Raw genomic sequence first — 102,500 nt, forward strand, 5'->3', positions numbered from 1 at the left:
CGTTGCACAGATTTCCGAGCCCCTCTGTTGACAATAATGCAACTTCAATCATTTTCAACGAGGCGATTGTGTCGAGCAATGGATGTCTCAACTTAATTTCAATTATGCCTTTGAAGAGAGTGGTATGTTGTATCCTCTGGACCCAATTAAAGCTGTTTTTAACCTGTGAGATAGACTTCAAGAATAACCAAAAAAAGCTGATCTTCACACACAGGGCTATAAAAAATGCATCCGCTGGTACTCGTGGGTGTATCTGGCGTCAAATTTGATTTTGGAGGAGTGTGCTTATTTTTTTCCTCCACTCTTTTTGCAGTTCCCCCATGGTCAGTCACTTCAGTTCTTGATTGAATTGGATTTAAATTTGAAATGAAACCTAAAATGAGTCTTTCACTTCACAGTCTTGATTTAGTGACTGTCCCACCCCATTTTTTAGGAAGATAACATGTAGATGTGGTGATTACTTCTCCAGTTCACTTCTGGATCTTCCATCCCACCGTCCACCCCTCTCTCTGTTCTCCGTGAGCGGTAGGGTCGGCAGAGCGAAGTCTCGCTCCACCTACTGTGGCCTGTGTTGTGTGTGTGTCTCATTACCTCTCTGCACATCTGCCAAAACACGCACGTATGTAGGCCTCTCCTGCGCGTCAGCTGCGTTTACCATGGCTTTGAACACCTGGCCCTGCATGTTTTATTGATTGCTTTGTTGGTTGATGCTGGATTCCCCTACAATGTCCAGAGATGGGCTTATGTATTAGGAATGCGGCATGCAATAGGTCAGGCAGGATGAAAGGAGATCCGAGATGGGGCTTTTTTTATGTTACCCTGAAGAACTGGAGGCTGGATCCTCCATCAGATACCTACATTTATGAGCTGTTTTCACGACTGTCTGTGTGTAATGTGTTGATGCAGGATTAGCTTTAACGATGTACCCAAAATCCTCACTTACAGGATTAGTTCACTCAAGAATGACAGTAGTCATAATTGAATCACCCTTATGCTGTTTAAAACACATTTTACATAGTTTCATCTGTGGAACTCAAAATGAGAAGTTTAGCAGCATGTTCATGCTGCTCTTTTCCATATAATGAAAACATATTGTGACCAGGGGCTGCTCTAAAAACGACGAAAAAGCACCATAAGAAATAGTCCACACTGTATAATTTGTTCTCCATAATCCAGGGCTTCTAAAGCAATGATTCCCAACCTTTTTGACTCCAAGGCCCTCATTGTACACAACAATATTTGAAGGAACCATGACCTTTCCAGTTGTTCATTATTTACTTAATATTAAATTACCCATGGATGTTTATCTTTTAAATAAATTAAAGGGTTAGTTCACCCAAAAATAAAAATTCTGTCATCATTTATTCAACCTTATGAGTTTCTCTATTCTGCATTTTTGGAAATTGAATGCCCATGAAATGGAAAAGGGGAGCATCAACATTATGCTAAACATTCCCTTTTGTGTTCCAACGAAGATAGAAAGTAATGCGAGTTTGCAACAGTATGATTTTGGGTTTCTTAAGTGTTTTCTGAGTACTCACTTGTCCTTTGTGACTCGGTATTAGTTGTGCGTATGCATTAGCTTCAACAGTTATGGTTCCACATCACATAAAGAAACAACCTAAAGTCCCTCGAATGCTGTTAATTACACCACTGATTCGCCCAAGAGAAAGCAAGACAGCAGACTGGCCAAAAACAGTCAGAGAATGTCACATTAATTAGAGGAAGAAGGAGAGTGGGGAAGAATGTATCACTGTGAAGTCATTAATTACATGCTTAGTTTAACCTCTTGACTTGGTTTCTATTTGTTCTAGAGGGGGTAAGACAGAAACATGCAGATGTGTCAGGACCTGCATTAACGCTCCATATTTTAGAGCCTTCGCAAGCTGCAAACAGTCATCAGATGAAGGGACGCCGCCTTGTTGTCAGACAGTCGCTCCACGTCGACTTTTTGTTAGCGTGTGCATCGGCTCGTCTCCCTGCGGTACGGCTGTTTTGTTCATTCTCGAAATGTGTTGACTTGCAATTCTCATTGTTTCCCAGCTCTCTCGCGACGGCTTTTGTTTGTTTAAATTCTTGTAATTGTTACAACAATGTTTAAGAAAGGGATCAGTGCATAGCAGATGGTCATAGTGACTGTTGGCAATTATACATGTTGGAATATAAAAAGGCTACTATTTATTTGAATGAAAACGGTCGCAGCGCCGGCCGCACATCAGATTTGAGGCCGTTCTGCTGATACGAGCGTTACTTTTCAGTCCGAGATGAATAATCTTTCCTCATGTAGACTAAACACTAAATTAAAAAGCTCTTTTTGATCTACGTCTTTCGCTGTAATAAGACGATGGTGGAAGTGCGCACCGGTGACTTTGAGAGATAAAAAGAGGCGGCGGTAGCCGTGGCGTGGGATAAGGGGAAATACATTTCCCGCATATGTAACGGGGCTTGATTAACAGCCTTCCCAAGCAAAAAGCTAATTATTTTATTGAGTCAGGAGACGGAATCTCACCCGGGGGATTTGGCATTAGCTTTCGAATAGAGAAGAACTGTGTCTTTTCCCCCGCCTCTCGGACGACCAGCAGTCTGACAGAGGGATGAGCCCCAGGTATGGGTGGTCTCAGCACATGTGTATCAATAAGGAGCTTACCGGCAGAACTGCAAAAAGGAGGGAGTACAATACCGGAGCAATTTGATTCTAAGCCCCTTAGGTCAATCCGTTGAACCCTTTTTTCCCCCCACAAGAGCTTTTTTATCAGGACTCTTCCCATTTTTTCATAACTCAAGTTCTGAGTTGGCGAGAATAATGTTTGCTGTCTTTCAGCTAGTCCTTGATTCATCTATACAGTTGCACGGTTTTCAGGAATCACAGCAACGTTTTCTCTCTGGACTGTGGTTAAAAAAAAGCACCATACATTTTCGTGCCCGAACAATCCATATCTGAAGCGGTGGCACTCCGACAACAAATCGCCCTCTGTGCGGGTCGGTGTCTCCAAATGCTAAGGTTAGAATTTAATTGTGACGCAAGGGGGAGAGCGTGGCGGTTATGGACAAAATAGCAATGTACATGTCACAGGACGTGTTGCGAATAGTTCACTTAATACCACTGTATACACAGCGGACAGAGAGCGGCCACCTTTGCTCCCCGCTCTGCAAATCCCTGAATAAGAATGTGACATAAATTCTGCACATATAAAATTAGTAAATGCCACTGTAGCCATAGTTAAATATCACACAATTCCCCAAGGAGGGCCCTTGCAAGTTACTTTGCCCTATTTTGCAATAAAAAAGGGGGGGAGAAATGGATGACAAAAAAGAGAAAGGGGGGGGGGGTGTAGGCAAAGAAAAGACCGCGCGCGAAGAAGTGGTGTTGGCTACAGCTGTGTGTAGTTATGATACAGAAAGAAAGAGAGAGAGAAGGGTTACGGTCCAGGAATAGCCAGGGTGGCTTTTGCATTTAGCGAGACCTCCCCTCCTGCCGACTCATATTGAAACGATCAAATAAAACGCGGCATCGAGAAGGCTTTCTCATATGGCTCATTAGGGGTTAAGTGCAGCCTAATCTTTTCTCTAATAAAGTTACTTTGAAGTGAGGAAAGTGGGCGGTACGGGGGCTGTTGAAAATTTTGTAAATGAGCTCAGCTAAAAGCCTCGAGTGTGTGAGTGTGTGTGGACTTCTCAATGCAATCTGTCACTTTGAACACTTTTAGAAATATACTCTCCTGTAAAGTCCCACATATTTGCTATACTCTCCTGCAAAGTCTCTGTCCTCTCCGGTTAGGGTTTCCTCAGCTTCGCTTTGCATCATGGGAGATTTTCCTTTTCTGTTCCGCCGCCTGTTGCTGCGCTGGCGCTGTGCCATGTGCGCGGGGGGAAGCCCCTCATTAATTTAGCCACAGATTGCTGTTAGCTCCTCGCGCTCTGGTGAGAGGTGTTTACAACAGTTTAGCGGCAAACTGTCACAGACTGAAGCCTTAATGTAGTACAGAGTCACACCGCCTGGACGGGGCTTGTTTGTTTTTTTGCGTATGTTGGCATGTTCTGTTAATAGGCAACATTGGGCCGCCGCCAGCAGCTCAGGCAGAACGCAACAGGTCCTCTGTGAATGCCTGCAGGGTGCCAAGCGCTGTATCTAACACGTTGCAATAAGGTTGTGATTCCTAATGTAAATGTTATTGTACTTGTGTGTGCGCATATGCTCCATCGTGTGTTTTCTATCCATCCCACGTTTTTTTAATCTTCCTGCTCCAATAGAACTGGAGGAGGGTGAGATTCTTTCTTCGAACAGATCATGTTAAATTACCCAAAGCCATTTAGCGTCCAGCACTGAAATGGCATTTTTAACATATGGAACTCTTTATTTAATGTTTTCCTTGTTGATATACAGAATCTATAACAAATGGTAATGATTCGCAGCTGCTGAAGGGATGTCAGATGTTTGGTCGAGACTGGAATGATGAAGAGGTGCCTCGTTCCTGCAATAATGCACATTTACTGCTGATTGGACACTTGGGTCAATTGACTCAATACTCACAGGGACAATAAAAGATAAATCGATTTTCAAGATGTGCAGCCACATACTATAAATGTCAATCAGTACACACTTTTTTTTTTTAACTGTATTTATTATTTAATATAATTTAAGTATTTTGCATTCCAACCTTCTTGAACTTGAATACATACATTTATGGACTTTTTTCTATATTAACTTTTCCCATATGAAGTTGACTCTATAAAATAAATGAGATGGCTGTACTGAAATCAAACACGCAAGTACATATGCAATGATACTATTTGACCTCTGTTGCATTTATTTATGTATATCCTGGAGAAATGTATGTTTCTTATTCACCACCTCTGTGATTGCCATGTTCACCGAAACTCCAGACCATCACAGGCCTACTTAACACACCATGCCGTGTTTCAGCCTGTCATCAAATTGACTTGATGTAGCATAGCATGGCAGCGAGAATGTTGATTTTCTGAAACCCCAGGCCTTGATTATACCTAGCCGACTGTGACCAAAGCAAATCATAACAATAATCGCACATTCGGCTGCCTCCAGGGGGGTCCATATATTAATGTGCTGTCAGTAATGTAATAACGGATGTATGGAACTTTGTTTCAAACAACAGATCTGCTGTGATTGTTATGGACAGATGACTCAATCTCCACGTTGGTACCAGTTCTCTAGGTAAGTTAACATTCTTGGAAAATGAGGACAGACAGTTCTGATGACTTTGCTGTCTTTTGAAACTTTTATAAATTAATTGTAATGGAATATTTCTATAATAATGTTAATATTTTAAATATCTATTCACTGTGTTGTACCCTTGCCCCATAGACATGTGCATTACTGTATATAACCTGGAATTGTCCTTCAAAAGTCAACATGCAATACTGTTGAAACCCATTTTACTTCTGTAATGTAGTGTTGTAGTTAAGACCAGCTAAACCGAGACCAAGTCGAGACCAAGACCAGGCCAGCACTCATCTAAAAGATCCATACAATTAGAATAATAAGACACTATATAGAGCTCGGCCATGGATTCAATGCCGAAATAGCAAAAACATGTCTAAAAAAATGTGTCTAAAATGTAAGTCACTTAATATTCACTTCTTGCTTTTTGAACATTTGTACAAAATCAGTATCACGTTTGTATTCATGCTCATATTCGTGAAAACAGCTCTCGATATTGTTTAGTTATATCCTATGTTATAATATAAAAAACAAGATCTCATACAAGTACTTCCTTGCAATCATATCTTGAATTTGTGGGCATTTGTATTAAATTTGGGCATTTGACTATTTTGAGATAATCCTGCATTGATTTCGAACCTGGCACAACAGTAGCCTAATAGTAACAGTAAGAAAAATCACATTAGAAAGAAGTTATTGATTGCATTTTAAGCGGTAAATTTTTCATAAAATCGCATTAAAGGGCCATTGCCATTGTGACGATGACTCAGGTTGATTGGGATCCATAAGCGGTTTATTAGAAAATAGCAAGCTCACAGTACAGGCAGGCGTGGGTCTAATCACCATTGCAAACAACAGTGTCGGAGACAGTCCAATAATCATGGCCATAACCGGGCAAGAGATCGGGGCAGGCAGCAAACAATCAAAGAAGCAGTCCAGGCAAACAACAGGGTAACAGGCAGGCGACAAATAATCCAAAGTCAGTAATCCAAACAAGGTCGATAAACAGGCAGTCAGAAAAACAGGAAATAAACGCTTAGAAATTGTTGCAGGGAAAACAGTACTTCGCAAGGAGTGTGTGTGGCTTAAATAGCTGGCTGACATGAAACGGGTGCGCAGTAATCAGGCCAGGTATGTGGGTGCTTGGGATTTGTAGTCCAGTTAATACTCGGGAGAATGAGACCTCCGGTGGCCGATCGAGAGAACTTTGTTGGCATTCGTGACAGCCATCCTAGGTGTATATGACTATCTCAGACTAACACAATCAGAGATATATTTAAAAATATCCTTTGTCCTCCAGGGTTTATAATGGTTGTGAATGGGGGGGGGGGGGGGGGGCTACGTTTTGAAGTAAAAAATAATGCATCCATCCATAAAAAGTGGGTTAATGGCTGTCCCAGATGAAAGATTGCCATTGTGAAACAATTGTGGCAATTTCTGTGATCGTGTCTTGCTATCAAAGATAGCCTACGATCAATTTCTGACAGTGTCAGAAATTCAGCATGATCATCGCACAGTGTTTTTGCTGCTACGACCTACGTCTACTTGCCAGCCAATGAAAATGCGACATGAAATCAACTCGACATGGCGCTAAAACTTAAAACTGCTTACCTCAAGCTCTTTTCCCTTCTTCTTTCGCCGCTTCCTTTTTTTTCAGCATACATAAAAACTACAACTGCCAAAGTGTGATTCAACATGGTCTTTTGTTTACCACTAGCGCATGCTGATGACGTTGTATTCTTCTTATTCGTATCCTATGAGTCAACAGGTGTCATCATCGTACAGTCTGCATGCATGTCGTTCTTCTATAGAAATTTGCATCGTATCCTACGAGTCAACAGGTGTCATCATCGTACAGTCTGCATGCATGTCGTACCCAAGTTTAATAGATCCATGTCGCACAGTGTGATAAAGTAATGATCTTATTGGATTGCAAAAATCATGCAGTGTATCCCGGGCTTTAGTCTGAGACCGAGGCCAAGACAAGACCAAGACTTTCTAAAAATGGTGTTATGACCAGTCTCAAGAGCAAGACAACACTACTGTAATGTAATGGATTTCTGAGTATAAAAGGATATTCAGTGAGAAAAAAAAATGCACATTAGACCATTATGCATGTTATGGAAGTAAATAGATTTACTTTTGAATTCATGTTGGCTTCAAGACCTGTCAGAAGACTAGTGCAAAGCTTTTCAAAAAGCCACATACTTGAATCTAGCCAAGTTGTTGTTGTAACAGCAAATAAGTCATGCTACAAGGCACTGCTTTTAGAAAATACCCAATTCATTACTGCATATCTATCTTCTGACATAGCATGAAACAGAAACATTGCAGAAGTGATTTTTTTATTTTTTTTATTTGATTTGAATGACAGTCTTTGGCGTTAAGGTTTTGGCCCTTTGGAAACCCAGCAGATACTGGTTTGGCTTTGAGAGGGAGGTGGATCATTTTGCTGGATTTGGCCTCAGTCCTTTGCAAAGCTGTGTGTTCTTTTTTTTTTTTTGTGCCCTTTAGCAAAATGGCTTTATTGCATTTTTGAGCAACCAGCATAAAGCTCAAGGCTGTCAGTGACTATCCTACTATTACCTGCACGTGTTTTGTTTGACAGCCTCTATCGATAAAGATAATCTTTGATCAAACAGCGCGTATTGAACTACACGCAACTCCAAACCGATGCCTAGATAAACAACAAGCTCAATCACTGTGCTGTCAGAGGAGTGTCTTCCGCTCGCTTAACCATCCGGGCCTGTTTTCCTGACAGCTTCATAAGAGCTTTTTTCCTCTTCTAAGGCATCGTGGAATGATCCATTCTGACAGCGCTGGAGAATAGCATGTTTGGAGTCCACAATGGGCTTGTCACGTCTTTGTGTATTCAGATATTTACTTTGTGTTCATCTCATTTGGGCCCGTGGCACTGAATTCTCTTTCATATTGAGATAAATGTCAGAACACAATGTTATTTATTTTTTTCCCAGCTTGTTGTGCTAAATAAATATTTAGGCTCGGGTGTCACGCCTAATCCTTCTGTGTTGTTTTTTTTTGTTTTTTTTCTCGCTTTTATGCATATCTGTTTATCACCCTGCTGAGATAAGAAGCGACCGGGGAGATCGTTTGAATAATACAACAAATTAGCAAACACAACAAGTGCTTTCTATCCTTTGGCAAGCGGTGGCAAATTAAATATCTATTATTTACAGTTACATCTTGTTGCCAGAAGAGAAACAGTTTGTTTACTAAACATGCAGATGCTGAGATGAAAGCATCGCAGTTGCATAATTCATGCACCACATGTTTGCGCGTGTAAGTCAGGCATTCTAAACTCTTCCCCGTGCATTAAAAATACACCACTGTAACACAGCAAAGCTCCCAGTATTGTTATCATTTATTCAGTCACAGTGGCATTAATATTGCACACGCGCCTCTGCCCTCCCGGTCTGTTTTTCCGAGCTACCGGGGCGCCGTTCGGGAAACCCGTCGCGGCAGCGGCTAGGCCGACCTGGGTTCTGCTCTCTACCGAAAATGAATCCTTATTATAATGACACCTAGATTAGCCCAGGTGAGACAGCCCGCCGCCCTTCGGGGCATCTCGGCACGCCGTTTAATCCAAATGCCAATTTGGCGTGGGTTTGTTTGGCGCGAGGGAGGGTTGCATGGAGAGGGGAAGGCGCTCCTCCCAGCTTGGTGCGTCTCTAATTGGAGTGCAGGGAGCGGGTGGAACTGCCTGGCGTCAGTCAGTGTTTAGGATGCCCGGGGGCAGCGCTCTCCTGTGGGTATCAAAGTACTCTAATTAAATGCAGGGTTCATAGCATGGCCCTCTGTATTACGGGCCGGGAGAAAGCGAGAGCGGACGGCTGCCTCCTTGCCTTTGACTAGCCTCTGCTAATTACCTATTGTCCAATTGACTTCCCATTCCACTTCCTACCAAACAATGAACCTCTCTCTCATCAGGCCGACCCCCATCTTGCTGTTTTTATTTTTTTTTTCTTATTCCTCTTGTTCTTCACCTTGTCTTAGCCTGGTCGGCCTAATTAATCTTATGGAGATCTCCCTCCGCCAGGTTCCTGCGCGCCTGGCCTCCTGTTTATAATTTGATTTGGAATGATAAAAGTATGTGTGGCTATAAAAGACGAGTGTCATTTTCCCGAGTGCTGGGACGTGCCGGGGCTATCAATCTTCCCAACGTGCCCGGCAAACTGATTTCCCAGAAAATTAACTTCAATTAATATCACAAATCCCCTCGGCGTGGCCGCGAAGGCAGGCATAGCTTTGAAGGAGAACCTTCAAAGATGTCTCACAATGGTTTTTCGCTCGCATCCGCACATGCCCTTTTGTTTCCCATAGCACAGGAAATATTTGCTGCATCTACACAAATATTCCCACATCAACATGAAAAATTGATAACACTCGCAGAGTGGAATGCTAAAACGGAGATCATGTTAAAATAAGGCATTCAGGGCGTTTGTTTTTTCAAGCAACTAACACCTTTGTACTTTATATGGAGAGTGTTGGGGTTTATTAATTTTCTGGTCAAAATGGGAATTTTGCAGTGTAGCCCTTCAGTTGAGGAGTTTAAGCCGGCAATGAGTCTCTTTCTTAATTTTTACCCAAAACAACTTTTAAAATTTTTATTTGAAGCATGCATTTGATTAAATCATGCATTTCCTGGGAATTGAACCCATGACCTTGGTGTTGCTAACGCATGCTGCCACTGTTTGAGCAACAGTGACACTAAAACATAATGAAACTGCATTTGTGTGTTAAAAAAAAGCATCTTAAAAGCTGGTTTTACTGGCCTTATCTGGTCTTAGCTGCTCTTAGTTAGTCTTAGCTGGGCTGCTGGCTGGTTTTAAATGGGTTTGGGTACTCAACTGGACAGACCATCTTAAATTAGCTAAGATTAACTTAAACCAGTTAAGACCTTCAAACTTAGGCTGTTTTTTGAAAATATATTAGAAAGAAATGTACAGTGGAATTGATTTTCTTACCTACTTGCAGTTAACTGGATTGGGAAAAGTGGTCTCTATGGCCCTGTTTCCACCTGGTATTAAGATGCGTTTTGGTCGATTGGATCGAAGGACGTAGGAGACACATACCCATTTTCAGCTGGCATTTTAAGGGGAGGGTCTGTGGGCTAGTAAATGTATGTTTTTTTTTCAGATGTTTCGGCCTAATGGATAAAATAGGCTTGTGCAATTTACATATGAATGTGCCCAGAGTCAACAGAAAAACATATGGAGAGCATCAGCTTTCATTTCTGCCTTGATTGCTGCAATACCACACTGAACGCTATAAAAATGGCGAGAGAACATTGTGCTTGGTACGTTCGTCTTTGAACCAAACTTGGGTCTTCAGCCGACAAAGTTTAAATCCCGTCTAGCTATCGTGCTTCCCATAATGTTTACGCGTTAGGTCAGTAGGAGGAGAGTAGGTGGTCTTTTGTGGTTGTTCGGACACATTCGACCACATGAGTGTTTACCATATGAAAACGTGAGTTTTTGACTACCTCTGGAAGTGGTCGAAAGCGGACAAGCTCAAAACGTTTTACAACCCATTTACACCTGTCTTTAGCGTCGTCCACTTGTGATCCGATCGACCAAAATGCATCTTAATAGGTGGAAACAGGGCTTATGTGACATTTTTTGTAGTAAAATCAATATGAAGACATTTTTTTATATTGTAACAATGCAATCATTTACTGGGAATGAGTATTAGGTAGGGCCATTTTGATTTGATGTTAACTATAACTGAGTCTCACCAATCAAATTCCACTTGTTATGTGTGGTTTTGAAGTGTTGAATCTGCCATCTCCCAGTGCTAACTGTGTAGCATCTGTGGGCCGCTTGGCTGTTTAGCAGCCAGCGCTCTTCTTCTGACTGCACTCAAGATATCACATTACTAAAGCAGTTGGTGTCAACAACCAGCAAAACCACAGGCTACAGCGAGGAGACACGCACACACACAAATACAAATAAAATATGGATGCTGTGGCGGCCGTTTGAAGGGTCCATTAGAGGGGCCGTTCGAGGCAGTGATGGAGGGAGATAAGTGTCAGACCCCCCGCTGCACTGCGCTGGAGCCCTGCCAGCTGTTTACTACATCCTAGTGTGGCTGCTTGTTACTGTCTGACACAGTCAAGATGAAATATCTTTCTCTATCTCTCAGCTTAGAGAGGAGTCTTTCCTCCTAACAAAGCAGCTTTTGCTGACTCACAGGGCCTGCGAGCGGGCAGAGTGGGACAAAATAGCACAGGCGTTATTTAAATATGTTGTTTTTTTCGCACTCAAATCTTTCTTGAAGACCCTATGAAATTGAAATTGGACTTGTGTGTGTGTTAGTCCATGACTAATGTTCAATATCTTTTAGTTTTGAAGGCATATGTATATTAATGCAGGGCATTACAAGGATAATTATGCAAAAAAGATAAATTGAAGACATTTATTTTTAATTTAACTTCCCCTCCCTCTTGCAGCAACTTCTTTGATGATGTATTTTTACAGCAGGACAACCTGTCACTCACACTAGATCGACCAATAGCAAACCACAACCATCCAATCAATACCTGATGAAAAAAAAAAAAAAAAAAAGTCCCGCTGTTACATTGTGCACTCTGTTTTGGACTTGTTTTGGACCTGTGTTTTGCCTTTTCCGACCACCAGTTTGTCACCATGGTTATAGATCACCCCAATCATCACATTCAGCTGTGTTCAATCACACTCCTTGTTTCCCTGTGTATATAAGCCCTGTGTTTCCTGTTCAGTATTGTCCGGTATCATTTGTGTATAGTGTGGTTGTCTCTCCTGTGAACCTGTCTGTGGATACCCTTGCCTGTGGATTTATTAAAGGTGCCCTAGAACCAGTTTTTACAAGATGTAATATAAGTCTAAGGTGTCCCCTGAATGTGTCTGTGAAGTCTCAGCTCAAAATACCCCATTTTAATAAATTTTTTAACTGCCTATTTTGGGGCATCATTAACTATGCACCGATTCAGTACGCCGCCCCTTTAAATTGCGCGCTCCCTGCACTGTGTTTATGAATTATACAGACTGCAAGTGTTTAAAAATGAAAATAGCGACGGCTCTCTTGTCTCTGTGAATACAGTAAGAAACGATGGTAACTTTAACCACATTTAACAGTACATTAGCAACATGCTAACGAAACATTTAGAAAGACAATTCACAGATATCACTAAAAATATCATGTAATCATGGATTATGTCAGTTATTATCGCTCCATCTGCCATTTTTCGCTATTGTCCTTGCTTGCTTACCTAGTCTGATGATTCAGCTGTGCACAGATCCAGACATTAATACTGGCTGCCCTTGTCTAATGCCTTGAACATGGGCTGGCATATGCAAATATTGGGGGCGTACATATTAATGATCCCGACTGTTACGTCACAGTTGGTGTTATGTTGAGATTCACCTGTTCTTCGGAGGTCTTTTAAACAAATGAGATTTATATAAGAAGGAGGAAGCAATGGAGTTTGAGACTCACTGTATGTCATTTCCATGTACTGAACTCTTATTATTCAACTATGCCAAGGTAAATTCAATTTTTGATTCTAGGGCACCTTTAAAGATAGTTATACTTATATCCTCCTCGTTGTGCGTGCTTATGCTCACAACCAGCGATTGTAACACCTGCCCTACATTTTTTTTCCAGTTTGAGAAGCCATTTCACTCAGATATATATGTCAACATGGGGAAGAAAAGACTGACGCAACTTCCTTTTCTTGTCGACTGTAACTAATCACTGCCATTAGAGTAAATTGAGTAGCCATTAGAGTAAAGTAGTTGAGGTGAATTCTCTTAATCATAATTCAGTTAATTTCATTCAGTTTTATTTTATTTTTAATTTATTACAAAAGTACATGTACCATCCCAATGTCCTGTTTCAAGAGGAAATGCGTCATCACATGAAAGTAACCGTGCTTGTCAAGCTATTTTGTAGGGTTTTTAAAAAGAGACTGCATGACCACTTCTCAGGTCTTGTTTGGTTACCAGGTGAATTTAAAACTCTTTTATGCAAGATTTTTCCAGCAGCTGCTGTTGAAAGGGCCTTTACATTGAGCCTAGGTTCGCTCCACAGGCGTTTACACCAACTTACCTTCCATCAATAATGCAGGATGACAGTTTCATATAGTCTGACAACACAATAATGCCTTTATTGAGATGTCTTGAGATGCATCAGAACCTATTGCACACCTGCTGCTCAGTCAAGAGGAATTCCTAGCATGTGTGATTGAAAGAGAGTGAGAGCGAGTGGGCTCCATGTAAAGCCAATGTTTCCTGCCTCTCTACCCTGCCTGAGGCACTGCCTCCATTGGGATGGTTTATATGCAATAGTAGGCTTCTGCTTATTGATCAGTGCTAATGTTTCAATGATCTCACACTCATGAGTCAGTTCTCTCTCTCCGTCTCTCTCAGTCGGGGGATATTGTTACCCCAGCTGCTGCCTTCATGTTTCAGACTGATTTACAACTGCTCATTAATTAGCCACCATGCTAATAAAGAGACAAATCTTGTCTGCTCCTGTCTAATGCCTATATACCTGCTGAAAATAACAGCTTAGACTAGCCTAAAGTGGTTTGCTGGTCTTAGCTAGACTCCAAGCTAGGTATGCTGTGTGCCTCCGAAATTAGGACACAGAGTAGGCACCAAAGCAGTTGTGGATCCACTTGCTGCTTTTTTGCATCAAAGTTTGTGCATACATTTGTGCATATAGATTTGCATGCTTTTCAACAGCACAGTTGGTGGAAAGCCTCTCTGTCGTGAGAGTTTTTCTTTATATACATCAGCATGACATCAGAGTCAGGCTGCTCTTAGACACATTTCAAACTGGCATGCATCTCACGGTAATCACCAGGGATTGGTTCTGCGCAGATTTTGTTCATCTGAAACGAGCCTATTGTCTTGTCCTTGCTCTCAGTGCATACCGTTTTTGTCCAGTCTGTGGCTTTAATCATTGTACAATCTCTTTCTAGAAAGCTTTTGATTGGACAAAAATATGTGGTGCAGGATGAGTCATCAATATTTTTGTCCATTTCCCAGGAGATAAAGAGTGTACATTTTAACTCTTTCGCTGCCATTGACGGAATTTTCAGTCTTTTTGTGTTTTCACTGTTGTATGGTAGGGGGTGCTATTACGCATCTTTTAAAAGAGTACTGAATCTCCTGATCTAAACACAGGCGTAGAAGAAGCAGAAACAAATGATAGCAAATGTAAACAGATACATATGTAAAATAACGCGATCATCAACATTAAATAGCATATAAATACCTTCAACTTTGTTCTGAAATGCTGGTGGGAAAAGAGTTAAGTATGTGCTTAAGATAAATTTAGTCAAGATTTAGGAGTATTTTGATTGCACAAAAATCTGTGTATTGCAGAATGAGTCATCAATATTTTTGGTCCATTTCCCAGGAGATAACGAGTGTACATTTGAACTCTTTTCTCACCATTGACGGAATTTTCCTTAATTTATGAGACAACTCTTCTCAACCATTGACAGAATTTTCCTTCTTTCTGTGTTTTCACTGTTGTATGGTAGGGGGTGCTATTACGCCTCTTCTAAAAGAGTACTGAAGGTCCTGATCAAAACACAGGTGAAGAAGAAGCAGAAAAAAGCGATAGCAAATGTAAGTAGATACATATGTAAAATAACACGATCATCAACATTAAATGGCATATAAATGCTGGCAACTTTGTATGTGCTAAAGATAAATTGTCAAGTTTTAGGAGTATTTTGATTGGACAAAAATCTGTGTAGTGAGTCATCAATATTTTTTTGTCCTTTTTCCAGGAGATAAAGAGTGTACATTTTAAGTGTGTGCTAAAGATACATTTGGTCAAGTTATAGATAGATAGATAGATAGATAGATAGATAGATAGATAGATAGATAGATAGATAGATAGATAGATAGATAGATAGATAGATAGATAGATAGATAGATAGATAGATAGATAGATAGATAGATAGATAGATAGATAGATAGATAGATAGATTTGCATTAAAGCTAACAGACTAAATCCAACAAAATTCAAACTTAGATTTTATGGTGTTTTTCAACGCTGTGCCACATCATTTCCAGTCTTTATTACCCAAACGTCTTTATAAGCCCAAAGCTTCACTGGTTCATGTGCGTTTGTGCATCATTCTGTCTTATTTAAAGTTGAGGTTGTAATTCAGCTGTGCTTGTAAAGTCTCCGGCCTCTGTGTTTGTGCTGGAGTTATTCTCTCAGCCCCTTTTGTTTCCACGTGCCTTTAAATCTCCCCTGGAGTGGACCTAAACTGGAAACAGTAAATTAAAGAACAATGCTGAGGTACTCTGACCCTTTAGATCTCCCTCTCTTTATCTCTCGCTCTCTTTCTGTCTTCGGCTGGTGTGTTTGATTACGGAGAAAGCGAGCAGACTCTCCCTCGTTTGTTTTCATTAGGGTGATTGCCTCAACGTCTGAGCGACCTTCAGCTTTCCTCTCATTCCAAAAGAAGTACACACACACACACACACACACACACACACTGTCTGTCTGTCTGTGACTAATGGCATGTGTGTACAGATTCAGTGTTAGGGTCAGCACTGGAGCATGATGGGTTTGGTATAATGAGGGAGGGTTTGACTGACATGGTCGCAGAGTTTCATTCCTTATTTTCACTTCTGACTCTCTTAAGCTGGACCCCTTTATCTGGGGCTTTGCCATTAGATGCCACAGTGTTTCTGGTGTGTTTTAGCAGGTTGTGGTGATTTCAGTTTGCGTGGATGATTTTGGAAGTATGCTTGGTTGGCTGTGACAGTATCTTGTTTCTGATTGGCTGACACCTTTTTTCTTTTTCTTTTTTTTTGAAAGTGGGGGGGTTGTTGTTCCATTCTGCTGTGTCCTGCAGCTCAGATATGATGCAATGAAATCTGAAAAGTTGTAGTTGAGATAAAATCCCCTGTGTAACATCCACATTTCTATGGAGGACTCTCAGAGTCTCTTATTAAATTGCACTTTAATATCTGTTCCAGGACTGGAGCTATATAAGTATTAATATAAGTATTGCATGGTGATCTGGAATGCTTGATCCTGATTGGTCAATCACAACCTTCTGCTTTAACCTTCAAACATCTCCAGCTCATTTTATTTATTTATTTGTGATATTATATATATTTACAAATCAAAGTAGCACCAAAGCAAGATTTTTTTATTTTCTTATATTGTTTTTCAGGTGTGCTGAAGGTGATTTATATTACTTAGTGGCAGTGGAAAGCAGGATGCTGTGGGTGGTGTTGTGTTGTGTGATTGAAGGCCTTTGTTCTGTGGAGAGGCCCATGAACTCTCCTGAGTCGGACACCCACGCACTGCAAAAAAAAATTATAGATGGATAGAGAGAGAAAGAAAAAGCTGTTCTATTCTTTCTACTCTGTTCCTTGACAAAGGTGGTGAGGTGTATTCATCATGGTTTTATTGGATAAACCTCATAAAAAAAAATAACCTTCACATTTCACCCAAAATCAAAAGAAAAAATAAGACATTAGAATTTGCACAGAGAAAATGATTGCTTGATTGATTGATTGATTGATTGAATGATTGATTGATGTAAAAAAATCCTTTAAATACTCTAGTAGTGGTTGTTATACTGCCTGTCATTTATGTTGATACATACAAACATACATGAGAAATTACCATTATGGGACTTACATAAAAACACATTATATAGCCATTATATTATTAAATTATTAAATAGACCAATTTGATTAGCTCAGGAACAAGTAATAGATTAATAAGACCAAAGATTGCCCATTTTATGTACACAAAATAATTTGTATCTCATGTTTAACCACTATAATCTTTGAAGCACTGGCCGAGATGAAGTTGTTCTTGGCACTGGACTGCCGCTGACGGCCTGGAGCTCGCATCTCCAAAAACGTATAAACAAATTGTAAAATAGGCGCTATGATTAAATATGAGCCACATATTTCAGTTCTAAACAGCTACATTCTCTCCTAAAAAAAAAAAAAAAAAAAAAAAAAAAAAACCTCTTAAAACTAGTTTGTGGTACAACAAGTGTAGTATTTGTCAAATTTGAGAACCAGAATATATATGTGTGTGTGTGTGTGTGTGTATATATATATACACTTCATTGTCTTTTTTGTCTTTTAGATATTTTTCTTTCTTTCTTTTGATTTTGGGTTGAACTATATTTTGACATCACTAGGGATGGACTGCTTCTTTTTGACGGTTTTAAATATACATGCAAATTTAAATAAACACATAAGATCGGATAGTACACAATCGCTGCCAGTGGTTGACAAGTTACAGTGAGCAAAGTTAGACAAATTATATTGTGTCAGTGTAACTGGTATCCAGACGACAGACTTTCATGCTTTCCCTTGTGTGTTTGTGCCTCATGTTTCTGTGTGCCATGGAAACAAAATTGCGGCTAAGTGTGGTTGCGTGTTAAGTTTAATGTTGTTTTTAGCACGTTTTGCAACACTAAAGCAAGCGCACACAGCTATGTACGTTGTGAACGTTCTTTATTAACCAGGAAATATTTTGTACTATAATTTAAGACGCTAATTTAGACAGCCGAGAGGGGCAGTGAATTAGTCGTGGGACTGAATTTGAAGACACAGGCGTTCATTGTGCACATTGTGCAAGCCCTAGGCTGCAACTTGATGAGTTTATAACTGTCAGCAAAATTGAAATTATTATCAGGTTACGTCAGTTAGCAACATTTCTCTTGGCCATACCGAGGGTGTAATTAACTTTTAGACCTCTCCGTTCGAGCCAAGTTTCGCAAAGCAGGTGTGCCAATTGAAACAAGCGCAGAGCCACCTTTTCTCGCCTTCATGTCTGTCTCGCTCTTTTCTGCTCTCTCCAGCTTTGTGTTCATGTTGAAGAAAACCCGCTCTTGAGGCCCTTGTTACCAATATGAGCGCCTTTCACTTTTCAGCCATCAACGCAAAAGCCTTTCCTTGCTTTGTAACAATTTAGCGTTCCCAGGAGACCTCCTTGTGTTTCGAGCAAGCTTCAGTCGCACTGGCACTCTGGAATCGCTTAACGCAGCAAATTTCACATCACCAAAGAACTGTGCTGAACTGAGAGGAAATAAAATCCAGGGCATGTTTTCAGTAAATGCGTCTTGACACACTCATCTGGTCTAATATATTCAAAAAGTGGTTGTGTTATTGACTCACAGTTGTTTTTTATTCTTTGGCAGTGAAAGTTTGACAGTCCTCTCACAATGGGTGTTCTAAAGTAGTTTTCTGTTACGGTTGAACAAACTTTAGCACATTATAATGCATCATTTGGGCTACAGCCTTCAGTGATATCTCAGCTTGTTGAGAAGAGGTAAGAGAATAGCTGCAGACCAGTCAGGGTGCCCATGCTGACCCCTGTCCACCGCCGAAAGTGCCAACAGTGGGCACGTGAGCAATGGAAGAAGGTGGCCTGGTCTGATGAATCAAGTTTTCTTTTACATCACGTGGATGGCCGGCTGCGTGTGCGTCGCTTACCCTGGGAACACATGGCACCAGGATGCACTATGGGAAGAAGGCAAGCCGGTGGAGGCAGTGTGATGCTTTGGGCAATGTTCTGCTGGGAAACCTTGGGTCCTGCCATCCATGTGGATGTTACTTTGACACACACCACCTACCTAAGCATTGTTGCAGACCATGTACCTCATGTGGCCTCTTTCGGCAGGATAATGCGCCCTGCCACAAAGCAAAAATGGTTCCTGAATGGTTTAAGGAGCACAACAACGAGTTTGAAGTGTTGACTTGGCCTCCAAATTCCCCAGATCTCAAACCAATTGAGCATCTGTGTGGATGTGCTGAACAAACAAGTCGGATCCATGTGTCCCACCTCGCAACTTACAGGACTTAAAGGATCTGCTGCTTACATCTTGATGCCAGATACCACAGCACACCTTCAGAAGTCTAGTTGGGTCCATGCCTCAACGTGTCAGGGCTGTTTTTGCAGCAAAAGGGGGACCAACACAGTATTATGAAGGTGGTCATAATGTTATGCCTGATTATATTATACCATGTCTACAAAGGATACAACATCTTGAGGCTGTCTATACTGGATGCAACAAAGCGACCATTGCAAATCCATTTGTTCTTTGTGTCAGAAGCAGCGCAAGCACTTGGAGTACTTCAGAAATAGAACGGGGCATCAGTTTACTGAGGGGAATTTTTCACATCACATACAGTGTTGGTAGCATCACTGATTATAATGATTTTTATTTACTTTTGTCACGTCACTTGCATCCGATGTGGTGTTAGAATGATTTCTGAAAGTTTGTGACACTGAAGACTGGAGTAATGATGCTGAAAATTCAGCTTTGCCATCACAGAAATAAATTCCATTTTAAAATGCATACAAATACAAAAAGTTATTTTAAATCATTATTAAAATTTTCAGTATTACTATTTTTACTGTATTATTGATCAAGTAAATGCAGCCTTTTGAATAGTAGTGTAAAATCTTATAATGAGACCATTTAATAACTCAGCGTCAACAGACCTTAGTCATGTAAGACGACATATTGAATTTAACGTGAATGAAAACAAGCCTGTGAGGGATAGACTTAGTCTTTAAAATGGCACGCACAAAAAAAAGGTCCTAGATAATGTAATTTTCACAACTTTTAAAACTGTTTTTTTTTTTTTTTTTTTTTACTGAAAGTCTAAATAATGAAATGCAATGATTTGTTTCAGATGATCAGCTGAAGTGTACTGTAGTCGAGTAAGTGGAAAGCGGCCTCCTTAGTGCAGGTGTGCATCTTTCCATTCACATTCCAGAGGCCCTCCATCACTAATGAAGGATGATGCCTGGATCTCTGTTTATTTACTAGCTTCGAAACCAGATCTGGCCAATTTAAGGGTTCGCTCCCTCCCTCCCTCCCTCCCTCCCTCCCTCTCTCTCTCTCTCTCTCTCTCTCTCTCTCTCTCTCCTCCATTGATACATGGTTAATGGTTGTCAGATGTGGCAGTGTTAGTGGGGCTCGAGATGTATTTGTTTGCTCTGGCTGATTTCCTCAGACTAAACTGGTATCTGTCCTCGCCAGTTGGTTTATATCAAAACACGAGTGACTGTAGCGGCTCCACCTGGTAAAACAAGATGGGATCCGGACTGACAGGAGTGTAACATCTTTCTAAACGTACGAGCAGTTTACTGAGCGAAGCCATCTGACCTGCGCATGTTATTTTAGTGCTAAATCCTGCTGCGTGGACGGGAGATAAGGAACGTGTGAAAATAACATTTCTGTGTTTGTCTGCAAGAGCAGGCCAGACTGAATTATGAGGCATGGACACCACATGGCACATGCTATATTTAGTTTAGCGGGTTGTTGCAGGAGAAGGAACATATTGCTTGATTTGAAGTAAAACACTTTTCTGATTAAACCGTTTGGTCTGAGAGGTCCAGTTTCCAAACACTGTTGAGCATTAGATCAAAAAAGTCCAAAAAGTGCTGGGTTTACATCTTCTGAAGCTGTTTAAGGTGTCTTAGTTATGGTGTGCTGTCTGTTGCAAACCGCAAGTTTTTTTTTTTTTTTTTTTTTTTTGCCATTATGGAGTGTTTATGCGCTGGTTATCGCCTGTCTGCTTGAATTAGCCATTTTCTGTGTGCTCCACATGCTAGGTTCTAATGAGTTCATCGAAAACATATCTGTTTTGAGATGCAATGTAATTTGTTTCTCTATCACTGATTCACAGGTGTGACACATCCCCTCCACGGCTGTGTGGAACAGCCCACTTTGAGTTCACTCCTGCTGGCCTAGAGAGGCACTGCGGCCTCGTTTTCCTCCACAGGTTGGTTGATCTCCAAATTCAATTGATTAGCAGGTGAAAGGGGTGTTCTCTGGGGAACCTCTGGGATTTCTTCATATGCTGTTTGCCTGAGGTTACTGGCTAAGAAAATAACAGGAAATAGTGGAACAATTCAAAAATCTTGAAAAAACAAAACAATACAATTAGATTGGAAAGGGGCCATAAAATATATATATAATTTGAGTTGAAGCTATTAGTACTTTATTCAGAGAAAGTAGCCCTAAAAACTATTTTGACACTTAAAGTGCCACTATTATGCTTTTTCGGATATTACCTTTCATGCAGTGTGATATAGAGCAGTTTGTGAATGTAAAAGGTCTGCCAAATTTTCAAAGATCAAAGTGCATGATAAATGGAGCTATGTCCTAAAAGAAAGGTCTGATTCTGAACTGCCTGAAACAAGTCGGAAGTAATTCCAGTCATACTTCCTGCTTAAACCTACTTAGGTTTGTCACAAATTTGCATAATGTCAGCTATTCAATGGCTGCCCACAAATGACGTCTACTTTTTCCCACCTTCAAACACTTTAAAATAGCATAATAGGGGCACTTTAAAAATGTCCAAATACTTGTCTTAATTTTGAACAGTATGTTTTCATTTTAGAATTTAGAACCTGAAAAAAATCTTTTTTTTTTTTGTTTTTGTCAAATGTGTGTCATATTTCTGTAAAATACATTACACTGGGTTTGATATTTTCTCAAATAATTCAATGGTATTCAGACATCTTTAGGTGTGCTTTGAATAGTTATTGGAACCGCAGTATGTGCCGCACATTAAATCTATTTTAAATGCTTCTCCTCAAGTTACAGATCAGAAAGAAATGAAGACGTGCCAATCTGTTTGGATTTCCTCATTCACCACAGTCATCTCATTCATTCCTGTAAGGCTGTTTTTTAATAACTATCCTATCTGACTGTGATCAATTCAGAGAGTTTCTCTGGTCTGGAGTTCAGCTATCCATCATTCAGTTGTTTTACACTACAAGGACTGATCCAGGTTGCATTGCCAAGTGAGGGACGGAGATTGAGAGCCTCATTTATACAAGCACACATACAGAATGGCCATCTAAAGGTAACCTATTGTCAGAATTTTTTTCCTATCATACACTCTTAAAAATAAATGTTCAGAAAAGATTTTTTTTACAGCGACACCACAGAGGAAGCATTTTTGGTGAGGAACCTTCCAGTGAAAAGTGGATTTTCTCAGTGTGAAGAACATTTTAATAATTGAAAGAACCTTTTTCCACTATAAAGAATCTTTTGTGGAATGAAAAGGTTACATGGAAGTTAAAGGTTCTTCATGGAACCATCAATGCCAATAAAGAACCTTTATTTTTAGGAGTGTATGTTGTGCCCTTGAATAAGATATGGTGTGACAACATGGTACAGTGAAAGTAATACCAAGATACTAAATGATGTACTGTGGTATTTGGGTAGATTTTCGAGAAGTTTACATGTCTTGCAGTGGAACACGCAAGACTCCGTTCAAAGCCGTTTTAACCAGCATTATGCTAATTATTTTATAATTATCATTCATGCAACATTATAACCTCATATTAATCAAGAAACTACATGGAATATTTGTACTTTTTACAAATCCATTCATCACACAGCAGGGCCATTTAAAATGAACTATTTTGTGAAGGCAAATAGATTAGGGAAACTTAAAATAAATGGTGAACAGACACAGCACCCTTATAAAATTCATATAATTTCATAACTCAAATCTTGAAGTTAATAAAAAAGATGGACCATTTTGAAGGACAAACATCCAAAACAATTATATCACCATGATACATGTGTCACAGTTCCCTTCTGTCCCGGACTCTATATCCCATGATCCTTCTTGTTTCCTCACCTGCACTCACTTCCTCGTCAACTCCCCATCACCATGGATTACCTGCACCTGGACTTTATAATGGACTCACTCCCTGCACTCCTTGTCTCTTCTATTGTTTGCTTTATGTTCGGTTGTGCTGCACTCTTTGTAAATAAACCCATCATAAGTCCGTTTAAGCTTCATCTGTTCCACAACTGAAACTGTAACAGAAGAACAGACCAAACCGAGAGGACTTCTGCAAAGAAGATGGGAATATTCCTGGTCCCAATTCCTCCTGCTGTCCAGAAGCCCTACATCATAGCAGAGGACCGTTTATGGACTCTCAGGCAGGACGGTCGCCTGCTGGAGAGGTACGTGGAGGAATTCTCTGAGCTTTCTTGCTTGGTGAATTGGCCAGATGCTCCACTTAACGCCTATTTTCTGAAGGGCCTTGACGAGGATACGATCCGTTATATTGAACCTGCATGTTTCTTTTCCCTAGTTGAATCTATAAATCTGATTCTCTTTCTAAATGGTTCTGATTTCGAAATTGAAGAGTTTCAAGAAAAATCGTATCTTCCTTGCCCACGAGTAAGCTCCGGTTGCCCACGAGTCCGCTCCAGCAGCCCACAAGCCCGCTCTAGCCCACCAACACATTCCAGCCCATGAATACTTTTCTACCACCATGGATTCGCCCAAAGAAATTTGGGGGGGGGGGCATATACCCTTGAGTGGGGAACTTTTGGGTGGGGCTCCTGTACTGCCATGGCTGCCCGACGCTCCTGACCCGCCATGGCCTTCCGAGGCTCCTGACCCGCCATGGCCTTCCAAGGCTCCTGACCTACCATGTTCTTCCGAGGCTCCTGACCCACCATGGCCTTCCAAGGCTCCTGACCCACCATGGCCTTCCGAGGCTCCTGACCCACCATGGCCTTCCGAGGCTCCTGACCCGCCATGGCCTTCCAAGGCTCCTGACCTACCATGGCCTTCCGAGGCTCCTGACCCACCATGGCCTTCCAAGGCTCCTGACCCACCATGGCCTTCCAAGGCTCCTGACCCACCATGGCCTTCCAAGGCTCCTGACCCACCATGGCCTTCCAAGGCTCCTGACCCACCATGGCCTTCCGAGGCTCCTGACCCACCATGGCCTTCCAAGGCTCCTGACCCACCATGGCCTTCCGAGGCTCCTGACCCACCATGGCCTTCCAAGGCTCCTGACCCACCATGGCCTTCCGAGGCTCCTGACCCACCATGGCCTTCCAAGGCTCCTGACCCACCATGGCCTTCCGAGGCTCCTGACCTGCCATGGCCTTCCAAGGCTCCTGACCCACCATGGCCTTCCAAGGCTCCTGACCCACCATGGCCTTCCGAGGCTCCTGACCCACCATGGCCTTCCCAGGCTCCTGACCCACCATGGCCTTCCGAGGCTCCTGACCCACCATGGCCTTCCGAGGCTCCTGACCTGCCATGGCCTTCCAAGGCTCCTAGATCCGCCCTGGAGACCTCCGTACCTGCCTGCACCTCCCTCACCTACGTGTAGGTCTCCAGGGCGCCCACCCCCCCTCCCCGGTTGTTCCATCAACGGCGCAAGGGCGCGCCTATCGGGAGGGGGAGGTAATGTTACAATTCCCTTCTGTCCCGGACTCCATATCCCATGATCATCCTTGTTTCCTCACCTGCACTCACTTCCTCGTCAACTCCCCATCACCACGGATTACCTGCATCTGGACTTCATCATCAGCACTCCCTTTATAATGGACTCACTCCCTGCACTCCTTGTCTCTTTTATTGTTTGCTTTATGTTCGGTTGTGCTGCACCCTTTGTAAATAAACCTATCTTTTGTAGAAGTCCGTTTCATCTCTGCCACAACTGAAACTGTAACAACATGTTCAAACAACATGGTATTTTTGTCAATTTTTACAAAAACTATATCATGTTTTACCACTGATTGTACTTTAATTGAATACATTCTTTCTTTATAACGGAAGCTATAGAAGAGTTTGAGAAAGTAGTAGAAAAATTCAGAAAGATGAATTAAATCTTGATTTAATTAATGAAATCTTTTTTTTTTCTGACATAATACATGCATTTTTATATGTTATTGGCATCTACCCTTTAGTTTCAGAGCTCTTTAGCTGTAAAGGAAGCTCACGGTGGGCAGGTTTCCATCATCACATCACGTTCGTGCTGAGGCGTGTGGGGTCTCGCATGCGATTGGCCGCGGCTCAGAGCAGGGACTGCAGCCTCTCTTCATCCCTTCATGGAGCTTTGCAGGGGAAACACGCGGAAAAGGGTCAGGGCGAGAGGTGAGGCCACGGCGAAGTGTGTTTATTTGTGAGAAGTCGCAGTGTCAGGTGTATGGGTGAACAAACAGGCCTTTGTTGTGTGGTGAAAGGGGCCATGCTGTTTTTAAGAGCTCACTGTTATCACCTCTACACTGAAGGCTGATGGAGGAATTATGACTCGCTCTCTTTTACTCTCTCACACTCTGTCTCTCTCACATAGTCTTTTCTCTCTCTTTTTGGAGTGGTACATATTATGTGAATCTTTTTACTGTGGTCTGTAGTCTTTTATATATATATATATATATATATATATATATATATATATATATATATATATATATATATATATATATATATATATATATATATATATATATATATATGAAGTTACATATGCAGTTCCACTTTATATTAAGTGTCTTTAATTACTATACTAATAACATTTAAATTAATCATTTGGGTTACACTTTATTTTAAGGTGTCTTTTACACTGTAATTATACATGTAAGTACTGAGTAATATTAATTAACTACATGTACAGTACTTATAGGGTTAAGATTTTGTTTTGTTTTAGGGTTAGTTGTTTGTAATTATGCATAATTTATAGTTATTACTATAGTAACTACATGTAACATATGTAAAAGACACTGTGAAATAAATTGTTACCATAATTTGATTCAGTGAACTTATTGTATATATGTACATATGCACTTATATATGTACATGTACTTATATTTAAAAATACCTGCATGCAATTACAGCTGTAATTACATATGTAATTACACTGTTGACCCTTCCCTTACACCTTAACCTACCCTTAAACCTAACCACACCAAAAAACCTGCCTGTAACCTTACCTGTATCCCATCTCAATACCACCAAAACTGTTTTGGGTAACATTATATTCACTTGCGTGTACTTACAATGTACTTACCAGTAATCATGTATACAAATTATTGGGTTACACTTTATTATAAGGTGTCTTTGACACTGCAATAATACAAATTGAAGTCCTGAGTAATAAGTAACTACATGTACTTACTATAGGGTTAGGGTTTGGTTTAGGGTTAGTTAGTTGCATACTATTATCGTTATTACTAGTTATTATTACTATAGTAATTGTTACAGTTTTTAGTTTTACAAATTGATATTAACTGGACAATCTTTTGACTCTCAATTGTAATAACTGTTGCTGGAAAAAATAGCACCAATACAAAACAAATGCTGCTCAGTTGTGCTGTAGGTGGGTGGAGGTTGAGGAAGGCATTCTGGGTAAGTGTACATGGTAATTCGTAGAAATAGACATTAGGTATTAAAAGTGGCATACGCACATATAAACACACACATACACATATATTTTCAGGTGCAAATAAATAATCGCACCCATTCCCTCCTGCACTCACACTCCGTCAATTCCTTGCATTCAGCATCCTTCAGTGGAGATCATTATTTACAAAACAGGCTTCCTAATAAGTGTGGAGTGATTACCGAGAAGAACGCAAGGAAGAAAAAAAAAAAGAGAAAAACCTCCACTAGAGGAATATCCATCATAATTGATGTGTTGCAAAGCAGATTACACACATTAGCGCACACAGTTTTGAATATGACAGCTCCAACTGAACATGACAAATTCCATAATGTGGAAAAAAAGGAAGGTATTTGACTCTCAGGGTATTAGGATGCTCGGCAAGCAACAAAGCAGCATTTGCATGTGAGCGTAACCAACCCCCCACCTCTGTTCCTTCGGCCATAATTATCTCTCATTTGTTCTTTATTTCAGGGGGATCCTGCGCGCTGCGTTTTTTGGACGGCTGTTGCGTTCGCCTCGTCTCGTAACGCGTCTCTGATTGAGCTGGGATAATCCACAACACACACCGTATTAGATGTGTTTGAGCCGCTGCTGTTATTTACTGAAGCTGCTTACTGTAACGGATACACAGAGCCGGTTTGCACAGCTATCAAATGCTCTTTTTAAAGGCATTAAAAAAAGATTTAGCAATTCTACACTAATTATATATTTAGAATATGGGAAATAAAAGGAAATATCTTGTAATATTTTAGTTATTATTATTGTGTATCTTTTTACATTACTACTTCTACTTCTACTACTACTACTTAATTTTTTGGTAAGAATTTACAATAAGTCACTACTTTAGTTAACATGAACTAAGAATGCACAATACTTCTACAGCATTTATTAATCTTACACTGTAAAAAAATATTTTCATGATTTTTTTCAAATTTTTATTTTTTTTTTAAAATTAACTTCAATATTTAATGTAGTTCAGCTAACATAATATTTTGAGTTTCTGTTGATTAAACGAATCGCCTTCATTGTATTAACTCAAATTTTTAATTTCAGTGAATTTTAACCAGGTAATTTAAGTTAAACCAACGATTCTTTTTTAACAGTATAGTTAATGTTAATTTCAACATTTACTAATACATTATTAAAATCAAAAGTTTTATCTGTTAACATGCACTGTGAACTAACATGAACCAACAACAAATGAAAATATTAATACAAAGATTAATAAATACTGTATCAAATGTATTGCTCATTGTTAGTTCATGTTAGTTAATACATTAACTAATGTTTACAAATGAGATCTTATTGTAAAGTGTTGCCAGTTTTAATTTTTAAAGTCTGTAGACATCATCATCATTATTACTACTACTACTACTATAGATTTGGAGAATTTTTACATTTAGTTTACATTTTTAATATGCATTTTTAGATATTTTTAATGGCCTGTAGACATTATTATTATTTGCCAAGTTTTTTATTATATATATTCATATTTTCATTGTCCTAATTACAGTCCTTATCATGCTTTTCTCCAGTTAAAATTTGAGGGTGTTTATGACTGAAAACGCCCCTCAGAAGTGTCATTACTTTCACATAAATCCTCCATCCCTCCACCTCACACGTGACGATAATCACCTTCCAGCCCAACAGAAGGAAAGAAATAATATCCCAACTTCTGATTGTAACACCTTCTACAATATTTTAGTCCTCTTTACCAAATACAAGCTTGAATTGATTTTATCATGCAATATGTGAATCTGCTAATAGCACATCACAAGTCGAGTAAATCTGTCGTGTGTCATTCCGAAAGACAAAAAGTAAAGCGATACGCTCGCCCTCCACGGTTGAACACAATTAAACACTTGTGTTCAGATTTCTCTCTGGATCCATATGTGGTTTCTCCCACACAGTCTCTCATGTTTTCTTCAACACGTGTAAATTCTAATAAGGCTGTTTAATTTCTGTCACACTCCTGGGTGTTATTGAAGTCCTTGGCAGATATTTTACTGAACGTACACTGTCGCAGATTTATATAAATTGTAAAAGTATGTTTGCTGACTAAAAGGTAAATGAAAAATGTGTTCTCTGCACCTTTTATACTATTTATACTGATCAGAATGAATTTATTTATTTTTTTTTTTTTTTTCATATGCTCTCAAGTAGTTCCATCAAATTCCTCCTGGGATATCAGTAATTTTCCTGAGAGTCAAATTCCCATGTTCTTATTTGTAAGAATTATTTGGAGCTTTTAGTGATTGCTTATGGTGCTGCTTTAATCAGTGTTAAATTAAAACAATGAGTGAGGTTGTGTGTGGCTGCATGAGTTGTTTTGAAATGTTATGGGTTGTAGGGAGGCTTTCAGTCAGGATTTGAGTCCTCGCTCAAATGCGTGAATTCTGCTCCAACACTGACCTCTAGTGGCCAGTGTTCTCTGAATCCTGCGTGAAAATATCACACACACTAACCAGAACCGTCTCCTGATACATACTCATACCGTGACCTGTTTGAACGATAATTTTAAAAGCGACTTCTTTAATTAGGATGAAACAATTATAGCTGAATGGAATTAAAGTGACCTATACTGTGAACAATTAAAACATATAATTAAATTTTAATTTTTTTACAGTTATAATCATTTATTGTCCAAGAAAAAAAAAAAAAAAAAGACCACCTTTAACCATGACCACACCTATGCAGAAAGACAGATAAAAGAAATAAATTATTAATAAAACATGTCACTTAATACATTAATTGCATGAATTTATGTACAATGGAAAATAATAGTAATAGCTTTATTATTATTATGTAATAATAATGTAATATATAACAGCAATAACACACAACATAAATATTTATAATTATTAATAACAACAACAGTTATTATATTGTTGTTGTTGTTGTTGTTATATTCCATATGAATATTATCTTATATTTTTATTATATTCAACTATTGTAGTATTAATGTATTCAACATTTTGTCAATAATAATAATATACATGATATATAGTTATTATATAGATATACAGTTATTATTATTATGTAATAATAATAATAATAATGTACAAACAATATTATAAATAGTAATAATATACAACACATATTATAAATATTATTATTGTTAATAACAACAGTTATTATATTATTATTGTTGTTGTTATTTTTATTATATTCCATATTAATATTATCTTATAATTTTATTGTATTAAACTATTGTAGTATTAATGTTTTTAACACTCTGTCAATAATAATAATAATCAAGATATATAGTTATGTTGATAGTTATTATTATTAATAAAAAATAATATACAATATATATTATAAAAAATAATATATTATTATTATTATATTATTGTAGTATTAATGTTCACTATTTTGTGTCAATAATAATAATAATATACAAGATATATTATAAATAATAGTAGTAACAGTTATTATTATATTCAGTACTAATTCAGTACTATATTTTTATTATATTCTATTATTGTAGAATTAATGTTTTCACTATTTTGTGCGAGTAACTGAACATTAAGATTTGAATGGATGAATCTTTTTGGGGAAATATAAAAACATACATTTGATAGTAGAGTGCTTAAACTGGAAACTGGTATCCCATCCTGCCTGCCATCCAAAGTTAATCACTTGACCCACGAAAGCAGCCTTAACTCAGTCATAAATATGTAGTCCTGGCTCCCTTTTGACCCTGCACCTGTTAGTCTGCTCTTCCTCATTCCTTATCATCCTCTTCATCAGCATGTCGCCCCACACCTCCCTCCTGTCCCGTGCAGCTGTAGGCCCCGTATCACATCTTTAGTATACGGTCAAACAGCGAGTGTCTACTCCACAGGCTGTAATAGGCATAATAGGGTCAAGCCTCTGCATTTAATAAACAATTATCCATTAATAATAAATAAGTCTCCATCTAAAGGGTGTGGCGACGGCACGCTGCAGGCCTGGAGATGAATAATGCACAAAGTCATGGTCAAACGGGCCGACCCGTACAGCGCCAATTATCCCGGCGTGATAACGAGCCTCCGAAACCCAACACTGCAGGTCTGAACACACACTCTCACCTCATTCATATACACACTCTCTCTCTAACACCTCAGAGTGATGGTGGCAGTGTATCTAGGATTAATATCTCACTCCCGCTTATGTTATTTTCTTGATTTCCCTGCAGTGTTTAGGAAGGAGAGGGCTTCTGTTACGCGGCCCGTGCCTCCAGACCTGTCGCTCTCATTTTGAATTACAAATCAATCACAGGTGCCGTCCGCCGCCCTGCCAAGGTCACTCAGATTATCAGAGGTTGCGAGGAGAGACTGACGGACCGCCGGAAGATTAGCATAGTCCGGCACAGGGTCTCGAATTAAAGAGTCCCCCATGGACTCTTTCAGAATTCCCAGAAATCCCAGCTCGGCCTCCCCAAACACATGGTTACTGCTTATAATGGAATGAACGCTTTGCACTTTGCACCGGTCAATTATAGATATTAAGCATAAAGAAAATATACAGGGCTCCCAGAGGGCCACGGGATACCTGACTGCTTTGGGACAGATATCGGCCGGTATAAGATGTGGGTTAGTCTATAAAAGTTGGACTGTTTCTTATATTGCTGTGGATTAATAATCCTCTTTTTTTTAACTGTTTACTATAGTGACCAATATCCACCCATTATTGACTCATTTCTGATATTTTATGTTTCTGTTGTAATTGTTTGGTATGATTTAAAAATATATAATTAATAATATAATATAATATTATATCATATAATTAATTTGTTTTATTATTATTATGTGGGTTTTTTTGTGGATTTTGAGTAAATAGTTTACCTGAGCAAATTATTTTTTTTTTGCAATTTTATATACAATTTGTCGGATTGCTCTCTCTCTCTCTCTCTCTCTCTCTCTCTCTCTCTCTCTCTCTCTCTCTCTCTATATATATATATATATATATATATATATATATATATATATATATATATATATATATATAGTGTAGATAGATAGCTATCTGTATCTACATCAGCCATTGGCAACCCAATATCGGTCGATCGCTACTATTTATGGTGGTGCAAAAAAGATGCACTGTGATATTTGCAAAATGAACATACGTAAGTCAGAGACTCACACATATGCTAGTAAATGTAGGTAAACCTGTGAATTAATTTGCACTAATGTATATGCATTAGAAAACCAGAGCAGTGAGTTTTTCCCTCTGCCTGTGATTTCATTTCCAGAATGAAGGTTTGGCAGGAGGCAAATTAGCATTAAAGAAATGTCTGTGCTAGATGACTGTTCTCCCAGCACCTCCAAAACTCTCTCTCTCTCTCTCTCTCTCTCTCTCTCTCTCTCTTTCTCTGTAAATGGTCTTGTCCATTAATGGCTGTCTGGAACTCTGTCAGTTCACTTTGTCCTAATGACACACTCTCGTCTCCACATCCGCACTGGTCGTCTCAACATCCTGCCCTGATCCGAGTGATTTAAAACACACTCGACCGTACCCCATCTTTATTGTGGAATAAAGCACACACGGGCCTGAGATACCTTTGCTCTCTCCGTCTGCATCTGCGGCACATCTGGAAGTGTGCGTCTAAATAATTGGAAGTCAATTTGTTTGAAGTTATGTTTTGGCATCTGGTTCAATTCATTCGATCTCTGGAAATCACATTCAGGGGTTTTATAGCGCTGCCCCAGCTGGAGGCTTTTCATCTCTTTGTGCTTCGTCGTTAATTCGGCGCTCTCCGGCCAGTGATGTGGGAGTTTGTGAAATACTGCTGGGTGTGGTCCCATAAACACAAAATGGAGGCTCGGCCCTAGAGGATTATGGGAAGGCTGTGCAGTGATGTGGCAGAGGAGACTGGTCAGTGGGGTTCACCTGGGGACGTTACCATCACCACAGTCTAACCCTGGGTATTGCTAGTAAGCCTGATTAGTCACAATGAAACATTTTTTGTTCTTATTATTTTATGGAATATTTATGGAATATTTATTAATAATGGTTCATTTGTGCACATAGATATATTTTTTTTAAATTCATGTTCCCTTGTAAACTTTAATCAAAATATCTTCCCCTCCCTCTTTCAGCAACATCTCTTCTCTGATGATGCGTTTACTGGCGTGAGGGCGGGGCAACCTGTCACTCACATGAGATCGACCAATAGCAAACCACAACCATCCATTCAATTCCCAATGGATAAAATCAAGTCCCGTCTGACATTTTTTCTTGTTCGAAAAGCCGTTTCACTCAATATACATCACAATAGGGAAGAAAAGCTATCGCAACTTCTGTTTCACGCTGACTTTAGAGCAATATTTGAATTTTCGACCTTTTCTTATGTGTGTAACATGAACAATGCACCTTTTTTAAATTTTTTTTTTGTTTTTTTTAGTCAATGTTATATATTATTTCCAAAATGAAATCATCAGCAATGCTCAACGATGTCATTGACCTCCCCATGTGAGTGAGATGTTTTTTTTTTGTTTTTTTTGGGGGTTTTTTTGCAGATTATAATGATGATCTTTTTTTATTAGTTCTGCACAAATAACATCTGATGCTTTTACAAATCTAAGAAGCAAAGATATTTTTTTGCCCTAAAATCTCCCACTGACTCATTTTCTTTTGTTTCCAAGATTTATATACATCAAAAGCTGACTGAGGAACAAATCAGAGGTTGCTGTGAAACATGATTTACCGACTAACTCAGCTCTCATTGTGTGGCACATATGAGGATCCCAGTCTATTACCACCATCTGCTGGTGACACACAGGACAGCGAGAACAAATTCAGCTAAAAACAGGTAACAACCCATATTAATTGCCATTTTTCAAAGAAATTAAAATAGATTGACCTATGTCTGAATGATTGAAATACAATTTAGAATATTTAGTCTATGTTTCTGCTGCATAATACATTGCTGTGTGTGTGTGCACTGTAAACCCCAAAGCTCAAAATAATTAATTGGTTTGAGTTGGACAAACTTAAATAAAACAAATCAGTTCAGTCAAATCAACTTTTATGAGTATTTAGCACTTTATTTTTCTTTCGAGTTCACAGAACTGATATATTTTTTTTAGTTTCATTGTTTTTGTTTTTTTCATATTTCAAGATTAATGTTAAGTGGGAGATTTAGTAGTGATTCATGTTTTGTTATGCTAATTTAGAAGAGTTTCTGTTAATGTTGGTTTTAGGAGAGTAAAGTGTATGATATATTATTAGTAGTGAATGATTTAACTCACTGTTTAAACGGGTGACAAAATTCAATAGAGTTCCTTTGAGGGAAGGACCAGAGTTACTTTATAACTAGACCAGAATATCACAGAGACTTGAAGGTGAACTCTTTTGATCTGGACCAGTAAGAAACCATGTAGCCATACACTAAAGCCATGCCCTAGCATTATGGCAGCAAGTTTTGTATGTGCAAGTTTCACTCAGATTGTCTTCAGAATGTGTAAAAATCTAGTTTCTCTCTCATCTGACTACAGAAATTGTAGATCTTGCCTTCTTTAGTCTTGCATATGTGTGATAGATTGCTTTTTTGCATTGAACATAATATTTGTTCCTTTTTCAATTCTTTATCCATATTGAAATAAATCAAAGGACTGTGTTTGCAGAGGAAAAATGGTTTGGAAGTGGCTGAGAAAAAGGAAATGGGAAATTGCGCTCATGGAAATGATTTCTATGAGGCCTCGTCCATGTTTGTAATTTAATGAAAATCCATATTTACTTTGGGTAATTGCTCTGGCCAATTAAGCGTAAACATCACTCAGCACTTTGTAGTTGGAGTATCAGTGCTTGATAATGATGTGGCAGTTCAATTTTATTTTCCGTCTGCGGCGGAGATGCAAGTCGAAGCTTTTTCGATTTCATTACAGAGAAACATATAAGCTAATAACATTCTCAAACATTAATTTAGCCAGGCTTTGATGAACACAGGCTGAAATGCATTGACGTGTTTTTTTTTTTTTTTTTGCTAGTGTTTGTTGTATTATTAATGTGTTATTTCATTTTCGATTTTGGTTAAATAATATGTGCTAATGAAATGTTTCTTTAGAAAGCTGCCTATTCTGGGCAAGTGCAAAATAAAACTTTAAATCAACTTGACTCAAAAGAGGCTCAGAGCAGCTGTGAGATGCGTCTTACATGTTGTTGCTAACTATTTATGATCATTAGTGTTTGTATATGCAGTAGAACTCAACTCCTTTGGGATTCAAAGTCTCTATCAGGACTGTTCTGTGGTAAACTTCTGCTGCGGATATTTTTTGTGTTAGGAGTTGTTCAAAAGACCGCTAGCGTATAATTAGAGGTTATTTCAGTGTCATTAGTGGCCTGCGGGTGGGGGTCATCCTCATCAGTGGTCAATCAACGTGTGAATCAAACTGTCAGCCTCCCAGTGGGCGGTACTTAAGACCCGGGTCTCATCAGTGTCATCATCACTCGGCATGGGTCCACTATCTGGGTCTGGATTCACAAAAAAATTTTTTAATGTAAGGTAAATAGAAGTGAAAAAAAAAAGGTAAGTTCTCAAATATGACAGGCCTAAATAACTTTTTCAATGTAAAGTTTGTAAGATGTGTTAATGACATTAACCGTTAGGAGAATTTACTCTTGTAGTAATAATATGTATTGTAATGCTTAATTTTTTATATAAAAAAATCATTTAATGTTTTGCAATAGAGATTTAAGACAAATTTATGGAGGCTTGTTTTCACTATGGAATAAATAAAAATGTAATTTCGACTTTTTTTCTTGCAAATGCGAGTTTACATCTCGCAATTATAACTTTTTACTCAGAAGTTTATATCTTGCAAATGCAATACTGACTTTTTTCTCTGAATTGTGAAAAATGTCAAAATAGAGAAATTGTTGCAATTGTGACTTTTTTTCTTGCAATTGCAAGTTCATATCACACAATTCTGACTTTTCTCACAATTCCAAGTTTATTTTCCGCAATTCTGACTTTTTCCCCGCAATTTCAAGTTCATATCCCGCAATTCTGACTTTTTTTCTCGCGATTACAAGTTCATATCCCACAATTCTGACTTTTTTCTCACAATTGCATGTTCATATCTTGCAATTCTGACTTTTTTTTCTCGCGATTACAAGTTCATATCCCACAATTCTGACTTTTCTCACAATTCCAAGTTTATTTTCCGCAATTCTGACTTTTCCCCGCAATTTCAAGTTCATATCCCGCAATTCTGACTTTTTTTTCTCGCGATTACAAGTTCATATCCCACAATTCTGACTTTTCTCACAATTGCAAGTTCATATCCCGCAATTCTGACTTTTTTTCTTATGATTGCAAGTTCATTTCACACAATTCTGACTTTTCTCACAATTGCAAGTTCATATCCCGCAATTCTGACTTTTTTTCTCGCAATTACAAGTTCATATCCCTCAATTCTGACTTTTCTCACAATTGCAAGTTCATATCCCGCAATTCTGACTTTTTTTCTTATGATTGCAAGTTCATTTCACACAATTCTGACTTTTCTCACAATTGCAAGTTCATATCCCGCAATTCTGACTTTTTTCTCACAATTGCAAGTTCATATCCCGCAATTCTGACTTTTTTTCTCAGAATTGCGAGATATAAACTCATAATTCGGAGTAAAAAAACTCAGCTCACAGTTTTATGACTTTTATGTGGCTTTAAATCTCACAATTTTTTTAAATGTTTATTCCCTGGTGGAAACAAGCTTCCACACAAACTGTAAAACGTTTTTCATGATGAACATTCTTTTCAAGAATTTAAACTTAAATTTTATTATATTACATTTTCTTATTATTTGCTATACTATATAACTATATAACTTAAAGGGACAGTTCACACACAATTCTGTTATAATTTACTCACCTTCATGTTGTTACAAACCTGTATGACATTCTTTCTTCTGTGGAACATAAAAGAAGATATTTTGAAAAATGTCTGTTTTTGTTGTTTTTTGGTCACTTAAACAGTTTGATTGCCAACATTCTTCAAAATATCTTCTTTAACAAAACTTTGACTTGAATGAAACTTTGGATGCAAGAAATGTGAGACAGCGTGTTCAGTTTATCAAAAAGGGGTTTATTGTGTTTTCCCACACCCCTAGAGTTATATATAAAAGTAAAATGTTAGAATAAGAAATGTTTTTTTTGTTTTGTTTTGTTTTTTTAAGAATACAGGGATTAAAACATAAATACTTGAACAGTATGTTTCTGGAAAAATACATTATGTATGAAACAGAAAGATGTGTTAGGTTTTTTTGCCTAGCATAATTACATCTGCATCGCTTCTGGTCTCAGTGGTAATAAAGTTAGCTTGGATAAGGCACAAAACGATTTCTCTCTTTAAACTGGTCCATCTCAACAATGCCATTAAGTTTCAGAAATATACATTTGGTGATCGAGTGATCATAAGTAACCAGTGTTATTGCTGTATAGACAGTCCTTTATCTGTACAGTAGGTCAAAGTCAGTAGATCAATCAGTCAATCTCCCTTTTTTGATGTGTCTGACTCAACATTGGTGTAAGATGTTGGGATGAGTTCCCCGTCGTCTTTGTAATCCAATGGAAATGGGGAGGTCAGTTACACGGGTGTTGCAGGTCAGCATCCGGATGGTCAGAGCTCGTCTGTTTCCTCTGAGCTAAAGCTGCTTCTGCGGCTGCTCCCTTTGGACGCTGCGGGCGATCCGGCGGAGAGGAGTGGGTCTGTCCCGAAGGGCGAGAGAGCGTCGTCCATCAGGATCTCATCCAGCCGGTGCTCTTCTTTCAAGGTGCTGCAGAAGAAGTCAGTAAAGTGGGAGAGAGGATCAGAGAAGGTGGTGGAACCATCGGTCTGTTCTCCAGCGTTCCCTGCAACCATGGCCGCCGGCAAGGGTGTCCGCTGGGTGTATTCTGAACCGCTCATGTCCTCCTGAGGATAGAGGGGTGGCTGGCCTGGCTGCGGTGGGACCTGGGTGCTCGGAGGGGCCGGTGTGACTTGGGTCTGGTGCTGCTTTAGGAGATGGGATGAAAGTTCAACCGCTCCCATAGATGCCGCCATACTGGGCAGACCATGAGCACGAGCCTGGATTTCCAATTCCTGTCAAAGATACACACAGGAAGGTGGGTAAAGATGAACTGGCCACTTTGCATTCAGGCCATCAGGGTGAAGTCTGACAGAAAATAGTAGATGGTGTTAAATGGCACTAATTTGGTCTCTTTTTTTTTTTTTTTTTTTGCTTTAGGCCCTTGTGTGCCATAAACACATGAAGGGGTGCATTCAACTATAAAACTCATCTCTCACAGAGTTATATTCTGAGGTAACTTCCAGCAAGCAGGGCTTCCCATTAAAACAGGACAGCTAAACGGTGCGTCACGCTTAATCTTTAACTTGCCCAGACCTTTGGCTTTGAGCTGACACCATTACAAAGTTTTTAGTGAAAATGTTCTGAAAATTGGTCATAATTTCATTGTCATATTTATTAATTTTAGTAAATTTTACTGTGACTTAAATGGCATTTAATTGTAGTTGATGAAAATAAAAGCAAAATAAAACAAATATTTGACACATTTTATACATTAATAAATATCTGATTAATGTTATATGTATAAAATGTGTTTGGATAATTTATAACATTATTACTGGATATTATATTCTGTATTTTTCTTTTAAAAACATTAATATCAGGCATTATTATTACTATTTTTTTGTTGTTGTTATTTTTCATTTTGAATATTATTTTTATATTTAGATTTTAAAATGTATTTTTATTATGGAGTAATATTTTTGTTATTGAGTATAAATACATAATTAGGGTTTGGTTTTGCTGCTTGCAATTATGCATAATTTACTGTTATTATATAGTAAGTGCATGTTATATGTGTAACAGGGACACTGTAAAATAAAGTGTTGCCTCATATTCTTTATTGTTTACTCATTTTCTTAATTAAAATCATTTAAATTTAATGATGTGCATGTTTTGATTCATCTTCATTGTTATTGATGAAATCAAATAATAATAATAATAATAATAATGAAGCAAGATTTTTGCCACTTATTTGGTTGATGAGATTAACACTGATTTCTAGCCTAGTACTCTTGCAAGTGTCTATACTTATCGCTATGGTTTCATATTTCTTTTGCCATTACTCCCACACATTATCTGTAGTGGAGACAGTCTAAATGAGCTCTTGCATTGCCTCTCAACGTGGGTATCTTCAGACACTCAATTGAGGCATTATTAGCATTAGCTTTTGGATAGGGAGCCTCGGGGTAATTACTTTGAGGGCTAATTGCGATGTCTTCACATGTGTGAAGAAGACTCTTGCCTGGTCCGCGAATATGTCAATACATTTGGAATGTAATGCATAAATTCAGACGAGGAGCCTAGCTCTTCAAAGTTATTAGCCCTCATAATTTAATTCGGGGGAGCATTCCGCTCCTGACGAAGCTGTAGCTGCTATTTATTAATCAGGTAATCACCTCAGCTCACCGTGTTTCAAAGCAGGGCCGGAAAGGCGGTTACAAACATCAATAGGAGCAGGCCGCTCAGATGTCAGGCACATGGGGAGGTGTGTTTGAACCTTTGTTTTTTCCCTCTCAATGTTGGGTAGTAACTAACTAAAAGTAATGATACAACTAACTAAACTAGGTTTTTCAGTAGAGTGATTTTTAGGGATGTGGTCGAAGCCGAATAGAGTACCTCAGTGATCACGTGTTTTTGTAGGCAAAACCCGGAAGCGATTTAGCATTTTAGTCTATGGGTTTTTTGAATGGGTTTTTGCTAAATCGCCTGAAATAAGGTCTGTGGTAAACAAACCAGTTATAACCCATTTTTTTTTAATCCTTTATTGTGTCTTAGAAACGGCGGTTGCTAACAAATTGCTAAAAGGGACTACTTCCTTTGGCGGGGACTTTAGACGTCATCATGACAAACAGGACATTTGGACAGCATTTCTCATGAAAAAGTGGAGAAGTATTCATACACAGTGCAGATCATAATCAGCAAGTATATTTTTAAATAAAGTTTGAGGAAGCTTGGTGGTGGTGATGTTAATCTGCGACCATGGTGTGCCGTAGTCCGTTTATAGCCTACTGTTAGCTTTTTATATCTGACGACTTTATTTAGGCTTCAAAATGTATAAATGTTGTTTTAACTTAATGCATAGGCTTTCGGTTGAGGAGACCCGAGTGCCGCTAACTTCCGGCTTGGCCTACAAAAACACATCATCTCTGAAGTACTCTATACCATATTCGGAAAGGAAATGACGTGTACTACGGAGCCCCTAAAGGGAAAACACATGAGATGGGAGGAAAAATATATATTTCTTTCTATAAATATGCATTCTCTCACAATTATAATGTTCGAGATTTGCAATCACACGTGCTGTGTGTATATTAGGGAGCGTCAGCTACTTATTACACATTTCACAAGATTAGATATTTGTCAGTGATGCTTAGGAACTGCAAACCATTCACCATTGTCCTATCAGCCATCTCTCCTTACTCTCTTTATGTGGTAAGTGAAATCTGTTGTACTACAAAGTAACCGGCTCCTGCTAGCAAACAACTACCCATGTCCCTTTCGGGGCGCCGTAGACTGCGTTTTTTCCCCCCCGTGCCTTTATGAATATTGATTTAGTGTTTGGGCACACCCCTAGTGACTCTTTTCCCAGTTTCAAGCTACTTTTACAAAGCAAAACAAAACACTATATTGCTGAATTTTACCGCATTTTACAATGTTCGCAGATTTGGCAGAGAGAGTTAAGACAATAATTAAACATGGCCTCCTAAACGCTCTCTTAAAGGGACTGTGCACCCCAAAATTAAAATTCTGTCATCATTTACTCACCCTCAAGTTGTTTTAATCCTGTATGAGTTTTTTTAAGAAAGCTGGTAACCAGACAGTTGACGGTAGCCACTGACTTTTATAGTATTTTTTTTTTTTTCGTACTATGGAAGTCAGCCATCAACTGGTTACCAACAACCTTCAAAACATCTTTTTTTTTTGTGGTCAACAGAAGAAAGAAACTGATACAGGTTTGGATCTACTTTTTAATTTTTCATTTTTGAGTGAACTATCACTTTAAATAGTGGGAAGCCCGATTCATTTGAGGGAATTCAAACGAATCAGATGATTAAATGATTCACTGGTCAAATAAACAACTCACTAATGAATTTCTGACCTTTCGTCTTTCTAATTTGAAGGGAAATATGTAGTTTAATTCTGCTTTTTCTGTTTTCACTGTTTTTGACTCCGTTATAAGAACTAGAGTTTTCTTGTGTGTGTGTGTGTGTGTGTTTATAAAATGATGCTTTAATGCTAATTTAATGCTATCAGTCCAATTTAGATGCTGTTACTTCAGATAAATGCTCCAAGTGTAAAAATACATTTTCATCAGTTTATAAAGATAAAGCTTCATAAAGTAGTTTTTCTAAAAGCTAGCTTGAAATGTAAGATTTCATCCCTCTGTTTAGTGTTTCTCCCTTGTCTTTCACTCCTACAACCATCACTTTCTACCGTCTCTCACGTCTACATCTCATCCTCCCTCTCTCTCATGGCCATATTCCCCTCGTTCTCTTGTTCTTTTTGTCTCTTTACCTGGATTCGTAGCTGGAGTCTTCTGTTGGCCTGTTCTAGTTTCTTCTGTCGGCTCTCGAGATCACGGGCGTGCTGCTGCTCTTTCTGCAGCCACTTAATGTATTCCACCGAGGCCTTGAGGATCGTCCCTTTGTTCCAGCGCATATCACTGCCAGAGAAACGTAAAAGATAACCTTTCTCAACACCGCCTTTGCATCAGCAGAACTTTCATGCACAGAGAAAAGCCTCACAAGGGTCTCCTTTTTTCCCAGGACTAAGAAACTGTGATTTACATGGCCAATTATTCATTCTCGGACATTACCTTGCCTTTGAATGGGAATTTTAATGGAATAGTTAAGTACGTCTGCAGAAAGACCATTCTATGGCCCCTTGTACGGTAAAATTAATCCCTGAGCAAAAATAGGTGTCGGAAGAGGTAGAAAAAAAATTGGACTTTGGAAGCCGAAGTAAAGTGCAGTCATTCCCGATACCATTACTTTTTAAAAGGAGGAAAGTGTCGTGAAATTGTCTCTTTCTTTGGAATAAGATGTTGGCCTGATCGGAGCTAATAATCTCTTTTATCTTGTGTTAATGGCAAGGTGACAGCACTAGCCTTCCATTTAAATTCGATAAAAAGTTCAATTAAGCCGGGGCAATGGGCTCCCTGTCTGCACTGTACTTCATCTCTGGGTTCAGTTGTGCTTAAACTTTAGTTCAAATGGACTATACTTTGCCTTGAACCTCATTTTCATCATTCAGATAGCGGTCTGTTCGCACTGTAGGTATTTCCTTGAGAAATGAGCACTATACTGTCATTTTCTCTCTACTTCAATGTCATTTTGCCCTGTCTATGAGTCTATCTCTGATGTGACTTTTTTTTTTTTTTTTTTTTCCTGAGACTTTCAGATTTCAGCTGTGAATCTAGTAAGATTTTTACTCACGGGTCATTTGATTTCGGTATCAGCGTTCCGAGCTCCTTGATCCTGTAGTTGATGTTGTATCGCCGTCGTCTTTCAACTGGCAATTATGAGAACAAAGTAAGTCATGCAGCACAAACCTAATATTAATATTAAATATAAATAATGAATGATTATCAAATTAAAATATAAATAGCCTATCATTGAATTGAAATAATTAAATTAAATATTTAACCATCATATTTTGTTGAAAGTGACTTGAACTGTCTTTTGAGACACTAATGTAAATTTAAAAAAGAAATAAATAAATACCATTTTGAAATTTAACCTCATCATCCCCAAAATCTTAAAAGAATATTGGTAACACTTTGCAAGGTCCAATTCTCACTATTAACTAACTATTACTAAGGTTGATACTTTTGCCTCAATAAACTCTTAATTACTGCTTAATAATAGTTAGTAAGGTAGTAGTTAAGTTTAGGTATTGGGTAGGATTAAGGGATGTAGAATATGGTCATGCAGAATAAGGCATTAATATGTGCTTTATAAGTACCAATAAACAGCCAATATCCTAGTAATATGCATGCTAATAAGCAACTAGTTAATAGTGAGAATTGGACCCTAAACTAAAGTGTTACCATATTATTTAATGGACCTGAGCCAACAGTGATATCAATGTTTTAGTTTCATTAACTTTAACAAATATTAATACTGTAACAAATGCATTGTTTATTATTAGTTAATGCACTAGCTAATGTTAACTAATAGTAACTTATTGTAAAGTGTTACCAGAATATTTTCTCTGACCTAATCATCCATTTGACAGTGTTTTTGAAAGTTTGAACCCTCTTTTGTATCACAAATCAGCCATGACTGTTAGATGCAATAAAGCCACTTTGCTTTAGTTGGAGTCAATTTGAATCCCGTAAAAGGTCTTTTTTTGTGCATTAAGAAAAGTTTCTTAAAGGGATAGTTCACCCAAAAAATGTTGTCATTACTTACCCTAAAATAGTTCTAAATCTGTATGAGTTTACTTCTGTTGAACACAAAAGAAGATACTTCGAAGAATGTTGGTAACCAGACAGCTAAGCCGGGCACACATTGACTTCCATAGTAGGAAAAAAAATATCATGGAAGTCAATGTGTGCCATCAACTGTCTGGTTACCAACATTCTTTGAAGTATCTTCTTTAGTGTTCAACAGAAGAAAGGAACTCATACAGGTTTGAGGGTGAGTAAATGATGACAACATTTTCATGTTTGGGTGAACTATCCCTTTAAAACATTAGGAAAAGTATCAACCTTGTACTTAACTCATTTGAAGTATTTTTGGAAGTATTTACAGGGTCTCTGGATCTCTAAACAGAACAAGAGGGTTAAATAACCAAGTTCAAAGGCCTCTTACTTAGATTGTGGTTGTCTTTTTTCTGTCTCTCTTTGGCCATGACTCTGGTGTCGTGTTCTGTAAATGAAGAAGAAAGGATGGAAAGGTTATTACAGAAACTAATAAGTGTATATCCAAAGTTAAGTTGAACACCATGTTGACGCAAATGTGTCTTTAAAAAAGCTGTTAGATTAATTTCATTAGCCAGTCCTCAAGATTCCTCCCAAAACAACACCCATCACATGCAGCCACACATCATTACAAACCCTTCTATAAGTGTCATTCACCCCAGACTCGTCAACACCAGATCTCTGTCTTAATGTAGAAAAGCTGTGTATCTTCTTTTAATCCTTCCTGACCTCTTACGATTAACCAATCTGCTGACATCCCAGATTGGGTGAAGAGAAGGGCGGCCAAATGCTTCTGCATTCATATTCACATTCTTCCAAATTATATAATTGGGAGCAGTGATTGGATTTCTCAATTCATTTCTGCTGATTCAATAAGGTCATTTGAGCCGCGCGTAACCAAACAAGAGCGCCGTGCAGCACGCTTATGTGAAAAAGACAGTAATGCACTTATTTTCCTGCCAGAGTGAAGAGTTCTCCAGGCATCCTTTCTATTTCCTGAATCAATTAGCTTTACTTGATGCATGACATTCATAAGAAAAAAAGGCACCCACAAAGGATGCATTGTGCCGTGTCTATCATGCTAAGAATACATGCTACCATATTCCGCTCACTGAAGCACTGATAATGAAGAATGAGAGCAACACAATGGCGAGCAAACACGGAGCACGCTGACTCCTAGAATAAGACAGCTGGATAATAACATGAAACATACAGTTGTGTTTGGCTTTCACAGCCCGGGCCTTTTGGAATAACACATGTGGAATGGGCCCGTCTGGGTTTGCTTTGCTAGATCCATTCACAGTATGCCCTTGTTTCCCTTGAAGTTTCAGAAGGAAAGACTATATTGTGTTGTTTTGTTTTTAATAGCTCTGTTAAATAGGACTTGTCTTACCTACACACACCTATAAAAGACATTTGTGTAAATTACATTTATGTGTATGCATTGTACATACTTTTATCTAAGCGACTTACAGTGGATTCAGGATAATTTTAGCATATTTTTATATTGACTCATATTATACTATTATAAAAGTGATGGATTTGCAGACTTTTTTGAGGATTAAAATGTGTTAATCAGAGGCATATGAAAGCATACTGACTAATTATATTTCATCATATAGAAACAAAAATATTTTTTTATTATATTTTGTGTTTATTGGGAACATATATAGTATAATATGATTAAATAAAACTTCAATCAATTTAAAAACATGATTTAAAAAAATAAGCATGCCAAATGCATAAATGTAAATTTACAATCTGTAGTTTTGAGACACTAATTCATCATTAATAATTTAAGTATGGCGCTAAAAAATTTTTTTATTCTTTATTCGTTCATTAATTGATTTATTTTATTTTTCGGTGTTCTTAGGTCACAAGTTTAAGCCGCAAGAAACACACAAAAAATATGTATGTATTTATTTATTTATGTATTTCTTTATGTGTGTTCTTGCACTCTATATAGAACCGTAAAGGGTTCTGTCAGGTGCTTCATATATAGAACCTTTTAGGGGTTCCCGTCATGGGATAATTTTATGGATTTAGCTTTAATTTTATTAATTAAACAGTTTGTGGTAACCTTATTTTAGTGTATTTTAACTAGTTGCTTATTAGCATGCATATTACTAGAATATTGGCTGTTTATTAGTACTTATTAAGCACATATTAATGTCTTATTCTGCATGACCTTATTCTACATTCTTAATCCTACCCAATATCTAAACTTAACTAACTTACTAACTATTAATAAGCAGTAAATTATGAGTTAATTGAGGGAAAAGTCGTAGTTAATAGTGAATATGTGTTGCCTATTCTAAAGTATACCCAGTTCGTAAACAAAAGCTAGTAATAAATAAATAAATAAATAACTCAAGGGTTTTATATAGAACCCCAATGAACATTTTTTTAAGAGTGTAGGGACTTACTTGTGACCTTGTCATTGCTAATCGCAATGCTCTACCAGATGAGCAACAGAAAATTAACTTTCAAAACTGCAGTCGGTTTTTAATCTGAAACTAAACTGCTCTTGTAAATGTTTCTTTCTGAAATGTCTTTGTTAACTGCACAGGTCCTGCTCGGACAGGCGTCTGTGCCCTTCTGTGCTCCGTACCTGTGACTTCCATTTTAACTGAGAGCTTTGTGGGCAATGAGGGTGTCAGTCCACCGTGAGCGGCAGTCATACCTTGGTCACCGCCGTACACCTCCAGCATGCTGTTGTTCAGTGACACCTTCAGAGGAAAGAAAGAGAAAGTAAGTCTAGATTCACACAGGGACATTACATGTTCACATCTGTAGTTATTCAGCATGTGTGTGATCTTTTATCCAGTCTATTTTGCATCAAATGCAATATTTTTGGTGTTACATGCATTATTTTTGACACCGACCCTCTGTGTGTTAAGAGTAAAACACTAAAACATTGTTAAACAGGCCTAGATGGACTTTTCACACTTTTTCCACTAATTTTGAGGATTAAAATGTGATAATTACAGCCACATGATGCATAACCAAATTAACTAAAATATGTAAAACGAGGATGTTACGTGTTTAAATTCTGGATATCTGCAGAGCTTGTACGCATAAATTCAGTCTATTCAGTCAAACAGATGCAGCGCTCCAAGAAACAAAAGAGGGCGCTGTAGAGCAAGTGATTTTTTTTTTTTTTTAATTATTTGAGTTTCACTGAAATGATTCTCGGTTTCTATTACTCTAAGCTTACATTATTGTTCTTCCCACAACATTGCTGGAGTTTTGTTATGGCATAATCCGGTCAGCACTGTTTATATATATATATATTTTTTTTTCCCCAACTACCAGTCCAACAAAAGCTAAAGCAGTTAAAAGCCAATTTCTGTCAGGATGTTATGGGTGAAATCCTCTTCAAAAAGTAGTACAGGATTAAAGAGGAGGTCAGGGCATTACAGAAAGACAGAGACAGCAGGCATTACAGTGTTTCCTCCGCTCGTATGCGCTCTCCATTATCTCAGTGGGGGAAAGAGAGCGCTTATCAACATGAAAGATTGCCACGGCCCCTTGACTGCTCGCATCGTAATCGCTTCAATCCATTCCCATCATGTTAGCAGATATGTTGACACGGGAAAGCGGCTTGATGCGTCGTGCTGTATGACTAATTAGAACGAATTGATCCGTTTAAGCATGGTATCATTTCTGAACAAGTCCACTGGGAGAGAAGATATTAGCTCAATCCGATGCTTGACTGCTTACTCAAATACAAAACTCTTGCTTGCTCGTTCTCTCTCTCTCTCTACTTCCTCTGCCTTATTCGTTCCCATCATGCTCTTAGTATCACATACCTCTCTAGTGAGTTCAGGTGTTGTAGTAATCACAACTCAAGCGATGCTTTGTCCATCCACAGACGTCAGTTTGACCTTAACAATTTCATGCTGGTCTCACACATAGTTGGGCCACTTGTGTGCCCAGATGCTTACCTAAGGGTTTTCATTGGCTCTAGCTGAATTGCAATTCCTCAGCAGAATGCGCTTTTAGCATTTAGCAGAGCTGAGTTATTTTTCTAGCTTGCTCCCTCTGTCTGTTTTGGAGAAGTGATCACTCATTAACATAGTCGGGCTCTTCTAAGGCATACCTCTCTGCATGCCAACATCATTAACAGACTAATCTGTATTGTTCCACTGTTTAAAGCCTGAGATTTAAGTCTGTTCACCACGGAGACTGTGAACTTTGACTCTCAGCTGGACTCAATGTAACCTCACGCAAAGACAAACCCCTTTTCACAAGCCCACCAAAGACTGGCACGTGTTTGTGTTATTATTGTGTGCAATTCATTTTTAAACCTACAAATGTAGCGTATATTTTGGATTCAGACTGGTTTTATTCAACAAATTAAGTGTGCATTTTATGCACAGGCAGAAGTACTTTGCCATTTTTCATTTCATTACATGATAACACATCTGTTTATATAATGCATTAAATAGCTATTTATAGTTTTTTATGATTGTAGTTTTTATAGTTATATAGTTGTAGTTATTAGCTAATAGTTATAGGTAAATATAAATAAAATATATGACTTCCGACAGAACGCCTGTCATATTCATTGCGTCAGTTACGCTTTTTTTGTAAGTTGAACACGGTAGGATGTAGCGTAAGCGTTTTGAACTGCGAGAGGCGTTAAACTTTCGTCCTAAGTTGAAGGTGGTCTGGTGGAAGCTAGATATTTTATTTTATAACTTGTTAAATATGAATATTTTTCTAACACAAACCCTTCGCTTCATCGCGACATTATAAAGCTTGGACGCGTCAGGATATTTATTAATATAACTCCAATTGTGCTCATCATTAAGAAGAAAGTCATATACACCTAGGATGGCTTGACGGTGAGTAAAGCTTGGGGTAATTTTCATTTTAAAGTGAACTAATCCTTTAAGTATAATTTACACCTATGTACTCGTTATTATTAATGACACTCGACATAACAGTTTGACAAAGTGAAGAGATGAACTTGGCATGTACTTACATTATTTTGCATTATGATGCCTGGCTCCATACAATCCAAACCCCCATCTTTGAAACCGGTTTCAAGGCTAATAAGATCATCAATAACTTCATCCATAGGAAACTAAAAGAAAACAGTGATTATAGTGCACTCTTCCGTCAACAGAGGTTGAATTTGTCAATCTGGGATGTTTGTTTGCTTGTTTTGAGTTTCACTTTCACTGTCATCAGTTATTGTGTCAATGCAGAGTGAAAGTGAGAGACGTGTGAATAAACTGGGCCACTAATCCAATAACAGATGATTCATCATCTCAGAAAGACGACTGTGAGGATGAAGCACCTCTTATCAGAGTAGATGACCAATCCTTTCATTGTCAACGTGATCAGAGCTGAATGTTTGAAGTTATTGATGAGTACAAACACTTTGGAAAAGAGAGATAAGATCACAGGAAGTACTCACCTCACTGTCGTGATTGTTGGCCAGCGAGAGCAAGGTGACTGGGCTTCCTGGCGTGCTGCTGTCGCTCACGGGCGGCATGTGTCCATTGCGCATGACGGGCACCGTGCCCAGGGCCTGGCCCGGGAGAGGATGGGCAACCGGGTGGGCCTGGCTAGCAAGTTTGCTGCCCAAAGTTAGGTATTGTTTGACCTGCTGGGCCTGGGTCTGGTGGAGGTGGTACTTGGAGTTCTCCAAATGACTTTGAACCTTCAAAAAGAAGAGAAAAAAGTACCTTTTAGCTTAGTAGGTCTTACTTGCCATAAATGATGGCCTCATACTTCTGTTTCTTTCACATCACTTATTTCCAAACATTAAGCATCAATGCAACCAAAACCACCTTACCGCAAGATATACAAAAAATGTGCACTTATTTGCTTGAATTAAGCATATAATCAAGCCCAACATAGCATTCTGACTCAGTTACCTGCTTAAAACATCCCAAAAAGTGACTTAATCAGCCAAAAATCCAAACCAATACACTTAAAGGGATAGTTCAGACAAAAATGAAAATGCCGTCATCATTTACTCACCCTCATATCGTCACGTATGACTTGTTTCTTCTGTGGAACACAAAAGAAGATATTTTGTAAAAATGTCTTGTTTGACGTGCAATGAAAGTCCTTGGGATTCAGTGTTGTTTTTGGACCCCACTGAGTTTCAATATATGGACAAAAAACGATTTTCAGTTGTTCCACAGAAGAAAGAAAGTCCTACAGGTTTGAAACGACACGAGGAGGGTGAGTAAATGATGACAGCACTTTCATTTCTGGGTGAACTACCCTTTAACCAAGCACCAAAACAGCCCTTATCTTGCGCAAAACAAGTCAAAGCAGAACATAGCAAGTCCTTACGTTGGAAACTCGAGCTCCGTCTCTCATCTTGTAGAAACTACAGTCAGTTAAATGTGGCATTCTCAGTCCCTGTACTTCCACTCGGAGGAACGCTAAGGTAGGATCCCAGGCTGTGGAGAGGAAACCAAGTGACTGTCCCCTCTTGTTCCTGTCCGGTCTTTATAACCAAGCAGGAGGAACTCTGTGACCTAATTAGTACTAAGACCAGGCCTTTCCTTTTTATAACAGGTCGTAGTAATCACCTCAAGCGGAGAGATCACTGATCTGACAGGTTTGATCACCACAGGGCCGAGATCTTTTGCCTATATCACTAATTCGGTGGGACCGCCCAGTTTTGTTTGTGTGAAGCGGCCAATCCCAGACTTCCCCCTTCTGCCACTTCTGCTTCAGGGGGTCCGAGACAATTACTGCTTGTTCTTTGCGGTTTCCAAATGACCCAGAGGCCCATCTCTGGACCAGACTCACTAGACAACATTGTTTTGTATCTGTTTTCAAAAACTAACTGTCATGAACCCGGTCGCTCCTCTAATTTTAGTCTATAACATATCGTAAAGCTAAATAAAGGAGGGAAGCATTCATTCGGGGTGATGGAGGTGACCCCTAGTAGTCATTATTATGTTGTCTATGCTCACAAAAGCACAACTGTTGAGTTTCTTTTATGGCGGTCAAAGTATTTTTGGAAAAATCCAAAACTGAACTTTTATTGACCGTTGACTAAAAATACTCAATTGTGTGAACGAACGTTGTTTAATTTGATCAAAACATCTGTTTGCAATAACAAAAGAGGCATTTATTACTAATGCTCATTGAATTAGAAACATTTATTGGAGGTTAGGGTGTTTCGCCCTTTACTGGAAATCTTAAATGGAAAATATTAACCCATATGCACTGAAATAGTTATTTAAGCCCTTGGAGGATGAATCCGAGGCCCAAATCGGATCTTCTATGCCCCTCTGACTGCGTATTCAACAGTTCAGCGGAGGTCTGTCTCTGTTTATCAGCCATTGCAAAGCTCTTTTCATTACACACACTAGATTTGGCTTCAAAAAGACCTAAGAGTGTAACTTCTCTCTTATCCCGGGCAAAGGTGAAAGAAGCCATTGTGTGTCTGAGAGCTCATCTCTGGGTTATCCTGCCCACTGCTAGTTTTGTTAGAGGGCCATGTCCTTGACTTACATCTTACGTGAATGCAGGATAAACGACTATTAACTAATCAAAGTAAACTAATCAATTGTTCACAAATAAAGTATAGACATTGGAATCCCTATATGTGAAGATGTACTAGATGGCATTTAAAATAACACAAGACACTCTAGAGGTTTCATTTACTAAACATTCAACATGCCGAAATCATCAGTATGATGTCCATTTAGATAAGAATAGCAGTTTTTAGCAACATCTATTTAATATATTAATAATAATGTATATTAATAATTGTATAAATGTATACAACCAATTATTTAATTATATAATTGTAAATTATATTATATAATTTAATATTATATTATAATCCAAAAAAAGTAATGACAGTACAGAAGTACAAAAACACTGACATACAAATGTAACGTAACATAAAAGAAAATAACAAAAACATTTCCTTTACCTTAATTTGGACGTTAAGTGTACATCTTGCCTAGAAAACCTGTAAGTATGTCTTGAATAGCGAGGTATAATCTATTGTGCTAGCGCTGATGTTGCTTAATTTTGTTTCAGGATTAGTCAAGTTCTGGTTTCACTTCAGAAAAATCTGTGTTTTGAAACAATAGGGAGGGGGATGATTTTTACCGGCTGTAGAAATTATGGACAAAACCTTTCATGGCCAAAAGGTCAGGTATTATAGTGAGTTGGAAAGGGTAAAGAAGTTCAATCACTTCAATATAAATCTATCGGACATGCCTTTACTCTGACAAAGTCAGAGCTATTCTTTTTTTTTTTTTTTTCTTTTTTTTTTTCTGAAGACATTAGTTGTGCTATACTGAATATTCCTCCTCAGAATCAATGCTGTTAGACCACAAAAGTTTCTGAGGGGAAGAGAAAGTAAAACTTATACACACACACACATACACAAAACACACAACACACCAAAAGAATGGAATCACATTCACGTCAAGTATTGTTCCTTGTGAATTTTGAATTTGACAGTATGTTCTTGATATGTCTATTGTGTTATGCACAGAACCAATAAACAGTGAATAGCACCAAAAAATGTTTTAGACAATTTAACCACACTCAAAAATGCATATATATTATTTTTACTATTACTTTTAATATTAAATGCCATATGTTTATAACATTTTATAATATGTAATATTTCTCACAAATAAGTTTGTTAGCTCTATTATCATTCATTTGCAGATGACATTTTGATATAATATATATAATATTTTATATATATATATATATATATATATATATATATATATATATATATATATATATATATATATATATATATATATATATATATATATATATATGACATTTAGTCATTTTTGAGAGTGACTTAAGTGCCCAAATTCTTTTTGGGAACTGTGTTTGCTTTAAAGCAACTCTATATTATTATTATTATGATTATTATTATTAATAATAATAATAATAATAATATTTATTTATTTAATATCCTACTTCTGTCATTCAACTCTCTACAAAAGTATTAGATATTTTTTATAGAGTCAAGTCAAGTCAAGTCAAATTTATTTATATAGCGCTTTTACAATTGGTAAGAGTCATAAATCTGTTTGATTTGAATCATCTCTCTCCATTTAACCAAAGGGTCTCACCCAAATAGATATTCGTAAATATAATGCATATATTATGCATATATTTATGCATTTCACAAATACTTTTATCCAAAGTGACATATAGTGCATCCAAGGTATACATTTTATCATTGTGTAACCCAGGGCTATTGAACCCATAACCTTGAGTGCCATAGTGTACTCTACCAACGGAGCAACAGGAAGCAATCTCTTCAAAACAGCAGTAACAGAGTAACTGAAGCTCATTCTAAACTCAGTTTTTCATTAAACAACGAGCAGGAATCAAAACCATTCCAAGCAACCATTCAAGAACAATACACTCAGAGACACAGACAGCATTTGAACTGAAACTCTCATGCAGCTCTCATCCCTATTCCTCTCTTTTTTGCAGCTACATACCGGCAGCAGTTGGATCTCAGTCAGAGAGATGACTTGAACCACACAGCAGCGGCTCATGGTCCACAAGAAGGCCTTCACAGTAGGTCAGCAGGTGTCATGCAAACAACATGCACAAATGGCCTGCAGTCTTTGCCCTTAAACCACAAGCCAAGAGGAGCTGGTCCAGTATAAGTGCAACTAGGCTAGAAAGCAGAAGGATAACTGAGCATATGTGTGTGTGGCTTTCCTGAGCTGTGTGTGCAGAAACACGGACCTGGAGAGGAAGGCATGACACATCAGCTTTCTCAGCCCTCCAGCTTCCTCTGTACGGGATCTAGTGGTCACCCAAAGGCCTGACAGAGGCAGAATTTCAGGTGCTAGAGACTCTGAGAGTTATTTTGTTCTTGGTCCTTCCTGTCTGACCATCTTTACAGCCTTACTCAGCACATTCCCATGATAGGTTATCTCTTTAACACACACACACAATGTACATAAAAATTAATTAAACGAAACACAACTTGGGACACACTCGCTTACATGTGCATTTGTAGTGTAGTGCACACACACATTCACTTTGAGAACCAACAAGTACACTCAAGGCCAAAGAAGTGCGTAGTGTGGCTTACTGAAGCCTCTTGGATTAAAATTACTGAGCAAAGCTTCTGGGAATTTCATTGTTTTGACTGTTTTCCATTCAAATTTGTCTTCCAATTTTTATATTGCACCATGGAGATTTTTCCCCACAGTCTGCAGTGTTGTCTGTAGAAACAGTAAAAATCTGACTATAAACTGCTATAAACCACAAAGTCAAACTCATTTTTATCAACATTAGTGTTTTTGAGATTCAGCAGGTGTGGAATTTATGGAAGTCTGTTTCTGCCTCGTAAGAAAACAATAAAAAAATGTAATTGTAAAATCCTGTTTAATATAATAAATAAAGTCACATACAGTCATAGCTGTGATTGTGAGAGATAAAGTCACAAATTTGCAATTGGGAGACAAAGTTGCAATTTTGAGAAATTATTTGCAATCATGTGAGATTTAAAGTCACAAAGTGATATCAAGTCGCAATTACAAGAAATGAAGTCCCTTTGATAAATATTGATATAAGGTCGCTTTATATTGGGACTTATAAAGTTGCAGTTTTGAGAAATTAATTTGAAAGATACGTATAATTTTGCAACTGTGAGATACGGGGCCCTATTTTAACAATCTAAGCGCATGGTGCAGGTGTCCGAATCCGCAGGTGTCCGAATCCTCTTTTGCTAGTTTAACGACGGAAAGTATCAAGTATCAAGTGACACAACTGAGCAATATAAAGTCGCATTTCAAGGAATAAAATCACTTTTTTAACTCAGGTTTCAGTGCTGCATAATATAAACTAAGCAAGAAAATTGAGGCCATTTTAAAACTCGTATCTCAAATTTTGTAAATGATTTGTGGCATGAGAACAATGAGAAGATGCTTTGGAAAAATCATTGCAGAGCTCTAAAGTAGACAGGACGTGTGTCGTGTGTATCAGCATCCTTTTGTTGCCTTGCTTCCTGTTTTAAAGGAAATGCTGAGGATGGTTTCTAGTAATGGACCAGAGTGCCTTTGAACCTGTGTGTATATGTGTGTGGGTTTTTTTCTTGTGTTTCTGTATGTGTTTGTATATTTACCTCTTACCCAAAATCCTGGTTGGCCATTTTTCCATGTTTTTCTGAATTCAGTCTGAATTCTCACCTTTGTTAGCCCCACATACAGTATGTATAAAACATGAGCTACTTCCTGTAAGAGTTGGGCCGCTTCTGAGACAAGACTTCAAAGTCCTGCTCACACATCTGAGAGCTGTTTTATCCAAGTAGAAAAGGAATGCATAATAACCAGAAGACTTTAATGATTCATATATAAATTAAATATTACACTCATTTTAACTGTATGATAGGAGTGCCAAACTGTCCTCCCTGAGCTCAGTGCAAACGAGTTTATCAACAAAAAATATGGTGTGAAAGATGTACAAAATTTATATATATGAAGTTTACCTGGATTCTGTTTCATTGTATGACAAAGTGACCTCCAAAAATGTAAACACTTGATGAGATATTCAATTTTATGAATATTTTATTTTATTCTATTTTATTTCAAATGTACCTGTGCTATTATTCTTTATTATTATTCTTTAAAAATTTAACCAGTTGGTTTATTTTGTTACCTATGGATGTTTCTGCCATGAAATGAAAAAAAAAAGGTAACTGTGACTTTTTATCTCACAATTTTTACCTTTTTCTCTGAATTCTTGCAATTCAGATTTTTTTTCCCTAGCAATTAATTGCAAGTTCATATCTTCCAATTATTACTTTTTTCCTCACAATTGCATGTTTATATTTCGCAATTCTGACTATATTTCTTGCAATTCTTACTTTTTTTCTAACAATTTCGCATTTGTCTCACAATTTTTACTTTTTTCCTTGCGATAGCATTTATATCTCGCAATTCTGACTTTATTTCTCGCAATTCCAAGTTTATATCTTGCAGTTATGAGTTCATATCTAAACTATAGCTTTTATAAATGTACCTTAGAAAACAACAAGCTTCCATAGTTACCAAATGCAATGACATTCATACATTTTTAAGCAAAACTTACCAGTCCAAATACTTTGGGCTCATTGCATGGTCTACAGGCACAGCTTTGATTTATAAAAATCAAAACTATTTTAAGCATCTTTACATCTTTACACACAACAATTGGCATGAAAAGCTTAAAATATTAATTGACTGCAATGTTACATAAACAGCTTCATACATTGCTAATAGGTTTTTGCATTTAAGAGTGGGATGAATAGAAACTTGGTTTCCCCAGAAAAGATGTGATTACATCTAATGTGATTTTCGATCTAAATCAATTAGACTCCACTCCATCAGGGTCGACAAGGCACGCCGTTCACAGGCACACCTGAGAGGAATTCACTCAACCCCGTCCAATTCAGACCCACAGTCCCGTACGGACAGATTTAATTGCTGACCCAAAACAAACAGCAACTGTAAAACACATTCCTCACTATTCAAATACAGGCTATACACTTCAAATAATGCATTGGAAAGTAGTTGTAGTGAATTTGATCAATAAACTGCTTTTATTGGGAAATATATTCTCAATAGTTGGGGGGTGAACAACTTTTCAGAAGCGTCTAAACGTATCCCATGATCTTCTAACTCGGCCCCCTGCTTTGCACTGATCCCCTTAAAATCACAAAATGACCAAACCGCATCACATGACTTCCCTCCACACTCCAGACTCACAAAAAGGGCCCAGCGCTTTCAGAGCAAGGGCTTATGAGTTCGCTGTGGTTTTGAAAGGCTTTCTTTATCTGGGTTTGGACTAATCACTGGTTTGAATCACCTAAATGGATTTGCCTGCATTGTTACTTTTTGGCTGTAGAGAGTTGTGTTATAACGACAGATCGTAAGTTAATTTTAGGGTTTGTCAAAGTAAGGTGAGCCGGGGTAAGGAACATTTGAGGACATTTCTGTTGTACACAAACGTAGCAAACGGATAAAAAGCACTTACGGTATACAAGCAATAACGCACAAATGTACACTACCGTTCAAAAGATTGGAGTCAGTAAGATTAAGAAAATTCCTTTTTTATTCAGCAAGGACACATTAATTTTATCAAAACATCACAATAAAGACTTTTATAATGTTACAAAATATGAGCTCGCGCTTGCCTCAAACAGCATAAACAAAGTTTACACAGCTAATATAACCCTCAAAATGAATCTTTACAAAGTGTTCGTCATGTATACTGCATGTATACGTCGGATCATGTGAGTATTGTATTTATTTGGATGTTTACATTTGATTTTGAATGAGTGGCTAAAGCTAACATTACACACTGTTGGAGAGATTTATAAAGAATGAAGTTGTGTTTATGCATTATACAGACTGCAAGTGTTTAATAATGAAAATAATGACGGCTCTTGTCTCCGTGAATACAGTAAGAAACAATGGTAACTTTAACCACATTTAACAGTACATTAGCAACATGCTAATGAAACATTTAGAAAGACAATTTACAAATATCACTAAAAATATCATGTTATCATGGATCATGTCAGTTATTATTGCTCCATCTGCTATTTTTCGCTATTGTTCTTGCTTGCTTACCTAGTCTGATGATTCAGCTGTGCACTGATCCAGACGTCCTGCCCTTGTGTAATGCCTTGAACATGAGCTGGCATATGCAAATATTGGGGGCGTGCATATTAATGATCCCGACTGTTACGTAACAGTCAGTGTTATGTTGAGATTCGCCTGTTCTTCGGAGGTCTTTTAAACAAATGAGATTTATATAAGAAGGAGGAAACAATGGAGTTTGAGACTCACTGTATGTCATTTCCATGTACTGAACTCTTGTTATTCAACTATGCTGAGGTAAATTCAATTTTCCATTCGATGGCACCTTTAAATCGCTCGCACTAAGTTTGAGGAATAGTAATAACAAGCACCACTATGTATATTTAAGTTTTAGTTCACCCAAAAATGCAAATTCTGTCATCATTTACTCACCTTCATGTCGTTCCAAACCCGTAAGACTTTCGTTCATCTTTGGAACACAAATTAAGATATTTTAATGAAATATGAGCAATTTCTGTCCTTCCATAGACAGCTACGCAACTACCACTTTGGCGCTTCAAAAAGAGATCGTAAAATGAATCCATATGAATTGAGTGGTTTAGTCCAAATTTTCTGAAGAGACAAGATCGTGTTATATGATTAACAGATTGAATTTAGGCTTTTATTCACATATAAACATTCATCAACACAAACATCAGTTGTGGTAAATGGAAGTTCAAGCATGTTTACTTGACGTGCGAGAACCAATGAGGTTCATTCTCATGTTATGCAGCATGTTTGACCTTCAGCAAGAACCAATAGGGTTCATTCTCGTGTGTTATGCAGCACATTTGTGCTTCAGCAAGAGGTTTGTTCTCACGCATGAAGCAGGTTCGGTTGAGCTTCTGTTTATGTTCGCTGATCAATGTTTATTGTTATGTGAACTAAACCGCTCAATTCATATTAATTTATTTTTACAGTCTCTTTACTTTTTGAAGCTTCAAAGTGATAGCTGTATAGCTGTCAAAGGAGGGACAATAATCGCTCAGATTTAATTTAAAATATCTTAATTTGTGTTCTGAAGATGAACGAATGTCTTATGGGTTTGGAACAACATGAGGGTGAGTAAATGATGACAGAATTTTCATTTTTGGGTGAACTAACCCTTTAATGTATAGTGATATAACATGGCTGACTCCTTAATTTCAGACTAGACTTTTATTTTGAGTTCTCAAGCTCTCATGTCATTGTCTCATCTGTCTGTTGTAAAAAGCTGAACACAATCAATCCATTTTACTTCAAATGTCATCAAAGATTGAAACAGGGGATTAAATTTGGCCTTTAAACACAGACTCTTTTCTTATCTGATTGGAAGAATGTACATAAAGTGTCTAAACTCTTATTTATGAGTGCAAGTTAAAGCAGTATCAAAGGTTGAATGGATTGTCGCTTCAGATATCAGCACAATTGCTGCCCTTATCCTGAAATTTGAGTTTATAATGTGAGTGATCGTATGGCCTGTGGTCCAGAGTAAAATTTAACTTTACAACCTTTTTTTTTTTTTTTTTTTCAAGTGCACATAAAGTGCAATTGTGGGCTAAATTTGCAAAGCCCTGTTCAAAAGCTTTAGCTTGAGATATATTCATTACGGACTAAATCTAATTGTGTAAAATGAAATAATGCAATAGCTGTTTAATGAAGACTAAGCAGAAAATTAGATCAACTTTGACCTTACCCGAACTAATAATACACAGTTTGAAGGATGACAAAGAAACCGTTGTGTCCACGTTCTCTTCAAGTCAGTGTCATTTTATGTGTGTGTGTGTGTGTGTGTGTTGTGACTGTGGAGAATCTACACAGCATCCATGTGTCTGATTGTGCCGTAAGATGCGTGACACGTTAAAGCAGTCATGGCTGTCTCAAATACAGTGTAAAAGCCTTCAGCCATTACAATGACACAGTGAGGCACATAAATCTTATACTGTTAATACACACACACACACACACACAAAGATTGTTTATATACAGTTATGCTCAATGTTTTAGCATGCATGTTTCCATTTTACTCTTGTCTCATTACTCATTTTACTAGTGTCTCATTTCTCTTTTTCTCAAACTTTGTTATATTGAGTGAAATGCGTGCTATTATCACATTGCTTAGGTATGCCTATAACCCTATAAATATAAGCTCATCGACAGTGCTATAAAAGAGGAGGGGGGAGGGGGCTTTTCACATTTCAGACCTCTTCTCCATTAGGACTTAATCAAATAAATTGTAATATCCAGACATTTCTTTAAAGATTAATACACTGATTTTGTGATTTAAATTGGATCATTGTAATTTCCTTCCACAGACCGAACTCTCTACATTCTCCCTCGGCCCAAATTGATTAATCAGCACAGCCTGAGTTGAATTTGATGGTGGAGTAGAAGAACAGACACTAGTACAAAGTGACCAGTGTGGTGTCCTCTCATGTTCAGGATTGAATGAAAGGCCTTGTCCATCTGGCTGAAACAGAGACTGATCTTCTGGATGGACCCTTCTACTCTCAAGAAGGAAATCACCTCTGATTTGTGGAATATCAGATGAAGTATTTTGGGAGCATGTTGGGAAATTGCTCACGTACAACATGGCTGACACCACAAGAGAGTGGTTTACTAGTACATACACAATGGGTGCATAATCTACAGTGGCCTCAAAAAGTAGTTAGAGCCACTTAAAATGTCTGAATGTCGTTGCAAATGGCATCTGTAAACAAATATTGCTAGAGCGTTACTCAGAATGAACTTCACTGTTTGTGAATGTAAAAGGACAGCAAAGTTTTAAAGATCAAATTGTACAACAAAAAAAGTTATTGTCTCAGAAAAGAAAGAATCGATTCTGAACTGCCAAAATGAGTCGTCAGCAATTCCAGTCTCACTTCCTGTTACATACCTATGTAACAATCAAACAAATTTGCATAATGCCAGTCTATGGTCTTCATTGGCTGCCAATGAACAATGTTTACTTTGACCCGCCCCTTAAAACACTGTAATAGCAGCTGAGGCCTGGAAGAGTTTGGTTCTTGTTCTCGACATGTCGAGAAGATGCTGTTTTCAGCGCTGCAATTCCAGTTTTCAGGCACTTCCAAAGGATGAGGACTGGAATTGATACGGACAAAAATCAACACCATCATTGATGTTTCTCTCACTACATATCAAGCGCTGAGGAAGCCTCCGGAGCTAAAATTCAGATATGGTAATAGATATTTCCTGAATGTCTGAATGTCATTGCAGATAGATAAGGGGTAGACCAATCACAACAGATTAGGCTGTCTGGCCAATCAGAACAGAGTAGGCTCTTGGAAAGGAAGGGTTTAGAGACTGAATCTTCGAATTCAGAATTTTGAATCTCAAAGAAATGAGGTAATGCTGCAATATTATGAGAAAATTACAGTTTTTTTTTTTTTTTTTTTTTTTTTTTTACTTTTGATGCATTTAAATCTATTGTGGTGACCTCCAAAACAAAAATAGGAACCTGTAAAATCACATAATTGGGGCACTTTTAATATTTCACAATGTGAATTCATAACTCAGTTTTAAAGGTCCCGTTTTTCGTGTTTTTTTGAAGCTTTGATTGTGTTTATAGTGTGCATTATAACATGTGTTCATGTTTCGCATGTAAAAAAACACAGTATTTTTCACATAATTTACTTATCTGTATACCGCTGTTTCCACTTTCATAAAAACGGGCTGATGACTTCCTTGTTCTATGTTGTGATTCGACAGCACTTAGCGCTCCTTGCCCGGAAAGGTCACGTCTCTTACCATAACGTGTGCTGCACATAGTTTTACATGTGGATTATTGTGGTGTTGTGCCGAATGAACACAAAAGACAATAATTCCAGAGAGACTGAACTCTTTAATCTCCACAAGCAGAGACAGAAAATGTACAACGTTAGCACTCACTCAGAACAGTACCTCATACGGAAAACAGCCGTATACATAAACATAGTCCCCTCTTGTGGCCATTATGTACACTGCAGTCTAACATTAACTATTGCAGTAAGGATACCACAATTATAATTTTCGGGAGCCGAGTTAAACATATGTTGTAACCATTGATCTCTAAGTACAGCGTCCCTGGGAAGGCCAAACAAAGGTGATTGGACTGCGGGATGAAAATAACACTGTTTCGACGACATGAAGACAAACACACTCTACAAACGCAACTCTTGTGTATTCCTGTGGGAGTGCAACAAGACCACGCCCCCTTTTTTGTGTATTCCTGTGGGCGGAGGTTAGTCAAAAAACTGTTTTAGTGACGTCATTAAAGAAGGAAGTAGAGGGATGTAGTTCAAACTGGCCGTTCGATGTAGACGACTTCTGTTAAATAAAATATCTCGCTTGGCATTGAACTTTGAGCTTTAAAATTTTACAGATTTGATTTATACTCTAACAACAACATTACACACTAACTAAAGTTTGAAACTTGGGATCACGAAGAATGGGACCTTTAACTATACAGTTACTTTTTTGTACTTTAAGGCAGAAATGAGCTTCAATATTTTGGTAACACTTTACATTAAGGTGTCATTTGTTAACAGTTAATGCATTAACAGGAACAGGAGCGATATATTTTTACAGCATTTATTAACCTTTGTTAATATTAGTTAATAATTTAAAAATCACGTTCATGTTAGTTCACAGTGCATTAACTAATGTTAACACATATTACTTTTGGGTTGCAATTTATTTCGATGGTCCATTTTAGACATTCTACTAACTATAAGTAACTTTGCAAATACATGTCAATTAGAGTATCAGTAGACTGTTAGGTGTTAGGGTTCAGGTTAGTAGAAAAAGCTGACATGCAGTTGCAAAGTTACTTATTGTCAGTAGAATGTCTGTTGACCAACCATTAAAATAAAGTGTTAGCAGACATTAAGCAAACAGTCTAATACTGTAATGAGAGTTAGTTTACATGTAGTTGCAAATGTACTTATAGATAGTGGACTATCAAAATAATGTTACCAGTTTTTGACCACAAAAATTATATTATTAGCTAAATTAATTACATTATTAGCTAAAATTAGTACTGTAAATGCTGTAGAAGTACAGTATTGTTCATTGTTAGTTTGTGATAACTAATATAATTAACTAATGTTAACAAATTAAACTTTTTTGGGAAAGTACATATTTCGTCAGTTTTCAACCAATAAAATTCATATATGATACTAATATTTATCATGATTTATAAATGCTGAGTCATTTGTGCTGAAGAACAGTTTGTTCCTAATTTCTTTCTCCTTTTTGAAGTTGTCAGCCAGAATTTTCACATCCCCAGAAGTCTTTTGAATTCCTATAAACCAGTGTAATGACATTAATGGCTGTGAAAATGTATCTTTCTGACCACGCCACCACAATGACGAACAATAACGCACTCCATTGAAAGGAATCCCACATTCTTGAGGAGCTTTCACTTTTTTTTTCTCATCTCATTTCCCTCTCAGCTGAGTACTTGGGTGACGTTAACATGAGATGATGCTTTTCTTTTCATCACTGCAGGGTGCTGCTCAAACCAAAAGCCTGACTTTAAGACCTATTAGGTTATTAAGTGCCTGATATGGCACACCCAGGTATGGGAAAACCACCAAAGTCAATCTTATAGCAGTCCAAACTGTGTTGGGGGTATGAGCAGTTGCTTCAGAAGTGGGGTGGAGGGCATCCGTCTGAGCATGTTAGGTTAGTAATGAACTATTTTGAGGAATTTTACCTCATCACGTGCTGGTAACTTGAACATTAGACTGTGGCAAATGAGTTTCGTCTGCATGTGCATGAGCGGAGATAACTGCATGTGATACGCAAGGACATAATCGAGTCGTAACATTCTGTGCCACAATAAAAGCAACACTGTAAACGCACATGCATTTGTTTACACACAAACACACAATTTAATAAGGGACCTACAGCATGCAATCTATAAATATGTTTTTTAGTTGTTGTTTTTTTTTTTTTTTTTTTTTTTAGTTTTTACGGTTCCCATCTGTAAAAGGTGACGGTGACTGTTAGCTGAAAATATGAAGCGTAAAATGGCCCGTCGCTATAACACATGCAAAACCAATGATACAATTATGTAAATTAAATTAGCCAGATTGAATTTACTTTGTCAAATGTAGCATAACATTGACACATTATATATGTTTTTCATTATACACCTAGTTTATGTGATTTTTCATTACAGATTAATTTGATACAAAAGGACAGGCTTCAAAGCATTTAAAGTTGTTCCCTGCGGAATATAATTGCACTTAGGCAGGATAAACCAGAATATAAGCAACAGTTAAATCGCATTACAGATTTCATCATTCTAGTATACAAAACATTAAATGCTCAATTGACTTACCTGACCATACCAGTTATATTCCAGCATTTTGATTTGATGTATGTATCGCTCTCTTTTGCTCTTTATGCCACAACAATATCATGCATTACTTGCGTAGACTCATGTACGGGTCCCTCTGAGCCATCGACACACACACACACACACCCCAGCCTGTTTAGCACTCCTAAGCTTACGACCTGTTGATAATGAACCTGAACCCATTATTTTGAGTCAATGAATTGAAAGAAATGGGGCAAGGAATGAAAGCCACAGGGCCAATTACTGACTCTCTTTGATGTATTATTCTCCCTCACTCACTCAAATGGCTCTGCACATTTTGTCTTCATCCTCTGTTTTTCATTAATTATTCTTCTTGGGGTCAAAGTTCGGCTAGCTAATTGTGCAGATGGTTCAGCTTTGAGAATGGTAGTGATTCTCCAAAATCTGACACCCTCTCTAGCAGTGTTCAGCCACCTTGCATTATGCCAATTAATCCATTTTTTTTTTTAAATTTTCCTTTCTTTCTTTCTTTCTTTCTTTCTTTCTTTCTTTCTTTCTTTCTTTCTTTCTTTCTTTCTTTCTTTCTTTCTTGTTCATCCTTTCTTTCTGTACGTTCTTTTGTCATACATCTTCTTAAAATCTTAAAAGTTACTGGGGGGTCTTTGATTGGGACTGGTTGGGAGATTGTTAGGTCAACTAGAGTAACTAAGGCCCTGTTTACACCTGCGTTTTGGTCGATCGGATCATATGTATACAAGGCACACACACCTGTTTACACCTGCCATTTTAATCCATCTCTTTTGCCCACTTTCAACCACTTCTATCCTAATTTCTTCGAGGGAAGGGTCTATGGGCAGGTACATTTATTCGTTTTTTTCCACCAGATATTTCAACCTAATGGACAAAATAAGTTCACGCAATTTACATATGGATGCGCACAGAGATGACGGAAAAACATACAGAGAGCATGAAATTTAATTTCTGCTCTGACAGCCGCAAGACCGGCTGAACGCGTGTGTTAGAAATCAGAAATGGTGGGAGAACACTGTGCTTGGTACGTTTTTCGTCTTCAAACCAAACTTGGGTCTTCAGCCAACAAAGTTTAAATCCCATCTGGCTGGCGTGCTTCTCATAATGTTTACGCATTAGGTCAGTTAGGTGGTCTTTTGTGGCTGTTCAAACACATTTGACCACATGAGCATCTACACTACGATCCGGTTGAATGCATTTTCGACTACCTCAGGAAGTGGTCGAAAGTGGACAAGCTAAAAATGTTTTAGATGCCATTTACACCTGTATTTAGCATCGTCCACTTGTGATCCAATCAACCAAAATGCATCTTAAAATAGATACCAGGTGTAAACAGGGCCTAATAGTTCAGTGTTGGTGACACATGGAAAGCTTTATTTTACATACTGTATTCCAACCCATAACCTACTGGGACTGGGCAAGAAAATGTTTGTGGAATTTATTTATTCATGTATTTATTTGGCAACATTTAATATTAATATTTCTCGTTTTGTAGGATTTATATATTGTTAATTTATCATTGTCATTCACAATATTATATTGAAGACATAGACATCATAGTCTGCTCTGAAAATCTCACTGAAATTCCTGAGATGTTTCTTTACAAAAACAACAACAACAAAAAAAACTTTTTTAAAACAATCAAATAAAATGCTTAAAAAAGTAATAAAACTTTTCCAGTTTTCCATTCATAATTACTGGATAAGGATTTCACTCAATAAGAACAATTACTAGTAAACTCTAATATTTTTACACTGAACAGAAGTAGAAAATGTTTATTAATTCATTGTTAATTAAAAATTTTCAAGACAGGAAAATCTGAATTTAAATATCTGATATCTTCAGGTTTGCATGGGAGTCTTTGCAGCATCACACCATTACAAGAGACACAAAAATGAATTTCTAAGTAGATTTCCTCATAAAGGACACAGGAATAAATTGATCATAAGTATGTACTTCAGTAAATGTCTTAAGTTTTAATTTAATTTTAATGTTTTGTAGTCCAAACACTCAAATCGCTGGCCAATAACACCAAACGGCTTTTCAAACTATTCCTGACCCTGTGCTTTTAAATTCTGTGTTAAGGCCACTTTTAACCAACATCTAAGCCATGTTTCACAATTGTAATTTCGAAAGGTGCTTAGCAAGGGGAGTAAACTGGGGCGTCCCCAGAAGAAAGCACAATAAAAGAGCTGCATATTCATTTATAAAATTACTCAAGTCGTAGGGTCCTTATAAGGCTCTTCCTTCCAGTCTGCCTCCACTTTCTGGTTGTGACTTTCAGTGTGAGCCAGTTGATCATACATATTAGAATGCATTTTCCCTTATTATTGCTATAAAAGTCTCCTTTCATCACTCCACCTCCAGGATAGTTCCCGCTTAGTGCTTTGGTTTATGGCATCTTCCACGTCGATCAGTACATCCTAGTTTCTCTCAACATGCAAATGACCATATCAAGTTAGATGTAAGCAAATGGATTTATTTACTAAAATAAAAAGCCTGTTGGGGAGTATGGAGAAACCCACTCACTGACACCACAGAGGATTCCACAGGGATTTAGAAAACAAAAGAAATATTATTCTAGAGATTAGCTTTCCACAATGGGACGAATCGAGTAATCTGAATGAGATTAGGAAATGCTAATGACGTTCTCCTCTGATCTTGATTGACATTTATCTGACTTCCTTCAGGAAGCATTGGCTGTCCTTAATGGCTAATACTTGCCACTTTCATGCTTTTTACATAAACTATATCAGAATGTATCTGAAATTGGTATGTGAATGGAAAATGACCGGTTTTCACCACTTCATGGTTTTACTTAACTGATCCCACAGAATAATTATACTTAAGTAATTCTACAGCATCACATTTTCTACAGTTTGTTATTTTTGTATATATTTTATTTTATTGTTTATTTTAGTTTAGTATAGATTAGTCTAGTCTAGTCCAGTTCCTCACAAGGGACTCATGCACCCTGACTGAAGAGGAACTCCTGTGTCCTTTTCAGTCATTCTGTACAAAAGACGCCAGCGACTAATCAGTGTGGCTGAGCGGTGATTCTGAGATGTTCGCCTGAGGGTTTTGCGAGGGCCCCTGGTGATACACCACATTAAGGGCCACAGTGGCCCTGTTTGATACATGTCTCCCCATCAAACGCAGAAATGGACTCACACTGATCAGAGGCTAGAGGTCAGTTGGGACAGGCAGATAATATCTTTGAAGACAAGAAGAGTCTAGTTCTTTTGCCTTTTACCGTTTAATCAATACGATTAAAGCAATTCTATGCATTGCAATATCACATGCAAGATCTGTCTCATAACAACAGACAACTGTGACACTGTTTTATAATCACCTTCCATAAATTAATCATCAGGTTCATGTTTTGTACTTTCATAACATTATAAGAGTTAATAATTATCCTATCTATTATTATTGTTGTTATTAAATAAATCAAATTATTATTATTAATATTTATTAAACCAATAATAATAAGATTTTTAAGAATTTTGTGTGTTAGAATAAACTGAAATTGCTCCACAGCAATTTCTAAAATCAATGTGAGATTTTTCTCACTGTGGGACAATTTTAATGACAATTTAACATATGAAGAGTTTGGTTCCAAAACGCGATAAACGCCATTTTCAAAAAATTGAGTTTTCGCCAAAATCAGTATTGTATATGGTCGGTATTGAAATTTCATTTATTAATTTTACGCAAAATGCGATATCCCTCGTGTTATTCTGTCATGTTTTCTCCCTTTCTTTCCAAAACGCGACAAACGCCAGTCTCCTTTCTCTGCAGAACGCGATATATCCGCTCAACCAATCGCAGCGCTCCATTCCACCCACTGTAAACATTGAAGGCTTTTTTTAAAAGCCGTTTTTAATACCAATGTACTCGGCAAATGTGTTTATTTAACCGTGCGGTGGCACCAGATACTCTTTAATCGGTAATGACAAATAATTTATAACATTAACAAGATTCATTTTAGGAGTGACGGCTGAATGTATTTTTAGTAAAATGCCTGTATATAAGATACATATTGGCAAAGTTTAAACTCTGTCATGTATATGAATCAACTTTGAAAAACATTTGAAAAATAACTTTTATATTGATGGATTAATTGCATTTTGAAAAAAAAAAAAAAGTGTCATGGATTTATTGCATTTTGGGAAAACAATAATATGTTTTTATAATAAACTTTTTAAAATCAAAATGTAGATTTGAATTTTTACTTTTTTTATAACCAAAAGATGCTATTTGAAAGTTTGAAATAGAAAATAATGGTTTTCATCTTGCCACTTTCTTGGTAAAGAAAACACCTTTTTACTCAAATTAATCAAAATGCAGTTATTGCGTTTTGGAACCAAACTCTTCATATACTCATAATGCCAGAACATCATTACTGTAACCTGAAACAAAATAATTTAAAAGATTAAGCTATTTATAGATCATATTTGTTGCATATACTGTCTAATTTTTTTTCTGCTTGAAATGTGACCTGAATGTTTTTTTCAGATTCACCCATGATCTTCTGCTCACATCCATGCTCAAGCACAAACAGCAGTGTGGATGTACAGATTCTGAAGTTTCATTATACTGTCAGACATGATTAAAAAGAAAAAGTAAAACCTTTACTGCTTGTAATAATCCCTGTACATCTAAATAGACCCCCTCCCTCCTTACGTCCCGTCTAGCCCTCTGGCCAGATCAGGCCTCACAGGTGCCCTGGGGCACAACTCTCTGCCCCGCTCAAGGCTAAAAGCCCACACTAGCATATATTCCATGCATTGAACCTTTTTCCTTTGAATCCTATTAGTGGCTGAACATGGTTTAACTGAAAAAGACTGTCGACTTCACTCAATTAGGCCTAATAGGATTACAGGGCTGGTATGGGCCGGGCGGTTTAAATAAGACAGGAATTTTGGCAGACACCTGCTACATGTACTGCATTAATCTTATAAAGGAGAATATGCTGGCTTGTTAATGGGGATTGCGCATGCCAGGACTTCAGTTGCCATCTTTGAATGAAGCTTGTGATGAAATGACTGTTCACTTGTTTCAGGCCTATTCAGCACATCCGGGCATTTCATGTGTGCCAAAGCACATGTGTATCATCAAATTTTCATTGGAATATATATGATTATATAATCATTATGTATTTAAAATTATGTATTCTATTATTTTCTATATAATATAATATAAACAGATGCTACAGATTCTTTTGAATCCCTTCATCTTTTTCTTGATATAATATAATATAATATAATATAATATAATATAATATAATATAATATAATATAATATAATATAATATAATATAATATAATATAATGCTCTATTTGCGTTCTCATTAGCTGTTTCAATGCAACTTCCAAAGCCAATCAATTTCACCTGTCCATTACTACTTCCCTTTAGCATGACGCATCCAAGCGAATACACTAACTCTGCGCATTATGCGATTTCTTATTCTAAGCCCTCCACAGCACCACCTGCCTAGATCTACTACGGGGGTCTCCCTCTCTCTAGCAGCAGCAGAATGTTTCCTTTCATTTTATGTTCTGAACATTTAGCAGAAGCAAGTCATACTTGCTCTGCAGCAGCAGCGTAGCAAATCTAGTCCGCCGAAACCAAACCATGTACATTCCGTTTACATTAATTATTATTTTTTTTTTAATAAACTATCCTGACTGAAATAATAAAAGATGCTACAGATTCTTTTGACCTTTTGAATAACTTCTTTCAGGCAGATAAACAGGTTTCCATCCCATATTGGGTTTTTACATTCAATATATAGAATTTAAAAGGCCGCTGGTTTAATCCTATTAGCAGGGAACAACCCTGATGGATCAAAGAGACACGGAAGGACCAAGCAACATCACCAAACAGCAGGGCTGTAAAAGTCCCTGGAAATGTACTTGATCAAGAGTACTTCTGATTAGAGTCAGTCATTTTAAAGAAAGGGAGAACAGTGACACTGGCGGACTGAGTCACTCCACTGTCCTGGAAAAACCCCATCTTATGTTGCAATTGATGACAGGCCGTTTGTCATAATCAGTGCTCCTAATACAGTTTCCTCTCACTGATGATTCACAATTACTGTGTGCAAGTAAATTCTGATGTGTTCATCCTTCCTTACTCCCTTGATTTTATTTATATATTTCCTTTCTATTTAGCAATCTTTTTTTTTTTTTTTTGTCCTGGACGATTTAGTTCATCAAAGATCATTTTTGTGATGTTTATCATCATGCCACCATGTTTCTCTTGATCCGCACTCCACCCACCCTGCTTTAGAAATGCTTCGTTGCAAAATACATCCCATACTGTGAGTGCTTGCAGAAGTATCAGTTATAGGCCTGGTTTCACAGACAGGGCTTAGATTCTGTCAGGATTAGACCTTAGTTCAATTAGGACATTTACTGGTTTGCATCTTGAGACAAAGCAACGGCACTGACATCTTTTAAGATATGTCAGTGCAAGTTGCTTTTAGTTAAAACAGCTCAAACATGCATTTTCGTCTGGGACTAGGCTTAAAGGGATAGTTCACCCAAAAATAAAATTATCCCAAAATTTACTCACCCTCAAGCCATCCTAGGTGTATATGACTTTCTTCTTTTAGCCAAACACAATCGGAGTTATATTAAAAAATATCCAGGCTCTTCCAAGTTTTATAATGACTGTGAATGGTGCCATATTATTTGAAGCCGAGAAAAGTGCATCCATCCATCATAAAAGTAATCCATACAACTCCAGGGGGTTAATAAAGGCCTTCTGAAGGGAAGTGATGCATTTTTGTAAGGAAAATATCCATAATTAGAACTATATAAAATGTAATTACTAGCTTCCGGTAACTGCCATGCGCGTTCACGAGAAGTGTCAAGTTCTGACGTATGACGTAGGATGCAGGAGTAGCTAAAGCTTAAGTGAGAGTAGACGTCTCTCCCGGTTCAAACAAATGGAGCTAGGCTGCTAACTAAAGCTCCTCCGACATTTCTCTTTAAATATTCTCATTTAAGACTTCTAATTCATGACTGGTGTTTTGCTCTATCCTCTGCACTTCCAATGCAATACGTCTTCCATCGGGTTACAGGTCACTCTTCACCCGGAACTAGACTCGCATACGGCAGCTATGGAAAGCCAGTTATAGTTTATATAGTTATAAATATGGATATTTTTCTTAATAGCTTCACTTCAGTATATGCAAAGCTAAATTGGCAATAAAATGTGGGTCTGTTTAAACTGAAGTTGGGACAGATATTTTCTTACATAGTGCGAAATTACCATTATGTTTTATTTCAGGGGATGTTTACACCACCGTTTACAATATCATTAACATGCATTTAGAAAATAGGGTGAATTTTTATTTCATGCCAACTTTAAACCATTTATGATATTTCCACAATCAAAGACAAGAGTTTAAGCCATTAACAGCGCCATACATCACCAGTGTGAGTAACGCTTTCACAATTCTGTTAGCATTCAAGACTGTATTTAGCATAGAGCACTATGTTTCCAGTAATCCACTCCATCACAGCTTTTTAACTGTGTCTTTCCAAGGTATGGACTTGTTAAGAAAACCTGCTCCAGTATACGCTGCAACTGTCTGTCCCCATTAGACATCTCTTGACCTGCCCTCCCTCCTGCCAGTCCAGTGGGCCGCAGGATGTCAGACTGAGTTTGGGTCTGAGCGAGACGGGGTGGGTGGTCTCCCTTGCAGACTGCTTTGGTCCTAATAGTCAGTGGGGATCCAAACAGCACCCCCCATCTCCGTCTCCCTATAATACGTCTTCCCATAACCCCTTGGCTCTACCCGACACACTCAAGATAAACCTCAGAGGCAGGGGGGCGTGTAGATACACAGTTATAGATCTGTGTCTTCTTGAGTGAAAGTGTGTGTGTACGTCTGCCGTAGCCTCAAGGGACAGCACGCTTCTAAGAGACCAGCCTCTTTCCTCCAAACACAGGTAGTGCTACAATGTTTGAAATACACAGATCCATACCAAAACAGAGACGCACACACACTTTAACACATGAAAGGCCTCTTGTGGACCAGAGCAAACACAAGGCAGCTTTGATGTGCTCCGGCCTCTTCTATTCCCTTTCCACCCGCTTACAACTGACTGTTGCTTTGCTTCTCCATCTGAAAAACTGATTTCTATCTTTCTCCTTCTGACAGATATTAAAAGTGCAGATGAAGCATCTATTTTTCTTCTGTCTGGCCAGTTTAAGCAGATCATAATGTCCTTGCAAAGATGGCAATATCCGAAATCCTTTTTTTTGGTCCCCATAAGGAAAACAGCTTATAAATCATACTACTGTAAGTGATGTTTTTTTGAAAATGTAAAAATGCAGAAAGTTTTCTGTCATGGGTAGGATTAGGGGTAGGGGATAGAATATACAGTTTGAACATATCATTGTGTATAGAATGTCCCCATAAAACATGGAAACCCAACATGTGTGTGTATTATTTATTTTAGTTTTTAATTATTTGAATTATTAAATCGTGTATTTAATTATTTGTTCAACAATATAACATTTACTCAAACTGTGACTAGATTTGAGAATGTTAGAGATTTCAATATGAGCTTAAACATTTATCTGCATTTATATAGCATATATTTATATTTAACCATTTATATTGCTCTCCTAAGCTATCCAAAAGCACCTCTGAGCAAGAAACATTTTTTTTATTAAATCCTTTCAAATCTCCAATCCTTTTTCAAAGGATTAATAAAAGCCTAAGAATGAAAAAAGAAGGGATGAATCATATATAGAAACTCACACTCCAGTTCAGGACCTTTTGCTTTTTACAGTCAAAATAAACACTTGTCGAATGTGACTATTGTGATTACAGTGTTCTGTCAGCACATAGTGTGGAATTACGCTCCGAAACAAAACCACCAGCAAATCTACAGCATCGAAATTCCAGACAAATGAGTCTTGGGACACAAAGGGCTGTTTGGGTGGTTTCTGGCTCAAATGTGCGGACACAGGCATGCGTCTATAATCACATTATGGGGTTAAGTATCAATGTGGCAGAAATGAGAAAAAAGCCTCTGATTTTGTACAATGCAATTCACACACATATTAGTTTTAGGGATAGTTAGTTATCTATTTATCTATCTATCTTTAAAATGCATGTAGCATTTCCTGGTGTCTAAGAAGTTTTTATAACCTTAAACTGCAATATTTTATTTTATTTTACTTTCTGAAGCACATTGAATGTGACCCTGCCATTGCCCATGTCTTTGAAATATATTCATATATATATATATTCACAGATATGTCACAGACTCTTTCTTGTTTAGATCATGTGCAAGCTTTTGGCACCCTCCACACCAAGGGATCATTTTAATTTGTTTTATGATGCATGTAACTACATTAAGATCAGCTCTAATGATACTGCCAGCACTCTTGTGATACTCTTGCTAATGACGTCCAGTTGCTGAAACTAAGAGTGACTTAGTCAACGCAAAATCAGAATTGATCCTACAAATGTTGTGAAGGCAGTTCCACTTAATTAATATCAGTTAAGATACATTTTCCATGAAGACATACTTGGCACCGCAAAAAACAAAACACGCTGCATTGCATTCTATTTGCAATGTAATATTCTGTTAATCACAATTAAATGCCATGATGCAAAAACTAAACATGTCCAAGATTTTGCATACCTTCCATCGGTTCCAAGGCCAGGTTGAGGGCTGTTTGCTGTGGTAGGGACCTGGGTTTGGGTTGGTGTGGTAGGAGTAGGGGCAGGAGGAGAACGAGGGCCCCGGGGCCCACTGGTTCTGCTGGTTTGCTACATTAGTCGCAGGGGCTGCTTGAGCACCAGAGAATGACTGGAACATTGCTGGATTCCTAAGGCTGCACGCTGAAAACACAACACAAGAGATAAGCGAGCTGTAAAATGTGATACGTCACTACATCTACATAGTTTGTTCACTTTCATTTAGTGTATCATTTTAAAAATTAACGTATAATTCATATTTAGCCATTTCCAAAATTTTGCTTGGATTAGTATCTCGAATAAATCTGTGTGATGTGTGAAGTCAGAATCAGTAAAGACATTCAAATGAATTTAAATAAGTCAGGTTGTGTGTACTGTCCCTAGGGTCAATTTGAAATCTCATTTGAGGGATGTTTTCTTTCAGCCTGTGATCCAATGCGTCTTTGTTTAGACTCGCATCACGTCAATGTTGCATGAAATGATTGAAATGGAGCTGAAATAATAAGGGGCAGCATGCCGCATATATAGTCTCAGTTCAACTGTCACACACAATCAGTGATTTAAGTGTAAAATGCTAATTGCCTGTTTCAGTGTTATCTACTTTAAAAGCAGTATTTTCCCATCTGAAACTGACAGATGAAGATTTTAATCATGTTTTAGTGTTGCAGTGTGACTATCATTTACACATTACTGGAATGAATTATTGAAAGATTGTCTTGATAGATAGACAGACAGACAGACAGACAGACAGACAGATAGATAGATAGATAGATAGATAGATAGATAGTCTATCTATCTATCTATCTATGTATCTATCCACTCATCCATCTATCTATCTATCTATCTATCTATCTATCTATCTATCTATCTATCTATCTATCTATCTATCTATCTATCTATCTATCTATCTATCTATCTATCTATGTATCTATCCACTCATCCATCTATCTATCTATCTATCTATCTATCTATCTATCTATCTATCTATCTATCTATCTATCTATCTATCTATCTGTCCATCTACTCATCTGTCTGTCTATTCATGTATCTATCAGACAGTCTGTCTGTCTTAGTCTATCTAATTGTATCTCACACTGATGTAGCTACACTTCAAAAGTTACAGCTGTTGCCTATCCATGTTTGACCACACTGCATATGCAAGGAATGATTCTTCCTTATTGTATGACTCTTCTACATCTTTTAATTTCAGATATCCGTTATGTTACAATATGTAGGCATGGTGTAGAGTTATGCAGCATGAGGATCTCATTCTATCAGAGAGAGATCAGTGAGACAGTGACGCCTCACACAATCAGAGGGGCCACACTGAGAGCCAGACAGCACTGTGAAAGGAAAGAGCTCCATAATGGAGGAGCAGGAGGTTGAGCACAACGTAATTGGCAAGTCTTCCTCCTTTTTTGCCCACACCTCTCTACTTCCATGCATGGTGCAAGTGATTTTAAATTGCCTTCTTTCTCTCTGTATTCCCTCATTATTTCTCTCTTCCTGTCAGCATTGCAGAACAGTAGCATTTGCGATTCTCGACACCAGTCAAATTCAGAGATGGACCAAAATGCTGCTAAAAAATGTTCCTGTCCATCTGTCAGCATTCCAGGGACAGAGCTGCTTTTAGCTTCCTTTATTTGAGACAATTGTCCATGTCTGCACTTCACTTGAGCCTGTGTCCACACTGGGCCACTATTTGTGTGTGAGCCTCTCCATTATGAGGCGAGTAAGTATTTCTCCCAAACAACAGTAGCATTTTATAGAGCTAATTCTATAATGAGGGAAGTAATGATACTAAACCAGGGCTTTTTGTTTCAGGTTTCCAACTCCTTAGCAATGGCACTGTTTGACACATTCAGAAGTCAGAAATCCCAAGCCATTTTCCATTTACTACAATTTACCGAACAGTAAAACCCTATATTTGGCATTCATCGGGATGCAAGGGGTATGCCGGCAAACGGGTTTTTGTGCTAAACTGCAACCTGCTGCATTTGGCATTCTTATCATATCTTTCACATGTCGATTTAGATTTGTGTTCGAAGTTGCTTGCTAAAGTAATTATTTTTGCACATTATCATTATTGCGCATTTTGCTTGTACTTCTCATACATATATTGTGCTATTACTTTTCTCAGAGTACAGATCAGACTTTTTGGAGTATGGTCTTGTGGGCAATAAAACAAAAATATCAAATAATAACAAATATCATGATATCATACGTTTTGCATGAGAAAATGCCTCAAAAAAAATCTATTTTTTGATGAATAAATGTGGCTTTTTCCCTGTTAGTGTCATTGATTTGCAAAGGGGTCATTTTTCAGGGTGAAGATGAGGTCAACGAGACACTGGTGAGCTTTAGCTAGTGATTTACAGTGTATAGTAAAACCCTTTAGGCTTATGGGTCATTGGTTAGCTGGTTGTGTAGGTGGAGACAAGAAAGTATAGGCTATACTTCGATATTGTAGCCTTAGGTAAAATGCATATCCGCATGAGTATAAATCCTGCCCTGCTCTAGTTAAAAGCCTAGAAAAAGTGTTTCAATGTGTATATGTGATATAAAATGTGTGTGAGAGATAAAAAAGAGAGATTTTAGAGGATATGTCTCAGTCTGATGAGCTCTCCTTTCCCCCTGGGCTTCATTAAAAGCTTTCCCTCAGAAACGGCCCTGTGTGGTGCTTTGCCCCTCCACCAGCTCTGGGCTGAGAGACAAAACACTTGTTTCCCCTCTCTCTCTCTCTCTCCTCATTCTTTCTCATGTCATCTCTCAGGTCCTCAAAAGGCTTTGTTACAGGCTTTTCAAGTTGAAGCACCTATTTATTTGCTCTTTTCATGGCTAATTCTTGGTTTTCTGCTCTCGCTGGCTCTCCTCAGATGCCGAGCGGGGCTGCGATGCTTCTGCCTGTGCTCAGGCCCTGAGTCACTGAGTCTGGATAATGGACAGACTTAAGCTGGGTTCACACTGTACGATTTTGCCCATGATTCGGCTGTCTGAGACAAATTTTGAGAATCCTAAAAGATTCCTCTGATCCCAGGCTAAAATCTGTAGTCTTTGATCGCTATAGTTTGACATGTTCGTTTGACAGCCGATTAATGACCATTGTGAGCAAATGTTAATTCTGCCAATTGTCAGAAGTCTTGGGGCACAGTCGTGCAGTCTGGCTTGTCCTACAACAACCATCAAATCAAAAACTAATAGGAGTGCAGAATCTGATGACACAATTTGTGCAGCGACAACATTAACGCTATAGATTGTTTTTCTTTTCCCGTATGTAATGCAGCTCACCGTCAACAAATGGATGATGTTGCAAAACTCTGATGAGTCCGTTTATAACACGTCTTATGTCTATTGATAACTGAGATCTTACAGTGTGACTTGGTTTACAGTGGGAATCATGTTCGTACAGTCTGACAAGCAACGGTCGTAAAGGACTATTATAAATCATACAGTGCGCACCTGGCTTTCTTTCTCTAATCAAACTGCTTCATACAAAACATGATTGTTTTGGGAAATATTGTTTTACTTTTTGATATATTTATAGTAAGGGGATCAAGGTTTGACTGTTTAGCATGGTCCAAAAGTCAACATATAAATTGCATATATGAAAGATATATAATATTTTACTAACATTATATAATAGTAGATGGTACTTTTTTTTTCTTTTTTTTTTTTCATTTTATTGCATTGCATTAGCATGCATGTAAGTTCCTACACTGTAGGCTTTCCTAAGGAGTTCATTTGTACAATACTGAGGATTTAGAAGGCCACAGTGAGTTTATTTGTTTTGGTGATTTCGGTCATATTTGTTGTAATCTGGCAGCTGTAATAGAGCCTGTCTGGACAGTGAGACTGCTCACTCTCAATCTCAGTCATCTATCTCTTTTGTAATCCTGTTAGGAATACCCACTGAGCTGTTTGCATTCCCCACACCTGATGACCCGAGAGAAGATTTATTCACTTTTTACTCACACCCCGGTTCGCTATATTAGTGAGGACATCTCATAGAGGCAATGGTATGTGATGTCACTTCTTGTACGTGCCATTAAAGAGAACCTATTGTGCTTTTTTACAATTTCAACTTTTTCAACAAGCATGAAACAGGTCTGCAAAGATACAAGCAACAAAGGGAGTTTTATCAGTAAGCACTGTTTCTGAACTCGATTGTAGTCTTGAGGTTTCTTCTGTGAATGTACATGTCACAATATTCCTCATTTTAATAATTCCCACCCAAGGCATATGCAAAATAAAGGGGTGAAGCCTGGATGAGTATGTGTTGAAACTTGTGATTATGGTAAAAGGTGTGACAATCAAAACACAGCTGACCAATCAGAGCACACTGTGCTTTTCAGAAGGAGAAGCTTCACAGAGACAGGAACTAAGCAGATTATGACAGACCCTATAAACAAAATTACGATTTTTAAAAGGGTATAATATGGCCTCTCTAATTGCATATGTTTTCTTGTGCACCTCATTTGAGGAAGTTATGAAAGTTGTCACGAATAGTTCAGATACAGAAAAAGAAACAGTATTAGCAGCTTTTCCCAAATAGACCAGACAGGGAAATGGAGGCTTGTGTTTGTGTCTGTCTAGCCGGCGCTCCACTTGAGTCGGTCTCTTCTCAGACATGGAGCTTCGGTCAAACCCAAGAGCCACAGGCCGAGGAGAGAGCAAACATTCAATGTCATCTCTGATTGGCCAAGGTTGAGCAGTGCCTCATCTTCCCATGAACCCCTCCGCTGTCACTGATTGGACGTGGTGAGCTGAGCCTCACTTGTGTCTGAACCCTGCCTTGTGCGAGACGCCGGTTGTGTGATATGAGAGCTGCTCTGTGGGCCTCGTAGACGCTGTTGGGAGATGGACTCAGGGTGGGCGGTCTCAGTCCTGAGGGCTCTCCAACCATCGCTTGCAGTGGAGAGCTCCTTCATCACCACGCCGTCATGATAGCACCACTTGTAAGAGCATCAAAACCACCTCTCCTCAACAAGGCAATTCAGACTTCCTCCCTGTCATTAATCAATATGAAGTCTTGAATGTGAATGCCGAGATATTCGATTCCTGCCCTTTATGAACTTATCTGGGTTTGGGGAAGTTATTAGACTTGAATATCGGACAGGAATCCAGTGTATTACAGCTTTAACTGCAGTTCCTTTGATGCCCACAAGAGGTCACTGTGTAGACAGCACAGAACTGGTAACTTAAGGAGTTGAGAGGTCTGATAGTTTGCATAACTTTTAGTTTTTCTTTAGCTTGTACAGAAAAACTCAATATATTAGGCAGACATCTTCAACGTTACAGTTTTCTAAAGGGATTCATTTCTTTAACAATTTTTGGTTTACAATTTCTACAATTTTCAAAGTAGGATGTCAAGATCATATTGTTTTGAATAAATCATTAATAAAACGTGAAGATGATGATGATAGTGTGTGTGTACACAGTGTAAAATATATATTAATATATTTATTAGTAGGAGTAGTATTATTAAACATTATAATATAAAAAAATGTAAAATAAAGAAAAAATTAACAGTTAAATATTTTTAACATTTCATTGCAGAAGGATGTTATGGTCATATTATTTTGAATAAATCATTAATTTATACAAATTGTATATTTGCGGGTTTTGTAAGTCATTTGAAGTAAAGGTTTAAACTAAAAGTCTGATTTTATTTAAATCATTTGAGGTTTGTAAAGTTTTGTTATTCAGTTTTAAAAAAATTAAGTAAATAAAGAAAAAAAGTAATAAATGTAAAAAAATATATATATTTTTTTAATTACAAAACATGCAAAAACTATCACTGTTACTAATTGTTGCACTGCTGTTAACATTGTTGTCATGAGAGCTTGGTTTTCAGTTGCATTCTTCATGATAAAGGTAAAATGCATGTCATCCTGGATCTGTCCACACCTCTCTTTTCTAATGTCGCAAATAGGACCACAGTGATCTTGTGACCTTTCAGAGGTGGGTGGGTGATGGTCCGATATTGAGTAAGCCGTGTGAATCTGAGGTGAACACGACACACTGGCCTTCGGCACACTGCCCTACTTCCTCTGAAAACAAACACACGGCACTCTCTCTGTCTGTCTTGCACACATCCCTCATCAGTTGTTTTGAAAGAGGACATATCATACTTTCTTTTCATTTCATCCCCTATTTTTGCCCTTAAGGTCCACTTATGTTTTTTGTCACAATTTAGGTTGTCATTGGCATTTTCTCAGCGGTGTCGTAAACACCTTCTATAAATGTGAATTATGTAACCGTACTGGGAATCTTATTAACAAACTTTAGTCACTTTTTTAAATGGGGTCCTTCAAAAGGATAAGCCGTTGGAGATTGGTTTAAAAAGGATAATTTAAGTTCTGAAAGTGAGGTTTTGTAGTACACCAAACACTTTATCTCTTTAGAAGATCAAAACGAATTAAATTGTTTTATATGCCTAGAATTCATAGCTAACTTTCCCTCTAGGATGCATTCATGATCCATATATATAAATTATAATTAGTTTATGATATTATATTTATTTAATAAAATCTAAAAGAAAATGTATTTAACGGTTACAAATTTTTAACATTTCAATTCATTAAACTCATGTTATGATCATATTATTTTAAATAATAAATTTATATAAAATGTATAATAAAATATACCTTGTTTTGTTAATGAAGTTATATTTTATTAATAATTTACTGTAAATTATTATGGGTAAAAGAATCTGTTAAAGAACATCTTAGTAAACTACTTATTTGCAAAATATAAATCTGAACATGACATGCATAATATTTAATTGAATATATGGAACAAAATTAAAAACTAGGGTACAATCGCTTTTCATATAAAAAATAAAAGTAAATTAAATATGAAAAGAATTAATCGCATTGTCAAAAATGTTTTTAATTAAAACAATATGGGATGTGGATGCATTTTCATGTTCAGCTGGACCTGAAGCCAGTTCAGTCCATCTTCTGTCTCCTAACTTTTTTCCTCATTTCTTTCCCCACACCTTGTCTGTGCTGATTTTTTTCTTCTTTCTAAATGTTAGATATCTTTCCCTCTCTATTTTCACCTTCTGTGTCTCAGATCACCTCAGCAGGCCACCTGATCAACACCTGCGAATCTCCCACTTTCAATTTCTCACTCATTCTCTCTCCATATAAATGTCATTAATCTTTTGATGGGCTCTTGCTCATCTGTCTCTGATGTTTCCTTGTGTGTTCTTTTCTTTCTGACCATTTCAAGTCAGACTGTGCCACACGTCTGTGGTCTCATGAGAGATTCCCATATGCTGCTGTTTCAGATGCTCAGCATTAATGCACATCGACTGCCCACACTTCTGCTTTATGTTATATCTCCTCTGTTATGCAACATTATGTAATGTCTGGAGGAGGGTACAACAGGTTTCAAAATGTGAACATTTGCCAAAGTTTATGAAGATGTTTTATTATTTGTATTATCATTTATTATTTATAATTTTAATTTTATTTTTCTTTTTTTTTATTATTATTATATTCTGCATTAATAGGGCTAATTTTTTTCTGGTATAAAGATATATTATTGCTGTTTTATAAGTATTTCTTTATTGATTTTTTTTTTTTTCTGGTGTTTTATTGTCTGATGTTTTACTATTTGTATTATTATTAATTATTTATTTAATTTTTTTTCAGTTTATTTTTTATTAAATTCTTATGTAAGCTGTAACAGGGTTAAACATTTTTTTCTGGTATAAAGGTTTATTATTATTATTATTTTATTCTGTTTCATTTATTATTTGTCTTTATTTTTCTATTTTTTATTACTATATTCTGCTGTAAACTCTAACAGGGATAAACAATTTTCTGGTATAAAGATTTATTTATTATTATTATTATTATTATTTTCATTATCATTACCAAGTATTTATTTTTATTTTATTATTTTATTGTGGTGTTTTATTGTCTGGTGTTTTTTTTATTTGAATTGTTTATTTATCATTTTAAAGTTATTATGTTTCTTAATTTGTCTATTTATTATCATATATACTGCTGCAGGATATAATAAGGTTGAAGATGTTTTTTTTTTCTGGTTTAAACATGTATTATTATTTGTTTAATACTTTATTTTTTATGTTATTATTTTATTCTGGTGAAGGGTACAATAGAAGGGCTAAAGAAAATGTAATTTCTTTGGGTCCTAAATTGTAAAAATGTTATTTGTTATTGTTTATTATTAAATTTATTATTACTACTCATTAATTATTAATACTTTATTTACTTTTATAATTTACCTTTTTTAATTAAATATTGGAGCAACAAAATGTGTGTGAATAGAAATGATAAAAAAATGTTTGTTTGGATAAAAATAAATAAAAATGAAAGCATCAATGGGGTCTTTGACCCCACAGCACCCTGAACAAAACTGAAAACCCCCAGTCTTTTGTCTTTAAATAAATGTTATGATTCACAATAGCATAAATGAGCAACAAATAGAATCATTAAATGTTTGTTCAGATTATCTCAGGCTCAACTTGGTTGTCTTTGCACATGATGGAAATTTCGCAGTGCATAATGAAAATGGTGTTTTACTCCTGGATGTGTTTAGCCCATTGCCCATGTTAGTACTTGCTATTCACTCTCTCTTACAGGGGTGATTATCTTGAACAAAATCACTTTAAAAGGCAAATATAAATCAGTGTGCCTTTTATTGCAGAGTCATACCTCGTGTCGTGATTGTGACATTCGCTCATGTGCTCAATTCAAACGCCCCCCGCCCCCATATAATGGCACTCTTTAAAGTGAGTGCAAAAGAAACCACATCCTCCACAAACAAGAAATGGGTGCAAAAATCCCATGATAGATGGAATTTCCTGTATGTAAAACAATATATGTGACAGGACCTGAATAGAGGAAGTTTAATTGAAGAATGTGGTGGAGGCTACCACTTCTTCATTTTTTTTTTTTTTTTTATAGTTTTCCTTTTTTGCCATGTCACTGTTGCTGTAGACACTAAGTTCTGTAAACAGAATGCGAGTACTGGAAATGCATTACTCAAGAGCACAGACCTACATCAGATGCACCAGATTTATGAAAACAAAACAAAACCCAAAAGATCTGTTTTACATTTATACACACTTATTTCCATATCAACTCTGTTACATTACTTAAAGGGATAGTTTACCCAAAAATCACCCCTTATGTTGTTCCAAACCTGTATGAATTTCTTTTTTCTGCTGACCACAAAACAAGATCATTGGAAGAATGTTGGTAATCAAACAGTTGACGGTAACCATTGACTTCCATGGTATTTTTTATGGTATTAATATGGAAGTCAATGGTTACCATCAACTGTTTGATTACCAACATTCTTCAAAATATCTTCTTTTGTGTTCAACAGAGAATAGAAACATTGTATTAGTGCCAGTTGAGCTACAAGAACAAAAGCATATGCCTAATGAATAAAAGTACATTTTAGTACCTTTCTGAGTAACTGCTTTAAAAAATTTGATCAATAAGTTATGGCAACATGTTTTGTGTATGTAATATAGTTTGAGGTTTTTTTTTGTTTGTTTGTTTTGTACAGCCAATTTGATTATACATAAAAATGTATGGCAGCACAAGTTTTTAAGTTGAAATATGTTTATTTTTTATAAATACAGAGTACTATACACTGCCTTTAGTATACGCATTGTTTATACTCAGAGAGGGACATTTTGCCTTATGAATTAACAATAAAATTATAGTGAACATCTTCACAATGTATTCAAGAATAAAATGCAGAGGTTTAGCAATACTAACTTATATATTTGGAAATATCTATATTTACACTTCAAATATTGTCGCTAAGCAGGTTTGTTAGATTTATCTGTTGTAATCATCGTAGATTATTGTTTGAAAAACAAATAAGTGAATTATAAAAAGTATTGTCCAGATCTAAAAGTTTATAATTTAAGAATTACTTTCAAAATGGCAAAAAAGTGACACCAGAGACCAAATTTGTTTAAATAAGAACTTTAAAACCAAAATTACAGTGATGCTCAGTATAGCTCTGGTCTCTCATTGGTAATATGGTAATATGCTCAAGCATCCCTCGTTACTGGACACAAATGTCTGTGAAATATTTCTTTATCATAAGCACGTTGTAGAAGAAGACGACTAGATTAATAGTTCTTGTGTGTGTGGCAGATTAAGTTCAATTAAAAATATAAATTACCTGTGATTGTCTGCTTCAGGCGTGTTTTACGTTCAATGAAGTCAGCGGTTGCTCTCTTGCTATTAGTTTGCCGGCAAGATCAGCAGGACTTGGTCCGATATAAATCTTTATCTATTTCCTCTTTTTCTTCGTCCATGGAACCGGGTGCAAATGGGAAGTCTCTATTTTACATACAGGACATCTTGAACCTAGAAAGTGAGATGTTATTCATTTTTATGTATTATAACTTTTCTCCCTGGTTTCACAGACAAGGCTTAAGCTAGACTAAAATGCAAGTTTGAGCTGAAAGTATATGTCTCAAGATGCACACCAGTAAAGGCACATTTATAAAAGCTACTTAAATGTACTAATTGAACGGAGGTCTAATCCTGGCTTAATCTAAGCCCTGTCTGTGAAACCAGGCCTTAATGTATTATAATACGTTTTTCTTATTGTTGTGTTCAATGTAGAAGTTGTGCAGTGTTGAATGTAAGTGTTCACATATTGAACTGATTGAGATTTTATACTTATTTTTGCTCTCATAAATGAAAGCCATTCTTTTCTGCCATAAAGGAGGGTGAGCAGAAATGTCCAGTACTGGTTTATCAGATCAACAATAGAATAAAAGATGAATCAAGACATAGAGGACACCTAACTCAGAACCCCAGAGAGTTGAGTCAACGTTGTTTCTAAGCATTTTCAGCCTGTTACAAAGGTTATTTTATCACTGGTTTCATTTTCCAGACTTCACATACATTGCTACAGCTTCTCCCAGCAAGTTTCACAGGATTTTGTCCTGTGAAATCGAATGAATATCTTCATGGTGGATTGTGTCCTGACACAATCATCTCTCTGGTTTTCAAAATGTACAAAAGTCCTTACCTGTGAATTATTTATGTATTGAAGTATTCAATTTATATTGTTATTTTAGTGTATATTGTTAATTTTCTGGTGTGTGTGGGGCGAGAGAAAGAGAGAAAGAGAAAAATAGATAGAAAGAGAGAAAACACTAAACCACAGTGTCTATATTAGTTAATGTTCTGCCTACTGGCTGTGACATCTCAAATGTCATACGAGTCATCATTTCTAACGTGACATTAAATGCCATATTAGAAATGTCATTTGTCCAAATATATGTATCCATTTGTCTTAGTATGAGGATGAGAAGTGCATTCTGCACTGCCATAGACTGCCATGTTATGCTCAAGTCACTTATGCTCACCCAGGCTGACCAAAAATACAGTATTACTGTGAAATATATTACATTTTTAAAACAATATTTTCTACTTTTAAATATTTTAAAAGGTTATTTACTTGAATAGAAAGTTCAAAAGAATAGCCTTTATTTAAAATGGACATTTTTTGTAACATTATAAAAGTCTTTACAGTCACTTTTGTTCGATTTAATGCATCCTTACTGAATAAATATTAATTTCTTAAAAATAAAGTTATTAACCCCAAATTTTGAATGGTAATGTATTTGTTTTGTATTGATTGATCTATTAAATAGACACTATTCTTTTTAATTAATTTTAATACTTTTTTCAGGAACTATACAGTATGTGCAGCTAGATATGCAGTCTTTTTCTATATTGTAATTTTTGTTTGAAGAGCAGAATTTAAAGAGAAAAAAAGTATTTTTAGTGTTTTGAAACCAACATACAAAACCACTGATAGAGAATAAACACATTTGTGTGACAACTAGCCCCGCTCTTTATTCCGCATGTGTATGCGTGTGGTCATTTTGGCAAGAAATGAAAGATGTGTTTGACTCGAGACAGACATTTCTGTGTTTAGAGGATTATCAGCAGGGAAAAGATTGTTCAAAGCAGAGAAAAAAAAATCTGAAGCGTTTTAAGTGTCCCTTAACGTGGCGCCCTCACCTCTATCCCAAAATTCCCTTTGTCCAAAAGTTTCTGGCGAGAACAAACTTCCCACCGCATCTTCAAAACCTGATCACTTTGCTTTATTCTGATCAATGTGCTCCACGTTTCTCCTCTCGGTGTCAGAGTAGTCAGGAGATAAAAAAGCAGGAGGGAAGGAGGGGTGGGAGGGTAGACGGCTTACTTTTTTAGATGCCAATTGTATGTGTCTCTGTGGCTGCCTTACCTGTGTTCCTTTGATCATAGCTGAGCATGGAGTGGCGTTTGATTCCAGGGCTACTTTGACAGCTCACAGGCTGGCAGAAGCCTCTCGGATGACTGGAGATCAGAGAAGACAGGCTGGAAAGCAGAAGTCCAGCTGAGAGAAGATCAGAAGAGGCACAACTTCAACCAGAGCTATTGTGAAGGAACGTAATGGCTTAGATAACTTTTTCCCCTCCATCTTCTTTTTTTTTTTCTTGTGAAAACTTACCCTTCAGAATTTTGAATTGCCCACTTTAAGGTCTGTGGGGCTTTGTCTAGCTTTGACAAAAGAGGCATGTTTTTCTTTCTGTCTTGTCCTGGAGAGCCCGATCTATTTCAGCACCGTCACTCCTGCTTCACGTTCTCTTGTTTTAAGTACCGCTGGTTCAGCCTGGTTGACTTGCTGTAGATGTACACACTATAAAAAAGAATAATATAATTGTATAAATTTACAAAAATGGCTTGTTTACATCTATAAATGTTTAAAACAGCTACATCACACTTGCATGCTTATGTAGACTTTGTTAAATCTGCTTATGTGTCTTCCTTTGTTAGTTTGTTTTGTGTGCGTTAAGAATTTGAAAATGAAGATTTAAACATTGAAATATTGTGTTCTAAAATGTGTTAATTTAGCTTAGTTAATTGTCAATCTATTCAGTGGAGTTTGTGACCACACAAAACATACAGAGGACTCCTGTGGTGTAATGTCTCCCTCTGGTGGAGGATGTGATGAACATGTTACGCTGCACTAATTTCATATCAAGGGGAATGTGTCTTAACATAAAAATATATTGTATTACTCAAAAAAAAGAATGAATAAGCTCTTATAAAAAAAAAAAAAACTGCTGTACTGTAAAACTGGCAAAAATAAAATAAAATCTATTCTTGCACAGTGTAAAGGTGCTCCCATATTCATTGTAGTTTTACATTAATAAACAATAATAGTAACTATGTTTGCAGAATTTTAGTGGGTTCACCTTTTTTGACAGGTGACATTAATTAGGCTAATTAGTTCAGTGCAATTTAAATATGTTATAATATCCATTCTCAGTGAGTTTGGACTGAAGGTTATGAAAACTAGACTTTTTTTTTTTTTTTTTTTTAAATTTGTACAATATTATAATTAACCTAAGCCTATAGTCAATATTGTGCATTATATGGCAAAGTAAATTGTGATTGGCTGTGGTAGACGAAAATTTAAATAGGCGTGTCTGTTCAAGCTGTGGGTGCTTATAGGAAATGTTAAATGTTATTTGTAATTATAGATTTATAATTCTGTTTTTCATTCCGTTTATTGTTAATTGCATCATCCTATATTAAATTTTACTGTCTTCTTCAAGGATGTATGAAATACAGGCCTGATACCAGTATGATATGTTAGTCTATTAAATAGCTAACATAGACATTTAATTATTAGAATCATGTTCTTTACCTGTACTTTAGGATGACAATGCCAAAGCATAAATAATATTAAACCTATAGTTCAAAAGGACTAAAAGATCTTAAGATAAAATCATCTAAGCTCTGTGGCTGATCACTTGGCTTTCATAAATGGAAACTCTGGTTGAAATCCTACAACTACTAAACTTTGTCATCATATGAAACAAGGTTATCAATAAAACCCCATCCAAAACGACTCAGTGGCTCAGGTGATAAAACATTGTGCTTTGATCAGGGAGACCGGAGTTCAAAACTCACTATTGCATATGTTACATTGTTGGCATTATATATAACAAAGTGCTCAAACGCCAGTGTTTAGTTTGAAAGTCAAAGTGGCATATGGTTGAACACTTTCTCTGGTGATAAGACTGTGATTGAGGCATGGGTTCGAATCCAACTATTGCTAACATTAAATTGTTGCCATTATATCCAACCAAATGGTACAAATACCATTCTTCAATGTGAGTGGAACAAGTGGCAGTATCTGCATGGAGGCATGGGTTCAAATCCTGCTATTGCTAACATTAAATTGTTGCCATTATGTCCAACAAAATGGTCCAAACGCCAACTTTAAGAGTAAAAGTCACAGTGGCACAGATGGCTAAACACGTTCTCTGGTGACAAGACTGTGATGGAGGCATGGGTTCAAATCTCACTGTTGCTAACATTAAATTGTTGCCATTATATTCAACAAAATGGTCCAAACGCCAACTTTAAGAGTAAAAGTTGCAGTTGCTAAACACACGTTTTCTGGTGGCGAGACCGCAATTGAGGCATGAGTTCAAATCTCAATAATGCTAACATTAAATTGTTGCCATTATATCCAACAAAATGGTCCAAACGCCAATGTTAAGAGCGAAAGTCACAGTGGCACAAGTGGCTAAACACGTTCTCTGGTGGCGAGACAGCAATTGAGGCGTGGGTTCAAATCTTACTATTGCTAACATTAAATTGTTGCCATTATATCCAACAAAATGGTCCAAACGCCAATATTAAGAGTAAAAGTTGCAGTTGCTAAACACACGTTTTCTGGTGGCGAGACCGCAATTGAGGCATGGGTTCAAATCTCACTATTGCTAACATTAAATTGTTGCCATTATATCCAACAAAATGGTCCAAACACCAACCTCATGCGCAAAAGTCACAGTGGCACAGATGGCTAAACACGTTCTCTGGTGACAAGACTGTGATGGAGGCATGGGTTCAAATCTCACTGTTGCTAACATTAAATTGTTGCCATCATATCCAACAAAATGGTCCAAACGCCAATATTAAGAGTGAAAGTCACAGTGGCACAAGTGGCTAAACACACGTTCTCTGGTGGCGAGACTGCAATTGAGGCGTGGGTTCAAATCTCACTATTGCTAACATTAAATTGTTGTTGCCATTATATCCAACAAAATGGTCCAAATGCCGACATTAAGAGTGAAAGTCCCAGTGGCACAAATGGCTACACACACATTCTCTGGTGATTAGACTGCGATGGAGGTGTGGGTTCAAATCTCACTACTGCTAACATTAAATTTTGCCATTATATCCAACAAAATGGTCCTAACACCAATCTCATGCGCAAAAGTCACAGTGGCACAAGTGGCTAAACACATTCTCTGGTGACAAGACTGCGATGGAGGCATGGGTTCAAATCTCACTATTGCTAACATTAAATTGTTGCCATTATGTCCAACAAAATGGTCCAAACGCCAACTTTAAGAGTAAAAGTTGCAGTTGCTAAACACACGTTTTCTGGTGGCGAGACCGCAATTGAGGCATGGGTTTAAATCTCACTATTGCTAGCATTAAATTGTTGCCATTATATCCAACAAAATGGTCCAAACACCAACCTCATGCGCAAAAGTCACAGTGGCACAGATGGCTAAACACGTTCTCTGGTGGCGAGACCGCAATTGAGGCTTGGGTTCAAATCTCACTATTGCTAACATTAAATTGTTGTTGCCATTATATCCAACAAAATGGTCCAAATGCCGACATTAAGAGTGAAAGTCCCAGTGGCACAAATGGCTACACACACATTCTCTGGTGATTAGACTGCGATGGAGGTGTGGGTTCAAATCTCACTACTGCTAACATTAAATTTTGCCATTATATCCAACAAAATGGTCCTAACACCAATCTCATGCGCAAAAGTCACAGTGGCACAAGTGGCTAAACACATTCTCTGGTGACAAGACTGCGATGGAGGCATGGGTTCAAATCTCACTATTGCTAACATTAAATTGTTGCCATTATGTCCAACAAAATGGTCCAAACGCCAACTTTAAGAGTAAAAGTTGCAGTTGCTAAACACACGTTTTCTGGTGGCGAGACCGCAATTGAGGCATGGGTTTAAATCTCACTATTGCTAGCATTAAATTGTTGCCATTATATCCAACAAAATGGTCCAAACACCAACCTCATGCGCAAAAGTCACAGTGGCACAGATGGCTAAACACGTTCTCTGGTGGCGAGACCGCAATTGAGGCGTGGGTTCAAATCTCACTATTGCTAACATTAAATTGTTGTTGCCATTATATCCAACAAAATGGTCCAAATGCCGACATTAAGAGTGAAAGTCCCAGTGGCACAAATGGCTACACACACATTCTCTGGTGATTAGACTGCGATGGAGGTGTGGGTTCAAATCTCACTACTGCTAACATTAAATTTTGCCATTATATCCAACAAAATGGTCCTAACACCAATCTCATGCGCAAAAGTCACAGTGGCACAAGTGGCTAAACACATTCTCTGGTGACAAGACTGCGATGGAGGCATGGGTTCAAATCTCACTATTGTTAGCATTAAATTGTTGCCATTATATCCAACAAAATGGTCCAAACGCCAACTTTAAGAGTAAAAGTTGCAGTGGCACAAGCAGCTAAACACATGTTCTCTGATGATGAGACTGCAGTTAAAGCATGGGTTCAAATCTCACTGTTGCTAACATTAAATTGTTGCCATTATATCCAACAAAATGGTCCAAACACCAACTTCAGGCACAGATGGCTTAACACGTTCTCTGGTGACAAGACTGTGATGGAGGCATGGGTTCAAATCTCACTGTTGCTAACATTAAATTGTTGCCATTATATCCAACAAAATGGTCCAAACGCCAATATTAAGAGCGAAAGTCACAGTGGCACAAGTGGCTAAACACGTTCTCTGGTGGCGAGACCGCAATTGAGGCGTGGGTTCAAATCTCACTATTGCTAACATTAAATTGTTGTTGCCATTATATCCAACAAAATGGTCCAAATGCCGACATTAAGAGTGAAAGTCCCAGTGGCACAAATGGCTACACACACATTCTCTGGTGATTAGACTGCGATGGAGGTGTGGGTTCAAATCTCACTACTGCTAACATTAAATTTTGCCATTATATCCAACAAAATGGTCCTAACACCAATCTCATGCGCAAAAGTCACAGTGGCACAAGTGGCTAAACACATTCTCTGGTGACAAGACTGCGATGGAGGCATGGGTTCAAATCTCACTATTGCTAACATTAAATTGTTGCCATTATGTCCAACAAAATGGTCCAAACGCCAACTTTAAGAGTAAAAGTTGCAGTTGCTAAACACACGTTTTCTGGTGGCGAGACCGCAATTGAGGCATGGGTTTAAATCTCACTATTGCTAGCATTAAATTGTTGCCATTATATCCAACAAAATGGTCCAAACACCAACCTCATGCGCAAAAGTCACAGTGGCACAGATGGCTAAACACGTTCTCTGGTGGCGAGACCGCAATTGAGGCGTGGGTTCAAATCTCACTATTGCTAACATTAAATTGTTGTTGCCATTATATCCAACAAAATGGTCCAAATGCCGACATTAAGAGTGAAAGTCCCAGTGGCACAAATGGCTACACACACATTCTCTGGTGATTAGACTGCGATGGAGGTGTGGGTTCAAATCTCACTACTGCTAACATTAAATTTTGCCATTATATCCAACAAAATGGTCCTAACACCAATCTCATGCGCAAAAGTCACAGTGGCACAAGTGGCTAAACACATTCTCTGGTGACAAGACTGCGATGGAGGCATGGGTTCAAATCTCACTATTGTTAGCATTAAATTGTTGCCATTATATCCAACAAAATGGTCCAAACGCCAACTTTAAGAGTAAAAGTTGCAGTGGCACAAGCGGCTAAACACATGTTCTCTGATGATGAGACTGCAGTTAAAGCATGGGTTCAAATCTCACTGTTGCTAACATTAAATTGTTGCCATTATATCCAACAAAATGGTCCAAACACCAACTTCAGGCACAGATGGCTTAACACGTTCTCTGGTGACAAGACTGTGATGGAGGCATGGGTTCAAATCTCACTGTTGCTAACATTAAATTGTTGCCATTATATCCAACAAAATGGTCCAAACGCCAATATTAAGAGCGAAAGTCACAGTGGCACAAGTGGCTAAACACACGTTCTCTGGTGGCGAGACCGCAATTGAGGCGTGGGTTCAAATCTCACTATTGCTAACATTAAATTGTTGCCATTATATCCAACAAAATGGTCCAAACGCCAACAATCGGTGTAAAAGTCACAGGCACAAGTGGTTAAACACACAATCTCTTGTGCCGAGACTGCGATGGAGGCATGGGTTCAAATCCCATCTCAATGATCTTTAACTAGTTTATGGTAAAAATCACAGGTCACATGCAGGTTAACAGTGAAATATAAAATGTGTGGTGCGGTGTGAGTGTAAAGGGGCGGGGATGGCTCGGTAACTGACTAGATATATTTAAAATAAGGTATGCCACAATGTAGGACTGACACTAAAACTAAATGTAGTACTGACACTAAAACTCAAACTTCAATTTTTCTCACAGTAATTTTTATTTTGGGTGAATTATACACAATACAGATTGTCACTATCCACAATACATATTGTTGCATTTTTGTATTGCGATATAATGTGACAAGATATGCAAAAGCCTCTAAGTGCCGTCTGAAATTTTCTTCTAAAATGATTGCTGAGTATTTAACTGTCATTTAGTGATGCTGTATCAATAACAAACTTTGAATATTTGTACAATTTGCATGCTACTGATGTCAAGGTTATGGCCTTCTACCTGTCTGTGTGTTTTAGTTAATGGACAAAAACAAAACAGATGTTTACATCTAAGTAGAAGTCTGAGAGTAGAAATGTCAAGACGAAACCTTCCTTTACAATAAATAACAGTGATCCTTAAAGTCAGGACTGAAATTTTAAAACAACAGTACCGGTATCTTATTGGTTTGTCCGAGAATCTCATATCTAACAAGATGACAGCTACAAAAAAAATATTAAATGCTAGACAATAAAACCCAAGTGCAAAGCAGAATGTGTCCAGTCATTGTCTCTAAATGACTCATAAGCTGTCATATATGGTTTATGGCTGTCTGACTGAAATGTTAAACTTTTAGAAGTAGTCACTTTTAGAAGTAGGAAAGACATATATATTATACTAATGCCTCTTCTTGCACTACTACACCAATTTTGTCCAATTAAATGCTTTCTGGAGGAAGTCCCACCCCTAACAGCACGTGCAACCGACCAGCAGCACAAACACTCTATGTAGTTTCTCAATTGGAGATGTCAGAACATATATACCTTTATAGAAGATCTTAATCCTTCTGAATGTGAAGAAGTGTCCGGAGGAGCGGCAGGTATTGAGCGCAGGTGAGAGAGGAGCAGAAGAAACACAACAAACCCACGTGCGGCATCATTCTCTGCTCGCGCGACTCTCAGATCCGCCCTCACTGTCATTCTGCCGTAGAGGAGAGCGAGTGGAGACAGTAAATGAAAGACGTTTCTGGCTTTAAAACACTAATACATCAATACAACCTTATATAATTACTCTAATACAAAAATAAGGACTTTTACGGAAGCGCTTCACGCGGAAAGTTAATTACAGGTGAGTCGCGTACGCGAATCTCACTCTTTATCGCAGTTTTTGTCGGTTTAGTTTGCTGACGGCCTGTAATATGTGCTGCTGACTTACATTAGAGTCTGTCACTGAGCTGTCATCTGCATGATCTGTACTTTCATGACATTAAACGGGTTGAATCAATGTAATCAATCGTCTTTGTTGTCAAGGATCAAAAGGTGTCAGGTTAAAAGTGAAGCTCGCTTATGCCGCCTACTGGCGCGGATGGAAACCTGCGCTTTTTTTAACAGCCCTACTTGACATTTTGGGGGTGATAACAAAAGATAAAATATCTATTTTGTAAATGTACTAAAAATAAATTCGAAATAAATAGGTTCTGTAGAATAAATTGATGTCATGAATTCATACAATTATTTTAAAAGGAAATATAATGCGCACAAAAAATATGCACGTCATGTCATTGATTTATCTGAGGCAGTAAGTGCATCACATTACGTTTTAATCAACTTACAGGTTATAAAGTTTATCGTTTGTAGCTGTGGGTGGTCCGTTTTTGTCTCATTTCAGAGGCCGCATTTGAAGGCTGCATGCGTCATCAATGATGTCTTATTTAAGAAAAGTAAAATTGACTGTTTTTATAACGGCTCGTGAGGTGTAAAATACTGTAATTTCTTTCTAACTTTGCAATCTAACAGTTACTTTTTTATTATTTTTTATTATTTTATTATTATTATTGCAATAAAGGAAACAGCACTAAATGAAAGGAAGGGGGGAAAAAATCTAACGGTTTCTTTTCTTAAATGAGACCGCGTCGATGACGTATGAAGCCTTCAAATGCGACTTCCGGAGGACGCAGCCTTCGAAATGAGACGCAGCTTAAGACGCTCTTTATAGTGTCTATTAGTCTTTATACTCTTCTTTATTTACCTTGGCATTGCAGACAAGCAGAGATGCTCCAAGCTGCGTGCGGCTGCGTCCCTTCTTCACTCGCGATAGAGGCAGGGTGGAGTCCTGAGGTTTGACTGACAGATTTAGGAGCCAATAGAAACTTTTCATTGGTTAAATATTTGCAAAACCCACAAACAGACAAAAAAGGTGACAAATAGTAATGATTTATGGGGAAAATGATGAAATATACTTATAATATATTATAAGAAATTGTCTTAGAGGCTTAGCATAAAGAGTGAAACAATAGCAGTATTAAAACATGTATTATTTCTCCTCATTGTAATGCATTGTAACTCTAAACAGAAATCATATGGGTGTTTTTCAATTAGTGGGTGTTTCCAAATGATGGGCGCTTTTCAACCGCTTTACCCACTTTGCTAAAATAAAATCAAGAAGGCCAATCCTCAACCCCACCCACAGTATGATAGATTTATAATTCAATAAAATGTTGTACTTTTAAAAAAAAAGAATTTTTAACATTTTTTAAATAATTTTTAAAGACACATTATTATCACAAGAGACAGACCAGGTGCTTTATTTTATCTAATTTATTCTTAAAATAGTAAGGTAGGCAATTTCAAAGCAATATTAGACTTGTACCACCTGACTGCTGCAGATTAATTTCGCCATTGATAGTGTTGCCAAACGCATAAATCAGAGTCAGGGGTTGACATCTTTTAATTACGGTTATGACATGGCATGAATGCAGCCAAAGTCCCTTTAAGACAAGTTATTTCACTTGGTGGCCATCTTTGAAACGCCTCATGGGCATGCAAGTGCAGCTCCCATCTCTTTGAATGGGGAAACATCAAATTCTCTAAAGCTGTTTGACAAGCTTTTGATTAAATTTCAAATTTGTAATCACCAATGAAATCTGACAACAACTGTCTCATACATTTTGTTTCTAGATGCTTGAATTATGACAAAAAAAACTGTATTTTTCCAGGCTGGATCATGCTAATGCTCATGCGCAATCCTAAATGTGCGTCTCTTGTGTCTCATTTCGGAGGCGCAAGTCTGACTGTTTCTATAGGAACCGTAGCTTCTAACGGCCGCTTCAATGACTTTACCTATTGGCGATTGGCTCTTATTTAGAAGGCGGGACTTATTTCGCCATATTCACTTTCTCCCATTCGTTATAATACGAGTGAGGCGTCTTGTGTTATTCTATAGACTTTGATGCAGCATAAGCTCATTGTTTTGGTTCAGGAGGAACTGTAGAAGGCGGCTGCTGTTCGTTTGCGGTGCTTGGTGACCATCTTACAACTCTGCATAGACTTAAGCCGAATGCAATGATTGAACAAACATTTTTTGGTCCTGAGACTTCCACAGAAGATATATGTAAAAAAAAAAAATTAATATTTAGACCACTTCTATTATTGATTGCTATCAGGATGTGAAGAAAGTTTCAACCAGAATAACAAAGAGTTTATGAATAATAGGCTTTTGGATTAGCTTATCGCAAAAAATAAGCTCTGTGAGTTAACAAATTTTATGAATCTTACACGTTTTGTCCATCAAAATTTTCACAGATGAACACAACTCTTATCAATTTTGAAGCCTAAATGCAGTCGCCAGAAGCTGGGCCGCATTAATGCACGGGCTTACCTGGGCTTAAGCCCAGGGCCCCGGGCTGGGGGAGGGCCCCGATGATGCTGGAAAATATTGTAATCGGATTTTATAATTCGTTGGCTGTCCCTTTAAAATTACGCTTTATCGACTTGCTTTGAATGCACGTGCGGGCGTTGCAAGTCCTGCTCGAGAAGTGTCAGTCAAACCCTCTCACTCAATGAACCCTGCAATCATCAGTCACAGTGGGCATTATTTAATGTCTTGTCTGAAATCCAATAAAATTCATCATTGTCTGTAGGCATTCAGTGATTGGCCTGTATCGAACTCACGTGACATACAGACGTTGAATTCTTAATAAGATAATTGCCGCCTATTCTAATGATGACATTAACTAATCTAATTGCTAATCTAATGCGACAACAATGTCTCGTAAATATGAAAGTGGTTCGCAAAAAGAAAAACAGCACAAGATAAAGTAGAACGTCAGAACAGTTTGTTAAAAAAATTCCGAAACTAACATCATATTTTAACGCAGGCCCAGGGAAAGATGAAGATGCAGATAATGGTGAAGGGGAAAGGGAATCACCACCATTTACAGGTAGGTTGTGATATACTAGCAGGCTAGCAGCAGTAGCTAGATATGATAGTCTATCAAAATAATTAACTCCTTTTAAACTTAACTTATTTGAGCTCCCAGTAGTTAGTTAGCCACCACTCTAGAGCTGTGGATTATAATAATTTTTATGTATTGCAATGTTGATGCGAACGACTCTGCATACATGTAATTAAATAGGCCTTATCATATTAACATGATGTTTTAAATAAAGCACTCTTGTTACATATATTAAAGTTGCGTATGGCTTCAGAAGCAAGCACTTAATTGCGCCTGATGTTCGTATCACTTCTTTAAAACAAGATATTTGGGCACATTTCGTTTTTTACTAAAAGAAAATGCATGAATGAGAAAATCATGTGGGACGTGCTTGATGTTAAAACTACTTTTTAATCGCAATAATAAGTCATGAAAAAGATCTCTGTACTCGTGTTGACTGACACACCCTAAGCGCGTGTGCAGAAAACCCTCACAGACATCATGCAATACTGAATTAATTGTGGCGCACATACGAAAAATATCTGATGTGTTACATCATATTACATCCGTGATTTAGGTCTTAATGAGCATGCTGCTGTATATGTCATGAATGGTAATCAAACAACAAAAGACAAAGAGGGAATCACTGCTCTTGATTAAACTTTTGTAGCATTAATAATATATTTATTTGTAATGAATACACTTAAGACTATGCAGTAATTATTTACATTTGGTTAATGATAATCTGTACACTATAATGCATCAATAATCATTTTATAATCAAATTGTTACCCTCTGAATCGAATTCAAATCAAATCCAGGCCAGTGAAGATTCATACCTTGTCTATTTATAAATATCACCTTAAAAAAAGAGTGCTGTTGTCATACAGTTGAATCTCCATGGCTGTGATTTGGCTGTAGGCCTTAATTTTAGTTAAGATTTGTAAAAAATGTAAATGAACTTACCAGCCTGATAGAAAGATCCACAAGCGGAAAGACACAGAACATTTTGTAAAGGTGTACATTCACCTACACTTATTTACCTTCATTCTCTGTTATTTCATGTTAGTTTGTAATGCATAACGTTAACTCATACAATTTAATGCTACACATTTTTATATGTACAATTTTATATGACAAAGTAAGTTAAATAATTAATTATGGAATTGTTAAAATGTTTTAATACATTTTTAATATATTTAAAATCACGTTTCCTTTTTTTCTTCTTCAAATCTTACACAGCCCCCAGCCTGACATTAGATGATGAACCACAAAGTTCTGACATCTTAAATGACTGCATTGAGGAAAGCTTGGAGAATGACACGGCAAGTGAACAAGTACCAACTTCACCCTCAAATCAACCGGATTACACAAGCACAGATCCAGGTTGCTGGGGCTGCATTAAAGAAGCAGCCAGGGAATACTGGATTGAGAAAGGACCTTTAATATGCCAGAACAGAAATGCAGATTTTTCTGCATCAGAAAAACAGTACAAACACCAGAAACGGAGTTTTTCTAAAAGCCTTTTCACACGCAAGCTTGCAAATGGTGAATCTGTGTCACGGGAATGGATGCTTTATTCTCCATCGAAGGGACGTGCATTTTGTTTTGTGTGCCTCTTGTTTTCTGAGAAGAAAGATTCCCCGTTTTCCTCTTGTGGCTTTAATGACTGGAAGCACGCACAACAGCGTGTGGCCGAGCATGAGAGTTCTGAGTCACATCACAGGTGTATGTTTGTGTGGGGATCTCGAACTGCAGAGAAAGGGCAGATCGACAACGAACTACGAGAACAGTTTCAGACAGAATGCAACTACTGGGTCAGTGTACTACAAAGGGTTGTGGCCGTTGTGAAGTTCCTAGCTGAGCGTGGACTTGCATTTCGAGGCGAGACGCATGTTTTTGGTCAGCAAAACAATGGCAATTACTTGGGATTGCTTGAGTTGATTAGTCAGTTTGATCCATTTCTCAGTGATCACATTGCTCGTTTTGGGAATGCCGGTAGAGGCACTCCCTCATACTTGTCAACCACTACTTGTGAAGAATTTGTGCAATTAATGGGAGAAAAAGTTTACTCAGAAATAATTAACAGAATCAAACTAGCTAAGTATTTTGCCATAAGTGTTGACTCAACTCCAGATATCGCGCATACTGATCAAATGACTGTCATTATGCGCTACATCTCACCTGAGGGTATGATACAGGAGCGGTTTGTTACCTTTTTGCCAATAACAAGTCACACTGGTGAGTCCATTTTTAATTCAGTCATTGCAGCTTTGAATGAAATGGACATTGACGTACAGAACTGTCGAGGTCAGTGCTATGACAACGCCTCCAATATGGCTGGCTTGTATAAAGGAGTCCAGGCTCGCATACGTGAGATCAACCCATTGGCAGAATGGGTTCCGTGTGCTGCTCATTCTTTAAACTTAGTTGGAGTAAATACAGTGGACTGTTGCCTCGAAACAAATGTGTTTTTCACTTTTGTTCAGAATCTTTTCAACTTTTTTCAAAGTCTACTTGGCGTTGGCAAATTCTAACAGCTGGACTGCACTGCAATGACAGAGGGAGAATAGAGACACTTAAATCTTTATCAGAGACTAGATGGTCAGCACATGCCCAGGCAGTGCATGCATTGTATATAAACTATGAAAACATTCATGGCACTCTTAAAACAATTGCAGAGGACGAAAACCAGAACATAACTACACGCAGCGAGGCAGAAACCCTCCATAACCAAATGGACAATCTCGAGGTAGCTTTTCTCACTATTATGTGGGACACTATTCTAAGGCGATGTAATAATGTCAGTGAGTACCTGCAAAAAGTTGAAATGGACCTGTCACAAGCACATCAGCTCATTTCATCACTGAGAGACTTCATCTCTGGCCTTCGTGACCAGTTTGACATGTTTGAGGGGAGAGCAAAAGAACTGTCACAAAGTGTCAAACATAATTACAAGGCAGACACACACAGAACCAGACGACGCAAAAAACAAGCGGACGAGTCATTGAGCGCAGATTGTGAGATTGCAATGTCAGGAAGACAGAAATTTGTTGTCAATGTTTTTAATGTTATCATTGATAAACTTGTTGCAGAGTTAAGCAAGAGATGCGAGTCCTACAAAGGACTGGACAACACGTTTGGATTTTTAAACAAGATTACTGAACTCTCGCCGCAACAAATTCGCTCATCTGCCGCACTGCTTCAAAATAAATACAGTTCTGACTTAGAAGAAGATTTCCTTGATGAATTGGAACATTTTAAGGAGTACATTAAGAATACGGATGTTAAATCAGCAAGGGAGAGTTTACAGCTAATTCGTAAAAGAAACATTCACACTGTATTCCCAAACGTGGACATTTCCCTGCGGCTTTTTTTAACTTTACCAGTCACTAATGCCTCTGGAGAACGTTCTTTTTCTAAACTGACATTGGTAAAAAACAGACTGCGCTCGACAATGGAGCAAGAAAGACTTAATCATCTGACACGCATGTCAATTGAAAGTGATGTACTGAGGGAGTTGAACTTTTCAGACGTCATAAAAGATTTTTCTTCCCAAAAAAGCAGAAGGAAACCTTTGTATTAAGGTTGTAACCATGATCAAATTTTCAGCATCATAAGAAACATGTTCAGACAATAACATTTTGTATATTTTTATATGAAATTATAAATAGAGTAAAATTGTGTGTATGAAAGTTTAGATACTTTATTGCATTATTTCTGAAAAACAAAAGGCTGATGTAGGCAGTTCTAATTCTAAATAGCCTGTGCAAAATATGTCAGACTATGTGTATATGTGTTGTTCATGCAGTGATACCCAAGTGAAAAAGTACACTTCCATAATGTACTTAAAGTTCTCTATTTTTGTGCACTTCATACTCTTTACTTTCTTTACTTTACTTTCTTTACTTTATATACTAAAATTCTTCTTTAGTACTTCCTACGATAATCTTAAGAACATCTAAGTGTACTCAACTGCTATATTGAGACACCATGAATATGAACTAAAATGTACTTTTAATATACTGTCTCTGTATTTAAAAAAAAAAAAAAAGTATATTAATAGCACACTTTAGTTCCTTTAAGTACATTATGGAAGTGTACTTTTTCACTTGGGTGTATTTGTGTATTTTATATGACAGACCTATAGATTTGGATGTTTTTTAATACCATTTATTCACGTAAAATAAAAGGCTTTGTGATTAAGAAGATTGAGTTAAATTGAGAATGATTCCATGACAAATGCACTTTTAACTGTCACTTGTTGCCACCTGGTGGGGTAACGTGTAATGGATACAAACGACCTAACAGTAAAAGGGGTGGGACCATAACTTTTAACGATTAATTATGCAGTTCCAATGCGGTCGGGCCAGTGGTTCAAATTTTTACTTTCCCCACCAAAATTTTCACGTGCCCCACAACAAAAAATTAATAAAAGTAAAAGACAAGAAAATGGGCCTATAAAATAAGCATAGCAATTGTTTTCATTGTTTTTGATACATTTAACCTCAATAAATAGGGTTATGACACACCAAAAGCTACTACATTAACTTATATTTTAAATATTGTTAGACAAATAAACAGTAAGTAATAAAATAGTTACAAATAATCAAATTATGAGTAATAGCACAAATAAATGCAACAGAACAAACATATAAATTAAATAAATGGTGCTTTTCATGTAGGTTTAAACAGGAGATTTTCAGGTACAGAAATTGTAATCAAATGTAAAACTATAGAATAATCAATCTTTATTAAAGTTATTCAAGAGCAGTTACAGATGCATAAAATGTTTTTAATGTTGAAAATATAAAACGTTAAATACTGTGAAATTATTAAAAAAATGAAGACACTTTAAACCTGAAAATAAACCCGCCAGTAGGTGGCAGTGAATCACTGTTAATGAGCAAATCATTGAGATTCAACCGATTCATTCAAGCGGCTGATTCATTCAGGAAGTGTTGCTCAGAGACGCAAAACAATTCTGTGGACTTTGGAACCATTTTTGTTGGCGAAATACAGCGAAACAGACGATTTTGTGTCTTAAATGTAAGTCACTTGATATTAAGTTCTTGTTTATTAAACTGTACGCTGAATAAAATCAATATCACATTTGTAATCATGCTAATATTTGGAGAAAAACGGCACTCTTTGTGTAATATTGGTTAACATAGATGTTAAATTATATGAAATATATACAGGGGCATTTTCTGAATTATGAGGCTTAAGACTAAATCACGCGAAATTGTGCACTAGTCAAACCTACTAGACTACGTCACGTAGTGAATGCGTTCACTGAATGGATGTGTTTTTGTTTTGTTTTTGTTTTTGTAAAGTGGGAGACATACTCGATAATATCAGATAGTTAAATCAACAATTACGATGTCATAGACTACATTGTCGCGCAAGTGACCGTTCCGTCTACTGTCCCGAGCGTCGTTCACACTGGCCTCGTGCCATCGGGCAGTCCTGTCGAGCCCTGGAAGGGCCCCTTAAGAGGTAAAGCCCAGGGGCCCCTTATAGTCTTAATGCGGCCCTGGCCAGAAGTAAAAAGCTAAAGGAAGGCTATAAACGAACTATACCACAGTCCCACGACTTTAACGTCACTATCGCTAAGCTTCCAACAGCTCTTTCAGTTTTTATCTAAAAAACATTTTCCCTGAAGGTTTGAGTTAGAATAGTTTGTAAGAGTGCAATTATAAGCACAACAAGGCTCTTAACTCTTCAGCTTGATGATGTTTAATGTCCCTGACAGCCTCCCATAGCCACTTGTTAGCAACCACCTTTTTCAAGACACAAAACAGCTTAAAAAAACTTTTACTAGTGGGGTAATAATGATGTATTTTTATGTATAAAATGTGAAAGTATCTTGAGCTTGTGTTCACCACAGACCTTACTTGAGTCATTTAACCAAAATTCCAAATCCCATTCAAAAACCCATTGACTGTGGGACTATGGAACCGGAAGTGCTAAAATGCTAACTCGTTTCCTGTTTTTTGCCTACAGAAATACATCATATCTGCTCGACTGTATATGCTTCCTACATTTCTGAAGTTTCACACCACACAAGTTGTGTTGTGAAGTTACAACACAATTTAAGGAGAGCTAATTTTATGTAATAAATAATACCCATTCAATGCGCTATAGAAAATTGTAACATTATTAATAGATTGTTGATATTTAAACGCAAACATTTTTGAGAGTGAATACAAAATTTCTTGGGAAAAACATTGCGAGAGAATGCAAAAGTATCGACTTATTATTTTTCCTCTCGTCTCATGTTTTTCCACACCATGTCCCCTTAGGGGCTCCGTAGTATTTTAGGTTGAGACTCACCGGTTGAGAACATCAACAGAAAATGAACATTATTTCTCATTGCTTATTTAATCTGCCATAAGCTATACTATAGTTAAAGTATTAAATATTGATTTTTTTCTTACGAAAACCCATCGCTTCGCTTCAGAAGCCATTTATTGACTCCCTGGTGACATATTGATTTTTATTATGTATTTTTATGATGGATGGATGCATTTTTGGGGGGCTTCAAAATTTCACCCCCTTCACAACCATTATAAAGCTTGGTGGAGCAAGGATATTTTTTAAATATATCTCTGATTGTGTTTGTCTGAAAGAAGATATAGTCATATATACCTAGGAGGGTGAGTATATCATTAGATAATTTCCATTGGGGTGAACTATCCCTTTAAATCTGCAGTGGTCAGGTGGTACAAGTCGTACCTCTCAGAAAATTACAAGTTTACACATAGTTTACACAAGTTGTACAAGTACGTTAAGTCTTTATACCAGGGGTGTTTAAACTACGGCCCGGGGATGAATTTCAAACGGCCCGCTCCATGCATCATTTACAAATCGTGCAGTTTCAAGATGTCAACACAAGGTGGCAGTAGTAGATTTTAGTCTAGGGAATTAACGCACCAAAAGTTAAACGAAACAGCGCTACTGTTCACGCTACGGCTGGCTCACGAGCTCACAAATGTGTTTAGTTGCTGAGTTTTTCGATCACACGATCATTAAACAGCTAGTAAGAAGTGTTCGAGTTCGTCTTAGGTTCAAGCTGCAAACCTTTCTGATTTAATTCAGTTTAAAGCTAGTTGAAACAGCGTTTACTTAATCAACAACACTAACGTGCAATTCAGGAGAAACATTGAGCCGATCCAGTTAGAATACTTTTCAAACCAACAATTCA

At 37.4% G+C, this 102,500-nt stretch overlaps 1 protein-coding gene and 2 long non-coding RNA genes across 7 annotated transcripts in view; 2 read left to right on the plus strand and 1 right to left on the minus strand.

The window, feature by feature from the left end:
• Positions 1-5,145, plus strand: part of LOC137023828 (uncharacterized) — a 6,356-nt gene extending 1,211 nt beyond the window's left edge. The window contains exon 3 of the long non-coding RNA XR_010895587.1: positions 5,133-5,145. This is a non-coding gene — a long non-coding RNA (uncharacterized lncRNA). The remainder of the gene's footprint in view (positions 1-5,132) is intronic.
• A 16,697-nt stretch (positions 5,146-21,842) lies between these two features.
• On the plus strand, positions 21,843-33,356 carry LOC137023827 (uncharacterized). Its single transcript, XR_010895586.1, has 3 exons — positions 21,843-22,086; positions 24,954-25,140; positions 33,055-33,356. It is a non-coding gene; the product is annotated as an uncharacterized lncRNA (long non-coding RNA).
• Positions 33,357-36,249: 2,893 nt separating this feature from the next.
• tfec (transcription factor EC) lies at positions 36,250-82,875 on the minus strand. 5 transcript variants are annotated; one of them, XM_067391656.1, is made up of 9 exons: positions 82,761-82,875; positions 72,523-72,722; positions 48,330-48,575; positions 47,892-47,993; positions 45,585-45,630; positions 43,293-43,349; positions 41,913-41,988; positions 40,993-41,140; positions 36,250-37,490 (listed from the first exon to the last, which is right to left on the minus strand). In XM_067391656.1, exons 2-9 carry the CDS (start codon positions 72,697-72,699, stop codon positions 37,029-37,031), a joined length of 1,314 nt encoding a protein of 437 aa, XP_067247757.1. In that variant the 5' UTR covers positions 72,700-72,722; positions 82,761-82,875; the 3' UTR covers positions 36,250-37,028. The 5 variants fall into 5 exon arrangements, with proteins under 5 accessions (XP_067247757.1, XP_067247761.1, XP_067247758.1 ...); XM_067391658.1 differs by lacking the exons at positions 72,523-72,722; positions 82,761-82,875 and adding exons at positions 48,899-48,928; positions 50,823-50,907 and having other exon boundaries at positions 36,264-37,490; XM_067391660.1 differs by lacking the exons at positions 72,523-72,722; positions 82,761-82,875 and adding an exon at positions 52,378-52,437 and having other exon boundaries at positions 36,260-37,490.
• Positions 82,876-102,500: the final 19,625 nt, after the last annotated feature.

Source organism: Chanodichthys erythropterus, chromosome 8 (assembly GCF_024489055.1).
Source record: "Chanodichthys erythropterus isolate Z2021 chromosome 8, ASM2448905v1, whole genome shotgun sequence".
In the NCBI taxonomy this organism is placed as follows: domain Eukaryota; kingdom Metazoa; phylum Chordata; class Actinopteri; order Cypriniformes; family Xenocyprididae; genus Chanodichthys; species Chanodichthys erythropterus.

Coding starts and splice junctions, on each gene's coding strand:
- tfec (XM_067391656.1), bottom strand. CDS start 72,699: ATGTTCCAGTCATTCTCTGGTGCTCAAGCAGCCCCTGCGACTAATGTA. Junction 48,576..72,522: donor GGCCTTGGAACCGATGGAAG/GTATGCAAAATC, acceptor TTCTTTTTGAAG/GTTCAAAGTCATTTGGAGAA. Junction 43,350..45,584: donor GGTGTACGGCGGTGACCAAG/GTATGACTGCCG, acceptor CTTCATTTACAG/AACACGACACCAGAGTCATG.